We start from the raw sequence: 119,732 nt of genomic DNA, 5'->3' as shown, positions 1-119,732 counted from the left end.
AAATTTTCCCACTGAAGCATTTTTTTCCAGTTGAAAATGGCTTTTCAAACTACGCTGAGTCCTTTGTGAATGGCAGGAGCTGTACTCATTATACATTGTGGGGTTGTTGTTGTTTTCTTCCCTAAAAATCCTGCACTTCAGGTACTGCATTTTTTGACAACAGCAAACTCCCATTTTTTTTTTTCATGGAGGGAGAATTTGGGTGGAAACCCCCAAACTTTCCAAGAAAAACACTATAACTGAAGTTGCTTAAATGCATGTAAAAATTTTGGCAGGGAAAAAAAGAAATTCCAGTCCCCTTCTGTTGCTTTCTCAGTAGTTTTAGACAGTTACAGTCATTTTACATGGTAATTAGCCCACTAATTATTGGCCAGCTATTCCTTTGGGGGGATTTCATGGGATGTAGGGATCAGAGGCAAACAGCTGTGCAGGCACCAAGGTGTGATACCCCTCTGACCAACATGGGATGCTGCTCCTCATAAAACAGGTGTTTAAAATAACACCACGTTTAATAGTACCTGGTGAAAAAGAAATTCCTAATAATCTGCTCAGGAAAGGGAGAATAGGATCTATTAGTGACAAGCATTATCAGGATGGTGCACGGCTTTAAAATGAATGTTATTTTGGAAACAGCACCTTTGTGTCTGATGAATGGGCAGGTCCTACACTAAAAATGAAGCCACGTGTTACATCTTCTGTTCATGACCTGATTTAGGTTTTGTGGTGTGTCCATAGGTTGTAGTGCTGTCCAGTGGCTGGAGTGGAGGGTTTGCTCAGAAAGGGCCGTTTTGGTTCTTAAAGGGTTTAAGATGGGCTTCAGGAGGCTCCAAAAATGGCTAAAAGCCATCTTGGAAGCCAAACAAAGCAGATTGGAAGTGTCCAAGGCCAGGTTGGATGGCTCTTGGAGCAACCTGGGCTGGTGGAAGGTGTCCCTGCCCATGGCAGTGGGTGGAACGAATGAACTTTAAAGTCCCTTCCAACCCAAACCATTCCATGATTCCACGACTCTATGATTGTGGGAACACCAGATGAAGGGGCTGGATGGACAATTACAGATGCCAGGGTGATCATGGAGTGGTGGCCAACCACGACACAGCCATGTTGGTGTCCCCGAGTCTATCCCCAAATAAACCTTATTTTCCCTGACTTTATCCAAAGGTCAGGATTTAGTTTAAAATAAAAACTCGTGCCTCAGTCAGCTGCAATTTTTGCTGCCCTGGGGAGTCCTTTCCAGACCAGTTCATATTTCCTTGGTGTTGCTGATGTGCAGGAGGCTGAGAGGAAATTCCAGATTAGATTTCACACCCTGAATGCCAGCAGGTTTTTCCCTCTGGAAGATGCTCCTGCCCCCGGTGAGTGCCAAGTTTACTTCCAGTTATGCTGCCATGTGGGGTCTTTAACTGGGCTGCTGGATTTCTCCAGTACATTTGCCTAATTCCAGAGACTTTTCCCCAAAAGGTACAGGCAGCGTTAGATAGGGCTGACAAATTGTTTCTTTAAATACCTGATGCAGATGTGGATGAGGGGATGAGTGAGACAAAGTTTGGGATAAAAGAATAATGATGAAAAAATACAATGAAAAGCAAATCAGCTTATGATAAGTCACTGAGCGTGGATGGGGGAAGAAAAAATAGGATTGGGCAGAGGGAGTGATGCAAAATACAGAGAATAAAATTAGTTCCTGCCTGTTTCTGGTGTGTCTTTCAGAAGAAAAAGCTGGTGGAAAGGCACAGATTTCCAGTCCCATCCCACCTGGTGTGCAGAATCCCAGCTGAACAGGGGCCCAGCCCAAGGAGCAGCTCAGGGAGGGATGGGGATGCAGGGAAAGATTGGGATGAAGGCAGGCAACTGGTTTTGATGTACCAAATGGTTCAGAAAGACAAGTGCAGGGCATTGGGGAGACCCAGCCTTCACAGAAATCCTGCTGGGAAGTTTGGCTGTGCTTAAGAAGCAAAAATACCTGCCACAGAGCAAGGGATTAGCTGGAGGAATCCACACTGCTGCTGCATCCTCAGCATGAGAGCAGCAGGACGTATCTCCAAAAGTCCAGCTGCCCAGAAACACATTTCCAGCATCCCAGGAAGGCAGGCAGCTTTTTTTGAGGGGGAATTTGATCCTGTGAAGCACAAAAGAGGAGGGGGAGAGGAGAAGGAGGGATGGCGTGGTGCCCTCCCTGAGCCTGGCTGTGAGGGGACATTTGAAGACGTCTTGGTGGGCCATCATCCATGGGAGAGGATGTTTTTGGCACTGGCAACAGTGCTTTGCAGGTCCTCCCAAACTGCCAGCAGCTCCTGGGCATGCCCAAGTGATGCTGAAGGGGAAGCACATCCAAGTGATCTTAAAAACATTACCCCTGTTTCCCAGGGAAAGAAGGGGGAAAGGCAGCTAAGTGTGGAATTCAATACCAGGTTGTTCAGGTGGTGTAGGGAGGTTTGTGTTTTCCAAGGGTGAGGCCATCCATGGTGGGGTTGTAGAGCTCCAAAGGGAGTAAAGGAAAAGCTCCTGGGGATACCATGGCCAGCCAAGCCAGGAACGTGTCAGGCTGGTAAAGGAAAGGAGGAGGAATGATGGTACCTGTCCACATTTGCTCCAAAAAACATACAATTAGGAAATGACAGAATGCAAAGATGCAGCAACAAAAAGCACTGGAACGAGGTGGAACTGCTGAATAGAATCCCAGAATCCTAGAGTGGTTTGGGTTGGAAGGGACCTGAAAGATCACCCAGTTCCACCCCCTGTCATGGGCAGGGACACCTTCCACTAGACCAAGTTGCTCCAAGTCCCATCCAGCCTGGCCTTGGACACCTCCAGGGACAAGGTGGCCACTGCTTCTCTGGGCAACCTGTGCCAGGGCCTCACCACCCTCACAGGGAAGAATTTCTTCCTACTATCCAATCTACATGTTGTCCTTCAGTGGGAAGCCATTCCTCCCTTATCCTGTCACTCCATTCTTTTGCAAAAAGTCCCTCTCCACACACCTCTAAGATCCAAGAGTCCAACCATTAAATACACACCACAATTCCACTCCAAATGCTGTGGGGTGACAGAGATTTTTCCTGACTGGAATACTGCAGCCCTGTGTTTATAACCACTCTCTCCATTTGATTTCCACTCGTGCTTGGAGGTCTTGATCTGCCAGTCCTGATTGGCATCCCACTGGGACTGGTTTGGGAGCAGATTATCTCCTTCTCCCAAGCACTGTCTGGTTCTGAGTCATTAGCAACATGGAAATAAATGATCCAGAGGGTTTCTGGATCAATATCCCAGGAAATAAAGCATAAGGCAAGAAGGGTCTGCAGCAGACTGCCACTCAGCAGCAGGGACTCGACACACTCTGCTTCTTTAAGCAGTCGCATCCATAATATCTAATAAAAACCTTGGGATCACTGGGGAATGCAGAGTGAGTGATGGATGCTGGAGGTCCTGAGCTGCCAGTATTAAAATATCCTCAGAATTTCAGGGGGAAATAAAAAAGATAATTTCCTAATGCAAAAAAATATTGTCTCCAACATGAGGGAATTCCACATTCATCCTCACTCTGGAGGTGAAGATGGATTTCTTACTGTGCCAGGCACAGGCCATCATGGATTGATTGCATTTGTTATGTGCAAATGAAGTAAAGCTCAAAGCAGTAATACATATATAAATAAATATAAATATATATATTTACTTGCCACTTTAAAAGGTCTTGTTTCCTGTATCAGAAAATAATTACGAGTCAGATCAATTTGGAGAAGGACTTAAAATGAAAAATGTGTTGAAAAGGGAGAAGCCTTTCAGAATATTTTACCCAAAAAGCAGCAACACAGACAGAAATCTTTGCTAAAATAACCAACACTACTTGGAAAGGAAGTGAAAGAGACGCCAAAACTAACACACAAAATATAAACACACAAAAAGAAGAAAAGGGAAACTGGTTGTAATTAATAGACTGCAGAAGTTGGAGAAATTAAAGGCAGAAGGATATTTTCCAAGATTTTCAAGAAAAGGAGCTTTGCATTAGCAGGAGGGTGATACTACCCAGAAATTGAAGATTTATCAATAACACAGAAAAGGCAGAAATGCTCAGCGAGGGTTTTCTCCTGGTATTTGGTGGGAAAAAAGACATTCTAATGAAATACTTCCCAGGAGTGCCCAGGAGCATCCAGCTGATGGAGCTCAGTATTTTTAAACCAGCAGATCCGAATAACTTGTGAGAGTTGTAAAGGAGGTGGCCAAGGAGCTGTCTGGATAGTTAATGGTGGTTTTCAATAGGTCTTGGAACAGCCATTGGAAGTCCTGGAGGACTGTGAAAAAGCCAGCGCCGCACCCACACTCCAAGGAGTGACCAGGACACCGCTGATTTTAAGTGTTTAAGGATGGAAAGGATCTTGGACAATTAATGGAACCACAAGCACTGAACTGGATGATTAAAAGAGGGTGGTGTGATGCCAAAAAATGGTAATTAAATAGGGTGGTGCAATGGGTGGCAAACAGGAGTTTGAGGGATACAGGCAGTGGGGAGCTCCCCGCCTTTCACCGATGGGATGATGATGGTGTGAGACAGAGATAATTGTGCCAATGGAATGTCCTCAGCCTTCCACACAGCCCTTGGCTTGGTCCCTGCCTTGGATTGATCAGGAAAAATTACAAAATCAACAGGGCTTGCATTAGAAAGATTAAAACTGCATAACTGAGAGGGCTCAAAATACAGCTGTACACAGGGAGTGAGCAGTGAGCAAGTGCATGTCCATAGTGGGGATAGGACAAGGGGGAATGGTTTTGAACCAAAAGAGGAGAGATTTAGACTGGATATTAGGAAGAAATTTTTCCCTGTGAGGGTGGTGAGGCCCTGGCACAGGTTGCCCAGAGAAGCTGTGGCTGCCCCATCCCTGGAAGTGTCCAAGAGGGTGGACAGGGCTCAGAGCAACCTGGGCTAGTGGAAGGTGTCCCTGCCCATGGCAGGGGGTGGAACCAGAAGATATTTAAGGTCCCTTCCAACCCAAACCATTCTGGAATTGGGTTGGACAACCCAATCTGTGACTGAGGTGGTCTGAATATCCTGTCTGTGGCACCAGCATGGAGGTAAATGCAGGGTTTCAGAGCAATCTGGAATGAAGGAAGAGGAGAGTTTTATTCTCTATCACCAGCTCAGAGCTCTGCACAACGAGACTCTCTAAGAAACATCTCTGGCAGCAGGGGAAGGAGTCAGGGGCTGCTGTAGGATCCTACAGCAGCTGGAGGGATGAGAACCTCTCAGGGATGGGATCAAGCTTGATATAAATGTTTTTAAACAAACAGGCACCTCCCTCCCTTTTTGAGGATTGCTCACCTTCCATGTCTCTCCTGGATTAAGCAGGTGCTGCAGCCACCATGAAGCACAACCACCAGAGTATTCCTGAGATCTCACAGCATTAGATCTAAATATGCAGCTTTGGAAACTGGAATGATTTTCATTTTTGTTTCCTGCTCATTCCTTCCCCCAGTTAATTGAATTCCAGGAGTGTACCATCACCTGATGTTGTCCCCAAGTTTTCTTTTCTCTACTTGATCTCTAGCTAAATTACCCCCAAAACCAATTAAAGAGCAGAATGATGTGGCGGCAGCAGGACTGCTGCTGATCTTCCCGTAGATTGTAACTTATGAAAGTGATTGAAATGGTGGGAAATTACATTCCTTGGAAGAGGTCAGCCTTCGAGTTGTAAGTAGCATTTTTCTTTTTTAATATGTGGCTGCTTCAATGCTCATAATCTCACAGGTCAACAAAAGTCAAGACCTGGGTTAACCAGAAAGAGAAACTCCTGTGTGTCCTTGGGTTTAATGCGGGTTTGTGAAGAGCTGAGGAGAAAAGGATGAAATGCTTGGCATTGTGCAGAAACCCTCAGAGGGGAAATGGGTTTGCAGAGAGAGGAAGGACAGGGCTGGCTAATGGGCATGTTACAGGCATGTGTACAATAAATTACCTTGATTGTCTTCTCTGTGCTGGGCATGGGCTGAGTGCATTTAGTGGTCACTGACTGTATCGCATTAACCTGCTGCATACAGGACGTGTCTGTTTATCCTGCCAATTACTGCAAATCTAATCAGCTTTAGCCGGGTAAAAATAGAGCCAGTTTCCATGTGGAAATCAAGAGGCACAAAAACAGCAGCAAAGAAGCTGATCCTGATCAACTGAGCACATGGGAGGGAAGACTCGCAGCGCTGGGAGCCTGAAATGTGTTATGATGCTTTTTTCCTTGTGGGCAGGTGGATCTTTTCCCCCAGGCCTGGATTTTCCCCAGCACCCATCAGGCAGCCTGGAGGAAGGAGCTGGGGAGTGTGGGAACCACAGGGAGGCAGAGAGCTCCTCCAAGCATGGATATTCCATGAGCTTTCAGGAGTGAGGAATAGGGCTGGAATCAGCTGGAAGGGACAAACAAGGGGAAGGGAGCAGGGCAGAGATGTTCATGAGGTGTTTTGCAGTAAAGGCAAAGAAAGATGAGCAGGTAGTTCTGGCCATTTGGCTTTTGGGCTGGGGGAAAACACATACTGCTGCAGGTTTAGATAATCTGGTAAATGGATCATAGAATAGAATTCCAGAATGGTTTGGGTTGGAAGGGACCTAAAGACCATCCATCCCACCCCCTGCCATGTGCAGGACACCTTCCACTAGACCAGGTTGCTCCAAGCCCTGTCCAACCTGACCTTGGACACTTCCAGGGATGGGGCAGCCACAGCTTCTCTGGGCAACCTGTGCCAGGGACTCATCACCCTCACAAGGAAGAATTCCTTCCTAATATCCAATCTAAACCTAGTCTTTTTCAAAAAAGCCATTTCATGGTGATGGATGGATAGCAATGAATGATGATCAGATTTGAGTTCCTGTGTGTTGTGGAACATACCCAGCAAGAGTATCCAGTAAAATCATCCTGCAATTCCATGTAAATGCCAACAAAGGAAGTATCATACAGAGAGAAAAGGAGCACTGCATGGCTCTGCAGGTGGTAGCATCTCATCCTCCTTCCCTCCTCCATCCCTCTGTGATGTTTGCTGAAGGACAGAGGTAGTTTTTGCCTATTGTGATCTTGGAAATTGAAAAATAAAACCAAGGGAAAACAATGTGATTTACCCCAGGATGTCTCATTTGCCCTTTTATTCTACTGGATCACTCTACAATAAATGTGTGTTGAGCTTTCTGTTCATGATAAACCCCAGATCCTTCTCAAGCCTGCCCATCTCATCCCAGGTGGCAAATCCCCTTATTTGAAGTGACTTGGCTTCCCTAGCCACCCACATCTCCCTGTATTTTCCACCTTGATCACCTTTCCCATCACTCTCGTGGAGGTCTGGGATACCCCTTGGCAGGGCAGAAAACCCAGGGTGACCAATTTTCCAGAGCTGAAAGATGCCTGTAAATAAACCCGAGGTAGCCAGTCTTAACCAAACAAAACACAGCCTTTATTTCAAGCCTCTGAATTTTCTGTCTGAGACCGAGGAGCGGGAACGGTGCCGATAATTAAGGGACATCTGTCACCCCGTGTGCTCCTGCTGGGTTTGTCAGGAAATGCAGCTGACATAATGTGAGGAGAAGAAACCTGCTTTGGAGGATGGCTTGGCATGCTGGGATGCTGGATTCCACCTCTATCACTGCCACGGGCAAAGCTGCTCCTCCTGACGATGGGAAGGGCTGGAGAGGGTGATGTGGGGTTCATCCTGCCCACCTGGAAAGGGTCACATCCCAAACCCTTGCCAAACCTGGTAGCAAGAGCCATGTCTGCTCCCTCTGTCCCACCTCAATCTTCAGATGAGTTTTAACCTGCATGAGATTAAAAAAAATAAGCAATGCAGAGGGTATTTTTTGCTTTGGGGGCATTTGGGGGATTGTTTGTTTCTGGCTTTTCTTAACAGCTACAGAAAGTCACTTTGTTTTTAATTCTGAAAATTCTTTTACAATGCAGAAAGTTGAAGTTCTGGCTGCCCCATCCCTGGAAGTGTTCAAGGCCAAGTTGGATGGGGCTTGGAGCAACCTGGGATAGTGGAAGGTGTCTCTGCCAATGGCAGCGATATGGGATGAGCTTTAAGGTCCCTTCCAACCCACACCATTCCATGATTCTGTGATTCACAAAAGCTCCAACTCCAGGACTGTGGAAGTTGAGGGTTGTAAGCATTAGCCAAAACGGCTTTTTTTTCTCCTCAAGCTCCCAGTGGGCCAAATCCTAATATCTGACATCACCAATGCCAGAGATGGCACAGAAAGGCAGCACTGCTGCTGTCATCCAGCCACGGTCAGAAAGAAACACTCACTCCCTCTGGTCTAACCCTTTGGAAAAGGTGCTGCTCTGAACCTTGGGATTTGCTCTTGATGGAAGATATAAGGCTGAACCAAGTATTTTGGCATCTGATTAGAAAGAAGGGATCAGGCTCCCAGTTTAATGGAGATGCTGATGTATGAATTCCTATGTGAATAATGAATGTTTGGAAATGCTTTGAGCCCTGTAAATGGGAAGGACAGCGAATTTCCCTCTGTTCAGAAAGCCAGTGGCAGAAGTTCCCAGAATTGTTTGGACTGTAGTAATAGAGATTTATAATTCATAACAAAGAAGAAATGCCTCTCAGTGAAGCGAGAAGAAACAGCGATGTAAAAAAGTTGACATTACTCACATTCTTTTCTTACAAAATACTGTCACACATGGGTGTACAAGCACCCTTTTTTCTGGGCAGATAAATAGCTATGGAAGGATTTATTCCATATTTGATGTAGGTTTTCAAAAAAGGTTTCTTTCTTACAGCCTGTTTTGTAGGGATTTAAACAGATGCACTCTGCAGTCTGGAATAGCATGTCTGGGCTGTCTAAACACGTGAAATTCCTTTGCTTCCCAAAAGCCAGAGTAGAAAGTCACCCTACACATTTCATGTGTCGCGTTTAAAGAAAAAAAAAAAAAGCAAAGCACAAAACAAACCTCCACAAAACTCAAAGCCAGATTCACAGGGTTTCAAGATCTGCTTAAGGAATCAGCAAGCAGGATTCAGGAGTAGTTAATAACAGACTGTATTACATGGTGCCTATTAACATGGGATAATCCAGCAGGAAAAGAAAGGGCGAGGGATAAAGGAACGTCGCCCCGGAACAGCGAGACTTTCAGAAATCAAGCCCCGAGAATTCTAAACCAGATTAACTGAGCTGTCACTGTCAGAGACACCACGGGGACAGAGCAGGGGAGCAGCAGGGATGGGCAACAGGAGGGTGTTGGAATTTCCACGGTGATGGAATGCACACCTTGGTTCTGCTGAAACGCAGGAGCCCAGGAGCACATGGTGCTGATAAATCCCAGCTGGGAACTCTTCTGAAGAGGGGGAATATCTGGATTTGGACTGAAACTCCGCTGCTCATCCCAGACACTGTGGGATGAATGGAGCTCCCCAAAAGGAGCAGAGCTGGAAGCTCCCTTCCCTGTCCTCCGTCTCATTCACTTCTTATTCAGCTTCATTCCCAGCCAAGAATACAATCTCCCTTGGGCTTCCACCTCCTACAAATGCTCTTCTTCTCACAAACACCCCAAGCTCCTCCTTCACCCTCTGCTCATATTCACCAGCATTCCTTGAGCTTTCCCCCTCCAAACTTCCTTCATGGTTACCAGGATTTTCAAAACCCTGTGAATTTTGGATGGTTAATTCTGGAGATCTCAGGCTGAAAGTGTGTGCCAAATGAAGACCTGATTCAATTTGTCATTTACCTGGAATACCCCAGGCCCTGCCATCTTCATCAGGAAACTGGAGAACATACAGGGGTCTGAATTTTTAAAGTAACAGGCCCAAGTCAAACTCTGGAGTGAAAAGCTTCCAAGTTATTTGTTGGAAGTGAAAATTTGGAAGAAACTGGCTTTCTGTCTGCATGCAGGCACCCAACTGATTAGCAGAGCTGCTGAGCACTCAGATTTGGACTTCAGTTCTGGATTTATCGATCCTAAATGCTTACACACAGCTCTGGAGTGCTGCAGAGCAGCCTCTGCTCCTACTGACGTGCTGGCAGCACTCAGCCCCAATAGGATCCATCCCTAAATCACTGTACAAACCTCCAAAATCACCCCAGCCTGCTTTCCCTGCTGGGCAGAGGGTGGTAAAGGGCTTTTTCCCAAAAAGGGGAAATAACATCCTGGGAAAAACCAGAACCATCTGAAATGAAATCCTGGCCCAGCTGAAGTCAATGAAGGTTTGAACTGGGCTGGGATCTTGCTCTGTCTGCAACAGGCATCTGTTCCAGTGTCCCAAAAAAACCTCTTTAAACAAGAGCAGGCTGCCCATGGTTCTCATCAGTCTCAAGTATTTCCTATGTTTATTTTCTTGGCCAAGCCCCAGGTTTGCCAGTTGCTGCACTGTACACTCTGCTGGCCTGCATTCCCTCCCACGGAGTCAGATGTCGTTTCTTCCCTTCCTATCCCAAACTGCTGAGCTGTGCTTCTCCAAGCCATGAATCCCACCCCAGCCTCCTTCACAAATACCTCTGGTTTATATTTACTCCACAAAATGTTTCAGGATCGCTTTGGGAAGAAAGACACTCCAGCAATGTAAGATGACCCCATCCGTCGGTGGCTCTTCCCACGAGGATGTGCCTGCACTGGGATCCTGCTATTCCTATCCCATGAAATCAGAGTGCTACAGATCGCCGACACACGATGCTAATTTTTGGGTTCAGAAGGACCAGATTCCTCCAAAAATGAGGGAAAAAGCAGGCTGTGTGCTGGCTGCTGACACAGCCCTCACCCGCGTGGTTGCGACACCGCTGCTCCTGCTTTACACTGAAATTCCAGTCAGGAAAGCAAGGACCAGTCTTGCTGGGGGGGCTCAGAGTTGGCCCTTCATCCCATCTGCTCTGAATTACCCACTCCCTGACACAGGAGCAGACAGCTCCAAACCCAGAGCCATGCTGGCTGAACGAAAAGCTGTCAGTGTGTGACACACAGACAAGGAGTGCTGGGCTTTGGGATCTGGATGCCTTTCCCTTCCCTTCTCCTCACCATGATCACCTGTAGCTTTCCAGCCACTGATCTCAGGAATGTTCCTGTCCCCTCATTAACTTGCCCACCAGAAATCCACGTGCTCCAGAAGAGCCCCGTGCTGGACAGGCAAGTGGCTCGGGATCTGCAAGAGGCAGGGCAAGGACAAAGGTATCTGCTGGGATACCTATCATCTTGCTTTTCCCAATTGTTACCAGCAGTGTCTGTCCCCCTGCAGCTGCACCATGAAGAACAAGCAGTGTCCCATGTGAGCCCTTTCTGTTGGTGGCCTTGAGGGCAGGAGGAACACCCAGGGTCTCCACACGACCGGGAGTATCAGGACAAGGGGGAATGGCTTCCCACTGACAGAGAGCAGGGTTGGATGGATGGATATTAAGGAGAAATTCTTCCCTGTGAGGGTGGTGAGGCCCTGGCACGGGTTGCCCAGAGAAGCTGTGGCTGCCCCATCCCTGGAAGTGTCCAAGGCCAGGTTGGATGGGGCTTGGAGCAACCTGGGATAGTGGAAGGTGTCCCTGCCCATGGCAGGGGGTGGAACAAGATGAGGTTTAAGGCCCCTTCCAACCCAAACCATTCTGGGGTTCTATGACTGATCCAAATAGTTTCACTAACTCTTCTTCCAAAAAATTCTAGATCTCCAAATTGTTTTTCCAAAGTTCAAAACCAAACAGGACATTTTCATCCTCCTCTGCCTTGCTCTCTCTCAGATTCATTTCTTTACAAAAGCCTTAATTGGGATGACTGGGTTGCCTTCTCTTCTAAAAATTCCTGTTTCGGTGGCCAAATACAGGATATTTAGAGAGCTGGAAGCTGTGCACACCCCTCCAACCAAGGAAGGGTTAAAACACTGCTGTGTGTCTGCATGCAGCCCAGACCTGAGGCTATTCTGCTCCTCCAAAGTAGCTTCTCCAGGATAGAGAAGCAAATCTATTTGATAACTGGGCAGCTCATGTTGTACCTGAGGCGGGTGATTTGGGGCAGACAGACTAGGAGATGGGGCCCATCCTTTACTCCCAGTCCTTACCACCAGATGAAGAGCACAAGTGACAGCCATACAAACTACTTTTTCCCACTAGAATTACCATTTTTGTGGGTTATACTTTTTTTTAATGAGCATTTCCTATCCACTTTCAAACAGCGCCCAGAATTCCCTGGTAGTGTTGAGATAACATGTTCTCCACATTCACTTCTTCAAAACACATCTCTGCCTGTAAAACACACAGAGTGCAGATGAGATCCAGGAGAAACCCATCTCCCATTTGAAGGGCTGGGAAGCTTTGCAGGAATGTTTCCGTTTTCTGAGGAGAGACTGATGACACAAAGGACACCCCTGGCAAGGGTCAGTCACTCCTTTTTTTTACAAGGACCCAAAAGGATGCCCCAACCTGCAGGTCCGTGGTTTGGGTCCAACAACTCTCATTTCCAGGCTGAGCAAAGGCTTTTTGCACACCACAGGAACAACCTAAATCGAGGAATGCTGGACTTCACCCAAGTTTCTTCAGCATCACATGAAGCCCAGTAAAGACCTCTCCCACCCCCAGATGATGACCCTTCATACACAGCAGTGTCTCCTTGGGCTTTGTCTCCTTGAGCTGGCTGTGGGCTGTCACCTGCTGATGTGCTTTTGATTTACAGCTGCCACATCAACCCTTCCCCACACACATTTCAGCAAGTTATTTTAAACAAGAAGCATTCGGAAAACGCTCTCAGGCACATGGTGGGATTCTTGGAGTTGTCCTGTGCAGGGCCAGGAGTTGGACTTGATGATCCTTGTGGGTCCCTCCCACAACTCAGGGTATTCTATGATTCTGTGATTCTACTTTAGTTGGCCTGCTTGGGCAGGACAAGAATTGTTCCAAAAATGGGTATGGATTCATCAGGTCCCAAAATGTACAGGACAAAGTTCTGTTTTCCATGATTCCTGGGGTCTGCAGCAACAGTAGGTTCCTGGCACCCTCTAATGGAAAAGCTCAGTCACTGAATTACCGTCTCCTCGGTCTGTGAGTCTTGGCTCCTGCACTTCTATTTTTAATGTAATCTCCCAGTAATAACTTCCAGCCAGGCAGGACACACGCCGTGCCAGCACGGACCTGGAGAATGTGCTGAACAAATGTCAGGGCTGCTCTGGGGAAGGAGAGGCTGCCTGGTGATCGCCCCCCAAACCTGGGAAGCCACTGCACACAGGGATTGCTGCTTTACTTATGGAAATGCAAGGCCAGAGCTAATCAGCTCTGACATTTGTGCCTTGTTTGTGAATTTAAGACACACGCTAGTGGGATGGTCATGTTACATCACCTGTCCTTCCCTTTCTCCCTCAGACACATCGATAGGGTGGCATTTTCTAGGATATTTTTCCAAGTTTGGTGCCCTGGAAGCATCTCAAATCTCTGCCCAGGTTGGACTTGGCTTTGGGGCTGGTTCATATACAGAATTCCTAGTTGAATTACAAGGTATTTTGAAAGCTTAGCTCTTGCTAGAAAGTGAGACCCATAGCCAGTGAGGCATGCAGCCCTTTGGCAGAGCTCTCCAAGGATTCGTCCCCGGGTGGTGGGGGACACCTGACATTTAGAAGCACGGAAAAAGCCTGGGTGGTGGCAAGCACAGCATTCCTGTGAGGATCTGGCAGGCTCAGGCAGCCCACAGCCAGGTGGAGGGGGTGGTACCCTGGTGGCTTTTGGCATTCCATCGGGAGCTTGGCTTCGGTCTGAGGATCCCTGGATGGATCGTGGGGAAGGACTGGCTTTTCCATGGGCGGCCCAGTGAGATCCCTGACCCTAAAACATGGCACTTCTGCCAAGTGAGAGTCTGCCCACTGCTGACATGCCAGAGGAGGAACAAGATATGAAGTAGGACCCAGCCCATAAACCACACTCTTGTCCTTTACATACTATACTCAGAGATAAAGAAAATCATTTAAATAACTCTTTAATACAATAAAATCTAATTTCCAGGAAATGCTGATCCATGGCAGTCTCCAAGCTCTGGGGAGGAGCTTGGAGTCCTCGGAGAGGGACACTTCATCAGGAACTGTAGTGACAGGACAAGTGGGAATGGCTTCAAATTGAAAGGGACTATGTTTAGACAGGATGTTGGGAAAAAATTCTCCCCTGGGAGGATGGTGAGGCCCTGGCACAGGTTGCCCAGAGAAGCTGTGGCTGCCCCATCCCTGGAAATGACCAAGGCCAAGTTGGAGGGGGCTTGGAGCAACCTGGTCTAGTGGAAGGTGTCCCTGCCCATGGCAGGGGTGGAAGGGGATGGTCTTTTAAGTTCCCTTACAGCCCAAACCATTCCATGATTCCATGACTGGCTGCAACATGCAGGATGTTTGCAAACTTACCAGCACATAAGGTGGTATTTTCCTTGGCAAAAGGCTCCCTAAGACAATGAAATTAAAACATAAAAAGCAGACTGGCCTGAGCCTGGCAAATGTGCCATTGCTGATACCAAGAGTTTAACACCCCCAGAACTACCTGTGCATCTTTTGCCTCACAATAAAGACTAAAAACCAGGCTGTGATGTTTTAGTGAAGCCAGAATGAATGAAGCCAGATCATTAAAAATGCAGAGGACCAGTGTTCCCCAATATTCCCCAAGGGGCAGCTGAAACCCTGGGATGTATTTTACCCATAAATTTAAGGCACGGTCGAACACAGACCTCTGGAAGTGAAAGCTAGTACTGAAATTCAGCAGGTCTCTTCTAAAATCCCTTTAACACCCTTTTACTTTTAGAATCCCAGTTTCCACAGCAACAAGACACACAGCTCTCTGCAGAGTTTAGGGCTATAAATAACCCCGAGATCTATAGTTGTGATATTAGCTATGAGTGCTTTAAAAAAAAAATCGCATGTGGTAATGAAGGGAAAGGAGCAGCACTGAAAGGAAACAAATTTAATGAGGAAAAGATGGTTTGTAACTCGGTTTAGAGCATGGCTTTGAACAAAGGAAAACGGCGCCTGGTAAGATCCTGCCTTTTCAGTCGGATTGTTGGGAATGGTGCCTTGCAATCTCACTTTTTACCTACGTTTAAACTCTGCCTTGCCTTAAAAAAGCAGTAGAAACGGCAATTAGCTGTTGTTGCTCATTCTGGGGAAGCAGTTAAGGAGGCAACACTGAGCCAGGTTTGAACAGCCTTATGCAGATTGAACCTTTCCTGCCACAGCAGCGACTCCGCTGGCTCCGCATCCCGCCTTTGGAAAAGGATGTCTGCGTGTGCTAACTTTAAACACATCCTTTAATCCTAATTGCTTCTCTGATCCGGGACCGTTGGCTGCGGCAGGACCGCCTGCAGGGAAGATGCTATTCCACGAGACGCAGTCAGAGGGCAGGAATTCGGTCTTGGATCCAAAGAAGCGCCGTCCTTACCCCTTGACATCAGCGTATAAACAAAGGCACAATCCCATAAGGAAAGATAAATATTAGCTGTGTTAGAAGCAAAGAGGAAATTAAATAACTATCACATGGCGTAAAAACAAGCTCGTGAGGGGAGGGAGAGCTGGTGGTTTTGAGCTTGCAGAACAGATTTGTATACAGTAGTGAGGAGGAGGAGATGAGGAAGGAGAAGAAAGGAAACACAAATCAAAGAGTTATTTGGAGTTTCCTCTATTACAAACAGAAGGCCCATGTTATTCAAACAGATGTACTGCATGTCACCAGTTTGCTGGTGTTTGTTATTTTAAGGATGGGCTTAGGAAGAAAATAAATTCCACGCCGAGGCTCCTTTATATCCATTTTTGGCAGTCTGTGGAGAGAAGCCCAGAGTGGGGCTGTGGAGATTCCTCCAGGCTGGTGGTACATCCTCTGCTCTCTCCCCAGGAGGGAATTTCACTGAATGGCTGGGAAGGAATCCCACCAGCAGCTCCACATCGGGTCAGGCTGGGGCAGAAACCCACCAGCAGCACTGTGGAGCTGGATTGCTGCTGCTCACCACAGATACAAAGAACTGGGAGAAAAATAATGTCTTGTACAACATGGATGGGCAAAATCCAGCAAAACTTGTCTGGAAAAGAATGCAGCAAAACTATGTGGAAATGGGAAGCTGCTCTCTGGCCAGCAATTCCCCATACAGTCCCCAGGGAAGACACCTCTGCCTTGGGTTGGAGAGACAGAGGACTTTGCAGGAAGACTGGAATAACTCATTTAAATATGATCCCTTCAAGTTCATCCTGGGCTCTAAATGTCCGTCTGGGTTCTTTCTGGCCTCATCAGCAGCTGGAAAAATTATGTGGTGATGGTCAGCAGTTGTGCCTCTCCAAACTGGCTTTGCAACCCGAATAAAGCAGGAAGCAGAAGGACATTGGAGTCTCTCATGAGCCACACCACAGTCAGGTTTTGGTTCTCTTGAAGGCATTGGCTTGGTCATGGTGAGAAAAGAAAGACATAAAACATGTTCTTTTAGTCCCTAACAAGTGGTCTGGTGGAGATCTGCTATTGATGCGAGTCTTGTATGAGGCAGCTCTAACAAAGGCACCACTTTGAACTGGTGTCTTTTTCTAATATTGCCACACTCAGAGCTGTAGGAATTTTTTGGTGGGGAAGAAATATCACAAACATTATCTATATACAGAAAAAAAAATAATATTAAATGCCCAGCTGCAATTTCTGGGCTCAGAGTGCAAACATATAATTCCAGCACGTTCTGCCCTGGTGACATTTCTGGATTGATTGTGTTTTCCAAAGGGCTTTTAAGCTTCTCTCCTCCTTGGTACCATTTAGTCTGGATAAAAGCAAAGCAAAGGAAGACATGAAAAACCTTCCCCTTCAGAGAACACATCAGGCATAGAACACACGCTCTGGGACTGATGGGATGACTCTTTTCCTGCAATTAACTGATCATCACACAGGACATTTTAGAAGCCTTTTTAATAGAAGACACACAAAGTTGGAATCAGTAAGAAATAGTAAAAGAAAAAGAAAACATAAGGCATTGCAGAGGGAGCAGGCACCAGGCCTGTTCTCTGAGGGCTCTGTCCTGCTCCCACTTAAATCAAAAGGAGTTTTGGAGTTGGCTGCAGCGGGAACAGGAACAGTCCTTAGGGCACTAATTAGTACAGCTGGCTGAATAATGCATAATGAACAGTTCATTCAGCTAATTTCATCTCTTTTTCTATTCATGACTTGCCCACGAACCAATCCCAATTTTCTCATTTGGGTTGTCATTCAGAAGTTATTTGTAGATTTCTTGAGGAAATCATCCCCAGCGTGCAATTCCAGCATCAAAACATGTAAATATTGGGAATTTGCACAGAAGGGTTTGAGTGTGGGACCTGCAGGTGGGACAGGTGACATCAGCTCTCTCATGACAGGCTGGGAGAGCTGGGGCTGCTCAACCTGGAGGAGAAGAAAAGGATCCAGGGAGACCTTAAAGACCCTTCCCGTGCCTAAAGGGGCTCCAAGAGAGATGGAGAGGGACTTTGGACAAGGGCCTGGAGGGACAGGACAAGGGAGAACGGCTTTTAACTGAAAGAGGGTAGGCTTAGATGGGATCTTGAGAAGAAATTGTTCCCTGTGAGGGTGGTGAGGTCCTGGCACAGGTTGCCAAGAGAAGCTGTGGCTGCTCCATCCCTGGAAGTGTCCAAGGCCAGGTTGGACAGGGTTTGGAGCAACCTGGTCTAGTGGAAGGTGTCTCTGCACATGGCAGGGGGTGGAACAAGATGGTCTTTAAGGTCTCTTCCAACCCAAACCATTCCAGACTCTTGCCCAAGTTGATATTTCTATAACCAAGTGCAGCAGGAATTTCAAATGTTGCAAAGAAACACTGAACTTTACATTCATATTCAGTAAATACAGGGGCACTTTCCTTTTCTTCCTGGTACTTTCTCCTCAAGCATTTTAAATGGATCTAGCTGGTTATTGGAATACTGACCAAAGGCAGCAAGAGGAGGGAAATTATGTGAAAACACCCCAAGAAATGTCACTGGAGTAATCAAGAAAATACTTCCAGATTTTCCTTTCCAGCTCTAAAGTGTTTTGGCTTTAGCAAAGAGTAAATTAACATTGTGTAATGGATGAGGGTTGGAGTCAGCCCATGGATTGGAGAGGACGACTCCACACTGGGTTGTTGCCCATCCCTTGTTTGGTAGAGTCACCATAACGTGACTTTCCTGAGGTAAGATTTAAGTAAGGAAATATTCAGAGCCAGGAATCCAAAGGAAATAGCTGCCCTGTGACTGGGATGGTGTGGACAGGGAGGCTGCAACTTCAGCAGAGGCTGAAACATCCTTGTCTTTGCAGCCATGAAGAGCAGGAGAGGCAGGGACAAGCCAAAGTACAGACAGGACAGATGGGGAAAACCAAGAGTGTTTCTTCTGCAGCAGTTTCTGAGATGGATGCAGGGAGTAAGGGAAAGGAGCTGGGAAAGTGGTTTTGGCAGGCAGGGACTGTGGATTTTCATGCTGAAAAAAGTCCCACAGGGAACTGTGCAAAGCCAGAAGGTCTGGCTTCTGGGGCCAAGGAGCGACGTGCCAGTGCTATTCCAATGGGGAAGGGACCCAGGGGACACAGGGCAAGGGTGACTCGCACTTTGAATTTTGAGAGGTGACAGGGTGGTGACTGAGGGGAGATCTTTGCTCAGGGAGAGGTGAGCCTACCCTTATGCCTTCAGCTGGAAAAAACCCTGGAAAATTCCTGTTTAAAGACATTCTGTACCTGCCGGAGTCCATCGGCAGAGGGCAGTGACACTCTCACACACATATCCCTGCCAGCCTTTAATCCATCCTGCTCTTCCTGCTGTCACAGCAAGGACACCTTTCCTCCACCCTGCCCAAACCAAACCCACTCGGTTTAGCACTTGAAAGACAAACTGCAAGGGACGCTGCAGGCCCGACATCTGGCCGCTTTTGGGGCCTTTTTTTTTTTTTTTTTTTAATCCCTCTTCCCAAAGTCCACGTGATATTTTTCTATGTGCTTCAAAGCCGGGGTTTGTTTGTTTTTTCAAACCCAAGAGCTCCAATTCCAGCATCTGCGCGAAACCCTGCAGGAAATAACCCGTGATTACAGAAGTAGTTGAGCGAACATGCAATAGCAATATTTATCTTTCCCTTCCGTGGAGCGGCGCAGAGGCACGAAATGCTATTGCTCCTGTCAGTCACTGCATCCCGGCAGGAAAGGAGGCGGGGGAGGTTAGGGTGGAGCTGCGGGATCAAAGGATTCCAGTGAGGCTGAAGAGGAACGGGAGAGGTGGATGGAGGGCAGGTCAGAATGGCAATGAGGAGAAAGGTTTTGGAAGAGGGCAGCTAGGAAGGGGTAGTGGGGAGAGGTGGGGGATGATCAGCAGTAGGAAATTTGGGAGAGGTGAGATAGAGCAGAGGGAATGCAAGGAGGTAGCACAAAAGGAGCCAGCAGCTCCAGAGCGACAGTCCACAGAGCTCCCACTCCAAACAACTGGTTTGTCAGGTTTTATGTACATCCATGTACAAAAGTGGGCTTTCTCCCAGCAGATTGTCCTGGGAAAGCATTCAACCCCCAAAAGAGGGATAGCTGGCTTGGTTGGAACCCACACCAGGGAAGGATGCCCACCACAGCTGACTCATACCCAAGACAGCAGTGGGTTCATCTATGGCTTTGGAGGTTGTTTTGGTAGAAGACTCGGAATTTCCAGGCTGAATTTCTGGCAGAAGTGCTAAGATTTAAGCCACATTTAGGAGGTTTAAAATGTCATACATGTCATTAAATGGGCAGAAGTTTTTGAAAGTGTTGAGCAGCCTCCTAAAAGCTCCTAAATGTGATGGGGAAAAGCTCTGAAAAGGTCCCAGTGGAGGAGTCCTGTGGGTTGGGAGCATTAAGCATGAGATGAATTTGGGTAACACCATTGGCCTTTTAACCAGCAGCCTCCCAACCAAAGATCCCATCTCTTTTCCATGGTAGAGATTCTCATCTCCATTGACTCAGTGGGTGGATGCAGAAGTGAACTATCGCCTTTCACATTGGTCTCAGTCACCCACCTCACACTGAATTATTTCAGTTAATTTTTATTTGACATTCAAGTCACACTCACATGAAGAAGAAATTATCTGGGTGGATTTGACTACACTGGGTCTCAGATGCTGTTTGAAGGAAAAGAAGCACTTCAGCCAGGCTTCTTGGTTTAACAGGACTGAGGAAATCCAAGTAGGAGAACTCAGACCCTTAAAACAGCAGGTGAGAACTGAAGCAGATGCTTTCAGTGTTGAAGAACTGGACCCTCTCTACCTGACTGAGACACCCAGTAACAGCCTCTGCACGCTGTGAAAATACAAAAAAGGGAAAACCTTTTCACTCTTATTTATTGTTTACTGATTATTCCAGCAAGGAAACTTCCCCATTTGTCTCAAATGTGCACAAAGAGAATTTTCAGGGAGAACATGCAGGAAATAGGATGATCTGGGGATGAAACAAGGAGCCAGCCTGGGGTCCTGAGAGCTGTGCTTGTACAGGGAAGGCAGCTGAACAGACAGCCCAGGACGACCTTCACTCCCCACCCGCTGTCTTGGTAACATGAGCTCTTACACAGTTGATTTATCTTGCTGAGGGCGGTTCCTTGCTCTGCCCACTGGCTCACCAGGAATTCTTGGTGACAGAATTATATGTCACGCTCCTTTTGGTTTCCTCAGACTTCACCCAAAGCCACTTCTAATCAGAGAAAAGGCTCCCAGTTCATATATTACACTTCAGATTAGTTTGTCTTGCTGTCTGGCATTGAAGACAAAGAATTTCTGGCTGTAAACCACAAAATTGCTCTTTAGCAGCAAAATTGTCATTCAAACTTTTATTTAGGCTCAGGCTTAGACCTAGTTCCCAGGCAGAAAAGTTTAAACATTCACCTTGCTACAGAAACCTGACTTTGAGCACAGCGTGGTGCTTTCAGGATGGATTAGTGGATAAAGGATGTGCTTTCAGGATGGATAAAGACATCAATATAAGCAGAAAGGCCACCAAAGAACTCGTCATCCTCACGCCAACTGCCTGGCTCGTGCTAGAATTCAATGCAAACCTTTCCTAAGGGACTGAGAGCACTTCCTCTGTTTTCCACATATCCCTTCCTCCAATGGACAATACTGGGCATGGCAGGAAAAGGAAGCACATATGGTTTGCACTCAATGACAGGTCACTACAAGGAAAGGACACAGAGACACTGTGGGATTTTCAAGGACCCTCTCACAGCAGGAGTCTGCAACAGAAGCAGGGTTGTGTCTCTTTACAATATATGACATTATGCAGCCCCAGTAAGTGTCCTTCGGCTGCTTACTCTTGCATTTCAGTGTGACTTCAATAAATGCAGTCGATGGGCTGTGATATTCCACAGGGAAATAAAAATGGATAAACTACCAGCATTTGGAATTTTTTGTGGTGCAGCAGTTCGTCTTAGCAAGGTGTATAATGAGATTTCCAATAAACCATCACCCAAAGGAATGAGCCTTTCTCTCTTCTGCGATACCAACACAAGTGGTCACACAACTCATTGCCCACATTTGGACATCTGTGCATCCCATAAAGATCAACTCAAGACAAAATGCAATTTTGCCTCTGAAAACATCAATGTTGGGTCTTTTGTTTATCTGCGGTGCAGCAAAATTGCACTTGTGAAAATAAAACACACAGTCCGTCTTCCAAGAAGATTAGACTCATATAAAAATCAAGTCCAGACTCATTTGTTACCTGCCTGGGGCTGCATTTAAAAATGTTATCCTGGCTTGTCCCACTTAAAGATCTTCAGCCGTGTCATTTATCCAGCTGATGTGCAGTCTGGCTACTGGGCTACAACAGCCAAACAGAAAAACACTATGGAAAATAGGAATTGTGTTCCCGCCTCTTGGCTGCCGGATGCCATCCATGCAATCCACAGGCAAATCTGAAGCTGATAAAGCTGCTACAAAATGTGCATTGCTATGTCGCAGTCAGCCAGAATCCCAGTTTAGAATGGAGAGTGGGAATGCGGGGGGGGGGGGGGGGTGTGTGTGAAAAAATTACCATTTTAAGAGGTCTTTAGTGTCTCTTTTGTTTCCACACTGTATTTAAAGACAGTCTGAAGTCAACGGCCAAATTGGCAGAGCACAGGTTGGGTTCATTTTGGCAGAGCACAGGTTGGGTTCGTGGAGGCTCAGGCAAATGCTTGTGCCAAAACTGGCATCACACTCCCAGCAGCAGTTCCATCCCTGAGGATCTTTGCCATCCTAAAACAACGGCTGAGGAAGGAGGGCATCGTAGCCATTCCCTCTTCTACTCCATAAGTCTCCTCATGGCTGGAATGAGTGATTTTGACTGAAAAGTCGGGGGAAACCACATTGCCCCACACTGGAGCCAGCAAAGAGCACGGGCAGCACTGTGAGTCAGTGACAGACTGGAAATGCACCTGCCGTGAAGGAGAGGAGGAAAGTGGCCAAAAACGACTTGGGATCAGTCAGGATGTGCCCTGAGGCACCACTACAAGGTACAGGGACAACCATGAGAGGGTAGACAGGAGTCCCAGGCCCAAATTCTTCACCACAGCCCCTCTACGGGGTCAGCAAGGCACAGCCCTGCCCTGAGAGGGGTCATCGCCCCCCAGAGCCCACCGAGGGCGGATGCCTCCCCGGCCCCGCCGCTCCCGCTCCCCGCGGGCGGCCACACACAAAAGGTTCTTACTCCCGCCCCTCTCCTATTTAAGGGCCCTGTTGACCAATCAGCGTCAGGGGCGGGGCTAAGGGGGAATTGACAAGCCCCCAGACCCCACTCCCGTGCGCAAGGGAGGGGGCGGGGCGAAGGGCGCCGCCAGCCAATCCGCAGCCCCAAGCCTCCGGTCGGGCCAATCAGCGTGGCGGTGGGCGTGTCCCGCCGCGGGGTCAGGCCGGGAGCGAAGGCGCCCGTCGCTCCCTGTTCCTCGCGCTCCGCTAGCGGCCGAGCCTCCTCACCGTGGGATCCCTCCGCCCTGCGCGCAGCGGCCGGCGGTGTGTGCGCGCCGCTCCGTCCCCCTCCGCCCCGTGAAGGGATTATTTCCCGCGGCGGCGGGGCGGCCCCAGCGGGGTCCCTGTGCGATGGAGGCACCGGGCGCCCGGCGGAGGGACGGAGGAGCCGCCCCGTGAGGAAGGAACGGGAGCGCAGCGGCCTCCTCGGGGCCGCCGGCGGGCGGGGACCCCGCGGCCAGGCCGCGCCTCAGCGCTCGGGCCTGCGCCGCCCTCAGCGGGGCCCGGCCCGGCCCTGCCCGCCCGGGGCTGCCCCAGGCCGGGTGTGCGAGCCCCCGCCGGGGCGCGGGGCACGATGGTGGAGAAGCGGTGCCCGCGGCTGCAGCGGGACGGCGTGTACCGCTGGTTCTCCGAGCTGCCCTCCCCGCAGCGCGTGGAGTTCCTCTGCGGCCTCCTGGACCTGTGCATCCCGCTGGAGCTGCGCTTCCTGGGCGCCTGCCTGGAGGACCTGGCCCGCAAGGATTACCACTCCCTGCGCGACTCCGAGATCAAGGCCAACAACCCCGCGGACCTGGGCAGCCTCACCAACCTGACGGACGAGGTGGTGCGCAGCAAGCTGCTCGTGTCGCTGGCGCTGCTCGGCTCTGCCCACCGCGAGGCCGCCGGGGTCCTGTTCCGCACCCTCACACACATCGACTCGGTCATCAACAACTACGGGCTGCAGCTCAACGAGGGCCGCACGGGGGATGAGTTCCTGTTGCTCTTCACCATGGCATCCAACCACCCGGCGTTCAGCTTCCACCAGAAGCAGGTGCTGAGGCAGGAGCTCACCCAGATCCAGAACATCATGGCCAGCACCAGCAAGAATCCCAGCACCTCTACCCTCAACACCATGGCAACCTATCCTGGCTGCCATAAGGTGGGTATCCTGCTTTTCCACGCGGGAGTGGCACTGCTGCAGGGCACAAGGTTTTAAACCTCGCGTTAGCATTTTAGTGCTAAATGGCAGCTGAAGAAGCTGGCAGGGATGCTTGGTTGATGATGGAGATGGTCGGCTGAGGGCAGAAAGAGGATACACGGAGTTTTTAGGGGCTTGTGACATAAAGTGACAAGGGCATCATGAGCTGATTAACAGCACCAATGTAAATCTTCCCTGTTTTCTCCTCAGTGCATCTGCTGAGGGGACTGTCCTGCCAACTGCATGGAAAAGCAGTGATTTAGGAAGGGAAACAAACGTGTCTCTACGTTCAGGAGCAAGCATCTGTTTAAAAGTTTCCCTGGAAGAAGTTGGAGAGGAGGTTCAGCTTTGGGAGTAGCTGTCCAGTGGCAAACGCGTCTTGGTGCGTGTGGGTTTTGTTTAGGGGATGTGATGACAAGCATTTTGAGTTTCTGATGCTAAACTAAAAGAAGTGTTGTCATTTCTTGTCACCCTTCGGGTATCGATCCTGGTGTCGGGGTTCACCGTCATTAACTTGCTGTTCTTTCATTCAATTGCAGCAGTCAAGCTACACAGAAACATTTTAAGATGTGCTGTTAGTAATTAGATGTGTGACTGCTTAATTGCCCTCAGCCTGCTACAAATTAAGGAGTCAAACTGTCTTTCTGCCTAATTTTAACCCGCTTGAAAGTTCAAACTAAGCACCAGCTTAGTGGGGGCATGTGAGCAGTGAACAGGCTCCTGAGGATGCTGGAACTCAGTGTTACCCTTCTCTTGGGAAAGATGGTGAATCCCTAAAGGCTCTGAAACCCCCTGTATTGGGGTAATCCTAAACAGAGCTCCTGCTGAGGGCTCAGTAGAGATTCCATTACATTGAATGTTGAATTTCAGACTGAGACAGAAGTCTCTGCAGAGTCTTCCCCTGAATATAAATGTCCTTCCAATTTCTTGTTTGCATGAGCACCTCTGCATTGTAAAATTTGCCTGAGAAGTGTTAAACTTTGTATTTTTCTCACTCCTCCCTTCCTGTGTTTTGTGCTTGTTCTTAGCCTTTTGTATTGAGGGGAAAGAACAAGGTATGGCAAAGCCGCTTCAGTCAGTTCAAACCTCTGTGTGAATAAAGTATATCTGGAAAGGATATTTCACACAGGATGTAGAAGGGTGTAATTAAAACCAGAAAGAGCTTCTTTTCAGATACTTAACTACTTACAGCTTCCCTTATTCAAAAGCTGTACCGACCCTGGGTTTGAAAGGAAACACTGCAAATCATATACGAGTTTTCCCCAAAAAAGACAAAATCAGGCAGGCAGGAATGGTTTTTTAGAGTCTGCTTTTGGAGCTGCAGCATCCGTGGAGCTGAAAAACTCTGGCACTATTTCTGTCAATCTAAGATGGACGGAGAATCCATCCTGCCATTTTTCGTGCCAGCAATAAGGCATCCAGGATGGTCATCGGATTTTTCTTTTCTTCTGAGCTCATTGAAGGACTTTCTCCTTAAAAAATACATTTTTATAAAAATTGGTGTTGAGGACTCCTGGTTGGCTAAGGGCAAAGTAGGTAAGAGGGAACACAAAGGTGACTTTGCCTTCACAGCCTCTGAATGTGCATTTTGTTTGAACTGAAGCAGATTTCCTTCAGCCTGTTAATTTTTTTCATTGTTAACTGGTAATTTTGCTGCTTTTAGAGTAAGCAGTTGGCTTAAAGCAGGAGTTGGATGAAGCAAGTGGAAAAACCAATGTCTTTCTCCATTCAGCCCCGTTTAAATATGCACAAATAAATTCCAACACGGAGGCCTTAGATCTTGTGATGTTACCAAGTTATGTTGTGACAATACTTGTGTTGTAACATCACCTACATAAAACAACGTGGTTGTGGAGAGAAAGTGAGTGCCCTGAGCTGCTGCCTGCCAAGAGTCCTGCACTCCTCTTCCTCCTTGGAATTGGAGGAGAATTTCCTCCCTGGTGCCAGCACTTTCTCATGGCTCCTGTTGCTTTACTACAGCTTGAGCCACGCTGAGCTGGGGCGTGAGGCTGTGTTTTAAATGAGGTGGATGCTGCTCGTCAGTCCTCAGCACAAACCTCCCTGAGCTCATCCTTAAGGAGATGGAGAAATGGTCACCATTTGAAGTCCTGAGGAACTCTGGGAAGCTGGGATGGCGTGCATATGTGATTGAGTGCAAATAGGGAGCTCTTTGTGAACAGGGTTATCCTTCAGCTTTTCCTCGTGAGTGTGGGAATAGGGAGTAACAGTGTTTACCTGTTTTACTGTTACAGTTTATGCTTTATGTTTAATTTGTTTATTCGAGGAGATGCAACAAAAAACTCGACCAGTGCTCTTTGTTCTCTTTGCAGAAACAAATGGGAATGTGCTGCTGCTGCTTAGCCAGTCCTGTTAAAATACGACCCAACTTGATATTAGCTGTAATTTTTTTCCAAAGGATTGGAGCTTGCCGTCCTTTTTTCTGTCTCCTATCTCTTTGCCATTTTACAGTGAAATCTCTCAAAAATAAATTGTGTTCAATAGTGAAGAGGCTGAACTGTTGATACAAAATCACTGTAAATATTTCATGATTCTTCAAGTTGCTTTGGGGTAGGTGAACACATCTGAATTTGGTCCATGATGCAAACAACTGCTTATTCCTGTTTTCTGTTACTGTCTGCAGTTTTTGACTATGTGGAAGCTCCAAACAGCTGCCCATGTATTTATTTTTTTTTGCTTTAATTTGTGCTTTTTAAGATGCTTCTTGGCTTATGTGAATCTGAACTTTGCAGGAAAAGGTGGCTCTGGCTGGCTTTAAGTAGGTCAGTAATTATAAGATTCATGGTTTCTACCTGATAGTATAAAATGAACATTAAGTTCCTTGCCCTAAGTAGGGAAAATGCTGCCCTCTCTACATTGGTTTAGTCTCTGCGGAGATGGAATCATGAATATCCTGAGTTGGGAGGGACACACATGGATTATTGAGTCCAACTACTGGCCTCGTGCAGGACATCCCAACAATCCCACCCTGTCCCTCAGAGTGTTGTCCAAAGTCTCCTTGAGCTCTGTCAGCCTTGGAGCCGTGACCCCTGCCCTGGGGAGCCTGTTCAGTGCCCAACCACCCCCTGGGGGAAGAACCTTTCCTGATATCTGACCTAACCCTGCCCTGACACAGCTCCAGCCATTCCCTGCCCCTCTGGAGAAAGCTTATTCTTGCCCCTTGTCCTGTCCTGTATTTTCTTCTGGTTTTGAATGGTGCCAACACTTGGAGCACTAGAGTTGTGGATTCCTCAAACTTTTTCCTTGCAGGCATGAAATCTAAGGTGGTTGTACGGTTTTTAAAAACTGAAACAATGCTGGTTGTCTTTGAATGAAGCCCAGGCATAAGTGTCTTAAGAATCATGTCTTAAAAAGGTTTTTTCCTGGTGTGAACAGTAATGGGCTTGTTTTTAACTGGAAATGATGCAACTGAGTGTTTGTGCTGGTTGTGCACCCTGAGATGCCCATTCAGATGTGTTTTCTACCTCTGCCACAAAGGAGATGGGATGGTTTTCTGGCCAGCACTTGGAGCCTGGACCTGCAGGCTGTGTATATAGTGCTTAGAGTGCAAACTGCTGCTCTCCTAAAGGAGGAGAGCTGAAAGCATCAGGACACATGAAAACCAGTAGCCAAATATCTCCTGCTGTGCAGGTGAATTGCCACTTCTGCATTTGTAACCCACAGAGAAGGAAGAAATGACTCAGCTCCCTCCCAGCACCTTGAACCTCCCATTCTGACTTGTGCTGTGGATGACTTGTGATGATGAAACATCTCTTTTGGCAAGAGTTGAGAAAACTTCCTGGTTTTATTCACTCTTGGTTGATGGTTGGACTTGATGGTCTTAAAGGTCTTTTCCAACCTTAGTGATTCCTGGGGGTGTTTAGCCTGGAGAAAAGGAGGCTCAGGGGGGACCTTCTCACTCTCTGCAACTCCCTGACAGGAGAGGGGAGCCAGGTGGGGGTCGGGCTCTGCTCCCAGGGAACAAGGGACAGGACAAGAGGAAACGGCCTCAAGCTGCACCAGGGAGGTTCAGGTTGGACATCAGGAGGAATTTCTCCATGGAAAGGGTTGTTAAGCATTGGAAGGGACTGCCCAGGGAAGCAGTAGAGTCCCCATCCCTGGAAATGTTCAGGGCCAAGTTGGACGGGGCTTGGAGCCACCTGGGATAGTGGAAGGTGTCCCTGCCCATGGCAGGGGTTGGAACAAGGTGAGCTTTAAGATCCTTTCCAGCCCAGGCCCTTGCATGATTCTGTGAGGATGATTCTGTGATCTGGTTGTGTCTTCAGCTGCAGAGCAGGGTCAGAAATAGTCTCTCTGGCTGCAGCTCGTTTGCTGCTGAGAGGGAACAGGAGTCAGTGACTCTGTAGTTATGTGCCTGTTTCGAGTTGGTATCTTGTGAGTGGGGAAAAGGGTTCTTGCCTAGTCAGCTTCCAAATACTGCACCAATGGCTATTTCCAGTTTATAGCATAAGGGACTATTTTTCACTCATCTTCATTCCATAGGCTCATCTAAAATTCCAAATAACTAGAGACTGTATATTGGGAGCAGTGGAGAGCTGATCTTCTAAAGGGGTCCTGAAATACCTTCATCTGTCTGCACTGTTTGCCTCAGGGGATTGAATGGACATAACCCCATTCAGAAATATTCAGATTTCTATTTTTATTTTTTATCACCTGTGGAGTGATGAGTTATAAAAAACTATCATTTGTTGGGTTGAAACTCAGTCCTTAAGCCCTCACAGAGAAAGCAGCCTCATATTAAATGATCTATGTCAGCTGCCTTTATGGCTTTTATGTGAGCTTTGTAGGGATAGAATAAATCACGACAAACTTAATTTTTAGCCTCTTAACCCATTGAGGGTATTTCCTGGCTTTAGCAGATTATCATAGCTGTTGCTGGCTGGGATTAGAGGTGTTTACTCACTGATATGAGGAGTTGCTATCTTGGAGTGATCTCACTTTCAAAACCACATGAAACCAACCTCAGGAGCTGTAGGGGCAGGTCTTGTAGCTTCCAGCTGGTGACATGTGCCAATCCCTGCGTGGCCTTTGCATGTCCTTTTAGAATTCTGAGTGCTTGAGGCAACATGAATTGCACAGGTCTCTTGATATTCAAGTTGAGAAATGTGAGGCTTGGAGTTCTGGCTCTTTTCTTATTGAAGTTCTTGTTTAAAATGTTTTTTGTGGCTTTGATAAAATAGTCTCAAACCCGCAATATTTTCAGAAATGAGCTTTAATATATGAAGGAATATTTGGAAGACAATGGTCTCGTAGTAGTAGCAGTATTAATTACCATGAAATTCACTTTGGTTAATCATATGATATGTGATGAACTTTGAGTTTAGAAACCTAAATGTCTTTGCTTGGGAAATACACTGTACCTCCAAACATCAGGGACAGAGCAGCCAAAAAAATCTGTGTTGAGCTAATAATGATGATGTTTTTTCCATGAACTGTTTTCCCTTTTTGGCTGAATGAAGTTTTTGTTTTAAGAGCACATTCTACTTTGCTTTTTAAATTTACTCTTTTTTCTACTAATAGCCTCGTAACTGCTAGTTGTCACTGCAGCAACACTGAAGGCCTCATCTCTTGTGGAATAAAAGTGCCTGTTTTAAGGTGCTGGATGTTTTGAACTGTCCCAGACTCTGAACTGTTTTAATTGAATCCGTGCATGACCCTTGTGCTGCAGAAGCAGAGCCAGCAGGAGTTCACCACACCTCACAGGCATTCCAGTGTCTGACTTCAAAGGTGCTGAACAGCAGCCTTGTTTGGGAGTGTTTAACCATTTGGTTTGGTGTTTTTTTTAAATGTTTGTGTGGCTAAAACTGAGATCCCGTCAACTTCAGGCTGGATGGTGGATCCAGCACTGCCCCTTTCTGGCAGGGCAGAGCTGGGAGTCTTCTGTATCTTATATATTCAAACACTCTCGTGTCCATTTTACTGCTTGCTCTGGAGTGCTTTTTATCCTTCAAAAAAGCAAATAGAGTCCCAAGAATATAGATAAGATTTCTCTGAATCCACAGAATCTTATTACAGAAGTGCTGGATCTAATTTGTCTTTTGAAATGAGAACCATTGTCGCACTTAAACTAGAATTTGACTTGACTCTTTGGCAAAAGGATTGGAGCAAGTTGAAGTTGTTGTCCATTGAGATTTGAAATGGGTATTAAATCGAGCAAAGAGATGTTGATATGGTCCAGATCTGTATTTTTTTGCGTGGGTTTTGTAATGAGCAAACATCCAAATTCCTTGCTCAAAGCAGAATTTTTCCATCACTCCCATTGGTATGATTATCCAACAATCAGCATTGGGAGGGATACACCTTTTAACAGGTGTTTAGGCCAATATAAGGTTTCAGGGCTTTTGTGAATAGATGAAGTGATCCAGAAATAAGCAGATCAGTTACTTAAGAGTAAGATCTTAATTTTAATTAAAGACCTGCCAAGTCATGGTGATAAACAGTGGAAGTGAACACTTTTCAGGTATATTATGAATCCTTTACCAGTGTCTTCTTTTTTTCACCATAAGTGGAAGAAAAAAGGACATTGAGGTTCTGGAGCATGTCCAGAGAAGGGAACAGAGCTGGGGAAGGGTCTGGAGCACCAGGAGCAGCTGAGGGAGCTGGGGGGGCTCAGCCTGGAGAAAAGGAGGCTCAGGGGGGACCTTCTCTCTCTCTGCAACTCCCTGACAGGAGGGGGGAGCCAGGTGGGGGTCGGGCTCTGCTCCCAGGGAACAAGGGACAGGACCAGAGGAAACGGCCTCCAGCTGTGCCAGGGAGGTTCAGCTTGGATATTAGAAAAGATTTCTTCATTGAAAGGGTGCTCAGGCATTGGAAGGAGCTGCTCAGGGAAGTGGCGGAATCACCATCCCTGGAAGAAAAAATGTGTGGATGTGGCACTTGGGGACATGGTTTAGTGATGAACCATCACTAAAGGACCTCTAAGGTCATCAAGTCCAACCAAACTGGTGCTGGTTGGACTTGATGACCTTAGAGGTCCCTTCCAGCCTTAATGACTCTTTGATTTTATGATTCAAAGTAGTTTCATTACACTCAAGCCATTACTTAAGTGGATGTCGGGGAGGGGAAGGAGGGAAAAATACAATTCGGTGGATTTGTGACTCATCAGATAATTTCTTTATGAATTGTTGCAGAAGAACCCAGGGTGGCAATGAACCCTTTAACCAGGGGAAGGCTCCTGGGATCATTGCTTGGCTTAGACTTCAGCAGGTTTTCAAATTGCTTCTTTGACTCCCCATTTACCTCCCAAATATATATTCCAGCCCCATGGGGGCAACTTTCCACCCCAGTGCTGGCAAAATGAATATGGTAGCTCTGAAGTCAACATAATATTAACATTTTAAAGGCAGATGTCATTAAGGGGTAAAGACTTGTATAGCAGATAGGACTATGCTACACTTGGAATTCTCTTGGGAACTGTAAGGGAATCTTCCCTTGTGGTGCCTGTGCTTTTAGCTTTTGGTGGCATCAGGTGAAGGAACAGGGACACACTTGTACATCAGTGCTGGGATAGAGAGCAGCAGTGTTTGTTCCAAGGTCGGGTTATTAGCAGCTCTCTGTTTTGATTTTGAGGTGTTTTTAATGATTGGTTTGTAAAACTCAGATTTGATGAGTCCAGTAACTCTATGGTAGATTTATGTTCCTTGTATTAACAATGTTCACAATTCTTTAAGCAAAGGATTTTTAGTGGAAATTAGTTTATAAAATACAAGCCAGACTAATTTTGGTCCATCTGTTCTCCAGAATTTCTAAGGAGCCTTGGAGCAGGTGTGTGATTGTCCCGCAGCGTTTAAGTACCACATGGCTCATTTCATTCCAGAGTCTCACAGGACAAAACCATTTGATCTATTACCCATTTTCCCTTGGAAATGGGAACCCTCTTCACCCTTTGTGTTCCAAGATGGATCCCTTCTTACCAACTTCCTGAGAACAGATGTATTTGGTAGCTGTTTGAACATAGATGCACCTGGTGTTTACATCTATTTGGTAGACCCTGTTTGTTGGAACCACTTGAGTTTCTAGCACAAATCAAACACTTTCAGTTGTATCCATGCCCCAGTCCAAGAAAGCAACTAAATGTGTGTAAATTTAAGTGTTGAGGACTTTACTGGATGTGTGGAAAGTTGGGTGTGTTTGTAAGCACTTCCTAAATGTCCTTGTGGAAGAGCCTGAATCTTCCACAGGAGTAGGTTGTAATTTTCTTCTTGTAGTGGGAGAACAGTCAGGTGTTTGTATATGTCATAAATGCAGAACTGGTGCCTGAGGCTATGATTTCTCAAGCAGCTGGGCAGACTAATGTCTTGTTACTACCAAGAGGAAGATGTTTGCTCATTCTTGCTCCTCCTGGTGTTGTCTCAGTGGGTTTTGAGTTCTGGGTCCTTGCACTGATTGCTCTGTCTCTGGCTCGGATTTAGCCTTGTCATGCATCAGCAGACTGACAGCTGAGTGTTAGCAATGCAATTTTTCCAAATTATATAAAACCTGAGTTTTGTTCCTGTGCTGGGAAACAGCAGCTTATCAGTCTGAGCATGGATGGGCTGTGTCCTTCCCATCAGGCTTCTGCTGGAGCATTTTTGCCACAGGATTGCACAGTGTTAAAGACCTTGGTGTTAACCTCAAAATAAGCTGCTGTTAATGCTCACTAATATGAATCTGGCAGGAGAGAAGTTGTGTTTCCCCCCTCCCAGATTCAGTGCTCAGTTTCTGAGTGCACTTGCATGTATTACCTGCTCCAGCCTCAAGCCTGAAGGTCAATTTATGGCTATGAAAACCTTTTTTTTAATGGAGAATTCCAAAGCCAGTATGGACAGCAGCATTTATCTGTGAGACTCTCCTAGAACATCACTGGCCAGTGTTGAAAACTGAATGTCACGTGGACAAGTTTCCCTGAATGGGAGAATATGTTTGTGTCACTTGGAGCTGCAGCCCCAGGATCTCACTGAACTGACTCATTGCTCTTACGTTTTGTTCACTTTTCCTGCCTAAATTTCATACCTGGTCAGGCATAGAAATCTATATTCTGTTCTCTGGGATCCTGTATCGTTGTTCCATGTATACATGGTGCTTTGGGTAGTGGCTATGTTGATTTTTTTAGTATTGGCTCCACTTCAAACTAAGTCAGCAAATACTTTGCTATTAAACCATGTATTTTCTGTGCTCTGTTTAGTTATTTTTAAAGGAACAGATAATTGCTGTTTTGGTCAAACTCTTACCACATTAAGTTTGATTCCTATCAGTCCTGTTATTCTTATGAAAGCTTTTGCAGTATTAAATGTTAGGCATTGTCCCTTGGGAGCAAAGCTAAGAGTTACTGAATCCAGCTTCCCAGATTTACCCTTTTCCATGGTGTCTTCCACTGTCTTGCATAGTCCCAGAGCCACTTCAGGTCTGACAGAGAAGCACCACCTGTGGAAGTAATTGGCTTTTTTTCCCTGTGTGCCCTTTGATGGATCAAGGGTTTTGGAGAGTTTTCTAGAGCTGCTTTTGCTGTCCCAAGGAGGTCTGAGCCTGTAGGACCTCTCTGATGCTGGGAAGGAAATCACTGCTGTGTTGGAAATCAGGATGTTGTTGGATGGCTGGTGAAAATGGAAAAAATATGATAATGGCAAAATTCTAGCAATGACTTCTGTTCCCTTGACACATTTGTCTTCAACCCCTGCGTTGAGGCAACTGTTTCTTTTCCTGGTGACTCCTGACTTTCCTGGGGGTGGAGGGTGTGAGGGCAGTATTTTTGATCCTTCTGTCTAATTCATGTTGGGAAGTATCCACTGATAGTAGCTGATACCAGTTGTGATCCATCATTACTGTGGAGAATGAGGCACAGGATGATTCAGGCTGAGCCTCAGTCGTTGGGTAGTGATCCATTTTCTTTGTTATTCTCAGTTGTGGCCACTGCTTTAACTTGAAATGCAAGAGATGGGCAGGGTTTGGATCTGGAAAACCAGAAGTCCATCTGTGAGCCAGATGCTTTGCTGTGGTGGGAGCAGATTAAAGAATCACAGAATCATCCAGGTTGGAAAAGACCTTAAAGCTCATCTTGTTCCAGCCCCTGCCATGGGCAGGGACACCTGCCACTATCCCAGGCTGCTCCAAGCAAAGCTGTAACACTGGAATGCAGTAAAAATAGTTTTAAGAATCTCTTCTGCACCCAGTTGAGTGTTGCAGCTTTCAGAGTGATTGAAAAGCTTGCAGGCCACTCTGATATTAAAGTAATTTATGGATAATGCAATGAAACTATGGATAGGTGCATCCTTCTCCCTGGCCCTCTGGAAAATGCTGTGCTGAGGGTAAGATTAGGCAGTGTAGAATATTTAACTCTGGACTTGCTGCTGTGTTTGGTTGGTTTCCTTGGACTGTTTCTGCTGATGTTCTCAATTTCAGTTGTAAAATCCAAAGTCTGCTCTTTAAATGTCTGATGCTGTTTCCTCTTAAACCTTGAATGATTCATGATTTTTTTTCATCATTTATAAAATGTCACTCCTGTGGTTTGTTGTGATGTATGGCCTGAACATTCCTGGTTCCTTGATGCCAACTTATCCCCCTTTACTGTGGACTGCTACTGCTTCACCAAACAAGCCTTTAACAGTTCTTGAGCAGCACATGTTTATTCCTTAATGGCATCTTGGCTTTCCCTGAGATGCTCCCGATCCTAAAAGGTCTAGAGCAGTTTGCTTAATACTTCAAATCTTCATCTCCCTGGAATGCCTAGTTCTTTATTCAGAATCCAGTGACTCCTTGTAGTTGTTTGTGCTAAGCCCAGAGTAGGGAATATAGGAGTGTTTGTATGTATATAGAGAATATTCCTCCCAGAATTTACCTGACACTGAGTTTGAACAGGTCCTTCCTGGGCATCTCCTGTGAAGCTTTTCCCAGTGTTTCTCCCAACCCTCCCAGGACAATATCTCCTGCAGTTCCAAGCTGACGGGTTATTGTTCCTCTGTTTGGCTTGGCCTCAAATTTAAAAAAAAAAAAAAAAAAAGAAAAAAGAAAGAGCAATAAAAAAAATGCTGTTACTATTTTGGAACTAAAACTTTGACTTGCAAACCGTTTCTCATTATTTTACTTTCCCTAAACAAATCCAAACCTTTGCAGTATTGGTATGTTTAAGTCAGTGGAAAAAATTATTTAAAATTTGGAATGGAAGCTTGAAGCAGTCGGATTCAGTGGTTATAACACCATTCAGCTCCCTAACAAAGTGCTCCATTTGGAACTAATCAGAGCTTTGTGATTTTTCTAGGCCAATTTGGAACTGCTTTGATGTGCGACGGAATCAGATAGTATGAGCTCAGTCAGACAAGACATATGGGCTAAATTAATCTTTACCAAGTATGTAAAAATTAAATCTTTATGGGGGAAAAAAATGGAGGTTATGTGTAAACAAAATGCAAATTATAAACTGCACGTGATGCTTGTTGTAAGGAGAGTGGAGAGGAGGGAATACGAGATAAGAGGCAATAAATTGTAACAAACTGCTTGTTCAGAGATTTTCTGGAGCTCTCTGGCTGTTCTTACTCAGTTTCAAATGCTGTAAGTGTTTATATTTCTGATTGTTCTGAATATTTGAAGCCTGGTTGTTCAGGATAACATAGTCCTGCATGAATCTCATTTCCCAGCTCTCTCCTCTGCGCTCTCCCTTTGCCAGGAGGATGGTGCTCAGCCCTCTGGAACTTCCTCTCAGCAGCACTGGGCTGGAGTGAGAGTTTAATGAGCTCCAGGAGGGAGACTGTGTGAGATAAGCTTTGGTAAAGACTGACTTTGGCAAGGAAATTTAAACTCTTCCCCACCCTCCCCCTGAGCTTGAAGTGTAATGGCTGGTCTTAACATCAAGTGAAAGCTTGATGTTAAGTTTTGTTAGTGGTGGTAAGCTGTGCTGAAGAAACAGTATATAATTATATTTATGTATTTATCTATAAAATAAGCTTTATTTTTTGGTCATAAGTGCTGAAAAGAAAAGCAGGTACCTGTAACCCTCTATTTTCTGACGTCCCTCTGCCTTTCTGGTGTGATTTCTTTACACATAGAAGCTTTTTATAGATGTCAGGTATACAGAGTCTTTCCCTGGTGCTACTGCCTAAAACTGCATATAAATCTATAAATGTCAGTCTTAAAATGGAGCTTACAATAGGTAATTGTATGGAGTGGGGATGTGCTATTTCTGACTTACATTGTGTGTGCTGACTGATGGCAACATGTAATGGTAGGGTGTGCAAAGTATTGTTTTCAGCATAAATTGTCCTAACTCATGGCACTGTGTCAAGTGCACAGGGTCTGAGGGAGCCTCTTCCCTCACAGGGACCTGAGGTTGCTGGTATTTAGTTGCCATGACTGAAGGATAACTGATTCTGTTATTTTGAGGTGCACATTTTCTCCTGTGATTTGTGCAAGGCTGAAATCCACGTCAAATTCTAATTACAGCTCTCCATTCTGGGATTTCAGGTTGATTCAGAGTATGACAATTGAATTTCAAGTAATGTAGTTACTATGATGAGTTACTGGGAGTGCTTCTGTTAGTCTGAACTCCCTCTTTAAAGCACCCTTTCCTCTTCAAGGTACTTAAACCCTTGTGTTCAATACTGCAAATGTAAGTGTTCATCCACTTCTGCTTCTCATTACCTAGAAAACAAGAGGAACGACCTTACTTAGAGACAGGTGAATGTTATGTTACAAGTAATAGATGTTTTTGTGTTGCTCTATAACTGGGAGTGCTCTGTGGCAGGCAGCTGAAATGAGCAGTGTCCAATTCTGCCCTTTCTAATGACTTTTGTTTGTTTCTGTAGATTTAAGCGTGGTGAAAATAAGTTTTCTCACTCTAAATACAGTTTAGAAGGTGCATTTTAGGCCATGAAATCTGTTTCAATGCTGCAACTTTCTGCTTGGGCATTTGTAGCGTACAGTTTTTCATTGAAATGTGATCATGATAACAGGCTTTTTAATGGCAAAGACAATAAAAGTGTGTTTTTCTAAACTGGAATTTTTCATTGTAATCTGTGTGGGAATACTTGGAGATGCCTTGAGCCTGCAGCTGTGTGGAGGTGATTGTTGTGGTGTGACCCCAGCCAGCAGCCGAGCCCTCGCTCCCACTGGTTGGGATGGGGAGGGAGAAGGAAAAGGAAAAGTGAGACAACTTGTGGGTTAAAATAAAGACAGTTTATGGGTAAAGCAAAAGCCACACATGCAAGCAAAGCAGACCAAGGAATTGATGCCCCACTTCCCATGGGCAGGCAGGGATCCATCCCCAGGACAGCAGGGCTCCATCGCGGTGACTTGGGAAGACAAACGGCATCACTGAACGACCTCAACTTCCTCCTTCTTCCCTCAGCTTTATACACTGAGCATGATCCCACATGGTCTGGAATAGCCCATGGATCAGCTGTGGGCAGCTGTCTGGCTGTGTCCCATCCCAAATCCTTGTGCCCCCCACCCTCTTCACTGATGGGGTGGGCTGAGGACTCAAAAAGGCCTCGACTCAGTGTAAACCCTGCTCAGCAGTAACTGAAACATCCCTGAATTATCACCAGTGTCCAGCACAAATCCAAACCAGCCCCACACCAGCTACTGTGAAGAAAATTAACTCTATCCCAGCCCAAACCAGCACAGTGACATAACATAAAACTGAGATTTTCCAAGAGCCCTTTTCCCTTAGTTTTCTTGTTGAAAAGTTAAAAACTGTAATGTCGAGAGGTGAAAGGTCTTGCAATATCTCTCCAATTGACTGCTGTGTGACTATTGTTTAAAAAAGAATTATACTGTAAGTAGCTTTATAGATTAGCCAAGATAATCTTGACTTGTGAATAGCTGCTGACTAAAACAACTTCCCTGAACTGTTACTTGGGGAATATCAGTAGTAACACCCTTGGTTTTAAAAGAAGGAAGCTTCTCCCAACTGCCTTCCAAGTGGTTCTCTCACTCCAGAGGAAGGTGTGATGTTTGTGTATTCCCTCAGTTTATTTTAATGGAGTTTTGTATTTTTTTTTCTTTCCAGGTCACTCCAAGGTCTGAGACCCCCATCAACAGTGTCAGTAACAGCTTGGAAAACGTACTCCACACATCAACACATTCCATGGAGGAGTCATTGCCCAAGAGGCCTTCGGGGAAACACTCCAAAGGTGTGTCCTTATCCATGTGTGTGCTTCCAGTGGGGGAACCAGCTCGGATCTCTTGGTGGTGATCAGCTTTATTTTAATTGGGATTGGAGACTGGGATTCTGCTGCTTTACTTCTGGGTTGGGTCGACCAAAGGAAGTCACAGAAGGGTTTGTAATAAGTGGGAGTGGGTCAGTGAGAAATGATCAGTGAGAGATGAGTATCCTTATTTTTCCATTGGGAAATAAGCAAGAAAATTCCTTATGAGTTGAAAGACCAGCTTAACTCTCATCAAATATCCTCCAAGAGTGAGTATCTTGGACATTACATCTCTCATCCTTATATTAGCAGGTTATTTCTTGGATTAAGCACATGGTGAATGTTGCTTTACTGGGGAGAAGGCATTTAAACAATTAGAATTACACCTTTCTCTTGGTTCCTAAGGATGTAAGTGAGAAATAGAGGGAAGAGGAGTGGAAGATAGGAGAAAGAACTTGCACCTTTCTCAGCTACAAAATAAATCTGATTTTTGTAATGCTGTATTGCATCTGACCTGGCTAAAAACTGGGCTTATCAGATCGGAGTTAATGATTCCATTTCCACACTCCAGGCTCTGATTGCAAATATGAAAATGGCCAGGTTAAAATGTGACCAACAGTATTTTGTTTAATGCATAAGAAAGGACTGTTAAGTGAGGGAGGTCTTTGAACTGGGAGCTGCTCTTTGTGCAGAGCAGCTTTTGTGAGCTCTGTGGTATTTAAAAAATCGCTCGGTAGGGCACAACTAATGCAGGGGAAATATTACCCTTGTGTGTTGCCTTCAGATGTCATTAAAGATATTGTCATGCACCATCTAAATTTTTTTAATTTGGAATTTGCCTTCTGAGCTCTGTTTTCTTCTCTGCCATGGGCTTCCTGCATAACCTGGCAGATATAGTTTAATATAAACGGTGACAAAGAATTTCAAAGTACGTTTTCACTCACAGGATCTTACACAGATTAGAAAGGGTTAAATGTCCCAAGAAAATGTGAACTTGCCCCCACCAGACCTCCTTTTCTGTGACTGTAATCCCAGCAGTGTAAGGAGTAGTAATTTTTTACAGCAGAGTAATGCTCTAAGTAGCCATTTCTCCAGCTGTAAAAACCATCAGGGTAGAAGAAAACGCAGCACTAAGCAGAAGCATGGCGGGGTTTGTGGCTTTCATCTGATTAAAAATAGGCCAGGGTTCAACACTGTTTTCATTTGTACTCAGTGATTGCTATTCCAGTACCATATATGCTAAGATTAGTCATGGTACGCTGTGAAAATTAATTAGGTTCTCCTCTGATCTGTTTTTCTCTTATAGAATACCTGCTTCGTTTTCAGTTTAATTTACAGGCTGCCTCAGTGGTAGCTGGGAGAAGTGGGTGTGGAACAAATACTCACTGATACTCTGCTTTCTGGTTCACCAGCAGCAAAGACTGTGCTGAATTCTCCCTGATATTTGATGATGTGTCTGGGAGTTGTGTCTTTTCAGTCTGGAGTACAACTGAGGATTATTTGCCAGCCTGGAGCCACCGTTGTTCACTTACAGATTCCTTGTTCTCGTAGCAAACACAGCTCTTAATTTAGCAGGACTTGCTAACTTTATAACCTAGAGCACATAAAATTGTCATGAAAGTATGAGATGGACAGGATGCTTGATTCTTGTAGTGATATTTTTTAGTGAGTCTGTTTTCAGACAGCTGGACAGGCCAGGATTTCTCCTCAGAAGTAGTGAGCTGCCCAAGGTCATCATTCCTCTCCTGGTAAAGTCCTGGAGCTGGAAGTGTCTCAGTTAAAAAGGCTGTAGCTGAAACAGAAGAAAAATGAGAAATCTCATGAAAAGTGCAGTATTTGTTGTGCTTAGTTGGATTAGAGACAATTTCTATTAATCCAGTGAATGGTTTTAATCCTGATTTGGAGAAATGTCAGTAATTTAACTTCCTATAGTTGAACAGTGAATGGGTTTGTAGCAGGCTTGGACCTGAAAGCTCTCAGTGACTGTGTTTTCCTTAATCCACCACTTCTAGCATAAAATATCTAAATTTCTACATGGGAAAGAAACAGAGAGTAGAGTATTCTGCTGGATACTCTAACAGGCAGTGGTGGCAGTCTTGTGTTTGCAGTAAGTGGTAGCTGGGAATGTTTGTACGTCCTTCATGCAGAGACTTGTCAAATACTTGGGAATAATTTCACCAGCCTGTCTGCACAGAATAGTGCTGCCTCAGGAAATGAATTTATAACATGGGTGTCAGCCTGAGAAATGCACAAATCTTTTCTTTTACCTCAGAAACCCAGATAACTGTGGGAGCACTGTCAGACACTGACAAGTAGAATCATGGAATGGTTTGGGTTGGAAGGGACCTTAAAGCTCATCTCATTGTACTCCCTGCCATGGGCAGGGACACCTTCCACTAAACCAGGTGCTGGATCCATGCTGCAATGCCCAACTTGTTGGGAGTGGTGACAGACTGGGAGCAATCATGATTTGCACATACTTAACAAAATTAATCAATTTTCCTATAGTGATTCTTCAGCCTTGGCTAAAGCCCCTTCTCCCTGTGCACGTATCGCTGCTAGAACAGGATAAATCAGATGGACATCTCTGCAAAGTGCAAGTTGTGGCATTAGGAAGCTCCTGTACAAATTGACATAAGCATTTTGGGTGTCTGTGCTCTAGCTGGGCTTTTCTTTTGTAAAGTGAAGTTTCAAAATTTGGCCTGTGCAAGTTGAGAAAAAAATACAGATGGGTTTCCACTGAAGGATGGGGAGCTCTTGTGAAATCCATTGGCTGTAACATGCAGAGTAAATTGTGCTTTTCACTCCTGGTTTGATCAGAGATTTAGGATTGTTCAGACCTGTTTTCACAGATGTGGAAGTTATTTTAACTGGAGGTAGCTTCGGGAAGTGGAGACTTTCCCTGTTCTCAGGAACTGACTATTGTTGTGCTGAAAGCTGCAGACAGGGTTGTTCACAGGTTTTAAGGTATTGACAGATCTCACTGGTCGAGGAGAACAGAGATAAATACAGAGATATTCTTTGTTACATATAATGAAAATTCCAGGAAGGATGTGTTGCTTTCTATCTCTTTTCCCACTGTTTATAGAATGTTTTAATTACAGTTTTAACACTGATTGAACAAAACAAATTCAAATGTAGTTTGGACGTTTTATGTATCCTGAACCTTTCCCAGTAGCAAGGTGGTTAAAGACCCCTGATTTACTACTTTACAACTTTTGTTTTGCAGGCAATCCTCTGCTGGTAGCTAAGGGAAATTCGGGAAATTCCATTATTATTCCGAAGTCCAGAAGGAGGTATCTGACCTATGGGGCTTCCCAGAGCTAATTTTGAACAAGCCTATGGATGTAGAGTTGTTCTGACCTTTTGTGGTAATTCCCAAAAGAGAGCAGTTATGGTTATCACAGCTGAATGAAAAAATCAGCTTATTTTGTATTTGTTAAAAAAAGCAATAGGAATTTTCCGTGCTCCAGAGATGTTACTAATTATTCTTCCTGCAAGGTTCCAAGGATTTGGCCATTAGGTGGGATAGCACTGGAGGCAAGTCCTGCTCTCTGCATGTGACATATTTTAGCAATGTATTAAACATGCTCAGTGACCACAGCATATTTTCCAAAAGCACAGTGGAATGAAGTACATTAGACCAGATGTTGAAGTGCAGAACAAAAGAATCTTTATAATAAAGGCAGTGTAAGTTGCAAACATCCCAGTGCAGAGACTGCGCAGCTTCATCCTGTAATTTCTCATAATACTGAGGAAAATTCTGATTTGTTACAGCCCCTGGGCTCAGTTTTCTGCAGTGGAGGTTCTGTGTTGGAGGTTAGAAGTTGCCCGTGGTTGCTCTGAGGTTTGCAGGTGGCATTTACCCCGTGTTCCTCCCCAGAGCAGCCTGGACCGTGATTTCCTCGACTGAACAAGACTCTTTTTTTGCAAAGTGACAGAAGTTCTGCTATTCTTGTGTTTCCTGTATATTTATCTTGCCTTTCCGCTGTTGCCACACAAAAACCTCAAATTGTCTCAGTGCCAGCCTGATTTCAAATGAGGCAACTGTTGAAATATGATCCTTAGAGAGTGAAGCTGAATCACAATTCTTGCAACACATGAATCTAAGGATAGACACAAACTGCTGCTGGAGAGTGAGGAGTAAAGCTTTTAAGTGGAAAATGGGTGCAGGGGGCTTTGTTCTACGATCTCCTCTCCATTAGTTCTTCTGCTGAGCCCAGTAAAACTAATTGCTTAATTGAAGGAACATTCTGAGTCCACGCACAGGGTCCTGCAAAGCCTCGACGTGTCCCAGGCTGGAATAAGTACATGGAATAGCACGTGGCTGCACAGAAAGAGCTGCAGTCTGTGGACATGAATAAACCAAACTTTAAATGCATCTCAATAACATATTGATTTAATTTTGAATCAATATTAGGATGTAAAATAGATCCTTGTTTGCAGTATTCCCGTTGGCCTCAGGTAGGATGAGCTGGGGGTGAGTTGAACTGGTTGTTATGGGCAGCAAACTTTGGTATCTTAATTATTTCATTACAATAGTTAGCAGAAATGTATGATGTAAACCTTCCAGAACTTCTCACCACTATTTTTGCTACTCTGTTTTCCTTGGCAAAATGTGTTTGTATGGTCTTGCACCTTTTTTTGTCTCCCACTTCCTTGACTCATTCTTTTTCCATAAGAAAGTAAACTGCAGGAGCTCTCCTAGTTAGTGGCAAGCAACAGTCTTTTTCTCCTGAAATGTTTGACACCAGTTGTTCAGGCTGCTGAAGGCGGGGAGAAAATACAGGGGGAGGAAAAAAAGCTCTGAAATCCTTTTGGTTCAGCATCCAGACTTTATAGTGCCTTATTCTGCATCAGTTGTATAGCTGGATTATTCTATTTTTAAGTAACTACATCATCTCCAACGATATTGGGTCAACTACTGTTAGGGTAGGGCTTAAAGAAATATTTAGGCTATGATAATCCTTCAGGAAAAATCTCCCTCTACCAACTGTATATAATTTTTCAGCTGTTTGTGTATGTCCTTGTTGATTTTATCTCCAACGAGGAACTCTGCTTCTAAACTTGAGCAACGTAGGCTGAGATCACACACAAGGCATCGCGTTCCTGACCTGCTGTCTCCCATACATGAGCTGTTTTAGGAGTATCAAGTATTTAGAGTTAATTCTAGAAGTCAAATCCAAGGATTAGTGTGCTTCAAAAAAACATGTTTTGATGTTGCATATTTCCCCCCCCCCTACTAGAAGATTATTGGATATTAAGGAATTTCTTGAAGCTTGTTTGTTGCATAAATCATGTTGTGATCTTCTGGAGTTGGGAGTTCAATTAGGGTTGGAGGTTTAATTTTGCAATAAAGACAATACTTGAGTTCAGAATATAAAAAATTCAGAAACATTGCATTTTACCTCAAGTTTTTGCTGACAGAGCAGTTGCATGGAAGCCCACTGTATGTCCCCAAAGCCAGGGTTTGGGCTCCTGTAGAGTGGGAGTGGAGTTCCAAACTCCTGGGGCTGCACTTGGACTGGCAAATTTATGTTGTTAACTGTTAAGAAGTCAACTTTTATACTCTCTAGAGGTTGAAGTCAGTATTTCTTTGTCATCCTCGTTACCTCCTTTTCCACATAAGCCTTGTCAGGAGAGACCTGGGATTGCTGTGACAAGATACCAAGGGAGAGGAGAAGGGAGCAGCAGGGAGACTCACTCCTCCAACTGGATGAGAAGTTCTGACTGTCTACTCATGCAATAACTGTCATAAACCTTTTGTGCAAAGGTGAAAGATGCTCCTTGCTGGGGTTTGTAATCCATGGCCTCCATTCCTTGCAGAGGGCAGACCTTTGTGCTCCTTGGGAAGACCCAAAGGTCACCCCCTGGCCAAGAGCTGCAGTGAGTTGGCTTCAGTGGAAAGTCATACTGTGCATGTTTGAGTGGCTCTTTTTCAAGCTTATACAACAGAAGACTCTTTAATTTCCTATAAGCAGTTTTAATTGTGTCCTTGATCGAGTATTCACCTAAAATGATGGATATCAAGCATTTACCCGAGGGCCTTGTCTTGAAGCTGCTGAATGATTCTTTAACTTTAGTCCTCTTTGGACTTCCTGCTTGTTTTTCCTCAATAAGATGATGGAATCACTCTGGGCAGCTGTCAGTCCCTATCTTATTAACTGCTGAGCTTGTTGATTAAATTCATGCAAATTTGACAGAGCTATTTAGAGTTTTTATTTACAGTGGTGTCTGAATAGAAGAGGAGAGGTAAGAACAGTTTACATGCAGCATAGATCCATGGGAAATCAGGCTTCATTTTGCTCCTTAGTTCATAGAATCATTGATTGGTTTGGGTTGGAGGTGATCTTAAAACTCATCTCCTTCCATCCCCCTGCCATGGGCAGGGACACCTTCCACTAGAGCCCCATCATTCATCTTGCTTTTATTTATTCTTATGTTATATAAACATTTGTGTACTGGGCAATATATTTTCCGTATTACACATTAGGAAATGACCAGGTTTCTGCTAATGTAAGGTTTGACAGTGAACACTTGATTTTGAGTCCTCTGAAGCCTGTTTGATTTGGCTTCAGTGGGACTTGGATGATAGTCCTGTTTATAATTAATTAGAATCAAGCTACTCCAAAAAATATAAATTCTATGAATAGGATGCTGGTAAATTCAGCCATGCCAAGGAGTTTTACCTCACTGCAATGCAATCCACAGGCACATTCCTGATTTTGGATAATGAGAATGTAGTCATCAATGTCTAATGTGAGATTATAAACTCATACCTTTTGCCTTTTTCCATGGCTCTTCAAAAGCATAGGAAACAACATAGCATGTGCATTCCTGTTTCCCAGTCCATGTCTGTGAAGTCCTGGCAATGCCTGTTGTGGCACATGAGTTTTAATGGAGATGAAAGTAATGGCCATTACCTCAACAGCTCTGGAAGCAACAGCATGACATCCTGCTGGTAATGGAAACAATATAACAACTTAAGCTTTTAATTAAACTTGCATTAAATGGTGAAAACCAGTTTTTCTCAGATTTGTAGGTAATGACTTAATGCAGCCCATCTTCTGAGACAGGATGAAATGAGTTGTGAGAACTTTACCTTATGTACCTCATGGTGGAACTAATCCTTAAACCTGCATTTTTACTGAAAATCTTTCATTAAAGGCAGGGGCTACGAGAGAAAATTTGAAATTTAAACTTGCTGAGGGCTAGAAAACATGTCATACAGGACTCCAAAAAAAAAAAAAAAGGTGAATATTAACTGCTGATTCTTGTCTCCTGGCAAGTTCCTGCTGCAATCTGGTGGCAAATGGCTCAGTAGGGCTGGACATTCCTGTGTCTGCTGCCTGCACATTAAACAAGGGATGTGGGAAAGGCTCAGAAATGCTCAGCTGTTCCTTGCATCTTTAAAACTTAACACCCTGGAACATCTGGGAATGTCTGTTCTGAAAGAGCCCGTTTTGCTGCCATGTTAAACAGGGATGCAAGAATTTTAAAAAGAATTTGAAATAAATGGCTTGCTTCTCCTAGCTAGGCCCACATATCCCTTAAAGTAAATTGGACAAAAATTGCCACTTTAAAGAAGAAAATAGGAGTGATTCACATGTATTCCTAGAAAACCAGCATGTCCTTGCCCATTTTCCAGACTGTCACCAGTGTGCCAGTGACTAAATGGCAATTTTCTGGTGTATGTTGTGCTTGAGAAGCTTTTATAGCGGGTTAGTTGTTAGCTGGTAAATGTTCTTTCCCTCATTTTATTACTAAATCCCTCATTTTCCAAAGCACATTTTTCATTTCCATATACCTTTACACTGAGATGAATTCTCGCCTCCAAAAGCTGAGGGTAATAGGCTTAAAGTACAATAATTTTATCAATAGGTGCCTGGAGTTCTTACAGGCAGCTGCATATACAAGTTAAAAATGGTCTCATTCCTCACAGATTTTTGGGCCCAGACCTGAAAATTCATGAATATTTATAGTAAATCTTGGGTTTTTTACTTGACTTTCGATGTCAGCATTAGAATTTGCACAGTGGGGCTTTTCTGTGCAGACATGGAAGGCTGTAATTTTGGAAGGAATCAGACTGCAGCAGGGAAAAGATCCCAGACATTGTAGGACTGGAGGTGACATCAGAGAAAGGGGTGATATTGGGAATAATCAATAATTCTGGTTCCTAGTAGGGCAGTAAGTCACAGGAGGAGGTTTGTTACCCTCAGTACTGACACGACACATTGGTCATGAAAATGAGGGGGTGGGTGGAGAGGAAGGATGAGAACATGACACAGAAAGAAAGTTGTTTACTTGCCAGAAGTTTCCTTTGCTTTCCTATCTACTACAACAAGAAATATTTCTTTACTCTGCTTCCCTTCCATCTACTGTGGAAGTGACCTTATTGAGTAAATGACAACACTTCATTTCCGTGGAAGTGCTTGTGATTTCTCACATTCAGTCTCTGGCACAAGGGAACAGATGGATTGAGGAGAAGAAACACGAATGTCATAATCCTTACATTGGTGAGAGAGACCTTTTGCAAATGGGAACTGGTGACTCTGCCTCCAGGACACTATTCCAGTGTGGAATTAGTGGGGAGGGAATTGGCGCTTTTTAAACCATATTCTTCTGTGCTTTGGCTGCCACCTGATGCCACCTTGATTCCCAGATCAGGTGATTGCATTATTGGATTTTAGACTGCAGATTCCAGCTTGGAAGGACTCGATGCCTTGCGTCTTTCACTGGGCAAGAGCTCCGGATTCTTGTGTTCTAGTTCTGGCTTTGCACGTGATTAACAAGGGTCTTATTTATGTATCCATCAAACTGGGGTAGCTCTTGGTTCACATCAGGGTGATGGTTGTACAGCTCTGTGAAAAACTCAGGTTTATGTCAAAATCATGGAATGGTTTGGGTTGGAAGGGACTTTAATGATCATCTCGTTCCAACCTCCCTGCCAAAATATTTGGGATTTTTCCTAATTTCTGGTCAGAAAGGTTCTTTGGATGCTCTTTGTTGACAGAAGGGGCTTGGAGCAACCTGGGCTAGTGGAAGGTGTCCCTGCTCATGGCAGGGGGTGGAACAAGATGAGCTTTAAGGCCCCTTCCAACCCAAACCATTCCATGATTCTGTTCTACCAAAAAATAAAGCTGAAAACAGTCAAAGCAGTGGGATTCTGTCCATTAATTCAGTTCTTTTGGGGTTGTTTAAAGAAAGTTGGATTCTTCTGTTTAATGCTGTCTTAATGTAGCTTTTATAAACTGCATCTGTTGAAAAATTCCAGAGCAGAGCCCAATCCTGAGAGCTGGATGAAGAGACTGGACAGCTGTAGGTGGAAGGAAAGCATATGGAGTTGTTCATGGGTTCATTCTAAGGAGTAAGTTGAGAGTGAAATCTCATTTGAGGATTGCAGATAGTGGGAATTGGGAGAGGTTTGAGCAGTGACACTGCCCTAAACCTGTGTGAGCAGCATCTCTTGTACTTCCCTTCAGCATTGATGGAATTGTGGCTCTTATCCATATGGTAGATCTCTTGTTACTTTGTGCCACACAAGTAGAGGAGACAAATAGTCCACTTTGGCATCGTTGAGGTGCTTTGAATTTTCATTTCTAATTTCATTTTCTCTTGTTCTTTTATGCTGGGAAGTGACAGGCTGTAATTATGCAAAGCAATGGTTTTGATTAAAGTCAATTTTATTTCTCAGGTGCACGGAAATGCTGAGCTAAAAGGTTAATGTTTCATTTGCTTTCTGACTTGTTCTTTTATCTCCTGGAAAAAAAAAAAAGGAGAGGACTCGCTGTGCTGCACAACTTCCCTGCCTGGAGTGGATGCATTTCATCAGTGCAGGGTGTGGGTGCTATTTTTAACAGTAACTCAGAGGGGCAGCCCTGCTAAAATTACATCATTAATACACACAGCTGAAGGGAAATGGCATAAAACAAAACAGGGCCTTCGAAGTTTCTCCTTCTTGTGTTTTCCAGTTCTGTGGGTGAATTATTCCAGGCGTATCATTCCAGCAGAGATGCAGTTGACCCACCGTATTTACAATCAGACTTTGTTTACTTGTAAACAGGCCCGAGGAAAAGTGCAATAAGTGAATTTGTCTGCAAAAACAGCAGGTATGAAATAGATATTAGTGGCTAGGGGAGCTCAAAGTTTGTGTTCCTTGCTGTCCCTGTTATTAAATAACAGATATCCAAATATTGCTAAAAAAAAGTGGGGAACAAGAGCTTTAGACTCTAGTTTTTGCTGGAAGTGTGTTTGGTTTCATTCTGTAATCCCTGCTGAAGAGACTGTGGGGATTCAGAGCTTCAGGACTTAGAGGTTTTTAGTGGATGGGGTTTGGTTTTGTTTCTGTTCTTTTTACCTCAGTTTCTTGGCTTTCTCACTGCCCTGGCAAATATTAATAAAATCTACTTTGTTCTTTTCCCTCTTGCATTTACTTCATAGATGTGTTACAGAGACACTTGTCTAATAGTTGTGCAGTGTCTCAAAATCAGCTTAAATGCTGAATTAGAACTTTTTTTCTGTCTCTTTGAATTACTGGTCAAATCTTGTCTGGGATCCAGAATGGAGGAACAATTATTTATACAGAAGTAGAAAAGGGAACAAGAATATTAAAGCCTGAGAGCAGAGACTCGAAAATGTACAAGGACTTTATTGCCACAAAAGGGCCCGAAAATGTGCAAGGACTTTTTTGCCACAAAAGAGGAACTCACAGAAGTGGCTGTGCAGGGGATATTTGTCTCTCACTGAGCTGAGCACTTGAATGCATTTGTAGCTCTTGGCAAGACTGTCTGTACTCAAGGATTTTTCTATTCCAGATGAGTCTCTTAGTCTGGTGTTTTCACATAGCACGCTAACAGAATATTTTTTTGTTGTTAGCAAGGCTACAGTTCCTTAGAAAATCAAAATTGAAGCTGCTATAAAATGCCTTTGCCCTCGCTGCTCCTGCATGTTATTGCAGCCTTAGTCCCGAGTGTCACGATGCTGATACTGGTCTCAAAAATGCAGCAAACAGGACGTGCTTATTGACACCAGCATTGAACTCTGCTGGCCTGGAGCAGCCCTTCCAAACCAGACCAGCTGCTTAGAGCTTGAAATGCACATTTCTGCTGGGTTTTTGCTTGGGACTTGGAATCTCTTAACTCCTTTGGGTAGGTGCAGGAATCCTATGGCCAGGGTTGGAGCCATCCGATCCCAGGGCTCTGGTGTTTGAGCTCCAGGTTGTCCTTCAAGCCAGGGCACATTGGCTGAGCAGCTGCTGCCTCGTCACGTCCCTCCAGGCTCCCTCCATGCCGATATATGGTTACATGCTGCACCCACAACCCATGTTTGCCTGTGCTGTGGGATACAAAACACCCATATGTTCATGTATATTTATATATGTAACTCTCAGGTCCTGACTTTTAAACTGTGCTGGGCAAATCCTCACTGGATGCAGTTGGGATTGATTACAATTGCTTTTATGCAGTGGGGACTGGGGCTTTTTAATAGAGTAACAGCGGGTTATGATTATCTAAGTGGTCTTAAATTAGCTTTATTCATTCATTAAATGACTCAGATCTTGTATGATGAAGGAAAACTAATGGGTAGTAGCAGCCTTAACTCACCTCCAAACAAGGTGGTTTGTAGTGAGTTCAAACTGCACCCAGAAGTGGTTTGGGGCATTGTTTCACTGCTGGGTCTGCTGGGGTGCTGTGAGACTCGATTTGTCCATCAGGATTTAGGACATTGCTCCAAACTTCAAAGCAAATGCCAGCTCAGATTCCCAGCTGAGGGGAGCACCTGAATGTGTCATGTCTTCCCCAGTCTGTTCCCTTTCAGTGGTTTGAATCCTCTTTCTAAACTCAGGGAAAACAGCTGTTCTGTGCAGACCTAAAGCTTCAAAGGCTCCAGCTGGAACTGGGTTTGTTCCTCTGGTCATGTTTGGGATTTAGTGAAGCCTGGGGTGTCTGGGTGCACTTTAGCACAAAAACTGTCACTAGGGAAAGTTTTCCATGGAAAACTGACTTTGCATGTGTAGTTTTGCAGGTGAATACAACATCCAGCTTAGAACTAATCATCTGGCTCACCCTGGGTTTGCAGGGGCTCAGGGAATTATGTGCCAGAGCAAATCCTTCCTAAGAAAGCAGGAGCCTTCTCTAGGATGAGCAAACCTTCTCTTAAGAATGTGAAACAAAGCCAATATTTTCTTTAAAAGTGCTCTAAGAATAGTAAATAAAATAAGCACTTGATCAGATAAAACTAGACTAAATATACAAGTGCATCTTACTTACCCAGCAAGTAAAAGTATTTATATACAAAGTTGAACATCTCTCTTGATTGCAGAGATATTTTTACCAGACAAATTGCACACAGGTAGCCTGCTTTTAATTGCCTGTACAAAGATGTGTGTTTGTGATTACTGAAGCTGCCCTTCACCCTGAGAGTTTGGGGTTTTGGTCACTTCTGCAGGAATATTTCTCCAAACGAGCCGTGTGCTCCAGCTACTGGGAGAAGGAGGATGAGTCACTGGGCTGGATCTCTGAGCAAATAAAGTCCACAGCTGCGTTCAAAACTTGCACGTGCTCTTCTCACTTGTTGCAAATAGTTCATTAGCTGCAGCTCCATGTGGAATTAGCCAGCTTGGGGAATTAGGCAGTAAATGTATTGTACAAATTAAATTCCGGAGTCCTTTAAAAACGTGGCCCCCAGGCTACACAATCTGAGCACATGTTTAATCTCAGTGCCACTGATGCCTCTGAATTTGTTGTAGGATACCTTTAAACCTTCAGTGGTTTACATGTTTACCTAAAATTGTGCTTGAAAGTGCCGAAGTGTTTCCATGGTGTTAAAATTCATCCTTCAGGATTCTGTTTTGGCTGTGTTCTGCCTGATGGAGATACATCTTTGATTAGAGCTGCTTGAATTAAGGAATATGTTGCTGAGTTGCCTCTGATGTCGAACTCTCACAGCCTTTCTTGGCTCTATATCATAACTCTTTTCACTGAGGAAGATTTCCACCCATTATCCTATATTTCAACAGCAGATCCTTGGGAAGTTGGATGTTTTGAGGCCCAGCACCTGTTCAGTGACATGTGTTGGTGCTCAGATTTAGGAAGGCGGTGGAGCTGCTCCACAAATGTGTCCAATCCAGCAGCCCTTTGTGGATAATTTATTCTGTAAAAGCTTTTTCTGGCCTTAGAAATGAAAAAAGGCAACTTGTGAGGCAGTTGTTGTGCTCAGAGGCGATGGCAGGCGGGAGCAGGGATGCGAAGTGCTCTTGGCCTCACGGATTTGGGAGGAAAACCCTTCAAAACAGTGTTTGAAGCTGTATCTCGATTTTTGAAAGCAGCTGATGATTCTTCAGGGTTTTACATTTTCCTGTCCAGATGGGAATTCTCTCCAGCCTCCAGCACAGGCAGCCTTTGGATTTAGTTAAGCTTTTGAATCCAGTGAAGTTGCGAAACCCTTCTTTAGGTTGACTGGCTTTGTGGTTGGCTGAAGTGCTGACAGTGTCATTCAAGATTACTCAAAAAATGCATGAATTCAATTAACATCCCAAAAGCTGAGATATACAGGCTTTTTTTTTTTTAATATCTGTCTGTTTTGGAGAAACAGAAGAAGGTCACTTTGTTGGCAAGTTAAATGAGCCAAACTGAGGAAATAGCAGGGACATGAAAACTACTCATTTGATTGGGGTGAGCAGTACAATCCCAGCATGTTATTGCTTCCTATGTGCTGCCAAAAGTAAGCTCGTGTCCTTGATTTTTAAAAAGGCTGTGTAATTATTTCCTGTGGAATATTGCAGTTCATAGGCTCCAGCCTTGCTTTTAAATTAAAGCAGGATTGACTTGTCACTTCAACTCATGTTGTAAGTATGTGTTGGTTTTGATCTTAAATATTCTCTGCATTGGAAGAACCCTTATTTCTTACATGGGAAAAATGACAGTTCTAAGGGCTTTTCTCTGCTAACAGGAATTTTTCATTATGTCCATGAAGCTTTAATTTCCAGAGTCCTCCTGTAATGGCAACAGCCAGCCAGACTTCCTTGCTAACCAGTAAAACTGTTCAGTTTAGTTACAAGTTTTTTCCTATATCTGTAGCTTCCTTTTCCAGCAGACACCATGGAAAAGCTGTTGTCTGCTCATCCACTTCTAGTTTTAAGAGATACCAGCAGAAAACTGGATGGTGGATTCTGTTATGAGGCTGAACTGAGTCTGAATGAGTCCAACATACCTTAAACTTGAGTTGTCTTCCTTTTTCTCCACCAAAAAAAAAACCAAAAAAAAGAGAAGATGATCAACTTGGCAAACTCTTAAGAGAGCTAAAGGTCAAAAAGTGGGAATGGAGGGAGCAGCAAGTGCTTGGTGACTTCCAGCCAGTGGTTCCTGGGTCATGTCCTGTGACAAACCCTGTTCCATCAGCTTCAGGCACAGGAGTGGGGGAGAACTGAGGCCTCTTTGTGTCCTCTGCTAAATTTCCTCTCCTTTGTTTCTCTAAATGAGAGCTGTGATGGGGATTAGTCCTGTCTCCTGTGTCTGTGTCAGCCAGGCAGGATGAGTTCCTGCAGGACACTTGGCTTAAGGAGTTCAGTAATCAGAAAATGACTCTCCAGTGAATGTGTGGCTTCTTTGCAAGAGTGTTTCCAGGATTTTTGTCCTGCTGTGGTCATTGCTAAGTTTCATAAGTGTAGCAGTCCTTTGATTTCCTGGATGGATCAGAATTTGGGGAGTATTTGAAGATACCTGATGTGGGAAGAATAAGCAAAGATCTTACTGTGCTTTCATAGCAACCACCTTTCCCACCTTTGTTGGGAGGGGGAGGTAAATGCAGTATAACTTAAATATTTTTACATTTAAATATTTTTTTTTAATTTAAAGATTCAATTTAAGTATTTCTTAATGAGCAGCAGGTTTATATTTGCATAAAGGATTTGAGATCACTTAAATGTCCTAATTATGCCTGTTCACACAATGTTTTCTCAATCCCTAACCACTGTACTATGTGAAAACAGGTTAATATCTTAATAAATTACCCTACTGTGTCTGGAGAGTTCTGAGATGTCACTTCTCACTACTCATACAATAACTAAAGGTCATTCTTACATGACAGCTCAATGCACTGAACTGCAGAGAGAATTGCTTCATCCTTTCCTATACTTTACCTTTTCTAGAAGCAGTAAAATAAGATGATTTTCAAAAAGAAACATTTATTTCTTTACCTGTTTTCCCCCACTTTTAAGGGAATATTCAAAGTAGTTCTTGATGCTCTTTAGTGGGAGCATTTTCCCCTTTAGTATCTCTGTAGACAAGCTCACAGCTTGTAAATAAAGTTCAGTTTGTCTCTAATAACCTTTTAATTGATGCACTTAAATTTAAGAACGTATTTGATGTTCTCTTCCCCCTCCCAGCAGTTTCTGTACCTATAAACATCCCTCACCAGAGCACCTCCTGTTTTCCACCATTTGGACTCTGGCCCATCGATATTTTGATGCAGATTAGATATCACTGAAAAGGGAGTCGTTTGTGCAGGAGTTAATGTGTCATGAAACAAGCCAAGGTGTGTTTTTGTTGGTTGTGGAACAGAGCAGAGTTCAAGTTGAATGGTTTCAGTGTCATCCTGTCGGAATTTGGTGATTCAGAACCTGCTGGGTCCGAGTTTGGAAGTTCGAAGGGAGGCTTTGGGACAGTCAGTGAAATCTTTCTCTGAAGTCATCTCAGGGACAGATCAACAGTGCCTTGGCTTTAATGACAAAACTATTACAAAATACTGTCATTCTGTGGTTTGTTGAAAGGAGTTTTCGTAAATAAACGTGAGGCTGACTTGATTTGAGGTCCTGGGACATCATCCTTGGAGGTGTCCAAGGAACAACTGGACGTGGCACTCAGTGCTCTGGGCTGGGTGACAAGGTGGGGATCAGGCACAGTTAGACTCCATGATCTTGGAGGTCTTTTCCAACCTCAATGATACTGTGGCAGCACTAACACCAAGCTCCTGGCACCCTGAAAGATGCTGCTCAATACCTGAGTAATTTAGATGTCAGTTCTCACTAATCTGCTTATCTTACAGACTGAAAACCTAATATTTGATTCAAGTTTTCTTCAAGCCTTCAGTATTCCAGTTAAATTTCAGTTTTGAAAAGTAGGAGACAGGGAAATGAAATTTAGTTGATGAGAAAACTTAGTCCTTATGTGTTTATGCAGAAGAGGCTCAATGTGTGTACTGGGAAGAAGAGGCTATCTTTTTTTTTTTCATTCTCCATCATAGCCTGGATAAAAAGCTTTAAAAAGATTAGAAAAGTGAAAGCAGGAAGTTTTCTGCAAAACAGCCAAAACCCCCTCTTAAGCTGATACTTATAAGCAGTTAAAAAAACCAACCAACAAAAAACCCCACAAAACCCCTTTAATTTCTTGTGTTTTGTTGCCATGAATATGTTTTGCATGTAGCACATGAACTGGTTTTTGTTTTCCTTCCTTTCTCCTGTATGTATGGGAATATAAATACTGGGTGGTTCACTGAGAGGGTTTTTGTTCTAAATTTTTGGCATCACCTTATGGACAACAGTAATTGGGTAATGCTGCTTTTGAAGCATTTCTTTAGCAAAGCAAGAGGAGATGGCATTGAAAGTGTTGGTGCTGCATTTCTTACCACTTCTGTGTAAACAAGGATGTGGAAAGGATTTTATTAGTTCCCTTTTGTTTGACCTTTTCAGCAAAAACTCAGTTACTGTAGCTGTGTTTGGTGCCTGCTTGCATGAAGGCACAACTTCAGGAATTAAAATTAATAAATTAAAGCATCATTTATGATTATGGCTTCCTATAGAATACAAAGTAAAAGATTTTACTTATGGTTTTTTCCAGATTAAAAATAAATTGCTGCATTTCTGCTGGTTTTGGTCAAGTGTTGTGAACCAAGATGTTCAACCCAGTCTCAGGACGCTCAGATTTTACCAGTTGAATGCTGGAGATTGGTATTTCCATGCTCCATCCCACACAAACTATACCTGCATCCAGGGAGCTAATTAAGGAGAACAACTAGCTGGGTGTAGAGTGGTGTTTGTGCTGAAATGTTGGATATTAGGGAAGAGGGCTGGGCTACAACCAACACTCCTGATTATCTTGCATTATTTTACTTTTTTCAGGAGGAACACAAAATTCTCAGTGTGGATTGAGAGACTGATTCTGTCTAATCCTTTCATTAGGATTGACCCAGAAGTTGTAAAAAGGGGGTTATAAAAAACACAGCATCCAGTGAGATATTAAGGAGGCTTCCAAAAGTGTCTCTTCTGCTCTTGCCCACATCCAGTGCATGTTCTGTTCTACCTGATTGGCCAGGAGTACCAAACCCTAAAGGGTTTGAATCAGTCTTTTGCTTTATGTAGCTCCTTTTGGGAAGAGGAGTAGATCCAAGGCACTGCTTTTTTGGAAGGAGAGGCAAAAAATCCAGAGGGTCACGAGCAGACAGAAGGAGTTGTGTGTCCTTTCACAGAAGCACTCAAGTGATCAGATGACAAATGCACTAATATCAGCCAAATGGGTGAAAATCCCAGGCTAGAATAGGAAAACAGACCTGAATCAAATGTCTTCAGACTCACTGGATCTGTTTTCCCTGCATGCTTTGGAAGGGGGTGGGGGAGGCACTATTTGAAAAGGAGACAGGGTGACGTAGCTGCTCATGGCTGTGATTCCTGGCTGTGCCTCGGGCTGGAGTATTCCACATACAGGCTTCCATGCTTGATACTGTACTATGTACAGTTAAAAACTGCATCAAAAACCCTTCTCTGGTGTTTAAAAGAAAGCAGCAAATAAGAATAACAACAACAATCTTAAGGGATGATGTAAGACACTTGGAGCCTGGGGTGTCACAGCCTCGCTGGAGCGTCTCCTACAGCACTGAGCTTCTGCAACCCCCTTTGTATCCATCTCTCCCTTTCCTAGGTGATCTCATCCAGCTGTTTCACTTACCTGCTGGAATTTCCCAGATATTTATGGAAAATCTCCATGGCAAAAAGTCTTGTCTGCCCCTTTGACAGTGCAGTTCAGGAAGCCCAGCAGTGAGGGAGTCACACACACACAGCCAAGCACTGCTCCTGGATTGTTTTCCAGGGAAGTTCTGGGAGAGAGGAGCAGATAAAAAGGGTCTCAGGCTCAGAGATCTTGTGTCATGTCCAATACCCTGTCAGGCTGCTGGGATTGGATCCTGCTCCATGCACAACAACCCCTCACATGGAGGGCCTGGCTGTGAGTTCCCATTGATTACTTCCAGACCTAAAGTTCAGATTTAAAGTAGCACAAATATATTGTTCTGGGAATCTCCTGAATTAGAAACATTAAGGTTTTTTTTGATCCCCTGGGTTGGGAAGTTTGAGTTTTGCTGAATTCAGCATCCTGAAAAGACATCAGTATCAGGTGTCCTTAATTCTGTACAAAGATTTTCTGCTCATTTATTGGGATACTGGGCAGATACTTTGAGCACTTTTCCATGCTTTTGAGAGTAAAAACAGTAAATAAAAATTCTTTTCTATTTTCTTTATAATATTTTAGACAGCAGGTTTAATATCCACTCAGATGTGCTTGGTGGATGGCACCTTCTTCTTCCAGAGTTTTGAGGATAGATTGCTCTGAATAAAGTTAAGCTTCATGATGAGGTTTATTATTCTAACAAAATGAACCAGAAGTTAAATAACACAAAGATTATGTGAGAGACCACATAACAAAAACATACAACTTGCAAAATTAAACAAGAACTCTAGATTTGGTTAAGCAGATGGTATTTTTCACAGTATTAGCCAGCTGGGGGAAAATTCCTGGAGCACTTTGTATAATATTAGGAATTATCCAGTGCATTGTCCCTAAAGCTGTCACTGTTTCTGCAGCACAGTGAACTCTGTTTCATGCTCTCGAACAGACCTAATCTTACAAGATTCAGAATTATCCACCTAATGGTTCACTTTGCTAATTACCATGATTTTCCATTGATAAATCCACTGCAGGGGATTTTATTAACTGGGCAAGTTGAGGCCAGAAGTTGAGCATGAAAAGGTCGTGTAACCGTAGCACCACAAAATCCATGAGGTGATTTAAGGTTTGTTATTAACCCACAGAGTAAAACAGGAATAGCTTTATTTTATGTCCATGGCTAATCCAGTTTTGCTCGAATTACTGGAGAGGAAAAATGAATGACTGGAAGGGATGGGATTTGAATCCTGTAGAAATGCCAAATGATAAGAACAGTTGCAGAGAAGTGGTGCTGGATTTGTTATAAACAACAAATGTTGTGTAACACTTGCTGTGTTTTTCAAAACCAGATGTTGCATCAGTTGACACTGGGCTTTCTGCAAGTTATTTGCTCATCCTTCAGCTGTTTCACCAACATTCCCTCTCTCAATACCCACTTTGCACGTTCTTTCTCATTATAATTCTGTATTACTTATAATTCCGAGCAGTATTCAATATATTTTAGCTGTGATCACATTAAAGGGGGTTGTGAATTCTCTTAAATAAGAGCACTGAGGTAGATTTTTCTTTAAATGAGCCTTATGGATGTTAAAATCTTCATGTTAAAGTCTTCATGGCACATTGTGTAGATGGCTCAGCAGTATGTGGTGTGCAGATTTACTCCTGTGGTGCTCAGCATGTGGTGTAGAATCATTTCAGAAGCGTGAGAGGAACCCACTGAAATGTTTTAAGAGGAACAAGTCTCTACAAAAAGCAGAATATGCAGGAGAAAGTAGTAAGTAATGAATTGCCATTATTCATAAGCTCAGGGATTTCTGTAATTGTAATTGGGAATTACATGGAGGAGGAACGTTTGAGGTGATCAGAAGAGGAAAGTTAATTCTGGAAATGTAAAGACAGGCACGAACATCTATAGATTTGTTTAGAATTTGGAGGGTCTAAGAATTTTGACTGTAAATAAATAGACTCAAAGAGATTTTTAAGCAGCCAAGACCCAGGCAGTAACATTTTTAAATGAATAGGACCTGCTTCACTTAGGTGAGACCTCACCTGCAGTGCTGCCTCCAGCTCTGGGAATTCCCAGCATAAAAAGGACATGATGCTGCTGGAATGAGTCCAGAGGAGGCCATGGATGTGATCCAAGAGCTGGAGCCCCTCTGCTCTGGAGCCAGGCTGGGAGAGCTGGTGGTGTCCAGCCTGAAGAAGAGAAGGATCCAGGGAGTTGTTTGAGCCCCTTCCAGTGCCTAAAGGGGCTCCAGGAGAGCTGGAGAGGGACTTTGGACAAGGGCCTGGAGGGACAGGACAACGGGGAATGGCTTCCCACTGCCAGAGGGCAGGGTTAGATGGGATAGTGGGAAGAAGTTCTTCCCTGTGAGGGTGGTGAGGCCCTGGCACAGGTTGGGCAGAGAAGCTGTGGCTGCCCCATCCCTGGAAGTGTCCAAGGCCAGGTTGGATGGGACTTGGAGCAACCTGGTCTAGTGGAAGGTGTCCCTGCCCATGGAACTGGATGAGCTTTGAGGTCCCTTCCTGTCCAAACCACTCCACGATTCTCTGAGGACACAATAAAATGTTTAAAAGGCCGCAATGAAACCTTCAGGCCAGGATTGTGTGGAAGCAGAGGGAAATCAAGCCCCACATGGGCAAGAGGGTGGCTCTGGGTGGAGCCTCACTGGGGAACAGGAGATGGGAGGTGGATCAAGCAGTTCCCTGTTGCAGTGTTGTCACCGTGACTTTTGCACTGCAGGGTTTTGTCCTGTAGATACAAGGAAGTTCTATGGGACAAACATCAGTTTGAGTCTTACAGGTAACAGCGAGTATAAATAGTCTTGAAAACGGGTAAACAGCTTGTAAACAGTGACTCCCAGAAACAAAATGACAAAGTTCTGGGCTTGGCTTGTTAGAACTGCTCAGTGAAAGCACAATATACCCAGCATATGTCTCTTCAGGCACTGGTTGCTCACAGGTAAAGTTCTGGTGACTTTGTTTTGGTATAATTTTGCTTTTGAATTTTTTAAGCCTATTCCAATTGGCTTTTTATTAGAAAAATTCCGTGTGTCTATCCCCAAGCATGCAGTAAAAAGACAGGAGAAATTTATAAGAGAAATAGAAAGTCGGTGAAATAATCTTCATAATGCTTTTCATGGTGGAATTCCTGATCTGAGTGTCTTGGGAAGTGAGAGTCTCCAAGGATCCCGTATATCGGAGATCCGACGGATAAGATTGTCTTTAAAGGCTGTGTGTCACATGACCTGTCTGTCCTTTCCACAATCAGATCCCATTTTTACTTACAGCTTACTCCAGTCATGGTAATGGAGGCAGAAATTTTCCATGGAACTGCAGGCAGGGAGGAGTCGGGATGTCAACACAGCAATGAAACCACACTGAACTTGCAAAACCCGGCCCTGAAGACATGGAGGCTTTTCCTTCATTTCCCTTGGAGGGGTGTTGTTTGCTCCTGGATGTTCCTAAGATAATTCCATGTGTGTGGGCAGTCTGTTATTACAGCAGTGGGTGTTGTGATGATGCCATGAGGACATAAAGAACTTTGCATTGACTGTATTATTTGGGCTGTAACTGGTTGAAATGAAGCTTTGCCAAGGCTGGAAGTGGAAGGAGCATGGAGTGGTGGGACCAACCTCCCTATCCAAGGGAGGAGGCCGGAGCTGGGCACCTGGAGCACCATCATAGGTCATCAGACGCTCTCAAAGCAAGGCCTGGCACTGCCCAAGAGCCATCACTCCTGCCTGCATTTGGGAATATCCTCCTCATTCTTCTTCTCTCTTTGTTTTTTCATAGTGAGTGTTGAAAAAGTGGAATTAAAGGGACTGGCACACAAGAAGAATGAGAGAAATGTTGAGTATTCCTTTGAGGTGAGTTTGGGTTTCTTTGCTATGAAAGAAGGGAGGATAATATTTAAGGAGGAGTTAAGGAAATTCTCAGATTTTATTGTTGGGTCCCAGAAATTGCTCCTTTGGGAGTTTTTAATCCATTAGTTGAAAGTTATAAATGGCTGTTTATGAGCATTATGGATGATGCCAAGATTGGTAGGTGGGGACTGGTAAAAAAATATTCGCTCTCATGCAGCAGGTTGTGGCAAAGTGTATATTTAGGGAGAAATACCACACTTACAGAATGGTTATCCATATCCATTCTTCTGCTGGAACGCAGAAGTTAGAGGGAATTTAGGTCTTAATCTGGACAAAGGAGAACGTAGGCTCTTAGGGCACGGTTGCACACATGGAAAGTGGCAGGATGGGAGCCTTTGGCACATGGTTTGGGCCTTGTAGGTTCCAAAAGAGGTGCTGGAGAGTACAGAAAGGCTTTGGAAATTCTTCAGGGCTTGAGGAAAATGTTCTGTAGCAGGAGAGATAAAGAACTTGACTGGAAGGTGACTTTCAGTATCGCATAAAAGCCTTTTCAAAGGGAATAAAAATACTTTGCAGCAAAGGGGACGTTAATGCAGCACAAGAGGCATAACAGGAACTGTTGTCTGAAAACTGAAGCCAGACTAATTCCAAGTGGAAGTGAGAGCAGTGCCTGTGGAATGAGTGTGGTTCACCACACGCCGCGAGCAGAAGTGGCTTCCCCCCGGTTTGACGCAGCTTTTGGAGGGTCTGTCACTGCTCCCAGTTCCGGTGCAGGGATGATTTCACCCCATGGAACCTTGTGGGAAGGGCAGGGATGGTGTCTGGGTGCTGTTTTCCCCATCCACTTGGAGTTACATATTCCAAAATTCAGAATGCACAGCCCAGAAAACATCTTTGCTTTGTTTAATGAGGCACCGGAGCCAAAGGGTGGGTGAGAAAAGGAGAACCTGAAAGGAACCAAGCAGGAGAACCTCAGTTATCCCCAACTTTCACCAAAAAGAACAAGTTATTCACTCCCAGCCAAGACAGAACATGAGCTCAGCATCTGTTGGGATGTTGACAGCATTAACCTCTGCAGGACTTGATTCATGGAGAATGTCTTGGATTTCCTGAATCCCACAATTGTTCCAAATGTCATCGATATTAGAAAGGATTTTTCCAAGGGGTTTTCAAAATCTCTATGAAGTCTGCAGTTGTCTCCACTCCAGTTAGGATCTCATGAAAGTTCTTTTCCTATTACAAATTTTTCTAAAAATACCAGAATTTACTGTAACCAGTGTTTCACTCCACAGCTGGTCACTGAAAGAACAGCACAGGGTTCAGCTGAGCTAATAAATTACAGTTTGCTGGGTTAAAAACCCAACTATTAGATGTTTTATTCTTGGGAATATGAGGTCAATGGATAGAGCAGTGTAGTGTCTGCACTGCTATTGTTCCCTGCATTTACAGTTCACATTATTGTTTTATAAATATTGAAAATTCAAGTTAGCAATACATAAGTCATAAGAAATGTTGAATTATTACAAAACCTGCAAAAGAAAGAGAAATTTCTCCATATTTCTGAAATGTCTCATGGATTTGAAAAAATATTAATTTATCACAAGCTTTAAGAAAACAAACAGCCCACAAACTCTGTAAAATCAGACAGTGCTCAAGTTTTCTTTCTTCTTTTCTTTTTTTCCTCTTTTTTTTTTTGGTGTAACAACTCTGCCGAGAGGAAATTCCTCCCTTATGTAATATATTTTGAAATCCTCTCACCAGTCATTTTGGCAGCTTTTCTGATGGCTGGAAAAACTTTGTGTATGTTTTCAGTTGTCATTGAAACTAATGTCATGTGAGAGGATGGTCTGTGATCCCGAAACACTTACACCCAGCTCCATCCCCTATGGAACTGCTGAGGATCCAGATGCCTCCAATGGATATTTTGAGTCTGAAGGGACTTATCACTGGCCTGTCTCACATTGATATTTTTCACGCCAGGAAATCCTGAGTTTTAGCTCAGCTAAACTCCATCTCCCAAGAAATAAATGCCTCTTTATCCAAGGATGTTGTGAGTTGTATGTATGGGAAGAGATACTGAATATTCCCTTTCTCTAGGGCATGGGCAAGATGGAGTATGGAGCAGGAACTCCAGGTTTCATTTCTAAGGTTTTGCCTTTTTTTGCAGGGATATGCTGCCATTTCCAGCTTCCCATGGCATATGGAGTTGATTAATTAGGAATAGGCAGCGTTGTGCTGTGGGGAGTTGTTCCTGTTGCACAGCAGATTCTACAAACCAGCTGTTTTCTTTAACAATAATGAGGAAAAAAAATTCCATTACTTAGTGGTCTGTTGCTTAATGCTGCATGTCTGCAGTGTGTAAGGGCTGAGTAAACTATGAGGTGCTTTTCCAAGCATTCACAGTAGTTGTTAAGTGGTAACAACAGCAAGAGGGAGGGCTGATAAAAGTTCCTTGTGCACAAAGAAAGAGTTTCCTTATTGATGTCACACCTTAAAAACTTTCTTTCAGGCTCTGGGGGATGTTTTATACCAATTATTGATGTTTTGGAACCAAACTTAAATCAGTTACTAAACCAAGTCCTTCTTGCTCCCCAAGGTCCTGTGGTCTGATTCTTCAGTGACGTTGGTAACCAAATCTTCTGCTGAAGTGACTGAATTTATTTCAAAGGTAAAGATGAGATGGAAGGTACTTCAAAAATAGATGTTTTATCCCTGTATGGAATTTTGTTCAATGACATTTTTCAAAATGTACCGAGATAATACAGATTGAATTTTATCAAATATTTGCTGTACCTTGGATCTCACAGAAATAACAGGTCTTCTTTTCACTTATTTTTTGTAATATCCTCCATCTTCAGCTGTCTCAGCTGTATCCAGAAGAAAACTTGGAGAAATTTATTCCTTGCCTAGCTGGTCCAGATTCATTTTACCTGGAACGGAACCACATGGACCTGGAATCGGACCTGAGGTATGCTGGGATATTTATTGCTGAGGGTTTTTTATCTTGGTACTTGGCTTCTTTCACCAAAAAAACAGGAAACAGAAATATTATCTTCATATTTTAAATTACTCTCAAGAAATTAGAGCCTGATTCTAAGCCTTATTTCTTGCTGTTAATTCCAGCACACAGCAATTTTTCAGGAATTCTTTCTTCAGAAGTACAGATGGTAATAATATTCTGTATTAAGTTTCCTGGAGAATTGATATTTCCTCGTTCCTTGTTAAAAACAAATAGAGGATCATTGGCTTTGCAAAAAGTTTGGTTTGGACTCAAAAATAACCAGAATTGCTTAAAAAAACCCTCACAAAAATAAGGAAAAAATAGTAGCCTGAATATTCACCCATCTGTGTTGAGGGATTGATTGTGGGGATTTTCCCCCATTACCCTTTCACGGACCTTTTTATCGTTTCAGTTGTTTTAGGTTGTCATGTTTATTTTACTTTAATTTAAAAAAGGGGAATATATATTTATATATTATGGTAATTGAATTTTTGGAAGCCTTTCACAGTTTTTTTGAATCCTTGACTTGTACCTTCTCAAATTATCACAAACCACCTGGCCATTATCTAATGTAAAACAGTATTTTAAATATCATAATCTGTGACAGATCACATCACTTCTCTTTCTAAATATTAGCATGATTTTCCTGGGAAAATTGGAGGGACTTAAATTATTTTCAGCTACTACTGCATGTACCTACGCAAAATGAGATTATTGTAATATTAATATTATTATAGTAATAAGTGACATTTTAAAATATTAATTAACTTTATTAGAGCTTCTACTTAACACCTCTTTTCCCTAAGCCAAGGCAGACCGCTGGCAGTCCACAGTGGATATTGGTTTTCCATAGTCAGCAGCCAGCAGGTGCATGCCTGGATTATTTTTCATGTCAAATAGTGTTCCCATTTCCAGCAGTCCTTACTGTGCTCTGAGGATCAGAGCCTGCTGAGGGGAATTTGGGAGAGGGAGAGGGAATGTGTGTGGCTGCTGTTTAGGCAGCAACAGTCTCTACAAATCTGGGTTAATGGAGCAGCATCCTGCATTCCTGCAGCACGGGCTGCAGCTTTGGAGCAGGGAAAGAAGCTGCCCTGAAGTGCTGCTTGTTTGTAAAATTCAGGAATTGACTGTGGTTTTTCAAGCTGGAAAGCACCTGTGGGTGTGTAGTTGAAAAGCTTTAGGAGATTGGCATTTTTTCATAGAATCATGGACTGGTTTGGGTTGGAAGGGACCTCAAAGCTCATCTAATTCCAACACCCCAGCCATGGGCAGGGACACCTTCCACTAGCCCAGGTTGCTCCAAGCCCCGTCCAGCCTGGCCCTGGACACTTCCAGGGATCCAGGGGCAGCCACAGCTTCTCTGGGCAACCTGTGCCAGGGCCTCACCACCCTCACAGGGAAGGATTTTTTCCTACTATCCAATCTAAACATGCTGTCCTTCAGTGGGAAGCCATTCCCTCTTGTCCAAAATCCCTCTCCAGCTCTCCTGGAGCCCCTTTAGGCACTGAAACACTGCTATAAGGTCTCTTTTCCCTCAAAAGAGGCCCAGCAATCCCAGGGAAAATGTGACATAAGTTTTTCCCTACATTGCCAGACTCTGCATCTGCTGTTTATCTCCAAGAGGAGAAAATTCAATAACAGATCCGTTTATATTTTATATTCTTCATGAATTTGAAAGGAAATTTTCAAGTTTATATATGAACATTTTCTGCCTTGAAAGTGTTCAGAGTTCCTAAATGAGGAAACACTAAACAGAGTGAAAGCAGCACAAAGATAACATGGTTGGTATTAAGGATAAGAGTATCCATAAGTTTCCAGTCTACTTTGACTCAGAAGTTCATGGGGTGTTTTAGCTTCTAAATTTCAAATCCAGTTTCAAAATGTCCTGTCCAGTGGGCAATCCTGATGGATTTGTGAGGCAGCTGCCAGTCAGATCTCACAGAACAGGGGGGTTTGTTTGCTTTTTTTGCCCACGCAGGTACTTGGCACCGTTCCCTTCCCATGTGGTGAAAAATGACCACGTCAGGAAGTTCTTCAGCACTTCATCTCCCTCCCAGCAACTCCAGAGCTCAAGTGAGTTTAAATAAAGTTTCAAAATGAGTTTTTTGTGCTGCTGTGCCTTTCATGAACTGATGCCATTTGTAACTCTGGTCCTTGTTTCTAGATCCTGGCAACCCCTCCCTGTATAAAGTAGGAACTACGCTGGGAACATCTGGAAGGTGAAATATTTATCTTGTTTACCACACTCATTCTCTCAAGAGGCAGTTTTCATTTTCTGCAACCAAGGCACCCAAAAAATTTTAATCCAGACCACTACGAGGAACCAATAATGTGACTTCTTTTGCCACTTCCACATGGAAAAACTAAAAATTTCCACAGGATTATATTTAGGCTCCTTTACTTCTTTTTAATAACGCAAAGCTGAACCACACCATTCTCTCTAAACATTTGTTAAATCACAGAGAGGTAAAAGAATATAAAATATCTGTGATTATTGAAGGAAAACTCTGCTGAAGCTGAAGATCAGCTTTGCTCTGCCAGAACTGCCCTGTTTTTAGTGTGCCATGGAACAGGGTGGGTGCAAACCTTGGATCCAAAGGGGCAGTTTTTACCAGAATCCCGATTCCTTTGGCTCCAGCAGCTGAACTCTGGGTGACACAGATTATCCAAAGTGCTAAATCCAGTCCTGTTCCCATTTTTCAGACCTATCTGTGGAGTAGCTGGAATTCAGTCCTCGCAGAACCACGTCCAGCACTCGGCCACTGCTCCTGTTGCTCTGCCCCACTGCTCCCACTCCGGAGGCGCCGGCTCCTCGCTGGCCTATCGCTCCCAGATGGACACCTCCTCCTCATCCATGCTGATGTCTTCCAGCCCACAGACCCCCCAGACACAGGAGCAAAACGGGATCCTAGACTGGCTCAGGAAACTGCGCTTGCACAAGTATTATCCTGTCTTCAAACAGCTCACCATGGAGAAGGTAGGGCAGGAAATCAGGGAAAGGCAGCCAGCTTTTAAATTATCCTGAGGTTCTCTAGGCTGGAAACATCTGCACTGAGAATCACTCAAGTTTTTGGCACGTGCTAGGAAGGTTTTCACTCCCTTAAAGCAATTGATGAAAACCTTCTTTCTATTTTCACTGTGTTGTATCCGGGCTGGGGTTGTCTGACAGCTGCCGCCTGTTCCAGGATCCCACACTGAATGCTTGGAGATCCAGCTTGGATGCTGCCTTAGGAGTTCTGCTGGGGCTCCCTTGTCATCCCTTTGATGTGCAGGAGACAGCTAAATTTGTCGATTATTTTTATTTCTGCTTCTTGATTGATTTTACTCCCAAAATATTTGGTTATCCTTAATTCTAAAAAATAGATTCACACAGACTTCTGGCGTGAACGTGTGTGTGTGTGTGAGTGGGTTTTGTTTGCTGCAGAAATTCTCGTGGAAAAATCATCTCTTAAGTATTTGCATTGTAGAAGTCACAAATAATACTTGTGTGTGCTGGGTTTCATCTAAACAGAATATTTTACAGCATTTCCTCAGCTCCATCGGGGAAATTCCTTGTCCTCTGTTTTTTGGCCTCGAGCGCCCTCCAGTGGAGTGAGGGCTTGGCTTGAGCCAGGGAGGGCTTTGTGCTGGTTATAGGATATTTTCTGCATTTAATTCTAATCTCTTCCCAGAGTCTTCTGATTTGATTTTCTTCATTATATGAAGGGGAATATATAGCGGGTTTTTCTTTAATAAAGTAGCAAAACTACATATTCTAGTATGTTTTTAAAAACAATTATTATCCACACTTCCCTAACTTTCATTTTAATTACATTATAATACAAATGTCTATATTTTGTTTTCATATTCTATCTCTATATGTTATTATAAAATTTATTGGAGTATTATAAATTATAAAATCTTTTGGAGTAAATTTTCCAATTAGACTGTGAGACAACTATACTTTGTGGTAAGTGACATGAGTAGGAAAACTGGAGTAATTCTCTAAGAGAAACAGATGCTTAAACTCATTGATAGCACAAAGGTCTATTTTAATTTAATTCTCTTTTAATACATACACGAGTTACTTCATCTTTATTGTGACTGGTTCATAGAAGCACATACCTAATTACATTTAATCTACAGATATTCTTTCTTCCATGCCAGTCCCCCACACTTATTTTACACAGATTCTATTATTGAAAACTGGAGTAGAGGGTTGCTTTGAATTAACGATGTTTAAAAATGGCTTTAAAGTTGCCTTTTGGAATTACTCCTCATTGAAAATAAGAATATTTCAGGCTGTAAAACTAAGCACATATTTTTTCTTTCCAAGTTTCTGAGTCTTACTGAGGAAGATCTGAATAAGTTTGAGTCCCTCACCATGGGAGCAAAGAAGAAGCTCAAGACCCAGCTGGAGTTGGAGAAGTAAGTGAGGACTGGGGGAACCCTCTTTTTAAGGACATAAAATATTGAATGCAAGTTTTACTGTTTTACAGACCACAAAACCACCAGGATCCCCACATGTTGATGATGCTTCTTATCTTCCTTCCTATGCAGTTACTTTGAAAAACCCTTGAAAAGGGAACTTACCAGATAATATTTAATACTTCTTGTTTTACTGCTGCCTCTTCAGGGTTGTGATAAGGATAACCAGTTGTTTAAATAATCTACAAAAGATACATGTTGTTGGTTAGGTTTTTGTAAACTTGTATCATAGATATTGTAAAGACCAGGTAGATTTTGGGCTTCCCATCCACCTGAGACTGATGGGAGCTGTAGGATTTGCAATCCCAGGGGATGCACAGTCAAAATCAGGGTGCCCAGCAGGACTTTTTGCTCGTAGGAACTGATGTGGATGGAGCACAGCTACTTTGGGAGCTGCCTCAGTGTCCCACAGTGACCTCAGGCAGCTGTCACAGCCCTTTGGGGAAACTGATACAACAACTTGTCCTGGCTTCTACAACTCCACTTAGAGGGAGGTGTTTATTCTGAAGCTACCACAGCTTCTTAAAAAGCAATTACTAATCCAAATCCAGGCCTGTTTATCAAAGCTCTGTGACAGCATTTTTCATCAGTCTTAGTTTTTCCAGAGTGTGTTTGGAAAATGAAAACTTGGGACTGTGTTTGGCTTCTCTTTGGGTTTGGTGTGCACAGCTGGGTTTGGGATGTGCTGATGTAACATGTGATGGAATTTTAGAATCTAGTCACCCTTTGGTGATGTTTTGCCCTGTACAAATAAGAGCATTATTGTTGTAATCAGATGGCAGATAGTCCAAACCACACTGCTGGCAGTTATGGTCAGGATTGATGTGATTTCCAAATGTTTCCATTTGAAATGAGCATAACATCCAGTGGATTGTTTAATGGGCTCTGTGTACTTCGTTTTCATTCAGAAATGGATTTATTTATCGTTGTGCTTTAGCCAGTTTCTGTTTCTTCATACTTTTCTCCATCTCCCGGTAGAGAAAAATCTGAGAAACGGTGCCTAAACCCCTCAACACCTTCGTCAGTGACCAGCAGTGGGGTGGCAAGGGTTCCCCCCACTTCCCACGTGGGGCCTATCCAGAGTATCCGAGGCAACCATGCTGCAGGTAAGAGGAGTAGAGGACACTGCTGTGCTCTCGGGGCTCAGCTGTCCATGCACAAGATCAAGCTCCTTCTTGTGCTGCTTTTCCACCAAGCTGTACCTTCCAAAATGCCTTTGGCTTAATAGGGAGCAAGCAAAAAGTCCAGTTTCTGTGAATATGGAGGGCAATAAAAAGTAGTTCCCTCTTCATGGCTCCCGTGGGAATGGCCAATGCTCTGGTCAGACTGTTCTGCCTCCATGTGTGTCCCCGTAAATCCTGAGCATCCCTCTGTCTTGGTGTCCCGAGACAGCTGTCACGAGGTCCTCTCCGGTGGGTGTTACCCCTTGTGTTCCCACTCCCTTTCCCTGCAGAGCTGCGAGTGGATGTGGACCAACCAGCCCACCCCCTGCCCCGGGAGGGCAGCTCCTCCGAGTACTCCAGCTCCTCCTCCAGCCCCATGGGGATCCAGACACGGGAGGAGAGCTCGGACAGCGCCGAGGAGAACGAGAGACGTAAGCAGAGCCCCCCAGCGCGGTGCCCGTGCCCTGCCCAGGGCTGCTCTCACAGCTCTTGTGTCCCCAGGGCTGGAGATCCACCTGGACGCCTCTGAGAAGGAGAAGCCGGTGATGCTGCTGAACCATTTCCCCTCGAGCTCCGCCCGCCCCACGGCCCAGGTCCTGCCCGTGCAGAACGACGCCGGCTCCAGCCCGTCCAGCCACCACGCCCTGCCCATGCAGATGATGGCAGCGGCCCCCACACACATCCCGCCCATCCGAATGCTCAGCTCCGTGCACAAATCCGACCGTGGCAGCGCAGACATGAAGCTGCTCTCGTCGTCTGTGCACTCGCTTTTGTCTTTGGAAGAAAGGAATAAAGTTCCTTCTGGATCCAGGGGCAGCATAAAGATGGAAAAGAGCTTTGGGAATACAGTGGTCGATGTCATGTCTGCGTCTTCTCCCCACCAGCCCCTGCAGGTGCTGTCGGGGGCCACCGAGAGCAGCTCACCCACCTCCACCATGAACTTTGGGCCTCGAGCCAAAGTTGTCCATGCTTCCAGTCTGGACAGAGTGATCAAACCAGCTCAGCAGCCGGGACTCATAGTGGAAACGAGCACTGCTGCCACGGTAACATCCAGCACCGTCTTCCACGTGGCTCGTCCACCCATCAAACTCCTGGTGTCTTCGTCTCTTCCTACCGACTCTGCCATGGCCGGACAAACTTCCTGCTCCAGTAATATGCAAATCACGGTGTCCCCTGCAATAATCAACCCCCGGACTGCTCTGTACACAGCCAACACCAAAGTTGCCTTTTCTGCCATGAGCAGTGTGCCCGTGGCGCCCATGCAGGGCAGCTTCTGCGCCAACAGCAACGCGGCCTCCTCCAGCAGCCACCCGTCCCCGTCCTTTGCCACCATGGCCAACCTGCCCAGCTGCCCCGCGCCCAGCTCCAGCCCCACGCTCTCCTCCGTCGCCGACAACAACTTCTACAGCAGCAGCAGCAGCAGTAGCAGCAGCAGCAGCAGCAGCAGCGGATCCGCGGGAAGCATCCCGGTCCCCAACCAGAACCACCACCACCACCACCACCAGCAGCCGCCGCTGCAGCCGCCCGGGTGCATGGTGTGCAGCTCCTGCGGCTGCAGCGGCAACTGCGGCTCCAGCGGCATGACTGTCAGCTACGCCAACTACTTCCAGCACCCCTTTTCAGGACCTTCCATGTTTACTTTCCCCTTCCTGCCCTTCAACCCCCTGTGTAGCAACGGCTACATCAACACGCAGCAGTACAACAGCAGCACCACGTTCCCCGTGGTGCACACGGCCTACAACAGCGGCCTGGCCCCCGACTCCGTCATGGCCGGACAGTCCACCTTCGCCATGCCCCCCATGCAGAACTTTATGGCTGGGACGGCCGGGGTGTACCAGGCACAGGGAATGATGGGCAACGGCAATGGTTCGAGCCACAAAAAAAACGGGAACCTCTCCTGTTACAACTGCGGGGCCAGCGGGCACAGAGCTCAGGACTGCAAACAGCCGCCCATGGATTTCAACAGACAAGGTGAAGGCAGGGTCTGGGTCACACAGAGAGGGGGATTTGGCCATAGGAGTGGGGCACGAGGGGTTCTGATGGCATCTTGAAATTTCTGACTTGAGTAAAAAAATCTTGTTATTGAAAGCTGCTGCTGATCTGAGCTGTACTTGCTAAAGTTGCGACTGAATTTTGGACAGACCCATCAGGCTTTGTTACAACCCCGGGTACTGTGGTGGGGGTTCCATCCATTTTTGGGAAGGGGAGAAGCATCCAGGGAGGAGGAGGGAGGGAGCTGCTGTGGACAGGTTGCAGCAGAATTGTTGCTCCTGTCATCCAGGTCAGCTTTGGTTATAATTGCAAGTTTCCCTGGAATTTTACAAACTGAATCCTCTGTTCCTTTTCCCTTCTTCCCCCAAATAACTTATCTGAACAATTACTGTTCAAATACTCCTGAAGGTCCTGTTTGCTGCTATAATTATTTTATAGTGCATGTTGGTTCCACAGTTACCACACAGGCTTTCCCAGGAGAGAGCTGAATCCTTAATTCTGGGTGGGAAACAACTGAAACAGAAATGCTGCTTTGCCAAGAGTGCTTTTTAGTCCCGCTTTTCTTCTTGATTTTGATTGTCATACCATGTTGAGATAATTTGCAAGTGGTGTGAGCTTAAAAAATGAAATAGGAACTTTGAGGGGAGTGAACAGCACTTAGATTCCATGTGACATCATGTCTTATCTGTAGCCTTTGCCTGGATTAGCTTTTAGATGGTCTCATGCATTTAAACACTATAAATTATCTGAAGTGTCAGGTGTCAGGGCAGCAATTTACAGCAGCACTAAAAGGTAAATGAGTGGAATTCCTGTGGTGAATATTTTGATAGTGGCCAAGGGGAAGCAGAGCTGCTACCTTGTCAGTCCTGACTGGGACAACTCCAGAAATGCAGCAGACTCTGATGTCTTTTTAAGCTGGATTTAATTTCATTAATTAAATTTCCATTTAAACTTTCCCAAACTTCTCACAAGGGCCTGGAGGGACAGGACAAAGGGGAATGGCTTCCCACAGCCAGAAGGCAGGGTTAGATGGGATATTGGGAGGAAATCATTTCCTGTGAGGGTGGTGAGGCCCTGGCACAGGTTGGGCAGAGAAGCTGTGGCTGCCCCATCCCTGGAAGTGTCCAAGGCCAGGTTGGACGGGGCTTGGAGCAACCTGGTCTAGTGGAAGGTGTCTCTGCCCATGGCAGGGGGTGGAACTGGGTAATCTTTAAGGTCCCTTCATCCCAAACCATCCTGTGATTCTGTGTTTCCATGAAACAAATTTTTGCCAGCCCTAGAACTCCATCCAAGCCGTGTTCTGCTCCAGTACCACATTCCATGTCTAATAAGCAGCAGGTTGGTTTGGGAAGTTCTGAGAGGTAACAGATGTGGAAGGTTGATGTTTAATTCCTCTGTTCCTCTCCCCAGGTACGTTCAGGCTGAAATATGCTCCTCCCTCCGAAAGTCTGGACTCCACAGACTGATGTTTTCCCACCTGGCACAAAGATGCCAAAAGCCATGGAGAACGACGGAGATTGAACTGCAAAACTGAGACGTCCAGTTGCTGTTAAGCTTAATGTATTTTTTAATCCAAAGGTGCTTTACTTTATTAGACTAGGTAGAAAATCTAGCTTAGGGGTGCATCCAACCCAGTTTTTATTGCCAAATTCGAGCTTGGATCTCGTTGGAACTCCTGACTACGTGTCCTCGGACCGATGCGTTCCGGACGGAGGGACAGATGGACGGGTGGATGGATGGCGGAGCTGTCCAGCTGCACTTCTGTTGCAAGTACAACATCCAATGTACATTTTTTTAGCTGGAGAATGTTGCCATATGTGGACTTTCTGAGGTGAAACTTTTCCAGGGCAGCTCCGTTTGGAGGTGGAAGCTGGAGGAGGAAGGTAGGAGTGGCCAGAAGGACTTTGGCACCCCTGGGCTAGGTAAAATGTCTACTTTTTTTCAAAAGTGATCAGGCACTAATCTCTGGGATTTTTAAGGATTGCACTACAGAAGAATGTAAAACTCTTCAAGCTTTCTGCACTTTTAGCAGACAGTGTCACTCTGAGACCAGTGCAAGAGGCAAAGAAGTTCCAACCTTTACAAATTGGCACCAGCAGGCTTATGGGACTTAATTCCACAATAAAAATCCTAAAAAATCTCTCCTTTCCCTTCCAAAAGAACACACACGACAGTTTCGGTTCCTTCTGGAAACAAACTTGTGCTTCATTGTCTCACCTATTACCATCTAGTGCTGGGTTCCCAGCACTGGAATAAACTTAGTTTCCAAGGGTCCAAGTCCCAGAGACTCCAGAGTCATAAAGGCTTCAAGGATATTTTCCTGTAATACACAAAACCTTTACGTCCTGTTACTGTATATAGGTCTCTTTCACAGAAACCTTATTATTCTGCTTTTGTAAATGAATTTTAAACCATCCTAAAAAAAAACAAACCAAGAACTCTGGCAGCAGAGTTTATAAGCTTTTGCTTTACTTTATATAAAAATACCCTTTGACTCCTACCCCAGGATTCAGGAGAGGTGGGAGTCAAACATGTAAAAGGTAGTAAAACTTCATTATTATCAAGACTTGGAAGGATTTCTTGTCGGCCTCCTTCGTTGCAGTAGGTTGTAGATGAGTAGCTTTGGTGTTAAACTACTTAGTCCATCATTTGTGGGTGACAAATCTAAATTAGGACTCGAGAGGAAGCCAAACCCATCTCGAACTGCTAATTTGAAACACTTTGGTCCTGTCTGGTTGAAAGAAGATCCTAATCCTCATGGCTCCCGCCGGGAATTTGATGGCATTAAATGGGTGAGGCCTTCTCTTTAAAAATGCCTGACAGAGATATTTGCATCCTGTAATTTGGGAGACACCTTTAAAGTCTGAAGCCTTGTTTACACTTGGAGGTATTCCTTACACTCTTCTAAACCACAGCAGGATGAATCCATAGGATTTGTAGTGGCGCAGTGACTCTCACTCGGGAAGTCTTCTCGGAGCAGGAGGGTTTGGAGCGGTGCAGAGACGGGGCTGTGTGAGGGGGGTGAGAGTTCAGACCTCCCTGGGCCATGGTCATAGGAAAGGAACGTTCTGGGCCATCCTTGTGTCCCACTCTCTCCGAGGGTGGTCTCAGCCTCGCCGGGAAGGCAGGTGGGATCATGAGCGTTGGGAGAGGCACGGGAACGTGGGGTGGGCAGAACCCACACTTGGCCCAGAGAGGGACCTGCAGCTCACAGCTTGGGGGAACCCAAAACCTAAATTTGCAGAACAGTTGGTTTAAACAAAAAAAAAAAAGTTAATTGTTATTGCTATGCAATGAGAACCCCCTGATTTATGTATTCCCAGCCCAGCTCACGCTCCCTGTTGGCTCTGCCTGCATTCGAGGACGTTCCCTGTGTTCCCCTGAACAACCTTCAGACCTACAACACTAAAGGGATGAAAACTGACAATGCAATTTACTTTGCCTTAATGAGCTCGAGACAATGGTAGGAACAGTCTGTCCCACTGCATCACGCCTGAGGAAATGTGCAGTTCCATGTTTACGATGTGCAGCTTTGAGGGTCTCTCCAGTGGCCTGGAACATGTGCTGAAAGCCAAACTTAACGTTATTATTTTTTTCACTTTTTTTAAACAGTATTTTAAAATTGTATTTAAAGAAACTGTATTTCAACACACATGTGAGTGTTAAAAACCCTCTTGAAACAGCAAAAAAACAACAGCAAAAAAAAAAAAAAAGGTCATTTCTGTACCGGTTGTGTTTTGTTTTACTGCCCAAGGCCGGGCACAGTCGCGTCTGAGATTCATCACAGAGTTGAAATCGTATCAAAAGGACTGTAGAACTGAACTTCTGTCCAGCAAACTGTTTCATTCCTTTCTCCAGAGCTTTTTTTAGGTTCATTTCCTTTGTGTAGAGTTAAGGCTGATGTTTCCAGCAAACTTGTTTCATTCCTTCCTTTGGGATTGTTTCCTTTGTGTAAAGTTAAGGCTGATGTTTCTTCAAGTGGCTCATGGGTGTGTTTGGGTTACGCTTTGGAACGGTTGGGTCTGGTTTTAGAGTTAAGTTCAAATCCAGAAGTACCTGGAGGCAACACGAGTGTCAGAGGGAGAAGTTTGGTGAGCCAGCAGCAACCTCAGAGCCTTCCCTAAATCCCAGCGAGTTGTGGCTTCAGACCTGCCAGTGAACACCCTTCACTTTGTACCCAGAACAACCAAAGTTGGTAAGTCTGAACAGAGCACCTTAGTTCCATAAAATAATCCTTAAACTGTTCTTATAAGGCACAAATCCGTCTTTTTTACCCTAAAAAGCAAGGCAGTTTGGTTTGGAATAGTAGTTCCAGCTGCCCTGCCTGAAGGAACCAGTTCTTTAACCCTATTTTTGTACATTGAAAGATGGTGATTTCAAAGAATGTTACTTAGTCCTATCTTTGTCCTACATATATAAAAAGAATTAGTTCTCCAAATGGATTTCACTGTGGGATAGGAATGATTTTTCAGTGTGAGAGGGGGAAAGGAATCCCCAGTCATCTCCCTGCAGGGAGGTGAGAAGTCAGCGAGCAGCCTTTCCCAGGGGAGAGAGCGGCGTGCAGTGCAGTTTCAGCTGCATTTTCCATTTGCTGATGGAAGGACTCGAAATAGGATGGAATTTTCAGCAAACTCCTCCCCACCCTGCAAATGAAGCATTGATGAATGTGCCAGGCTCTGCCCCAGCAGCAGGAGAGGAAGGAGGGAACTAAGGTATCGGTCAGAGGGTTCCACCCTTCTTTTATTTAAAATTACATTTAAACTGTTACTGAAATTTCTGTGTTTATCAGAACTGGTTTTATTCAAACCAGCTCTGTCACACTCAGCTTTTTGTGAAACCTTTTCATACCACGGTCATTAAATCTTGGCAAATGAAGCGCCAGACTTCTGAAAATATCAGTCCAGCACCAGACTTTGGCTGTCCCCCCAAATTCCGATTCCTCGCTGGCCGGTTCCGTGTGGAGTTGCCCTGGGATGAACTGGGCTGTGGTACTGGCAGAGCAACGCTCCTCCCCAAAATCCAACTGCCCTCAGCTGTGCGAGCTGTGTGTGCTGGAGGGCCCGGGGTAGGCTGAACACCTGTTAAATGGGAGGACTGTGGGCAAATCTGGACAAAAATCCACGTAACGGAACTTTTGTGAGAGTAGAAATCACTTTGGCTGGTTGAGGCCCCACAGCTCTTGTAATAAACTCTTGGAATTACCCATTTGCTCCCTTAAATTTTCCTGTTGTATGCAAGAACCGTGTTGGTACTGAAGCAGAAAGCAAATCCCGTGTGTTTTCAAGTGCAGATTAACAGCTTCTCTTGGACATAACTTTCCATTAGGAATGAAGGAAATTCCTGCTCCATTTGAGCCATTTCTTTTACTTCGATCACTTCTAGTATTACAAAATTCTGCATGTAACTTTATAAATATTTTAAATAGTTTTGTAAATATTTAATATTCAGCTAATTTGATTTTGAATTGTAAATGTCCAGTATTCTGGTATTGGGATTTTTATGTTTTATTATACTTTGTTAAAAGTTACATTGTACATTTTTAGAATGTTTTTATCTGAGTAAATTTAATGTATGGAAAATAAAGAGTTAAACAGAATCCCTTGGCATTGGTTTTCATTTAGAGGGGATTCAGCTGTGTGGGGGCTTCTCCAGCTTGGCGATTAGGGAATTATTTTTCATTCCTTTTATTATTTTGCTGTCCCTGCTTTTCAGAAAGTTCTAGGAATAACCACGCAAGCCATAATTAAGTTGGGATGTAATCCATCCATATCAGCACTGTATTAATTTTAAAAAAGCAACATTTGTACAGGAATATCAGTCGATCACGTCGTAATTACAAGTACGGTCAGTTATGAGTTAAACAAGTTCTTACACGAACAGAACTAAACAGAGAACAAGCTGCATCGAAAAGTTTACGTCGGAGTAAAAACACAAAGGACAATAAAAAATGGGCATTAGGCCCTGGGAAGGAGATGCATGCAAAGAGGTGGAGTAGGTACAACGTGTAGTAGGTACAACGTGTACACTTGGTGAGTGCCAGATGCAGTAGTATTGCTTCTCTCCCCCGTTAGAGTACGTGAGCTCCCAGTGACACACGAGTTAGTGCACACACACCGGATACACCGGGAATCTCATCCCGCTACGCTTCACTTGACAACGACTAGAGGAAAACACAGGTTTGTCCTACGGGATAACTCTCCTCTGCACAGCCTGCTCCCTGCTCGAGGAACACCCAGAGCTCCCCAACCCCGTGCGAGTGGCAGGAGGCTCCAGTGATGCCCAAATTCATTTGTTCAGCTCTCAACAGTGACTCCCGGGCCTGAGCTGCTTCTCCCTGACCCCCAGGCAAGGGAATGGCAAACCTCCAGGCTGGGGGGGAATGATCATATGGATCACTGGAAGCCAGCTCAGATGAACAGTGGTGGTTCACTGAACACACAGGGATTGGAAATTTGTAACAGACTGGAGTTTATTTCAAAGTTACCTGTCCAGCTGTGTATTTTACAATTAGACACTTCCTAAAACTACAATAAAGCTGTGGTGTTTGGTATGAGTATTCCAGAAACTGGCACCGCCCCAAGTGTGCGGTGCCCAAAAACCGGAGACACAAAGAGTTGTCCTCCCCCAGCTCACCCCAAGCACTTGCCTCAACTCCTGCAGCACGAGTCTGAAGGAGCTGCAGAAGACAAAGCTCCCCTTTGGAACATTAAAATGCATTTGCTCTCATGAGAAACCTTCCCATTTGAAAAAAAAATAAATTTAAGGAATCATAGGGAGATTTTGCAGCAAACTCCCAGGAAACACTTTAGCTCCTCCCTGGTGCCTGTTTGCTTGTTAAAAGTCAATCGAGTGTCCCTTTCTCTGCAATTGTCACATGCACAATTGGGCTCCTTTCGGCAGGTCCGGAAATGGAAATGTGCCTGTGTGGAATATTATTAACAGCAGGTTTCAAAGCTGGAGGTGCTCGTCTGTACTGTTTAATAGTCACAAACAAGGCAAGGTGAGATGAGACACCTGCTAAAGCAAGACTATGCTAAAGGACTGAGAGCGTAGGTGACATCCGGTTCTTTCCCTGGGGGGTGTGTGGGGAAGAGTGGGGGTGATGGCCAAGGGTCAACCAAAATCCTAGGCTAGCAGCCGCTCCTAGGCGTGTCCTAGGCGGAAGGTCGCGCTCCAAAGGTCTCCTGGGAGGCGTACACCATGTACAGGAACCCGTCCTCGTCCTTCTCGCTCTCGTACACCTCGGAGATGGGCGTGGAGACGCTCACCATGCTGTGTCCGTTCACCAGCAGGAAGAAGGCCTGGTTGGAGTTCAGCTGCAGGCGTCGCCTGGGAAAGGGGGATGAGGGGGAAGGAGTGGGACAGTGAGCATTTCCACTCGCCTTAACAAAGGACAGTCCTCTGACACTGACAGCGGCAAGATCATCCCATGGAATCGTAGATTCAGGGAATGCTTTGGGTTGGAATGACCTTAAAGCTCATCTGGTTTTACCCTTCCACGCCTTTCCCTAGATGTTCCCACCCAGCCCTGCCCCTGCAGGAGGAATTTGCTGCCCACCCCAAAGCTCTACTAAATTCATCCACTATATCCAGTCAGGCATATCCACTGACAGAGCCCTTACAGTCATGGGAAAAGTGATGTTCCACAAGGGCATTGAACTGGAGGGACAAGGAACAGGCACTCCTGGCCCAGGTGATCCCAGTACAACCAGCAAACACACTGCAGGACCTCTGGCTTGCAGCTCAACAGCATCTCACTGGGATGAAACCCAGAGATCCGTGGGAAGATGGGGAGGGAGGATGGGCAGAGCTTCCTTTCAAAACCCTGGGAAACTTTTAAATTAACTCACTTTGCCACCAGCTCTGTAACAGCCTGAGTTTAACCTTGGAGCATCTTGCTCCCTCTTCTCCTCCCTCCCAAGAGAAGCATCGTGGGAAGGGCAGAGAGCAACAGGCTGCACAGACTGCCTGCCACAGTGAGCAGCTCATTTCTGGGTTTCCCTTGGATTGATCATTCCAGCTGGGGGGAAATGAGTATTTCTGCTAAACTGCCTCCTGGAGAGCAGGTTTGCAGAGAGGGGCTCTCTTACCACTTGATTAACCCAGTGAGCAAGAGGAAATAGGGTATGTGGAGCTGCAACCAAAGAAAGGAGGAAAGAACAGATCAAAAGAGCTTCCTGCTGCTTCCACTCGCTGCTGAGAGGCAGCAGCAGCTGGAAACAAGGATTTATTTAGCTTCCAGCCACAGCCCTGGACAGGGACTCTTCCAAAACCAGGCTCTAATCACTCCAGAGACAGCAGGCTGAGGAAAGGCAGCAGCTTTCCAAGGGCTGGGAAGGACAGGCTTTGCTGTGCACCACTGGAGCTGGCTGAGGCCCAAGCCTAGCTGGTACCAAGTTATCTATTAACAGTAAAGCCAAAGGAAAAAGGTGGGAAAATCCTTCAGCTTGCAGTTAACCTCTTTGCCCAGGGCCTTTCATGTTCCTGAGAAATTGCAGAAGACTCGAGCAACCTGGTTCCTGCCTCCAAAACCCCATTTCCCTTTCTTACTCATGTAGGAGCTGGGATTTGGTTGTGACAGTTTATGTTTGGACACCCTGGACAACTCCCAGTTTTCCTAGCCTGTGGCCTCCACAAACCAGCTCCTGCTACACCATGACCAACATAAAAACCCTGGTTTTCTGCTCACTTCCCAGTTACCACTGGAGAACTCCTGATCCAACAGTCCTGCTGAGCCAGCAGAAATGCACTTTACCAGAACTTCTGACCACAATTCTGACCACACAACTTCCACATCGAGACTGTTTCCCTTTGCCTTTCCTGTAAGCTGAACTCAAGCCACTCTGTGCAAACAGCCAGGGCAGAAAGACTGGCCTCAGTGGGTGTTTTCCAGGCCTCAGCGCTGTCCCTGAGGGAAGCCTCCTTTCCCAAAGGATGCCAACAGCATCCCTAAGCAGCTTTGGCTACGAGCCCAAACTCCCCTTCCCAGTGGGTGGGAAGAGGCAGGCACTCCAGAGGGGGACTCTATGGCAAAACACTGAGAAAGCATCCCAAAATAGCCAAGCAGGAAGTGCTGGAGCCCTGGGCCAGAAGCACCCATGTTAGAGAGGGATTCACAGCCCCAGACTCCCTCCTACAGCTCTGGGAACCAGTTATTTCTCTTGGAAGCAGACTAACAGCTCAGCTCTTTTCAGAGTGGGTTTTTTCCAGCAAAGCTAAAGGAAAAGCACCTTCTCCTGGATTTGTCCTAGTGCTCAGTAGATGAATTTTCCATTTAGAGTTCCCAAATGCATACACCTGGTGGGGAATTCACAGAGCATCCCAGTGCAGTTCCCACTGAAATCCCAGCATACTACCTGATAATTTTGATTAGCTCGCTCATGTTGACATGATCCGGCACCAGGAACTTGGTCTTATCCAAAACTGGAAGCTGCTTTTCTCCCTTGTACCTTTCAATGATCACCTAAGAGGAAACACAGAAAGAAAGGAGCAGATGTGAAAGGCAGGAACAGTGTCTGATGCCCTCATCTCCCCCCTCCAAGCTCCATCTCCCTTCATTTGTGAATGCAGATCTCAAATCTGAAAAGGAACAATTAACAATTAGACTCCATGATCTTAAAGGTCTTTTCTAATGTAAACAATTTATGTTCCTATGATAATTAAATTATCTTCATGTGCTCCTCTGTTCTGTTTGCAAGAGTCACTGCATGGAGAGGTAGCACACAGGCATTTTACAGCACACTTCCCCAGCTTCAGTGCAGCTTTAGAACAGTTCCCTTCCTGGAATCATTTAATCCAGCACTGAATTACCCAGCAACAAGGAAATCCAAGGAAAGATCAAGCCCACTTCCCTCTAACACAATGCAGTGGCTGACCAGGGGAAGTCTGCCAGCTGAAGCAGTTTTCCCTAGGATTTCTCCAGTTTCAGGCCATGTCTAAGAACTGCACCTCCAGATGACTCTGCTATTCCATTCACCTTCCATGGTTACTCCAATGCACAAGAAAAAGCTACTTTTGAAGGGTATAAGCCCTCAAATCTCCAAATTAGGGAGAGAATTTCCTCAAGAGAGCATGTTTAGGAACCAGTAATTCTGTCAGGATTGTGATGCAGTAACCACTTAATTCAGAGAAACTGCAGATTTCCCAATTTAAGGAACACCCTGCCCAGCAACTGAATGTAGTTCCCGCTTTTGAGAAATGATCTCAGGATTCGTGTGCTCCTCTTTCCACAGCCACGTGGGGTTTGTTGGTTTTAAATCAACAGCAGCTACGTGACACCAGTCATTTGGACCCTTTCCATGCTCACGGGGTCTGGCTGTGTTGATATTAAAAAGTTGCACAGGTGAAGAGACATTGAGCCAATTTACTTATATCAGAGAAAGATCCTTACATCAGTTTAAATAAATGCTGGCTCATTCTGGAAAACAAAACCACACTATTTTTAAGAAGTTAGACCATAACCAATAGATATTTCCAACAGCAGGATGAAGGATGTTGACAGCACAGGAGGGATTTACTATCTAGGGTGACATTGCCATCTTATCTCATCCAGAACTGCTAATGACAATAACGAGGCAGTGACTGGCCCAGCAAGGCTTCAGGGATGCCAGCAGGCCCCTGGGATAGCTGGGAGTTTGCATCACCACAACTCCAGCAAGTTCCTCAGGTACCTTGGAATTTTTGCTTGTAATCTGTGCAACTTGTAATCTGTGCAATTTTAACTCCATGGCTGAGCTAAAATGAGAGTCTTGCCATAAATCAACAGCTTTCAGTCTGTGGTCAGAGCTGGGGACTTTGGCCAAGTGGGCTGTGAAAGGTGAGTGAAAAAGCAATTTTGGTCAGGAAACAGATTTGTTAGGAAAGTGCCTTTTGGGAAAATAAAACATTCCAAAAAAGTCAGAAAATCTCTGCTATAAAGTACTACTTGTTCCCCTGCCCAAGTGCACAGCAAAGCAGCAGCGACAGCTCCGAAGTGAAGGAGTTTGGAGCCAAAGGAAAGCTGGAAACCTTTTGGTTTCTGTTTCCACAACGGCTCCTGTCAGTGAACTTGCTCAGGGACCGTGGACAGTTTGCAGCAGTTGGTTCACAGGAGACTTTCCACACACAGGGATCACCAGCTCTCACCACAGAGCCAAAGGCTGAGGGTCCAATTAAGTTCTCTCTGCTGAACAACTCATCAGTGACAGAATCCATGCCTTCTGCTTCATGATATGCTTTGCATTTTTAACTTTGAGGATGCCATAAAGAAAACACAAATTCAGTCATTTGGAGCTGACCAGCTAAAGAGTGACAAGGTGAGAGCTGATATCCAATGTGAGGAAAGCTGGAGGAGTTTGACAGCCCAGCAGCATTCCTGGAGACCTCAAGCACAGCCCCATTTCCCAGAAGAAAAGCATTTCTGTCCTTCTCAACACAGGCTGCTGATCAAATCCATATCTGGCTTGATATTTCTGTGTATTCTTCTTGATGAATCTGTGCAGACTCTTCTTTTGGAGAAGAAAACCACTGAGAGAGAAGAGCTGAGCACTCAGGAGGATTTCAGAGCTCAGCTGGGGTGTGGTTTTCTACAACACAAAACTGTAACACACCGGAAACCCCCTTCCCCCCTCCCCAGCGAGCACCTTGTTCCACCACACTGGCTGCTGTTTACTCCTCTGAGAACGTCCCTGAAACCCAGGCTTAACCACCCTGAACAGCCACATTTTCATTTGGTCTCCTCAGGACAGCCTTTTCTAACTGCTAAAAAGAACATGAGACTGGAAACTGAAGTGAAAAAATAGAAAGAACTGAACTTACCGGTATTTTAGTTGGATGCTGATCTCGAATCAGTCGTACATCTTCCACTCTTTGCTCTGCAAGAGATTTAAAAAAAAAAAAAAATCTGTTTAAGCATCCAGTTAATGCTGTTATTCCCTATTTCCTCAGCACTGAAGAGAGGGACTGCATGTCAGGAAAACCCAGAAGAGGAAATTCAGGCAAAGCAGTTTCCAAATGGGACAGTGCTGCCAGGAGTACAACCTCTCCTGTGACAGCTGATCCTCTGCTCTTTAACCCAAAGTGACAAGCTTTCTGTGCACCTGCCTGGCACTCCTAGAAAGTGTTAAAAGAGGTCGTTTCCTCCCCAGTCCCCTCACTTTCTGCTCACTGAGGCAGATATTTCACCTCATAAATTTATGGCCTCAAGTTACACCACCCAAGTTAACGCCTAAATACCCCGTGCTATTTCTGTGAGATCCCAGAAGAGGAAATGCTCAACAATTATCCGAGTCCCAGGACTGGCCGAAGCCTGGCTGGGTCAGCTTTCACCGTGTACTCTCGTGTTACTGAATTCCAGGTTTTATTTTGACTGTGCCACACCCATTGTTGCAGGAGCTGCTGGAGGTGCTGGGGTACCTGGACATTTTGCCCCTCTCTGTGCCAGTTTTCAGGATAAAGTTCACCTCTCCTCAGACAGAAATATTAATAGAACAGATATCATGAACCAGGCTAAAGTACACGAGGCAGAGTAAACAGGCCAGTTGCTTTCAGAGGCTGCTGCATATCCCCTGCCTACTTTCAGATTCAGTGAACTCGATTTTAACCCCTTCAGTTGTTTTCAGTGGGACGGGGCTTTCCAGGCCATCTCCACGTTACAAACAGCTCTCAGAGAGATGATTTAGTGTTGCATCACGGCTCTAACACACACCTGCCTAGGGAGAGGTGCCACTCAGGGCAGAGAAGCACTTAGCCCAGCTCCCCACTGGAATGCTAATGGCAGGACACTGCCCGTCCCGTCACTCAGCAACATCATCACTCAGTCTCCATTAGTCCATGTTTGTGTCCATGGAATACATCCGTGTGCCTTCTCACGAGGAAATGCAACTCATGTGAATCATGGTTTGAAGGTGGAGGTGAATCAAGCAGAACTAAGGCAAGGAGCATGCAAAGCCTTCACCTGAAAGCCACCCTGCCCCACATCCCACATTCAGAGCCACGCTCCCACAGCCCAGCAGGAACATTTCAAGGGCAGAGATTTCTACCTCATTAAAATACTTTTTAAGATTAACCAGAAACACAAGAGATACGGGGAGTGAGTGAAACCAACCATCAACATGGCAAGTGCAGAGAGGTCGGACTAACTTCTCAGCTGAAACAGGTTTGGTCCTGGCAATGCTATTTAGCAGAACTCCTGGGAGGAGGAGGGACATAAACCGGACAAATCATGGAGATTATTGTATGCGGCATGTTCAAAATCAGGCCTCAGTCAGCCACAGATAAACACTGTTCTCTGACGACATTAGTTGCAGTGGCAACTGCTTGGCTGCCATCCTAGCTGAACTTAATACCTGCCACCGAGGCTGCTGACAGGCGATGGGGTCAACAACAGTTTTGGAAAGCTCCAAAAAAGGGGGCAGCATAAACGCAGACTTTGTTAGATCAAAATTCTCCCCGCTTCAATGCAGCATTTACAGCACAGCAAAGGCAAGGGTGGGCACATCACAAAGCTCTCTTAAGCAGCTTGACTTTAACCCAAAGGCAGAAAGAAAGGAAAATCTGGATCAATTACTTCCACCGATTCCATCTCACGTACGGGATTTCGTAGTTGATGCAGAAATAGGTTACGCTGCCAGTTCTTGTTACCCTCGGAGCGCTCCAGCCTACCTTACTGACACACATGAGCAATACCGAGCCCTCCGACTGCTCTGGGCCCATCCCGAGCACACACACGAGCCTTGGCACCGCTCTAATCAAGGCTGTTCCTTCTCGAAAGGGACTAATCTCATTTTCCCAGCCATCATTACACAGCTCTTTTCGATGCCTTGCTGGTTTTCAGTAACCACGCAGAGACAGGAGCCCCACGCCCCAGTCCCCTCGCAGCTCCCCGGGTACAGAATTCCTCACCCCGCGCCAGCACCGACTGCGAGCGGAGCTTTAATTCCGCTGCCACTGGCGCAGAGGCCGCCGGACACCGAGCAGACACCGGAGGGAAGGGCAGGCCCAGCTCCTGGCACACACACCAGGGATGTTTCCAGGCTCCTGGGAGTTTTGCAGTCGACAGTGGATGATGTGCCGAAGAGCTCTCCCCACGCCAAGCTCAGAGCTCACCCCGGCACGGCACCGCTGCCACCGCACACCCCGCTCAACCCCCGACAGCCCGAACCCCCCCGGCCCCAACTGCCGGGCTGTCCGCGGGGTAAACAAGCTGCGGAGGCTGGGCCGGGGTTTGATTCCGTCTCAGCCCCGAGCAGGCCGGGACACCGGGGCGGCACCGGGCCCGCTGTCAGTAGGGGCTGCCCGGGGATCTCCCCCCGCCATCGAGCCCCCTCCCCACCCCGCCGCTCCCCCCCCGCAGCCAGCGCCGCCCCCGCAGCCCGGCCGGGCCGGAGCGGGCCTTTCCCCCCGCGCTCCCCGCCGCGTCCCTCCCGCGGGGCGCTCACCGAAGGTGCGGCGCTGCTTGAAGCTCTTCTCCGAGGGCATGGCGGCGGCGGCTCGGCTCGGCGCGGCCCGGCGGTGGCTCTGCGCGGCGGCAGCGACACCTCCGAGTGCCGGCGCCCGCCCCCCGCCGCCGCCACGGCCGCCCGGCCGTCAGCTGACCCGCGCGTCACCGCGGGCCCCGCCTCGCCGCCGCCGGCATCTTGAGCGTGGCGGGGCCGGGCACGGCCGCCGGGGCTGCGGAATGAGTGGGCATGGCCGCCCCGGTGCCCTGCGATGTTCGCCCTCAGTGACACACAGCCGTGGCCGCCCCAGTGCCCTGCGATGTCACCTCTCAGTGACACGCAGCCATGGCCACCGTAGAGTGCTCTGACAGCGTGTCCCCACAGCAACACACAGCCATGGCTGCCTTGAAACACCCTGACATATTCCTCCTCTCAGTGACACACAACCATGGCTGCCTCACGGTGCCCTGGCAGCGTCGCAACTCAGTAACATACGCAGCCATGGTCACCGGACTGTCAGGCCATGTTCCTCCTTGGCGACACACAGCCACGGCCACCTCAGAGCACCAGGAACGTGGCTACCCTCTGGCATGCCCTCTGCTCAGTGACACACAGCCATGGCCACCTCAATGTGCCTCCTTGGCAACACCAAGCCGTGGCTGTCTCAGAGTGCCCTGTCAGTGTCCCTTCTCAGTGACACACAGCCATGGCTGTCTCAGGGCCCTGATGGTATCTCTCCTTAGTACATTGCCATGTCCCTTCTCAGTGACACACAGCTGTGGCCACCTCAGTGTCCTGCCGTGTTCCTCCTCAGCAACACACAGCCATGGCATCCTCACAGTGTCCCGGCACTGGTACCCCGTCAGTGATGAACAGCCGTGGGCACTTCAGAGCGCCCTGACAGTGTCCCCCCTCAGCAACCGACAGCCACGGCTGCCTCAGTGCCCTGACAGTGCCCCCACTCAGTGACAAAAAGGAATAATCTCCCCAGGAAAGTGGTGGATTCTCCAATGTTGGACACTTTTCAGATTCAGCCATCTTGTCTAGCACAGTCATTTTGTGCTTTTGCCAAGAAAGGTTGGACCTGGAGGTCCACTCCAGCCTGGTATTCCATTATTCCACAATTCCATGAACACGCAGCCACGACCACCTTGGAGTGGCCCACTATGTCCCCCCTCAACAACACGTGCTCTTAATGATTTGCCATCAGTTTGCCATCACACTGACATGAGTATATGGTAAAGTTCACATTTGGGGAACAACATTTTAGGAGCAGGTGTTCCAGTTCTCTTGGAAGCCACCACCCAGTCTTGTGCGGTTTGTGAGGAATTGATTAAATCACAATTTCAGTCGCAGATTCCGCATTGAGATTAAGACTGCCCAACTGTTTCCTCCTTAGCAGCTTTCTGACACAAGCTGTTGGCTGGAGCCTTTCATCTCTTTTTCTTTCTCTTTCTCTCACATACGTTCCTGGCACCGTGTTTTGAAATTTAAGGATGATTTTGCAGCAATAGGGCCGCATGATCTTCCTGTACAATCCAAGGGACAGGAAGCTGCAGCCGGCAGTATCCTTAGGAGTGCAGGGAAAAGGACAGTTTTTTAACCATCTTGGAGATTAGCAGTGTTTTTGCATTTTTGGGGTGGAATGATGAACATTGAGGTTGGAGTGAAGCTGCGCTCCACGCAGGAATGAATGTTCATTACCTAATTTTGTGATTCAGGGTCATACAGTTCCGGTGGTGTATAATTATGAGGCCATTAAAGATGTGACTAACAAGGAAAAAGAGCCCTAAGGTGTATGAATGCTCTGTCCATCACATCACTCTCCAGGGATAACAGGTGAGACATGTGGATGATCAGCAGAAGGCTGATACATCTGCAACTTAAATTAGCAATCCCAAATTTCTGTGTTAACAGGATTCTTCTTTATTTAAATATCTGCCTTTTAAAAAAAAAACATTTTCCAGGCTGAGGAAATTCTGCCATGCTCTCAGAATCATCTCTACGGGCTAAAGGTAGGAGGATGAGCCCTGGTAAAAACCATGTAGTGTTCTTTTTGGGGTGTACAGGTGAGTCCTGGTGCCAGGGCTGACAATTCCGAGCTCTGTGTGTCGGGTGGTTTGCATCCGCCTGTTAGCAGGGCTGCAGCTCCGGCTGAAAGCATCCATATGGTGCTTGGGGAGAGCCACAATCAGAGTATCTGCTGACAGGCTGGGCTATCACATGTTCCTCTCATAAATAATCCGCAGAGACTGTGAGAAGGAAACTTAGATCCACACTGAGACCCGCTTGACCTTTCCCTCCTCATCTCAGCCTTCACCCATGTCTGCGTGTCGACAGCACAGACAGTTGGCGAGTCTGGATTTGAGGAAGGTGTTAGGAGCAGTTGGAATGACAGCATGGACATAGCCTTTGGGATCAGCACAGTTCCCCATCCCTAGTGAGAAAATGCTGCTTCGGAAAATGCTTTTGCTTCAGACTCAGTGACTACGCTGGAACAGAGCCCTTTAAAAATTGAGCCAGAGAGCATTTTCATCCTGGCCTTAGAACAATTTACAAAGCATTTAGGCTGAAGAAGAGGAGACTTAACCGAAGGGGGACATTGCATTGTCTTCAAATATGCAAAAGGTTGCTGCAGAACAGGAGGGAATTAGCTCTTCTCTGCATGTGGTGGGACTAGGACGAGAAATAATGAGCTTACACATCTTGGAAATGGCAATAGAAATTAGGCATTGGGTTAAGGGTAAGAATAATTGAGCACCAGAACAAATTCCCTAGGAAAAAAAAATGGAATAATCACCTTTGGATATTTTTATTTAACAAGAAATTAGTAAAACATCTGTTCTGAAGAGTTCAGGGAGAATCATTTTTATCTCAGGGAGAAGGATGGGATAAATAATCTCTTGCAATCCCTGTCAGCCCTAGTTTTTCAGGAAGCAAAGGAGATGTGATTTCCCAAACTTACAAAGCAGGTTAGAGCAGGCTGGGTTTGGATTCCAGCTCAGATCCTCCTGTCTATACCAGGCTATACTAAATGTTAAGTAAAAAAACCCCAGGTTTTCCCAACTGTTCTATCTTTCACAAGGTTGGGGTGTTTTTTTGTTAAAAAGCCAGTATGAACAGTGACTGCAAACCTTAGATGATATTCACAGCATTTCCCTGGGGAAAAACTCCCACTTTTCCTATTTTTTCTCCACATCAGCTGCCTCACAATGAAGTGAGTGTATTTCACATTCAGAATTATAAAGCATCCCCTCATTTCTCTGGTACCACAGGACTGAAGAGGGTTTTTCAGTGAACAGATGAAGCTGTTCCTCTGCAGTGCTGCACCTTTCTGGAAGACAGCACTCAGTGGCTGGGGCTGTGAGCTCAGCAGCTGTCAGCAGTATTAAATGCACCAGAAACATGGAGAGAACCCCCCCCATAAAGTAAAAGGAAGGACACTGTGCTGACAGTAACTTGCATTTCAACCTGAATCAAAATACCTCCCCTCAAGTTATTTTCTCACAAATTGTTCTTATCGATCCAGCTCAGCTAAAGATTAATGTGAGTTTGTTTTTTTAACAGTGTGCAGCCATTACCCAGCTGCTATTGGAGATTTGCAGGCAGAATCCAATTGTCGTGAACTGTTTTCATTGTCATTGCCTTAACTCTTCTGAGAAATTTTCATCTTATATTTACCTTAAGATGATGGCTACCCTATGAACAAATTCCCAAATTTCAAATTTCACCTCCTGAGTTAGGAGAACTCTAGGAAGAAGTGGTGAGAATGACAAAATATCTCTCTACTTTGGGAAAGAAAGTGTAATTTGAGAAAAGTGAAGTCTCTCTCCTCTATCTGACCACATATTTCCCAAGCCTTTTGGAATATAACATGTTTTAGATTATTAGACGTACTTTTTTAGGTGATGTATCCAAACTACCATATGGATGTGTGCCCTGTCATCACAAAAACATCATTTTCGTAGAATTTTTGGCTACAAACTCGTTGAACTCCCCCTGCGCAAAGTATTGCCCAAGGCATTGCCGTGTACCATAACTCTGACATCAGCTCCTGCTGTTCCTGCTATTCCAGAAAACGGTTCTTGGCTTCAGGATCAAGTTCTAAAAGGGAGACGTTGGTTTCACGAGGGAACACGGTAAATCAGCTGGTGTAAGCAACAATAAGTCATGTTTATGTACTTCTAACCTCTTGGCCAGCAGCAACGACAGCATGAGCGGGAGAGTGTTATTCCAGGGAAATTGTGGAATAACACAGCATGTAACAAGGTCTTCCACTGGTTTTTAATATTCCCAGGATTTAAGCAATTCCCCACGTGTTCAAATATTAACTGAGTCCTGCGTAGCCTGTGGCTTCAGCAAACACCCTCCGTACTGATGTGGGAGGAAATGTGCAGAGGTTCCGTGAGCTGCCTGGGATTGCACAACCATTGCTCAGCACCCGACCCAGTAATATCATCTCCAGCTCCTGACTGCCTGTTCTGTGATCCCTTTAGAGCAGGGGAATGCTTCTGTGAACGGAGCTGCTGAAGGTGTTGGGCTAAGTTGTTCAGCCTGGACCGTGGCCAAAGCTGGAAGGACAACAACTGCTTCTGGTAGGAGTGCTGAAAAAGTGGGTGACTCTAAGCAGTCATGACCATTAGAACCACTGATTCCTCACTGCAAGGACAGTGTGTTGAAGAAGGATCATACCCTCTTTCCTAAATCAGAGAATCATGGATTGTTTTGGGTTGGAAGGGATCTTAAAGCTCATCTTGTTCCACCCCCTGCCATGGGCAGGGACACCTTCCACTAGCCCAGGTTGCTCCAAGCCCTGTCCAACCTGGCCTTGAACACTTCCAGGGATCCAGGGCCAGCCACAGCTTCTGTGGGCAACCTGTGCCAGGGCCTCACCACCTTCTCAGCCAAGAATTTCCTCCCAATATCCCATCTAACCCTGCCCTCTGGCAGTGGGTAGCCAAGTAAAGAGAGGGCACCAAGTTCTGCTCTAAAGCAGGAGGCTGTAAACCACTTCCTGAGTCATCAGCAGTGTTTCTGCAGTGCTCTGGATTTCCCCTGAAGAGCCCAGCCTGTCCACTGTTGTTTATCCTGCAAAATCTGCTGAAATCAATGTCCAGACAGAAAGTAAGAAGGTGGGAAATCATAGACTCAGAACAAGAAGAGCTGTTTTCCAGCTTAAAAAAGCAAAGAAAGAATATCTGAGATGAAAATATGTACATTTCAAAAACCAAAACAAAATTCTTTGGCGTCTCTATTGAAATATTCTCTCTTCAAAGTGTCCTGCCTCCAAGGATGAAGGCAGTGTTTTAGGAGGCAGGAGGAGCCTTTTGTTTTTTATTACGAAGCAGAAATTGCAGTGCAGGCCTGTGCCAAAAAAACTTGCTGCAAATACTCTGTGTGGCAAACAGGGCTTGCAGAGAGGGTTTGTTCATCTGTCTCGGCGGGCCTTGCCATGCTTTTCTGTCCCTCTTGCCAAATGGAAAATAAATAATTCTCTCCTAGCTGTTCAGGTTATTATTGGCTGGATGTGCCATCAGCTGGCTCATCCCCACTCAGAGCCTGGGAAGGCATAAACACTTCCAGGATTACAGAAAATGAGGACACTAACTTTGGGACCAATCCAAAGCCCTTTAGTGAGCGTGAGGACTAATTGACTACAGCGAGAGCTGCATCAGCTCCTTAATTGCTGGAGGGAAATGAAACAATAACATTTCCCCTTTCAGTACATCCTTTTTCAAGAGCCCTGTGGTAATGGCCACAAGCTGCCTGCCTGAGACAACAGCACTGGAAAGCTCTGGGCTATTACTCTGGGAGTGTTTTCAAAGGAAGGTGCTCAGACAGTGCCACAGAGGATGGGAGATGATGATAGTGCACTTTTCCTGTTTTCTCTATTGTCACAAACAAAGCTAGGTGATTCAGATAATGGATTTGGTAACACAGAGGAGAAAGCACCAATTTTATAGTTTGATGACAGCATGGTAGACACTGAAGTTGAAAGTTCTATTCAGTTATAACCACCCTGTTGTGCACCAGCTCTTCGCCTTCTGGGCCCCGAGGACCTTGGCTGTGCCCAACCTCCAAAATTATTGTGTGATGCTCCACCAGAACAGCACTGGAAACCTTTTCTGTCTGGGACTTGAAACCTGGAGTGGAGACAGTGATTGTTTCTCCTCTCTGATGTGATGAAAGGCTGGGATCCCCTCACTCTGCTCCATAGGAAGGGAAAATGTGGTCACCCTGAGCGATCTGTCACGTTGCCTCAGGCTTTGCTGGGCTCTGGGTGACATCAGTGTGTGATAGAGGTGGGCACTGCCAGGCAGACTTTTCCCCTTCTTTATCTGGAGGAAATAGACCTGGTGCGATGGAGCTCCGTGGGAATTGGCATGGATTTGTGGTGTATTGTCCTGCCTTCTGCTGGAGTGGACTGGAAAGGGGGTCAGTGGGCCAAGGGAAAGTCTGACTGATGAGAGGTGGGGCAGTGGCTCAGCACCTACGGAGCCATGACTGTGGGATAAGGTTATGGGGGTCAGGTGGGTGAGGGACAGGAGAGATGGCTTTAAGGTGATTAGGCACAGCAAGAGCATTCAGAAGAAAAGGAGAAAGAATAAGGTTCAGATAAAAATAGAACCAGGATGAGGGAAAAGCCTGTGTGTGCTCTAGATTGCTGAGTTTCTGCTCGGGGCAATGTCACCAAGGACATCTTTTGTTTCATTCACGCTAAAATCCTTGCCATCAGTACTTTTCCCTGTCCTCTCCATGAATCCATCAGATCTTAAACAAACAGACATGACAAAGCCTTCTCGAGCTGTGTCAGAACCTTTGAGTACCAACGGAGTGTAATGTAACATGGGGGGAAAGCCACATGATTTCATATAGATGGAAAAACAGCTACAGATGTATTTCCAAAGAGTTGATGTTTGGTTTAGGTGACTCATGGTCCATGTGCCTTGTTTTAGATGCTTGGAACAGCTTTTTGTAACTTAATCAGAAATGTGGGAACTAAATTTGTCCATCGCTGAGGCCCCAAAGGATTAGCACACTACTAAAAATGACATCATCATTCTGCACGTGGGCAGTGTCAGAGTGAGGAATGCAGAGGTTCAGGCTGTAAGAAGCATTTACTCATCCTGGGGTTGTAGCAATTTTGTTTGTACCACGAGCCAGGAAACCCAGACTCATCATGTGATCGCCCCATATGCATGGCTATCCAGATCCTTGGAAATCAGGGGATTCTCCCCCTGACAGCCAGAGCTGCCCACTAGACCCTTGGCAAAATCCTTGGGTTGTCCAATGCAAATCAAACGTCTCATCTTGTCTGGTGGGACTCAAAAGCAGTGTGAACAGTGGGAGGGGATTCTCCCCTTTTCTCTGCACTCATAAAATCTAACCTGGAGCTCTGTGTCCAGCTCTGGGGCTCCCCAAAGTAAGAAGAACATGTTGCTGCTTGAACAAATCCAGAGGAGACCATGGAGATGCTTTGAGGGCTGGAGCCCCTCTGCTCTGTTTCCAGGCTGGGAGAGCTGGGGGTGTTCAGTCTGGAGGATAGATCTGAGAGCCCCTTCCAGTGCCTAAAGGGGCTCCAAGAGAGCTGGAGAGGGACTCTGGACAAGGGCCTGGAGGAACAGGACAAGGGGGAATGGCTTCCCAGACGGCAGGGTTAGATGGGATATCGGGAAGAAATCATTCCCTGTGAGGGTGGGGAGGCCCTGGCACAGGCTGCCCAGAGAAACTGTGGCTGCCCCTGGATCCCTGGAAGTGTTCAAGGCCAGGTTAGAACAACTGGTCTAGTGGAAGGTGTCCCTGCCCATGGCAGGGGGTGGAATGAGGTCGGCTTTAAGCTCCCTTCCAACCCAAACAGTTCTGTGATTCTACGATGTCCAGTGGTCTGTTCCTTCTTCATCCTCTGTCAGTTCCTCACTCTGCAGATGAACAGCCTCCCTCCCTGCAGCAATTCTCGTGGGTGAGGTTCGCAGACTTTCTGCATGAATTAAATGTCTGTTTTCCTGTCTTCTGCCAATTTAGGTATTTGTCATGGCTCCATTGTCATGGCGACTGCTGCCGTGGGACACTCACTGGGGGTGAGGCCTCCCCATTAGGATTCAGGGCAGCATTTCTGCCGGCAGTGCTGAGGACCCTCTTCTGCTGAGCACTCCCTGAGCATGGGGATCCCATTGCACCACAGAAATCCCAGTCGAACAGTGACTCTTCACAGCAGGGAGGCAAACGAGGTTGGCTCTAAATTTTGTTAATTATGTGGATGCAATTCGATTTCCTTGCGAGCATGTTGTCAGCGCAGCCACAGTCTATTCCTGGCCAGTGGAGATGGATGAGGATGCTTAGGAACCCCAAAGGATGCTTTGCAGCTGTTTTGCAGAACAACATAGAAATAAAGGAGCCATTTCCAAAAAAAAGCCCCAACTGAACACCCAAAACCAAAACCCAAGACCTTTTTTGTGGAACAGCATGGGAAAGAGGAGGCGTTTGCACAAAATGTGAGGTCTGGCATTTGGAAAAAAAAAAAAAAAAGGCAAAAGAAAACGTAACAAAACGACCCAAACAGGTGTCTCTCGCAGAGAAGAACCTCTTGTAAGGAAAGGTTTTTTAGGCAGTATCCCGGAACGACAACAGGAATACTGGGAGGAGCCTGGCGGAGAAGGGAGAAGGGCGGTACGCGGGACGGGTTTCATCGAGGAGCCTCGTTAGCGCAGTAGGTAGCGCGTCAGTCTCATAATCTGAAGGTCGTGAGTTCGATCCTCACACGGGGCAGAGATGGTTTCCTCCTTTTCTTTTCCCCCCGGCAGAAAGGTTTTCCCAAGCGAAGGGAGTGTTTGTATCTTTTTTTTTGTAACGGAATTGCAGCAGGAGGCGGGACCGGGGCGGTGGGGACGCACCCCCGGGCTTGGAACGGGCCCCAGCGCACCCCCGTTACCGGGCACCGGCCCCGCCGTGCTCTCGGTCCTCCCGCGCGCCAGGGGGCGGCCGCGCTGCTTGGGTCGCGCTGGGGAACCGCGGCCGCGCACCGTGCGCTGCCGGCGGGGGCGTGGCGCGGCCGCGTGAGGCGGCGCTGATTGGTGGCGCCGCGCCGGTGGGCGGTCCCGGCGGCGGCGGGGGGCGGTGCTGATTGGCGGAGCGGCGCGGTGGGCGGGGCCGGCGGCGGACGCGGCGGCGCGCCCCGGCGGAGCGGTCACAGCGGCTGCGGCCATGGCGGTGTGCGCACGGCTGTGCGGAGTGGGGCCGGCCCGCGGCTGCCGCCGGCGCGGCGCGGCCAGGGAGCAACGCCGCGGGGCCGCCGACAGCGAGCCCGACACCGACACTGACCCCGAGGAGGCGGGCGGCGGAGGCGGCGTCACGGAGGACGAGGAGGTGGCCGAGCGCATCGAGGGCGGGCGGCCCGCGCCGCCTCCCGTCGAGGCCGGCCCTGCCGGGCGGGCCCCGCTGTCCCTGCTGGAGCTGCCCCCGGAGCTCCTGGTGCAGATCTTCGGCTCCCTGCCCGGTACCGACCTGCCCAGCCTGGCCCGCGTCTGCACCACCTTCCGCCGCATCCTCCGCACCGACACGATCTGGCGGCGGCGCTGCCGCGAAGGTACCGCCCGCCCCGGGGGGATGGACGGGCCCGGGGGTGCAGAGAGGGAATGGGGTCAGGAGTGCGAGGTCAGGGGCCTGGAGGATGCAGGAGGAGAGGGAGAGTGCGAGAAGGTGATAGAGTGTGGTCCTTAAGGGATGCAGAACGGCCTGGGGATGCGGGCTGTGGGGCCGTGACAGGGGCACGCAGGGCTCCATGTGTGGAGGGCGGAGAAGAGGGCACAACTCGGGTCCTGTGGGCACTGCCCCTTGGTGGTGGCACTTGCTGCAAAAGGGTGGCATGTGGCGAGGGGCGTCGGTCTGGGGTTGTGCCCCGGGGGCAGCTGGAGGGCAGGAATGGGAAGGGAGCAGCCCTGGGAGATGATGCATCCATGTGGGGTGTCCTTGGGTGAATCCTGAGGATGGGGTGTTGCAGGCAGCGAGAACAGGGAATGCTCGGTTCCTGCACTAGGGAAAAAAGGGGCTCTTGGGATTCCTGGAGCCGTGGGAGCACACCGGTGGGTGCACGGAGGAGGGCAGGTCTGGGAGAGAGTATCCATTTGGGAATTGTGGAGGAATCCCAGGTTAGCGTGTGTGTTTCCCGGGGAGTGCCTGGTGCAAGGATGCTGTGCTGCAGTAACGTGAAGGCTTTGGGGGTGGTTTTTCCTCAGCCCTGCTCTGTGAGGCTGCAGATCTCACTCATTACTCCTCATCCTCACTCACGTGGCTCTCTGTCCCCTGTTTGTTAATCCAGTGCCTGTCCCACCCTCCAAGGTCTGCCTTGCTGTGCTCATCTCTCCAAACACTGTGATCCTGCCAGGTGCTTCTGCTGCCAGCACATGAAGTCATGTATATTTTCTCGTTGTTTGTTTTCTGTTTTTAATACCAGTGAGGGCATTGGGATGCAGGATTTGGGTATGTCAGTGGCTGCCTGCAGTGGGATCCCTTGGAATCCATGAAGCCTTGCAGGAATGAATTCATGCCTTATCAGCAGTATTCAAGAACCTTTGGACAATACAAAGGCTGTACCTAGAAAATGTAAACTGAAGCATTTTTATTTCTTAGTTCAGCATTGCCCCATAAATTAATATTGTTTTTGGGAGACAGGCTAATAAAATGGGGTTAATTCTTTCCTTGTACTCCTCTAGTGGCATAGAGTCCTCATGGATGTTTGTGTATTTGGTGAATGGTTTGCAAAACTTCACTGATTAATTATTTTAATAGGTTGTGGTCCTGGCAAAATGGTCATATAGAAATGTATATAGCTTTTAAATATAAGCTAAGTTGGCTTATAAAGTAACCACTAAATTAGGCCTGATGGGGAAATGCATTTATTTATCATGTCTGCTCCTTGGATTTTCTTGCCAGCATGTAAAGCAATGTTCAACTGCTCAGCTGAAATGTAGGGAAGTAGTGGGCTTTGTATGGCTAAAACTAAACTGGGTAGGAAATGAAGGTATTGAGACTACACTTTTGTCTGAAGGCCCTTAGCTAACAACCAGGTGAGAGGTGCATAAACCAATTTTTGATTCTTTTTGCACACTATTCCTTGTGTTTCCCGACGTACCCATTCCAAGCAGTGTCAGGGAGCACGCTGGGGGGCTGCTGGTGGGACTGAGGAAGATCATGTGCCACAGGTGCCCAAGCTCTGCTGAGTAGATGAGGGGCAGGTTCCTGGGCAGAAAACTTCCTACACGCATGAAAACTGATACTGCAATCTTTCACCCAGTCCTGGTTTCACAAGCAGGTCCTCATCTGGACTTCTCAGGCTGTTTGTAGTTCTTTGAATTGCTCTGCACAGCAGTGAAACTAATTACTGTTGTGTTAGGACTGTCAAGTTGAGTAGATGTACGTGAGTATCAAAATAGGCATTATTTTATAGGTATATATCAGGTGTTAGCATATAAATACACATACAATATTTAGAAAACCCTGTGCTGTGTTCCTGTGCAGCCATACAGTGGTACTGTGTGATAGTCAAACATAAAATGTAATCACCTTTTGTAATCTTTCTCAAAAACAAGCCATCTCCCGGCTGAGGTCAGTACTTAAAGGGTGTGTTTGTATCTGCCTGAGTCTTGTTGGGAGGCTGCATGTTCTGAAAACAGGGTGAGAGCACTTGTGCCCCTCCAGGAATACCCCTTGTATTGGTGCCTTATTCACTCTGCCGATGATCATGGAATCCTAGAATATCCTGAGTTGGAAGGGATCCACGAGGATCATCAAAGTCCACCGTGATGTTCCAGAAGTAACTGGAACTTGGTGTCAGTTGTATGTGCAAAACTACATGTGTTTTCAGAAATGCACAACAGTGAAGAGGCAGGAAGGACAATCCTAAAATTAAAGAGAACAGAGAGTAGCTTCTCTGAGAGAACCTGGTTGTTGCAGTGCTTTGTTTTGGCCATTTTTTACCTTCACCTTGGACAGGAGCAGCGCTGGATGTAAGGAACAGCCTGGCTATGTCCCAAGTTGGACGGGGCCCTCGATCCATGGAGTGTTGGTGTGTTGTTCTTGCCCTGCTGTGGGCCAACTCAGCTGTAGATTAGTGTTGAAAACACGTGGTTATTCCAAGTGTCTGCCTGAAAATACAGTGGCTTTTGCTGCTGGTTGTGAACTGGGAGAGCACTGGGAGTAACCAGGAGTTGTGTAACACTGACACGGCTGTTTGGGCCGTTGTCCTTTTATCATTGCAACTGTTTGGGGTAAACAATGTCTCTGAATTGCTTCCTTGGCAAGAAGAGGGTTGCAGTCACTTCCATGTTTTCTATAAATAGGAGATTGCTGATCTCTGCAGCAGGAGCAGAATTAAAACCCATTTCACCCTGGCTGGTGGCCTGACCTACCTTAGTTAACACCTGATAGTCCATTTTACATGGTAACTGCCTTCATCTTAAACCAAAACAGGGCAAGTGCAGCAGAACATCTGGGAACAGACCAGTAATGCAGAATAAACAGCTCTAGAGCCTGAATGAAAAGGCTTTTGTCTGTGAAAACAACTTCCAATGACTTTTGGACCTGCTGGAAAATGTCAGCAAAGGGGTTAGAGTTTCTGACCTTCAGGTTGTATGGAAAGAGGTGCCTGTGGAGAAGAATGGTATGTGATTTTTACACCCTGAGGGAACTGTTGGATGGAGTTCAGCTCTCACAAGACTCCAAGGCATCCACACAGGAGTGGTAAATACAAGCCTTCCATTGGGGAAGTGTGTGGGAGGGGACTTGGTCTGTATTAATCTGAAGGTTCAACTTTGGAAACAAGAAGGTGGTTTCCAAACTCATCTACCTGGTATTTCAGAGGTGCTAACCTGAGAACCTTCCATTTCAGTGGTCACTGGAATAATCCAGTGAGTTTCTGTGCTCTCTGTTTCATGTCCAGCCTTGTGAACATGCATTTATCTAGGAATAATTGGAGGACTTGATTAGAGAGGACACAGTGGAAGTTCAGCAGTGGTAAAGGCTGTCAAGCTCTGCCAGACATTCCAATTTCCTCTGAATTGCGGATGTCCACACACAGATGGCAGCTGCTCCCTGGCATTGCCCTGCTGAGAAAGGTGGGAAAAAAAGCAGGAATTTGGTCTCTAATATTAGCACGGGGGTTCTTCCCAGCCTGGGATGGAAGAGCCTTGTTTGTATTTTAAACTTCAGCATAACACAGCTTCTCGTATGGAGGAGGAGGGATTGTGAGGCTTGGAAGTGTTTGGAGCAGGGCAGGGTATGTGACACTTCCAGAGTATTAGTGCAGATCATAATAAATGGAGGCTGCTTTTCCAAGTCCTTTAAATTCCAGTGCATGTGACCATGGAAACAGCACCGTGTCCCTGTGTTTGGTAAATCAGTCAAGCACTCCTCACAATCCCACTCCAATAGGCTTTCCAGCTGGTCAACTGGGAACTTGAAAACCAATTTCCATCCTTGCTTTTGAAGCAGAATTAAGTAGCCATTTTCTAATGTGTGAGTTTTGGTGACTGTTAACTCCTTAAAATACTTTACTCAGTGAGCTGCTGCGCTGAGATACATTTCCTTAAAAATAGATTTAATTGTACTGAAGTGGAATTTTCCAGGAAGCTCGAGCCCTTCAGAGCTTTCTTGGAAAAGGATTTCTATTCTCTGTAAAGAAAATCTCACCAGTTTTATTTTTCTGTAGCTATTTGGAAGCTGTCCTTACTGTTAATTTATGTCCCTCTTCTGGGTTAAAAAGAGACAGCCAGCTTTCTTGCTTATGATATTTGGAGAGTTTTTTTAGGCACTGTGAGTCAAAAGACTGATTTTTCCTCATCAAATGGTCTGAACAGCTCCTGGGTCAGAAGAGCTGGAGTGATGCACTTATGGAGCTCAGCCATCACTGTGGCATTTTCACTCTCTGTAGTTGTTTGCTGACCAAAACAAGATAAGAACTAGTTATAAAATGAGTCTTAAAGTACACTAAGATGAGATTGGTTTTTTTCAGGATAATACTTCCTTATAAGCCTTGGATATGTAATGTCAAGTAGTGTGTAGCGATATAGAAATCCTAAATTTTTGTATTATTTTTTTAAAGGAGTTTGGTATTACTTGAAAGAAATCTGAATCTTTCCAGGAAAGATTTGAATTACAACCACTTTAATCCTGGTTTGGCTTTCATAAAATTGTGCTGCAGGTTATCAGAGGCACTTGGGTGTAACTGGGATAGAGCTTTGATAACAAATTACTTCCCACCCCACCCTGTTGTTTGGAAATACCTGCTGGTAGTGGATCTGCCATGGCACTGCACTGAGCCTGTGCTTGGAGTGCTTTACAGGCCTGGGGAAAATATTCTGGGATAAATGAGCACCTTCTGGAGGAAGAGGGAACGTCAGTGTGCTCATGGTGCTGTTAGAGATGCAGTTTGGGCAGGATGCTCCGTGTGTCTCCTCCCTTTCCAGTGCAGTACAAACACCTTCAGTGACTGACTTCAATCTGCCTGCAGTGCAAAAAGGGCACATTTTACCTGTCCTGGGGCCAGAGCAGTGTTTGTTTACATGGAAAGAGTTGCCTGTTTCCAGGCTCTGACCACAGTGTTCCCATCCTCTTCCAAACAGCTCTCACTTTCCGATCAGCTGAGGACACGTTCTGTTCCCTCCGTCCCTTGGATGTTGTACCCACGTGTGTGCACGTGCAGAGCAGCTGTGGAAAACCTGGACAGCTCTGGCAGGAGGGATGGGCACACAGGGAGGGTATGGATTCCCGGGCTGCCTTGGAGCTCTGGTTTCCCAGGAGTCTCTGTTGACTCAGCTGGCGGAGGCCCAGCACTGACTGTTGTTTGTGCTGGGCTGTTCTTTCCTTCGAGCTCTCTGGGCTCTCAGGCTGACTGTGCTTCCTCATCCCACCTCGTGTCTGATAACACTTAGAGCTCCTCTGGCTTTGGCCATGGAAGTCAGCAGGAATTCTGCCACTGACCTTTGCATCTTTTGATGAAGGGCAACATGTTTGCTGTGCCTTCTGCCCACTCTCACCTTTCTTGACCTTGCTGCTTACCCAGAGTGATGTTGTGCAGGACATGTATTCCCCACAGGCAGGCTGGCAGGAAGCCTTGTGCGTGCTTTATCATCATGGAAGTGTATTTATAGGCGGTAGGAGGTTGAATTAATTCAGGGAAACTTCTGCTTTCCTTGTATATGAAAGCTGAATTCTCACTTGCAGCAGGTTTCCAGCATTAGGTGGTGTTTGACAGCCACAGTTGATTGTTAATTCAAGGATACTCGACCCAGGATAAGTTTCATATTTAATGGTTTGATGAGGGTCTCCACAGACACATGTGTCAAATATCTGGCAGATGTTTGTGCTGCTGAGGAAAGGTGCTTTTGATCTGTGCTATAGATGTCTTTGATGTCAATGAGGGCAGTTTTCCGTTCTGAGATCTATCAGGGTCACTGCAGTAGGGTAGTTTTTGTTGCTGCTGATTTTTTGGGATCTCCCTTCTCTCATCTCCTCCCTCTGGGTTTCTGAGGATTTCTGGCACCGAGATGTTAGTACTTGCCTTTATTTTATTTGAAGTTTCTTAGAAGTTCGACGTTGACTTCCTGAAAATGAAAGGAGAGAATCTCATTTTCTGCTTCAAAGCTGCTCTGAGGTCTCCGACTCGCTTTGTTTTCGGGGTGTTCTGTAACAATCAAAGGCATTTCACTGTACAACAGCCCCTTCTCAATCTGATCTGCTTTCAAGTGTAACCATATTTGTACATGCTGATGCCTGTTTTATGTCTCCATTTCATTCTTTTTCAAGTCTGTGACCTTTTCTTTAGGATCCTAATAAGCAGTTTTCCCTGTTGGGTACCTCAGTGGGAGTAGATAATTACTACGCACAGTTGTGATTTGATCTAAACAGGCATTCAATCCCAGCTGGAATGAGGCCGTCTCCCACATTTCACACTCTTTCTGGTTGAGGTGTAAGCAGCTGTGACTTTGCTGTGTTTGTTTGTGCCTTATGGTGTGTTTGTTGCAAGCATTGCTTGTAAAATGTGTTGGATTCCACAGTGGAATTACGTTTAGTTTCTGTTTTTAAAGCAGAAATAAGATTTTGGTCTACTTTGGCAGCTTCAGGAAAGCACCTAATCAGATCCCAGTTATGCTCAAGCTGTGGATATCAAGACCCTGGGTACAAATCCCTTTGTGCCAGAGTTGACACTTTTATCTATGTTGTTGCAGAATATGGAGTCTGTGAAAACTTGAGGAAATTGGAGATCACAGGAGTGTCCTGTCGAGATGTTTACGCCAAACGTAAGTGATAGAGCTGATATAAATCTGCATGTCCTTGCTTAGTACCAGTTTTGAGAGCATATAAATGCTGAATATTTATTAAGCTTTGATGGCTTAAGTTGCCAGACTTGCTACTGGCAGGGGTTTCGTCTGGGAAGTTGACATATTTGGAGGCTCATTTAATAGTAAGCAGGTGCCAAGAGCTGGGATTTCTGTGCCTCCCAGTCCTTTGGTGGGAAAAGAGCATGTAATTTGATTTTATAATAAAGTGTATTGAGGGTTTTTCATCCTGTTTTGCCATTTTTGGGTCTTGCTAAGGAATTAATGGGTATTTTTTCTAAGCCTTGATCTCAGTAAAAGGACACAGTTATAGGAGAGTGGGAGAGTGCTGTAAGGAAAGGGATGAGCATTCCTCTGGGCTGCTCCTGAAGGAGAAGAGCCTGGCAGGAGCTGTCACTGTGTTTTGGAAATGTCTGTGGGAGTGGGACCCCAAGTCCTTAGCCCCACTGTGTATTCTTGAGGTAGATGCACATCTTCTGTCTTGCAGGAAGGAGGGATGGGACCATCACTGGATGAGGGAAACCAGAGTGGGCTAAGGACTGGATGGAGGCCTGGATCCATGGAGAGGCTGCCTCCCTGTCCCTTTGCAGGCAGAAGCTGAGCTGTGAGAGTCACCTAAGGAATGAGAAGAGGGCAAAGTCTATGTAACACTTTCCTAAATGCTCTCACTGTTTACAGATTGAGGGATTTCCAGAGTCTAATCTGTTTGTTGATTTAATAACCTTCAGCAGATCTGTCTCACACATGTTTTCAGTCTCCCTTTGCACCAAAGTAGTTTCGGAATCCGTTAGCAGAGTGACACTTGATGTGTGAGCACCACTTCTGTGATGGTCTGTATAAGGTCGATGTCCACATCCATCCAGCAATCCCAGCTAGTGATGGTTATTCCAAAGTTGGAATGATTGGCAGTTGTTTCTGGCTTTCAGGAAAGATAGCCAGCCACTGTCTCGGCATTCCTGCTCAGATCCATCAGCTTGCCCTGTCCCAGACACTCGGTGGAACAGTTTCCTGGTAGTGTCACCCCATTTTCTCTTCTGTCCCATAAACCTTTTTAGTTGCAGAGGAAGTAATTTGGGACTACTGGCAGGACTCACTGACTTTTGCACCCACTGACTGTGCTTCTGTAAGTGGGAAATAGGGAACTGAGCATAAGTGCTAGAAAGCAGAACTAATCCAAGGCGTGGGCTACTGTCCATGGAGTTACTTGATTTTCTTGAGGCAGCAATGCAGACTTTGAGGACCTTGATTCCACTTGGAATTCACTAGATGCCGTTTGTAAATTATGTGTGGGAATCTGGAACATGGAAGTTGTGTGTGAGAAATCCTGCTACCGGCTGTGCCTGAGACTGGGGCTGATGGAAACAGCTGGAAGTGGAGAGTTGGACTTTCCTGCATGGTTGGTCCAGATCCATGAAATGGTTGGTGCTGGTTCCAGTGGAGCAGAGTTTGCTGGCACTCACCCTGCTCTGTCTGTTCAGGTATAAACCCACGGGTGAAGTCGGGGCGTTTTATGAAAATCCTTCCCGACTACGAGCACATGGAGTACAGAGATGTTTACACCTGCCGTACGTACCCCCTGCTGCCTGATGCTTCCTGCACTGAGCACGCACGACATGCTGCATGGAGTGTGGCGTGGCTTGGAGCAAGTGGCTTTGGGATGGACCTTGGGACAGCAGGGAGCTCCCATCAGTCACTTCTGTCTGTTGTGCATTAGAGCATTCTGACCCTTTGGGGTGACTGGGAGCAGGGCAGGCAGTGAGGTGTGTTGGTCTCCCTTTGAGGTGCTTTCAGTTAAAATATTGTCCTGGCTGTGTCCTGGGTTAGAATATTGTCCTGAGTTAGAATATTGCCCTGACCAGGTGCCAAAAGGAGGGTCTCCGTTCCCAGAACAGGAGCACTCACTCTGCTGTGTGTGAATTACTCCTTTCTTAGAGGAAATTATTCAGATACCCTGGTGAGGCCTCCCAAAAGCAATTCTAAATAAGCTTTGAACTGGTAAAGAGCTTTGTCTTGATCCAGGTGAGCTGCAGACAGATCCACAGCCCTTCCCAGGGAAAAATGCTGAGCGTTCCCATAGTAATTCCCTCCCTGCACAGTGAATCCTTTTAAGCACCATCTCTGTCTTTAGGAAACATCCTCCTGGTGTTTCAGAGATCGTGATTTGCCTTTCTAAGTCAAGAAGCTGCTCTGGATTAACCATTCTTTCCTTCCTAATATTGTGCTGGGGGAAGAATAGTTAAACCCTTGGAGTTTAAGGCTCAGTGTTCAGCTGGAATTGAGGGGGAAGTACTGATCAGTTTACATCAATTAAGGAAGCCAGTACTGTTTGGTATTTATTTGGAGGGGATGTTGAGCTGTCTCTGATGCTCCTTTGGGTCTGCAGAGTTTTGCAGACTCCAGTTACTAATTCACTGGTGCTTGGAATGTAGGTTTTCACACATATTAATGTGTGGAGTGGATGCTGCAGAGTTTCCTGTGCTGAAGAAAGCAGCTGAGCATGGGCTGTGCAGGGGAATGGAGACTTTAATGTGAGTCAGGACAGACAAACAGCAGCACTAGAGCAGGAATTGGTACAGAGTTTTACGTTTGGCAGTCCTGCCTGTCAACACCAGCTGTGTTCCAGAGCTCGATGGGAAGGAGAGACACGTCCAAGCTGCAAGATGGATTCCTTTGGAGATTGGATATTTACTCCAAATGTGCTGTTTATGATGTCTCAAATGACATTTAGTGCTGTTCCCTCAGTTGTAAATTCTTGAGCTACCCCAAACTTCTGATATCTCATGCCCCTTTTCTCTAGGGATGTTTTGTGTTACTTGGGGAAAGCTTGGATGGTTGGACTTGGTGATCATAGAAGTCTTTTCCAACCTAAATGATTCTATTGGCTCTGAGTCCATCTGGTTTAAGATGGGATTGCCCATTTCCCCCTTTTTCCCCTCCTGCCAGGATTTACCATGGAAGCATTCCCTAATTCCTATTCATGCCAGCAGGTGAGCTCAGATCGCTTTCCCCAGGGATTTAAAGCCACCTGGCTGACACTGAGCTTCTTCCATGAGCAAGTCAGTTATCACCAACCTGGGCACAGCAACTGCTTACATTGTTCCAGCTCATTTTACTTATAGATACCTTGCTGTATCCTGGGAGTCTGGGAGAGTTGCAGTAGATCAGGTTTTTCCTGTTCAGGACCCTCCCCATTCCCTGCTTTTCCAAGCCCATTCCCAGCTGGATTCAAGCCACTTTCCCGTCTGAAGAGCATGCAGGGCTGCTTGTAGAACGTGGATAATATCCAGGCTGGATGAAGGCTGTACTGAAACATCCAGTGGATGTGGGTTTGCTCAATTTGGCGGGATGTGGACTCAGAAATTTGGATAGGCAAGAAACTTCTTCAGGATTTAGCACAGGCAGCGTGCACAGCAGAGGAAAACCTTGGAGGAAGACCCAAGTGCTATTTTCTTTCGAGGAGCAGGAAGGGAAACAACTGTCAATCCATCCTGTCTCCTGCTAGGAAGAGCCAGAGCTGGAATTCATCAGCTTTTCCCTGCAAAGGATACAGCTGCTGCCTCATTGGGGTCCGGAGACACCCCAGGCTTGAAAATGGGGCCATGCTTTTTGCTTTGAGACTGGTTTGGGCCCTTGGCCAAGTACCAGCATTTTCCTCCGTAACTTCTGGAAGTGAATGGGGTTTTTTTGGCCTCCTTCCTCCTTTGCAGCTCCAGGTTTCAGGGTGGTCAGAGCGGATGGTGAAGGAGGCTGTGTCTGGGACTCAGCCCGTGTTTCCTGAAATTGCTTCCAACAGGAGCTGAGGTGGGAGGGACATCCTCATCCCTCTTGGGCAGCTTAGTTTTCTGTCCTAAAAATAAGAATAAATTAAGAAAGCTGTTTTTTATCAGCTCAGTGCCAGACAGGGTAGAAGGCAGACTGTGGTGGGTGGAGCAGCTCATGCACAAACCATTTATTAATGTGTAATTCCTGAGCCGGGAATGTGGTTTGCCTGCTTGCCTTGGTGCTGTTTGTGCTGCACTTGGTTCCCTGGGTGAAACCAGGCCATCAGTCTGAAATTGTTTACTGCACAGGAAAAAGGCTCCTCCAGGCCAGTTGGCAGCATCTCTGGATATCACTCCCTGCTGTCCTAAACTTCCGTGGAAGTTCTCTGCTTTGGTGGAATAAAAATACTCCTTAGTTCTTGCTGTCTGAACTAGTTAATGAAACAAAGCTGGTGGAACAGCTGCACTGACACACAATTCTTCCTTTCAATGGATGCAAAGCAAACACCGTTTTTCAAGCCAGTCCTGGAGGCCAGAATGTGGCCTTCTGAGTCGGCCATGAACATCACTGTAAGGCAAATGCAGTATCTTCTTGCCATCTTTAGAGAAATAATCTGCATCCTGCTGTTCCTGCCCAAAATGCCAGACTGTATGGTGTCTTCACGTGAAGGTTACTGGTCATGTCAGGGAATTATGGGCAAAAGGAATGGCTGACTGGGTAAGGACTGGAGGCAGGTTAAGGTTTCTTCACGAGAGGAGGTTTAAGATCCTTCTGTAACAGCCATTTTCTCCTGCTTGCTGAAAACATTCCTACTTGTCCTTCATTTAGGTGAGATTGAAGGGACACCTGGCTCTGGAATGAGAAACAGAGGAGCCTCCCCTGCTGCTGTAGGCTTTGAGGGGGGTTGGAAGCAGCTTTTGGGCATTGCTGAGATGTAGCTGCTTATGTAGAATTTCTCAGGCCGTGGCTGACCTGGTCACACCACAGGATCTCCTGAGCTGCTGTGATCCCTGCGCTTTGCCCGTGCTCTCGGTGGCTGTTTAAAGGAGGCTTAAACTCTGGAGACAAGTATGTCTACACAAGGCAGGGAAATGCTTTCAAAACATTCAGATTTCCCTGTTCCTTCCTGCCTTTCTGCCCTTCCTTATTTTCTGTTGCTTTGCAGTCTGAAGCATCAAGTGCATTTTTGGTAACTGGAGACGGCAGATATTTTGATTTGGTTTTAGCTCTGGGTATATCGTGTGATTTGCATTAATGGGACCATGTTGCATAAGTTTTCTGGGAATTCCTGGCGAGGTAGGTGGTTCTGCCCCTCCACAGGCCCAGGAGCAGAGAATAACATAAATGTGTGTGAGCTTGTGGGAGGCCTCAGTTCCAGAGCTGCCTGGCTGGGGTTGGACACAACCAGTTTTCCTTAGTAAAGGCAGTTGTGAGTGGTATTGGTCAGTGCTATGTGCAGTTTGATTTTCATTCCCAAAATCCCAATTCCTTAGCTTGATGTGCTCCCTTGGGTGTCTCCCTGTTCCCTAGTGCTGCACCGGTACCGGCACATCCTGGGACTGTGGCAGCCGGACATTGGGCCCTACGGGGGACTGCTGAACGTGGTGGTGAGTGAGTACCTTATCCAGGGGCTGTGGTTTTCAGGATTGAGGAGCCTTTTTTTATGCTTTCCAGGCCTGGTGGCCCTTTTCATACCACTGAAAGTCTGAACAATCAGCCCTCAAGCAAGTGATTGGGACCCAGAGGTTCTGGGTTCACTCTTGATTTCTTTTACATTGGACATCAGGAGGAATTTCTTCACAGAAGGGGTTGTTAAACATTGGAAGGGGCTGCCCAGAGAGGTGCTGTAGTCCCCATCCTTGTAGGTGTTCAAGGAATTGCTGGACGTGGCACTCAGTGCTCTGGGCTGGGTGACAAGGTGGGGATTGGTCACAGAACCCAATGATCTCTGAGGTATTTTCCAACCTAAATGATTCTGGGATTCTTTTCATCATCACCACCTTTCTCCAGAAAGTCCTTTTATTTTTCAGCTCTACCTCAAACAGCCCCAGGAGCACATAGAAAACATGATCAATATTTAAAGGAAAGACTTGTTTTAGAGTTTAATGCTGATATTCCAGTGGCTGGCACAGGTTCAGCAGAGGTTTTAGCAGCGGCCCATCACTTAGGGCATTATCTTTGCCTGCAGCTGAATATTTTGCAAAGGGTTTTGCAGTTGTGTTCTTACACCTCTCCTTCCTGTAGTTCCCACATTTCACCAGCCATGTCTAAGACTTGTGCATCAGATGTAGAATGATACTGGTGCAAGACCTGTGGAGTCTGGCAGCTCTGGTGGTGCTGGGGAGAGCAGTTAATGAACAACATTTGACTGGGGAGAGCTGAGCCAGGAGTTTGCCTGAAGCCCTTGTTCTTTGCACCAGGGTTCAATAACTGCCAGGTTGAAGTGGAACAAATCACGAGGCCTTTGGGTTTTGCAAGATTCTGTTCCATGAACTGGTATAAAAGTGCATCCAAGTGCATCAATACTTACATGATACTGTGACCTTATAAAGACAAGTGCCTCTGTGGCGCTGCTCTGGTCTCAGATTTCTCTATTTAGAAAATATCCTGCCTCTGGAATTGCAGGGCCTGAGGGGCAGGGTTCTGTTAGTGCAGGAAAGGGGCTGGCACTTGTGCCTCTCAGCAGAGGGGAGCGTTGCTTCCTGTGCTGCCTGTGAGGAATAGAGCCAAATAATTCCTTGTCCAAAAGGGATAATCACGGGAAGCAGAGTTCATCTGTTGGAATATCTGCCAGCATGAGCTCTCAAACCAATTAGAGCTTGACTTGCTGTGTGGTCTCTCCCTCTGGATCCTGCGCTCCAGGCATCCCTCACAAAGTCGTTTGCAGCAATAAAGTCCTGATCATTTTCCAGTGGTGCAGGAAGCCTTGTAAAGAAACCCACACCCAGGGTGTGCTGTGAGTGCATATGGTCTGGTTTAATTGCTGGAAAGCCATTTGGAAATGCAGCAGCTGTTTTGCAGCTCCTGACCTGGGCCAGAACAGCCTCCAGAGTTTGCTGCAAACTCCTGAGAAACCGCGCAAGGCTGATCTCGTGGGCTTTGTGTCCTTTACCTCTACAGGTGGATGGTTTGTTCATTATTGGATGGATGTACTTGCCACCTCACGACCCTCATGTTGATGATCCCATGAGATTCAAACCTCTCTTCAGGATTCACCTCATGGAGAGGAAATGTGCAACAGTGGAGTGTATGTATGGTCACAAGGGACCTCATAACGGCCACATCCAGGTGAGCTCCTCTGGCACTGCCAGCATCACCTGTCCTGGGTGCAGTGTGTGTGCCCTTTGGCTCTGGATATGGATTCATCAAAAAAATGGTAGAATTTGATTTCAGAGATGTGGATTTCACCACCTTGTTGTGTGTGTGGATGCCAGTTTTACACTCATTATGTGTCTGACAAGTTGTGTGGGCTGTTCCCTGCTCTGAATTTGTTCCCTGGCAGTAGTACAGTGAGGCTGTTGTACTGTCTTCTCTTGGGCTGGGACACTGTGGGAACACCAGGATGTGCACAGGCTGGGGGAAGGGATGTGTAAAATGGCCTTGGGCAGCTGGTGAATGTGTCCAGGCAGACACACAGACCTGTTTTACAGCTCTCTCCAAGGTGAGACCTTGAGAAGATGATGCAGCATCCATTCAGCATGTGGGATGCTTTGAAGAGCTTCCTGAGAGGTTGCTTGTTTTATTTTAAAAAAGGAAGTTGAAATAGAGAAGCAGCTTAAAACTATTATCTTTTATTAGAATGCTTTGAGGGTTTATTTCTTTTTAATTTCTCTATTCTGCAGCTCCTGCTCTCGGTACCACTTAATGATTTCTTTGTTGTATCAGATTCAGTAACATTTGTTGTGTAAAGCATTTACTGTAAACAGTCTTAGTTACCTCATCTGAGGTATCTCTGGACAGGTCTGTAACCTGTTAAATTCTCCTCCATGGTAACTACAGATTGTAAAGAAGGACGAGTTCTCCACGAAATGCAACCAGACGGATCACCATCGGATGTCAGGGGGAAGGCAGGAGGTAAGAGTGCTCTGCCAGGAGTCTGCACTGAGGCTGTTTGTGTGTCCCCTTTCTCAGCATAAGCTCTTAGCTGATGTCAGGGTGGGAGGTGGTCTCCTGCCTTCTAACTTCTGTGTGTTTGGACATACATGAAAACCCAGGCTGGGGGCTTTTGGCTGAATTACTGTTTCAGGCAGTTCTCTGTGCCAAGGTACCCTTTGAGCCCCAGCACCCTCCTCCTTCCCCTGCTGTGACACCATTCCTGTTTGGTAGCAGACCTGTCCAAAGAGAGACAGCAGCACATATTGTACATCACACAACACTCCAGGCACTGATCTCTGTGGTATTGCTGTCTGAGTAATTAAGATCTTTCAAAGGCCTAGGAATGAATACCAGCTGCATTTGAATACCTGCTGGTCAGAGAGGCACCTTCCCACTGCTTGTCTTGCTCGAGGGATTAGAGGCTTCATTTGGTTGTTTATCCTGTGTCTGTCAGCTCTACCCAGCAAAGCAGATTCCTGACTCAAGTGCCTGTGTTAAGGTGCAGGTATCAATGTCAGGATAAATACCTGTTCCAGGTACTGGTGTTTGCTGCCAGCTGGCTCCACGTGACAGATCTGATACTTCAGGAATGCTGTAAAATGCCTGTCTGCTAATGGGAAACAGCTGGGTGAAAGTGAAGTGTTTTCTGGTGCTGTAGCGGATGAGAAATGCTTTAATACTTCCAAAGCACTGCGTTAAGTGTGCGTGGCATTATGGTAATTGGAGGGTCTGGCTTTGGGAGATAAAGCAGGAAGGTTTGGAATATCACTTGGTAGGCTGCTATCTCAGTGTAAGCTGTTATCACACCAACTCATTGCGGGGTATTAACTTGTCAGAGCTGGAGATGAGGTACTTCAGGAGATGGTTTCAAAGCACCCTTTGGATTTAGATGCATCAGTATTAAGTCAGCAGGATTTAACCTCCTAAACCTTCAGTGCCTTTCAAAAGCTTCCTGTTTTATGTTTCACATTAGGACAGGGCACAGGAGTCAGATGATGGGCACACAAATGAGTTAGTGCAAGATACGTCAGGACGTAAAGAAGTAGTAGATGAGCTACTTTGCAGTAACAGGTGATGTTTGTGGTTTTATTCTGAGGAGGTGTATTGGTTCTACCTGTGATTTATTTGAAGGGGGGCATGTTTATAGGGTGGTGACTGATAGTTACCGTTATCACTATTTGTTAAGCCTATTTGCAGGCCGGCTCTGTAGCAACACGTGCTTGTTCCCAAATCCAGCCTGATCCTCTGTCTTTGGCAGAGCATATGCCCTGTCTGTGGCTCTGCCAGTGAAACATGCTGACAGGGTGAAGTCATGTTGGGGGACATCACTGAAAGGTCCTTATCTTGCTCCTTTCCTCCTTGTGCTGCAGGAATTCCGGACGTGGCTAAGGGAAGAGTGGGGTCGGACTCTGGAAGACATCTTCCATGAACACATGCAAGAGCTCATCTTGATGAAGTTCATCTACACCAGCCAATATGAGTAAGAGCTCCAGCTCTTGGTATTGAGGCTGCTGCAATTTCACAAGCACATTGGAGCATTTGTCCTGAAGATAAGAATTTTCCTTGGGCTCTCACAGCCAAAGGAATGCTCTCTCTCTGCAGGCTCCATGCAGGGATACACAGTGCTTTCCAGAGGTGTAATTACAGCAGTAAGAACAAGGTTCCAAGTTCTGTACAACAAATATGCACAGTAAGGTGCTTTTGAGTCATTTAACTGTGTTTAATTGGAAGACAGGGCAAGTGCCTGTGGTCCCAAGGAGTGTCTGCTTATTACCATATTAGTCAGCAATATCCTTTGTAGTGCAGAAATTATACAGTCCCTGAGAAATTGGGGGGTTTTAACCATCACTCCAAGCTTCTAATACCTCAGAATAGTTCAGAGTACAGCCACCTCACTGTAACACATGTTTAAATATGCTTCACTCTTAGGTTTTCTGGAAATTCCAGGGAGTGAGGAAGTTTACTGTGACCTTGCTGTAGGAATTTCCTGGTGTGCTAAGTAGGACTGGGAGAGAAGTGAAGGGAGGGAGAGAGGAAGTGCTTGCAGAGGTGTAAAGCAAAATCCACTAAGCTTGTTGGTATTGCTGAAAAGACAGATCCCACCTCTCTTGGCGACATCCTAAAGCTGCTGGAGGAGCAGAATGCCAACACGTTCCTCATGGTAAGGGATTCTCCCTTAACCTCTCTCTAATGTTTTTGTTTTGCACAGCAACTGCTTGACCTACCGCCGCATCTACCTCCCCCCCAGCAGCCCCGACGACCTCATCAGGCCAGGGCTCTTCAAAGGCACCTACGGGAGCCACGGGCTGGAGATCGTCATGCTGAGCTTTCATGGGAAGAAAGCCAAGGGGACTAAAATCACTGTGAGTGCATTTCCCTTTCTCTCAAGTGCTTGTTAAAGTATTCTCAATGCCATGGATGAATAGGAGGGATCTCTGCGTCAGAGATAGTCAGTTGTTGCCACCCCAAACCCTGTTCCCTGGGGGGGTTGGTGGCATTGGGTGAATCTCAGTGCATGCAGAGTAACTAGAACCTGATCTGCAAGGTTTCTTCTGATTCCACCTGGCTTCCCCTTCCCTTCCTCTCCCTTCCAGCTGCTTTCTGTGAGCAGCTGGTAGCAGGTCACTGGAGATCCCTTGTGTGTGTCTGAGGAGCAGGTACGAAATGTTGGCAGCTCTCCACTGAAGTCAGGCAAGTGAGCTCCTTCCTCTCTGCAAGGAGGATTCTGGCAAAATGCAGCCACAGCTTTGACTTTCTTTCACCCTTGCAAGTACAGCCTGGCTTGTAGCTTTTGATTTAAAACTGTTTCTGGGAGAGGGGGAAGCAGAGATGACAATTGACAGCTCAGGGGACCACAAGGTCCAAGTGGCCCTTTTTTGTTGCCAACTCGTTGACTGTAGAATCGGGTGAACTCTGTCGAAGTCAAGTGATGACGTGGGGAGGACACAGCTCTGAACTCTGTAGCTCCCTGCCTCTGCAGCCGTGCTGTTGCTTCCTGTCTCTAGGGAGATCCCAACATCCCAGCTGGACAGCAGACTGTGGAGATAGACCTGGCACACCCTCTGCAGCTGCCCGACATCGAGAACCTGCGTGACTTCAGCGAGCTGTCCCGCATCGTCCTGGAGGTGCAGGAGCAGGTGCGGCGGGAGGAGCAGGAGCAGGAGCAGCGGCAGGAGGAAGAGGAGCGTTCCCAGCAGGCTGCCTCCCAGCCTGCTGCCAGTCCCCTGGGAGGAGATGGTGCCGAGGGGGAAGAGACTGCAGCTGGTGGAGAGGGAATGACCCCGGACAAGGCACCAGCTTCCCAGCCCTTCGTGCTGCCCATGGGAGTCATTTCAAGGAATGAGGACTATCCCCGGACCTGCCGAATTTGGTAATGGGGACTGCTGGTGCCAGTTGTGCCAGTCACTTTTTGAAAGGGAAGGGGGAGTCTTTGAGGTGTGTCCTGTATCTGTGTGCCATTTACCTGCCTGCAGATTCCCAGTCCCTTGGGATCAGATTTCACAGAATCCCAGAATGGTTTAGGTGGGAAGGGACCTCAAAGCGCATCTTGCTTTACCCCCTGCCACGGGCAGAGACATTTTCCACTAGACCAGGTTGCTCCAAGCCCCATCCAGCCTGGCCTTGAACACTTCCAGGGATGGGGAGTTCACCACCTCTCTGGGTTCTGCCTCTGCCACCCAATCTCCCACACTCTTGTTTGCTCCCTTTTTCACCACACTGCCATCTGCCATCCCACTTCCTTGCTAGACCTTATCCTGCTTACTTCTGAAGCCAGCACCTCTCCTGTGTTCCACACACCTCCTTTTTTTTTGGTGTTTTGTTTCCCAGAGCTGCCCAGCTCATATATTTAGAACTCCGTTCAAGCTGCTTCCTGTTCCTGTGTGTGTCATTTGTGTTCCTTGGCTCTGGGAACACAGTGCTCTCTCCCACCCTTCCCTGGCCTCTGGTGCCTTGGGGCCAGACCTGGAAGGTGTTGAACACTCCAAACAGTAGGTCCAGGCATGCAGAGAGCCTTGTTGAATGGGAGCTGGAGTCAGTGAAGCATCACACTAAATGAAGTGTGGAAAAAGAGCCCAAACGCTGAGGCTTAGGCAGGTGACATTCAGCCACACATCTGTGCTCATGGAAAAACCTACCAATAGCTGGTTAATCCCAGAAGGCTCCTGCTGTCACAACTAACTTGTGCTTGGATAAAACCCTGCTCCACGTGCTGCTTGCTCAGAGGTGGGACTGACCTTTATTCCTTCTCAGATCATGGTAGATTTTTCTGCTTTTTAGATTTTTCTGTCCCTTCCCTTCAGTTTTGCACAAGGTTTGTCTCTCAGGTCACCCTCTCAACATGCCTTTCATTTCCTGTGAGGATTGTCTGGGCCTCTGTTGATCCTTGAGTTGCAGAAGTAAATCTCAGATGGGCTTCTGGGCTGAACTACAGAATAATTAGGATGTGCAGGTGCTAATTAGAATAACCCAAAGCAGCAACCTGCAAATAGCTGTGGAGAGTTTCTTGTCTTAAAATGGCATCAACAGGTGTTTAAGAAAAGACTGGATGTGGCACTTAGTGCCATGTCTAGTTAGGTCATAGGTTGGACTTGATGATCTTAGAGGTCTTTTCCAACCCCATTGTTTCTGTGTGTGGGCAGCATTTTATGTGAGGAAAAACTGAGTGTAAAACTCGCTGTTCTGTGGCGCCCATCAGCGTGTTTGACAGCGACTTCATCTGTCACTGATGTTGTTCCACGTTGTTCCTTTTTTTACTAAACACTGGGCGATCCTGGCTGTTTCTCACCCCTCTTTTGCTCTCCTCTCCTGGCAGTTTTTACGGGACGGGGCTCATCGCCGGCCACGGCTTCACCAGCCCCGAGCGGACGCCGGGGGTGTTCGTGCTCTTCGACGACGACCGCTTTGGGTTCATCTGGCTGGAGCTGAAATCCTTCAGCCTCTACAGCAGGATCAAGGTCTCCTTCCAGAACGCAGAAGCGCCTTCCCGTGAGGCCTTTGATGAAATGCTCAAGAACATTCAGTCCCTGGCGACTTGACGGGTGGTTTGTGACGGACAGGGCTCGGGGTTGCAAAGGCTGCTGCGCTCCCCCAGCCAGAGCTGGGGGGGGATTCCTTGCTCTCGGTACCTCTGGATAAAAGCATGCACTTTTAATAAAAAGCCTTTTTACCCCAAATGTACACACCCCAGTTAAAATATCCATGACTGCCCTTTCCTCCCTGCCACTCCACGCTGCTTCCCAGCAGTCCTTGTTACCCAGTCTGTGGCATAGCTTTGTAGAGCTGAAGGGATCCTGCAGAGGAGGAAAAAGATCTTTCTTACTGCAAAAAAAAGAATGTATTGGGACAAAAATAATGCCAGATGAGAGGGACAGGCAGTGACAAAGCATGTCCTCCTCTCCAGAGAAACGTTTCTCTGGGTGTAGCATTGCCAGGAGAGGGTGATGTGATACCTTCATCCTTGGCTTGGGAATTGGAGTGTGTGGTTTCCTTTGGAGAAGTACCCTCAGCTTGGCAGCGAGGGGAGGATCCCCACTGCAAATGAGTGTGTGTAGCATTATCCTGGCTTCTGGAGCTTGATGGATGTGCTGTCCCTGGGGCTCCAGGTCTGTGTGTCTCCCTGAGCATAGAGGAGATGGTTCTTTTTTCTTACAGGAGCTGGGTGTGGAACTGGAAATGGGTGTAAACTGCAAAAGCTGATGTGTTCCAACTGCTTTGTATCTGAAAGATTCACCTCAGGTCTTGTAAAAGTGGGTCTGAAAATGTAAAGGAAGGAGCAAAAAGAAAACCAACTGTGAGATAAGGGCAGCTGGAGCCTGCTGGCTCTGATCTGTGATGGGCAGCAAAAGGTGCCACGTGTCACTGTCACTGGTGTGACCCCAGCTGGGTGTCATTCCTGTATCAGGTTGCCCTTTGCAGTCCAAAGGAGCGACGAGGGATTCTCCTCATGTTGCTGTGGCTCCTTCTGGCGCCTTTTGCAGTGGGTGCTGACAGGTGGGTGCTGCTGCTCCACTCACAGCACCCTTCTGTTCCCTTTCTAGTTGTACTTGTCTCATCCCAGGTGATTGTTGCTTCCACAGAAAGCTTTTGAGCTTGATTTCTTTCCATGATACCTGCATTCTGTGGCAGATCTGAGCTCCACTGGGAATTGTGGGCTGCAGGCAAGGAAGTAGATTCCCTATAGACTGTTCTGTACAGGAAATCCTGGCCAGTGCTCATCTACAGACTCTGAGTTGTGCTATAAACCATCAGCATTAACATGATCCTTTGTTGCAGTTTCCCTCTGGCCGTGATGACAAACTCCAGGTTCCTTCTCTTCTACCCAGATCAGTGTCTAAAAAAAACCTCTGCCTTTACATCTTCTGCAGGTTTAGGTTTGTAAATGTGTCTGTACATGTGCTGGGAGTTCAGTCCCTGCCTGGTTCCACTGCCTGTGAGCAGCTTTTATTCTCACTCTCACAAGGGCTTTTTGCCATTTCTGGCTGTCGTGTGTTCCCTCAAGCTGTGTGAGAACCCAGGCTCCAGCAGAGACGTTGAGCAGCAGGTCATGTCACTCACAGGATTAATTCCTGTCTCTTTAGATAGAGTTTTACAAACGTCTGGGAATTTGAAGGTGATTTAGGGCACTTTTTTCTTTGTTTCCTACAGCTTTGTCAGGAGTGGAAAAGCTGCCTCAGTGTTAGAGGTGAGGAGCTGAAGTGTTGTTACTGTCCTGGTGAATAAGCTGTGAAAAGGAGGTTGGTTGTGAGCAGCCTGTCAGAGGTGTTCCTGTGGGCATCAGCAGAAGGAAGAGTCAGTTCAGATCACACAGGGCTGGGAGAGAGGGAGGTGGCAGTTCCTGTGCCTTGGTGAGTGGGCAGAGAACTGACCTGGAGCTAAAATCAGGCTTCTCAGCCTTTTGCTGTAGCTGCTGAGCTCTGTGCAGAACATGTGCCTCATGTTGCAGACAGAGGTTTCCAGGTTTGATAGAGGTTTCTGGGACACCTAAAGATGTTCAGTGCTGGGTTAATGGTTGGACTTGATGATCTCAGAGGTCTTTTCCAACCTGAATGATTCCATGACTAGGACTCTGGTAGCTGGGTGGCCAGTTTATCTTGGAGTTTGCTGTTAGGCTGGTGCAGTCAGCGTGTTGGCTGCCTTGTGTTCTCTTTAACAGCCTAAAGGGATGAGAGATGTCCCCTTTGGAAGTTGTCCCAAAAAACAGCTTTTCTTCAGCTGGATCCATAGCTCTGATTGCAGATTCCTCTCCACTTCAGTGTCCCCACAAAAAATAAAAATCATAGAGTTTTACACAACTGACTTGACAGTTTTTGCATTCGGTTTTTAAATTAAGATAAAAAATTTTAAAATTGAGATTAAAATTTTATAAATTGAGATTTTAAAGTCCAGACTGCATTGAATGCCCTGCAAGCACTTGCCTGAGGCCTGAGTCACTCTCCTGAGTACTGACCTGACTCTGTATCCTCCCTTCTCCTTGCAGCCTGTTACTATGGCTTGGCTGAGTGTGTAAAGTGCGTTCCACCGCTGTCATGAAAGTTGTTACCTGCAGCTTCCCAGGAGGCTGCTGGGGAGTGCAAACCCATGGATACCAGTTGTCAGGAGGGTTTTGCTCTGTGCTGAATCTAGGTCTGCTTTGTCACCTGGGCAAGGACTTGTTGGTTGGCTGTTGGCACAGGTTGTAGCTTGTCGCTTCTGAACCTTTCCAGTGTCAGTATCAAGGGTCTCCTGAAGGCGAGACCTGCTTGGCTGGCTGGAGAGAAGGGCTTTGTGGAGTCTTGATGCCTTGTGGGAATTTTTCACAGCTCAGCTTTGCCCCTGTAGTGGCATCTTTTTATTTATAACTCACCTGGTTGGCCTCAAAATGTCAGGATGTGCCTGATTAAAGGCAAAACCGCCGGTACCCCCGGCTTTGTTCTGTCTAGAGCAAAGGAAATAGCAAGTTTGGTATTAATATTCCTCCTCTGACACCTTTTCTCACCTTCTGCTGCTCCAAGCCTGGCAGGTTTTTCAGTTTTTTGTGGCATTTCAGAACAAAATTCCCCCTGATTTGGCTGGGGGTGAGTAAAGCTGTGAAGATGGTGAATTTGGAGACTGGCAGAAGTGCTGGGGGTGCTCCTGTGCCTGTTCCTCTGTGCGTGGCTGCGTCAGTGCTTTCAGAGCAAAGCAGGATAACATGGTGGGGACTTAAAACTCACAACTCTGAAATCTTTGGGAAAGGGCAACGAGCAAGGGGAGTGGGGACAGATTTAGGAGCAGGCAGTTTAGATCTGAGGATCACCCATGGCTGAGGGGGATGTGACCAGTGTCCTGATCCTGCCTTTCCTAAAGGGAAGCAGTGCTGACAGGACAGGCTTTTGCTGTGCTGGTTCATCTTCAGTACAGGCTGTACCACCCCCTGCACAGCATGTCTTCACTGCATACCCTGCTCCTTTCCCAAACCCTAGTTTTCCAGCTTGTTGGGATCTTTCTGTGAGCTGTTGACAGGGATAATGTGTGGTGGGGCCTTGCAGATGGCGATAAATTCCTGGTGCTGACGTCTCCTCGTCCTGTTGGCTCTGTGGAAAATCTTGGGGACAATTGGCTTGATTTCTTGATCCCAGATGGGTGGAAAGTGCTGGCGAAGATGGAAAACAACTTGTCAGGGCTAGGAATACTCTTGGCAGAAGCCTTTTGCATTAAACAAAAGCATTTGCAATGAGGCTGCAGAGCCCCAATGGCCACAGCAAGACCTGGGGCTGAATTCTGGCTCAGGAACAAGTGAGTGGTTTACGTGCTCAGACTGTTTTGTGCTCCTCAGTCCTGCTCTCTGTGTTGTCAAAACACATGGATTTGGCCAGCTGGAAAGCAGGAGCATCAAAGCTCCTTGTGCAGCCAGTTTGTTTGCCTTGGGCCTGATTTCAGAGCTGTGAATGTGCTGTGCTTGGGCGTTGTGGTTGTAGGAGACTCTGCAGTGCATGGGGATTTGTCAGGCTGGTTTTTACTGAGGAGCAGGAAAAAGGGTGGAATTACTTGTAAGTTTGAGTGTGAGCTTCATTCTGGAGTGAACAGCAATGCTGACATAGGAGTCTGGAATGGGACAGCAGTAGTCAGAGGGCAGTTTGTTGGGAAACAAGTACTGGGGAGAAAGGGAATTCCTGTGCAAATGTGCTTGGAGGTGTCAGCTACCAGGAAAACCAAAACTGCAGCTGGCTCAGTGTTTACTTTTAAACAAATGACTTTTTATTGCTTTTTATTAATTTAAAACTAGTGGAACTTAATGGGAGTGTTGAGTGTTGTGTGGAAATGGATTGTCTAATCTCAATTTGCTAGTTTAGGGAATGATAATGGATTAACTCTCTCTTGTAGCTGGTTGCTCACGTGGCCAATAACCCTCCGTTGTGCTCAGCTGCCAAAGGATTGTGCTGCCCTCAGACAGTATCACTTACCAGTGGGACAGTGAAATATTTGAGATGTGGAGGATAAGGTACCAAACTGTGAGTGCCACTGACCTTTGGGGGTTTTGTGTGCTGAATTTAAAATGTATGATTCTGGTTTTTGTTTGGATTGCAGTCTTTTTAATTTTTGAGGCAAAGAGCACTCAGATCAACTGTGTTTATTAGCTTAATTAAAACATTCTGCACTTTTTTTTCATTGATTGATACTCCTCCTTCCCTGTTTCTGTGTGTATTTTGCACTCACCACTTTAACATGACACTGATGGATTAATCTGGGCATCTCCTGTAGGCCTTGACTGTAAATAAGTCTCTATAAAGTACCCCATGGTACTTATTAAAAATGAAGGTGAAACACCAGATCCCTGCTTTGTACAGAGGGCAGTGGGAGCAAAAATGTGAGATTTTCATTCCAAAATACCATTTGACATCCAGCACCTTGGTTTCATGCCACAAATATCCTTGTGGAACATGGTAACTTGTAGTTTAAACACCTCACCTGCCCAGTCTGCTCCCCTGTTCAAGGGAGGGGGTTTTGCCTGTCCTTTTCTTCGTGGGTTTGAGAGGAATGGGATGTATAAACCCAACACTTGGCCTACTCCATCCTGGGTTTTGGAAAACTGAGCGAAACGTGTGTGTTACTTTTACACCTGATCATTGTTACCCGAGAAGCCTTTTCCAATTTCAAATAATAAAAAGCAATGTTTTGTGAACTTACTTCTGGTTGCTTCCTTTTTTCTTTTGTTTTGTTTTGTTTTGTTTTGTCCCAAAGGAAGGTGTTGGGTGGGTTCCACCCTTCTGACATGCAGCTGCCTGTCTTCCAGTGCGTGATAGGAATTAATTTTCCCTCCTTTTGGTACTTGGTGAGCAGTTAGGATTTCCTCAAAATGTCAGGCACGTCCCACACACACCTCATGCTGTGAAATCCTGCTTCTTCCTTTGTCCCTGTTTCCTGTTCTTTCCTCCTGCATCTTCCCTGGGGTGCCTGTGGTGCCCGACCCCCTCCTGCAGCAGAGACTGGGGTGGCAGAACTAACGACCTGAACCCTCACTGCCCTCCCAGCCACAGTTTTCCCTTGCTGAAAGGCAGCATGAGGTAATCCTGAACTACTTTTTTCCATTCTTCCTTCCACTTGTTCTGAAAGGGATCAGCTGGCACAAAACCAGCACAAGGGATGAGGAGGGGGATGGTGTCAGCCCCCTTCTTCGTGGCATCAGACTTAAGAGTCGTCTGTATTTCTTACACTTCAAATTCACACCCACTTCAGCTCTGAACTTCTTTTCCAAGTGAGGGATTATGTTGAAATGGGAGAACTTGCGGCATGAGCTCAGCTGCCACCATGGAGCCGTTCATGCTCCTG

General features: G+C 46.1%; 3 protein-coding genes and 1 non-coding gene across 5 annotated transcripts; 3 read left to right on the top strand and 1 right to left on the bottom strand.

Annotated features, from left to right (window-relative positions):
- Nucleotides 1-22,790: 22,790 nt before the first annotated feature.
- ZCCHC14 (zinc finger CCHC-type containing 14) lies at nt 22,791-75,935 on the top strand. The gene is made up of 13 exons (XM_064671001.1): nt 22,791-23,743; nt 37,779-37,902; nt 59,646-59,719; nt 62,313-62,384; nt 62,575-62,684; nt 64,696-64,790; nt 64,882-64,936; nt 65,421-65,694; nt 67,033-67,124; nt 68,163-68,290; nt 68,638-68,778; nt 68,849-70,318; nt 71,750-75,935. Exons 1-13 carry the CDS (start codon nt 23,180-23,182, stop codon nt 71,803-71,805), a joined length of 3,255 nt encoding a protein of 1,084 aa, XP_064527071.1. The 5' UTR covers nt 22,791-23,179; the 3' UTR covers nt 71,806-75,935.
- Nucleotides 75,936-76,082: 147 nt separating this feature from the next.
- On the bottom strand, nt 76,083-84,914 carry MAP1LC3B (microtubule associated protein 1 light chain 3 beta). The gene is made up of 4 exons (XM_064671002.1): nt 84,757-84,914; nt 82,136-82,191; nt 79,696-79,802; nt 76,083-77,668 (listed from the first exon to the last, which is right to left on the bottom strand). Exons 1-4 carry the CDS (start codon nt 84,794-84,796, stop codon nt 77,494-77,496), a joined length of 378 nt encoding a protein of 125 aa, XP_064527072.1. The 5' UTR covers nt 84,797-84,914; the 3' UTR covers nt 76,083-77,493.
- An 8,535-nt stretch (nt 84,915-93,449) lies between these two features.
- Nucleotides 93,450-93,522, top strand: TRNAM-CAU (transfer RNA methionine (anticodon CAU)). Its single transcript has one exon. It is a non-coding gene; the product is annotated as a tRNA-Met (tRNA).
- Nucleotides 93,523-93,930: 408 nt separating this feature from the next.
- FBXO31 (F-box protein 31) lies at nt 93,931-119,089 on the top strand. Of its 2 annotated transcripts, XM_064671004.1 has the most exons (10): nt 93,931-94,339; nt 100,977-101,048; nt 102,566-102,652; nt 106,380-106,456; nt 107,970-108,137; nt 108,849-108,923; nt 110,315-110,424; nt 111,154-111,307; nt 111,950-112,314; nt 113,758-119,089. In XM_064671004.1, the coding sequence occupies exons 1-10, from the start codon at nt 93,958-93,960 to the stop codon at nt 113,978-113,980; spliced, it is 1,713 nt and encodes a 570-aa protein (XP_064527074.1). In that variant the 5' UTR covers nt 93,931-93,957; the 3' UTR covers nt 113,981-119,089. The 2 variants fall into 2 exon arrangements, with proteins under 2 accessions (XP_064527074.1, XP_064527075.1); XM_064671005.1 differs by lacking the exon at nt 102,566-102,652 and having other exon boundaries at nt 93,932-94,339.
- The last annotated feature ends 643 nt before the right edge of the window (nt 119,090-119,732 follow it).

The sequence above is a fragment of the Pseudopipra pipra genome, chromosome 14, assembly GCF_036250125.1.
Source record: "Pseudopipra pipra isolate bDixPip1 chromosome 14, bDixPip1.hap1, whole genome shotgun sequence".
Classification (NCBI taxonomy): Eukaryota; Metazoa; Chordata; class Aves; order Passeriformes; family Pipridae; genus Pseudopipra; species Pseudopipra pipra.
The sequence above is the reverse complement of the archived record's forward strand: the minus strand, read 5'-3'. Positions and strand labels throughout refer to the sequence as shown.

Excerpts from the sequence above, each read along its gene's own strand:
- ZCCHC14 (XM_064671001.1), top strand. The coding sequence starts at position 23,180 with ATGGTGGAGAAGCGGTGCCCGCGGCTGCAGCGGGACGGCGTGTACCGC. Across the intron at positions 67,125-68,162 it reads ACCCAGCTGGAGTTGGAGAA|AGAAAAATCTGAGAAACGGT; the intron begins GTAAGTGAGGAC and ends ATCTCCCGGTAG. Across the intron at positions 68,291-68,637 it reads CCGAGGCAACCATGCTGCAG|AGCTGCGAGTGGATGTGGAC; the intron begins GTAAGAGGAGTA and ends CTTTCCCTGCAG.
- MAP1LC3B (XM_064671002.1), bottom strand. The coding sequence starts at position 84,796 with ATGCCCTCGGAGAAGAGCTTCAAGCAGCGCCGCACCTTCG. Across the intron at positions 79,803-82,135 it reads AGCATCCAACTAAAATACCG|GTGATCATTGAAAGGTACAA; the intron begins GTAAGTTCAGTT and ends GTTTCCTCTTAG. Across the intron at positions 77,669-79,695 it reads GAGCTAATCAAAATTATCAG|GCGACGCCTGCAGCTGAACT; the intron begins GTAGTATGCTGG and ends CCCCTTTCCCAG.
- FBXO31 (XM_064671004.1), top strand. The coding sequence starts at position 93,958 with ATGGCGGTGTGCGCACGGCTGTGCGGAGTGGGGCCGGCCCGCGGCTGC. Across the intron at positions 108,924-110,314 it reads TGTCAGGGGGAAGGCAGGAG|GAATTCCGGACGTGGCTAAG; the intron begins GTAAGAGTGCTC and ends CTTGTGCTGCAG. Across the intron at positions 112,315-113,757 it reads CCCCGGACCTGCCGAATTTG|TTTTTACGGGACGGGGCTCA; the intron begins GTAATGGGGACT and ends CTCTCCTGGCAG.